Here is a 144179-nt window from a genome sequence, read left to right on the forward strand (position 1 = left end):
TGATGACGTCAGCGCTGGCCAGCGTTGTCAGGAATCACTTTTATAAATATAAGCAGTTGTTGTCAGGGATTCGGGATGGGATCAGGAACAGAAGCAATATCAGAGCGGGGATAGGGTTTTAGGCTGGAAGTGGAACAATGGGAAGGATCAGATTGAATGTGAGCTCAAAGGATACTCATTCAGTTAAAGTTACATTCAGTTAAGTTACTTACCTTATTTGTTGCAGGCAAATCCCTAGGTCTGGTTTCTCTGAATAAAGATTGAGATGACGCTGGCTGCCTCAAGGCAAGCCAGGGCAGGGCGAACGCATGTGCAGGAAGTGTCTCCAGCTGCAGCTACTTGAAATCCGTGTTTCGGATCTGGAGCAGCAGCTGGAGACACTGTGGAGCATCCACAAGGCTGAGATCATCATGGATAGCACGTACAGGGAGGTGGTCACGCTGCAGGTAAAGACTGCTCAGGCAGAAAGGGAATGGGTGACCACCAGGCAGAGTAGAAGGACTAGGCAGGTAGTGCAGGAATTCCCTGGGTCCATCTCCCTATCTAACAGATTTTCCACTTTGGATACTGTTGGGGGAGATAGCTTCTCAGGGGAATGCAGCAAGAGCCAAGTCTGTGGCACCATGGGTGGCTCAGCTGCACAGGAGGGGAGGAAAGGAGTAGGAGAGCTATAGTGATAGGGGATTCTATGGTAAGGGGTATAGATAGGTGTTTCTGTGGCTGCAAACATGATTCCAAGATGGTATGTTGCCTCCCTGGTACTAGGCTCAAGGATGTCACGGAGCGGCTGCAGGACATTCTGAAGGGGGAGGGTGAACAGTCAGACGTTGTGATATACATTGGTACCAATGACATAGGTAGAAAGAGGGATGAGGTCCTGCAACAGGAATTTAGGGAGCTGGGTAGCAGATTAAAAAGCAGCATCTCAAAGGTTGTAATCTCTGGATTACTCCTGGTGCCACATGCTAGTAAGTATAGGAATAGGAGGATAGAGCAGATGAATGCGTGGCTGAGGAGATGGTGTAGGAGGGAGGGCTTTAGTTTCCTGGATCACTGGGACTGTTTCTGGAAAAGGTAGGACCTGTACAAGTTGGACAGTTGCACCTGAACCGGAACAGGACCAACATCCTTGCTAGGAAGTTTGCTAGTGCTGTTGGGGGTGTGTTTAAACTCATTTGGCAGGGGGATGGGATACAGAGTGGAGGTGCAGTAGGGGGTGATGCATAGTCAAATATAGAAGAGAAACTGAGTCAGTCTGGAAGGCAGAGCAAATATAGACCTGTTAAGGCACAAGTGAAAAATGCAAGGCTGGATTGCATCTATTTTAATGCAAGGAGTCTTACTAGTAAGGCAGATGAATTGAGGGTGTTGATTAGCACATGGGAATATAATATTATTGCTATCATAGAGACATGGCTGAGGGAGGGGCAGGACTGGCAGCTCAATATTCCAGGGTATAGAATCTTCAGGCATGACAGGGTAGGGGGTAAAAGAGGAGGTGGCCATTGCACTGTTGATCAAGGAGTCAATTACTGCACAAAGGAGGGATGATATCTTAGAAGGTTCCTCAAATGAGGCCATATGGTTAGAACTTAAAAACAAAAAGGGGGCAATCACTTGGCTGGGAGTGTACTACAGGCCTCCAAACAGTCAGGGAGAGATAGAGGACCAGATACGTAGGCACATCTCAGACAGGTGTAAAAATAATAGGGTAATAATAGTAGGGGATTTCAACTTCCCCAATATGAACTGGGATAGTCTTACTGCAAAAGGCTTAAAGTGTATACAAGAGACCTTTTTGAGCCTTTTTGAGCCAGTACGTAGAAAGTCACACAAGAGAATGGGCAGTACTGGACCTAATCCTAGGGAATGAAGCCAGATAAGTGGTAGAAGTGTCAGTGGGGGAGCATTTCGGGGATAGTGACCATAACTCTGTAAGATTTAAGGTGGTTATGGAAAAGGACAAAGATGGACTGAAAACAAAGCACTGAATTGGGGGAAGATCGACTTCAATATGTTAAAATAGGATCTGGCCAAAGTGGACTGGGAGCAGCTACCTGCAGGAAAGTCTACATCAGTCCAATGGGAGTCATTCAAAAAGGAAATAGTGAGAGTTCAGAGCCAATATGTACTCATTAAGGTGAAGGGTAAGACCAACAAGTTCAGGCAACCCTGGATGTCAAGGGATATAGAGGATTGGATAAGGAAAAAAAAATAGAAGACTTATGGCAGATTCAGAGTGTTGAAAACAGTGGAGTTTGGAAAGTGTAGGGGGGTACTTAAAAAAAGTAATTAGGAGAGCGAAGAGGGGACATGAAAGAAAACTGGCAGGCAAGATAAAGAAAAATCCTCAGGTGTTTTATAATTATATTAAGGGCAAGAGGCCATGTGAGCCGCATGAAAGATGGCAGGATCCCCAAAGACAGATTGTACAGCGAGCTCGCCACTGGTATCAGACCCACCGACCGTCCATGTCTCCGCTTTAAAGATGTCTGCAAACGCGACATGAAGTCCTGTGACATTGATCACAAGTCGTGGGAGTCAGTTGCCAGCGTTCGCCAGAGCTGGCGGGCAGCCATAAAGGCGGGGCTAAAGTGTGGCGAGTCAAAAAGACTTAGCAGTTGGCAGGAAAAAAGACAGAAGCGCAAGGAGAGAGCCAACTGTGCAACAGCCCTGACAAATAAATTTTTCTGCAGCACCTGTGGAAGAGTCTGTCACTCTAGAATTGGCCTTTATAGCCACTCCAGGCGCTGCTCCACAAACCACTGACCACCTCCAGGCGCTTACCCATTGTCTCTCGAGATAAGGAGGCCAAAGATTAAAAACTAAGGGCAAGAGGATAACCAGGGAAAGAGTAGGGCCCATTAGGGACCAAAGTGGCAATGTGCGTGTGGAACCGGAGGACATAGGTGAGGTTTTAAATGATTACTTTTCATCTGTGTTCACTATGGAGAAGGACGATGTAGGTGTAGATATCAGGGAGGGGGATTGTGATATACTTGAACATATTAGCATTGAAAGGGAGGAAGTATTAGCTGTTTTACCGGGCTTCAAAGTGGATAAATCCCCACGCCCAGATGAGATGTACCCCAGGCTGTTATGTGAGGCAAGGGAGGAGATAGCAGGGGCTCTGACACAAATTTTCAAATCCTCTCTGGCCACAGGAGAGGTGCCAGAGGATTGGAGGATTGGACAGTGAATGTGGTACTATTATTCAAGAAGGGTAGCAGGGATAAACCAGGTAATTACAGGCCAGTGAGTCTAACATCAGTTGTTGGGAAACTATTGGAAAAAATTCTGAGGGACAGGATTAATCTCCACTTGGAGAGGGAGGGATTAATCAGGTATAGTCAGCATGGCTTTGTCAGGGGGAGATCGTGTCTAACTAACTTGATTGAATTTTTCGAGGAGGTGACTAGATGTGTAGATGAGGGTAAAGCAGTTGATGTAATCTACATGGACTTCAGTAAGGCTTTTGATAAGGTCACGCATGGGAGATTGGTTAAGAAGGTAAGAGCCCATGGGATCCAGGGCAATTTGGCAAATTGGATCCAAAATTGGCTTAGTGGCAGGAGGCAGAGGGTAATGGTTGAGGGTTGTTTTTGCGAGTGGAAGCCTGTGACCAGTGGTGTACCACAGGGATCAGTGCTGGGACCCCTGCTGTTTGTAGTGTACGTTAATGATTTAGACATGAATATGGGAGGTATGATCAGTAAGTTTGCAGATGACATGAAAATTGGTCGTGTCGTAAATAGTGAGGAGGAAAGCCTTAGATTACAGGATGATACAGATGGGCTGGTAAGATGGGTGGAGCAGTGGCAAATGGAATTTAATCCTGAGAAGTGTGAGGTGATGCATTTTTGGAAGACTAACAAGGCGAGGGAATATACAATGGATGGTAGGACCCTAGCAAGTACAGAGGGTACCCAGAGGGCGGTTGGAATCTGGAACGCACTGCCTGACGAGGTGGAAGAGGCAGCAACCCTCACAACATTTAAGAAGTATTTAGATGAGCACTTGAAATGTCATAGCATACACGGCTACAGTCCAAGTGCTGGAAAATGGGATTAGAATATTTAGGTGCTTGATAGCCAGCACAGACACGATGGGCCAAAGGGCCTGTTTCTGTGCTGATTAACTTGATGACTCAGCCAATCTTGGAGCAGGGACCAAAAGGCTGGCGGCGGATTTCTGACTGGAAATGTGTGCATGCTTCCTTCCTCCCATATTAAGTCCTTCGTAGTCCAAGTAGTGCCCCAAAATGTGTACTTGTGGACTAACTTCTAGGCCTAAATGTTTTCAACTGACACTTCTGGTTAATTTAAAATTTTTTTATAAACCTTACATATAAATAATTAAAAAGTTAGGATAAAAATGCAAATGGTATTTCAGAGAGCATTATCACATGTCATCTTTTTCTGTGGTAAGTGCACAGGAGTCACGGCTGATTCAAGATTCCGCATGTTTCGCTCTCCTTGACATGAACAGATCGGAATTTTAAAAAAAATTGAAATCATGAATGATCTTTATTTATTTATTTTTTATTTAGAGATACAGCACTGAAACAGGCCCTTCGGCCCACTGAGTCTGTGCCGACCATCAACCACCCATTTATACTTTTTTTTCTTTTGGGCCTCCTTATCTCGAGAGACAATGGATACGCGCCTGGAGGTGGTCAGTGGTTTGTGAAGCAGCGCCTGGAGTGGCTATAAAGGCCAATTCTGGAGTGACAGGCTCTTCCACAGGTGCTGCAGAGAAATTTGTTTGTCGGGGCTGTTGCACAGTTGGCTCTCCCCTTGCGCCTCTGTCTTTTTTCCTGCCAACTACTAAGTCTCTTCGACTCTCCACAATTTAGCCCTGTCTTTATGGCTGCCCGCCAGCTCTGGCGAATGCTGGCAACTGACTCCCACGACTTGTGATCAATGTCACACGATTTCATGTCGCGTTTGCAGACGTCTTTATAGCGGAGACCTGGACGGCCGGTGGGTCTGATACCAGTGGCGAGCTCGCTGTACAATGTGTCTTTGGGGATCCTGCCATCTTCCATGCGGCTCACATGGCCAAGCCATCTCAAGCGCCGCTGACTCAGTAGTGTGTATAAGCTGGGGGGTTGGCCGCTTCAAGGACTTCTGTGTTGGAGATATGGTCCTGCCACCTGATGCCAAGTATTCTCCGAAGGCAGCGAAGATGGAATGAATTGAGACGTCGCTCTTGGCTGGCATACGTTGTCCAGGCCTCGCTGCCGTAGAGCAAGGTACTGAGGACACAGGCCTGATACACTCGGACTTTTGTGTTCCGTGTCAGTGCGCCATTTTCCCACACTCTCTCGGCCAGTCTGGACATAGCAGTGGAAGCCTTACCCATGTGCTTGTTGATTTCTGCATCTAGAGACAGGTTACTGGTGATAGTTGAGCCTAGGTAGGTGAACTCTTGAACCACTTCCAGAGCGTGGTCGCCAATATTGATGAATGGAGCATTTCTGACGTCCTGCCCCATGATGTTCGTTTTCTTGAGGCTGATGGTTAGGCCAAATTCATTGCAGGCAGCCGCAAACCTGTCGATGAGACTCTGCAGGCACTCTTCAGTGTGAGATGTTAAAGCAGCATCGTCAACAAAGAGGAGTTCTCTGATGAGGACTTTCCGTACTTTGGACTTCGCTCTTAGACGGGCAAGGTTGAACAACCTGCCCCCTGATCTTGTGTGGAGGAAAATTCCTTCTTCAGAGGATTTGAACGCATGTGAAAGCAGCAGGGAGAAGAAAATCCCAAAAAGTGTGGGTGCGAGAACACAGCCCTGTTTCACACCACTCAGGATAGGAAAGGGCTCTGATGAGGAGCCACCATGTTGAATTGTGCCTTTCATATTGTCATGGAATGAGGTGATGATACTTAGTAGCTTTGGTGGACATCCGATCTTTTCTAGTAGTCTGAAGAGACCACGTCTGCTGACGAGGTCAAAGGCTTTGGTGAGATCAATGAAAGCAATGTAGAGGGGCATCTGTTGTTCGCGGCATTTCTCCTGTATCTGACGAAGGGAGAACAGCATGTCAATGGTCGATCTCTCTGCACGAAAGCCACACTGTGCCTCAGGGTAGACGCGCTCGGCCAGCTTCTGGAGCCTGTTCAGAGCGACTCGAGCAAATACTTTCCCCACTATGCTGAGCAGGGAGATTCCACGGTAATTGTTGCAGTCACCGCAGTCACCTTTGTTTTTATAGAGGGTGATGATGTTGGCATCGCGCATGTCCTGGGGTACTGCTCCCTCGTCCCAGCACAGGCATAGCAGTTCATGTAGTGCTGAGAGTATAGCAGGCTTGGCACTCTTGATTATTTCAGGGGTAATGCTGTCCTTCCCAGGGGCTTTTCCGCTGGCTAGGGAATCAATGGCATCACTGAGTTCCGATTTGGTTGGCTGTATGTCCAGCTCATCCATGACTGGTAGAGGCTGGGCTGCATTGAGGGTAGTCTCAGTGACAGCATTCTCCCTGGAGTACAGTTCTAGGTAGTGCTCAACACAGCGGTCCATCTGTTTGCGTTGGTCAGTGATTATGTCCCCCGATTTAGATTTGAGGGGGGCGATCTTCTTGATGGTTGGCCCAAGAGCTCTCTTCATGCCATCATACATTCCTCTGATGTTTCCGGTGTCTGAGGCCAGCTGAATATGACTGCATAGGTGTTGCCAGTAGTCGTTTGCGCAACGCCTAGCTGTTCTTTGTGCAGTACTTCTGGCTGCTTTAAGTGCTGCGGATGTTAAATCACTAATTCCATATTCCTACCACATCCCCACCTGTCCCTATATTTCCCTACCACCTACCTATACTAGGGGCAATTTATAATGGCCAATTTACCTATCAACCTGCAAGTCTTTGGCATGTGGGAGGAAACCGGAGCACCCGGAGGAAACCCACGCAGACACAGGGAGAACTTGCAAATTCCACACAGGCAGTTGCCAGAATTGAACCTGGGTTGCTGGAGTTGTGAAGCTGCGGTGCTAACCACTGCGCCACTGTGCCGCCCCCTGGCACTGTGTCTTATTGCCAAGTGTTTGCAGAGGTACCTGATGCTAATTGACAGTAAAACGAGACACACAGCAAATGACTAGTAGAACAAAGCAAGCAGGCTGCAGATAGCTGATGCTCTGGTTAACCACCTGAAATCATTATTAATGGTGCCATAATCAGTATCTCTTTTCCTGCAGGCATCAGAAAAGTGAGCCAATTCCATTTCAGGGTTTGCTTTTAAACACTTAATACTTCTGTGCATCTTAACCACTTGGTGAGCAATGGGAGAGAGCAAGAACAGGGCAGCTCTTCTAGGTTTCTACGGCCATTAAAAATAGACCAAAGCCCTCTCTGTCACTGACTAAAATCATGCTGAGAATTTTTAGATACAGTATATTTCATAGTAAAAGTATCATCTAAAAATATACTGGGACATGTTGTTTTACTGTACTATATATTGGAGAGTCTAATAGTCCCAAGCACTGTCCAGTCATTGAATAGAATTGTTTCATAGCTGTACTGCTTCTATTCCAACAGTTAACATTGAGACTGCCTATGTAAACCTTTAGAATGGAAACCCTATATGTAAACATTTGCCTGTGACAATGTAGTTCCAGGCTCCAGTGAGTAGGTGGCGATGTGGAGTGATTTTCTTCCAGGAGTCTGTCTCTCCCAACTCCTTGTAGCCATGTTATGTATATAATGACAACTTTCTTTCAGGAAACAGCCTTGGGTCATGCCACAACAAATGAATCATCTATAATATAAATATGAAATGGGGGCATAATGATGCACAGCGTTGGAGCAATAATGTGGTCTGCTGCAGCAACAGGGTTTCTGGTTCCATTTGCCCCCTCCCCACCCCCTCCACACACACCCTTCCCCTCCCCCCTTGAATGACTACTCTCAGCCAGACAACTGAAGGAGATATCAAATAGAGATGAACAGGCAGAGAATTGGAAGAAAAGTTACCTGCTGTTGTGTATCCCCTTGTAGCTAATTAACTACAGCAAAAGTGGAAACTTACAGTTCTATTCAGTATACAAATGCCAATTAAATTATGCTATTAAGAATAGCTGTCAGGACATTTGACTCTGTACCAACATTTTAAAAAATGACTAATAATGACAAGCTGCCTGGGAGCTTTTTCAATTTTACTTTAGCACTGCTTTGAGTCATAGAGCAGCAAGAGTAAAACTCAGGCAGTGACAGACCGGCTACTGGAGGTGGCCTCACCTCATTTGCCCTAATTCAATTTCTTAAACTTCAGACATAGATCACAATGTGCAGTTAAAGTGCTTTTACTTTGCCGTCCAGTTCCAGGGGAATGGAGTTACACAGACCTCCGCAGGCTGCCCTGCCCCTGTTTGTTTTATCCAACGCAGCATCATTCTCCATTGGGCTATGGGGCATTGATAGATCGGGGTCAGGATTTTGTATTGCCAACAGAGGTTTTGACCACCGGCAAAAGCCCCGCGCCGTCTCTTCTGCGGAAGGTGCGCCGTATTACGTGCCAGTTAGACACTGAAGTGGACAGTGGCAAGCCTTCCCTGGGATCAAGGACCCCGGCGACGGAAGTCTCGCCTGCTGACAGCTGCAGGACAATCAGAGGCCAGCAGCTCTTTAACTGAGCAGCGCCACCGAGAAGGCAGTGGCTCTTGCCGGTAGAGCACTTACCTGAGGCCCTGGAACCAGACCACAGGTAAGTTACAATGGGAGGGGTTTCGTGGGGTGGGGGTGTCATGGGGGAGGGGGCGTAGGGGAGTCGGCAGCAAGGGTGGCTCTCAGCTGGCCCACCTTCCTGATGCCAGGTCCCTCGATCAGGCACTAAGTGCCTTTTCCTCTCTCTGATTTACACACAAGATTGCCTGCCCAGCTCAGGTGGGAAGCCGACAAATATTATTTAAGTTTGGCTGGCTTGGAAATTCCACTAGGGTCAGCAGTGGCCAAGTGAGAAGGGTGCTAAGTCTTGCCTGACAACCATATGCCAGGGTTCCCTTCAAAATAGGCTCAAAAGACTCAGACCCCCATTGACTTCATTGGGTAGATAGACATCTACAGAATGTAAATAGCCTGGGCCAGTCTCCCACATCACACCCTCTGTAAACTTGAGCTCATCTAAATCAATGCTACCCCTATCCTGATTCAGAACAAGTCCCGTTCACCCATCACCCCTGCACTCGCTGACCGACATTGGCAATGCCTTAATTTTAAACCCTCATCCTTGAATTCAACTTCCTAATGGACTTGCACCCCCCCCCACATCTTTGTAACCTTCTCCAGCCCTACACCCTCCATGATCTCCACACTCCACCAATTCTCAACTCTTGAGCATCCCCGATTTGAATTGCTCCACCATTAGTGGCCATGACTCCAGGCCCTAATCTCTGAAATTCCTACCTAAGTTTCTCTGCCTCGCTACCTTGCTCTCCTCCATAAAGATGATCGATAATACCTACTGCTTTAACCAGATGACACCAGGTGTCATCTGTCCTCTTTGGCTTACGTGGCTTGGTGTTACATTTTGCTCCTATGGGTTGTTAAAGGCAGTATATAAATGCAAGTTATTGTTGTTGTATTCCTCTATGAAAGCTAGAAAAATGCATACACGACATTCCAAGACATGTTCTCACTCAGTTGGATACATTTCAGTTTGGTTACAATCATAGAGCAATCAAGAACAACCTGCTCCACATGCTCAGCTGAAACTCCACCTTCTATTCTGCTCCAAACTGGATCTTCTAGCTGCACAAACATTTGCATGCCTTTTCTGTTTATTGTTCTGTTTAAATGTTTGTTGAGGCCAACATGGTCTCACCAATAATAGTGTTATTGGTGCACGCCTATGTTTTAAAACCTGTCAAGTGTATCAGCGGCAACATACCAGACAACAATAGCCCTTTAGGCATTAAGTTGTGCTGATGTTACAACTTATTACTCGCCGACATCCAATTTTTTACTCTCTTCTGCTTAAAGAATGGGCTCATTCTGTAGTAAGGGCTCTCGGGCACCTGCCACCCTCCAACACCTTACCCTAAGTGGATATTGTTTGCATGCAAGCTTAGACTGAGGGTATTGCAGGCTATTCACCAATGGACAGGTTGGCAGCCCAACAAAGTACCATCCCTTCCTGCCCCAATGTCCTAACACACCCTTTTCAATAAGTAACCACTGAGTAGTGACTAGGAGCAGAAACTCTGGCTCTTTGCACCCCTCCCTAGCCCAAGAGGTCTGGGGCTTATAATATGATGTTAGTAACAGATGACCTAATATATTCATATAAAATTGTTTTGTCTGCCGTTTTTATGAAGGCTCATTGGCACTTCCATTAAAATAGTAGATAGAGGCATATAGTATAGGTGCAACTTCAACTCAACTTTTTTGCATTGTTTAAATCAGAAATATTCACAACACACAGCAAAACCTGTAGGTCTAACTCCTGAATCCTTACTCATCATGATGCTATCCTCCCATAATTTTCAAAGTATTTACCAAGGGCTAATGCTCGCCCCAAAGAGCTTGTATATAAAATATTCTGAATTACTAACTGAGATAGGAAGGGCACATATCCAATCAGAGAACATTATCTTAGGTCCCTCTGCATGTAATTCAGTACTAGCTCAATAACCTGCTGAAGTGCGTTGGGACAGTTACGATATTAAAGGCACTCTATGGGCTGGATTTTTGTGCTGGAGGTGGGGCTCCCAATGTCGGGTCAAAAAGGTGGAGGGACTCCTGCCTCTGACTTTTCATGCACACCCTGGAGTAATCTTCCGGCCTTTTTGAGTCAAAGTTTTAGGAGGCGGGATCCCTGTCCCTTTAAATATTTTGGCCAGAATTTAACGTTGGGCGTGAGGCCCCACCCACCAGCCGAAAAGTCAGTGGCAAGCCCACCTCCGCTGGACCTGGGGAGCCAAGCCAGGATTCTTTGCTCCCCAGGCCCTAAATTGGCTTTGGGCGGGACATCCACCTCCTTGAGGCAGGAAGTCCCACCTAATGGAGCTGCCAGCCAATCAGCGGGCCGGCAGCTCTTAGTCCCAGCAGTGCCGCTGGGTGCAGTGGCCACTGCTGGGACTACACCCAGCCAACAGTGGCAAGAGGAAGACGAGCCCTGGAACAAAGGGAAGTTTTTAGGGCCTTGCCAGGGAAAACATGGCCAGGCCACGGTGAGGCAAGGGGTTCGGGTGGGGGGGGGGGGGGCGGTGGTTAGTGCAGGGAGTGTTGTGCGGTGGGGGCGTTTGTGGATTTGGGGTTGGCCCTCCATTTGGCACAAGGTGCCCAATCAGGAGGGCCCCCACCAGCCTGCAAAAAGGCCGCCTAGTTTAACCTGGCAGTGTCCTTGGGACCTTTGCCGCCCGGTCGCTGTGGTTAAAATACCAGCGGCTGTGGGAGGAGCCCCTTAAGTGGTAGTTAATTGGCCACTTAAGGGCCTTGGTTGGCCGGAGGTGGGCGGGTTGTTTCTTGCTGCTGCTGCCCCGCGTAAAATTGCAGCGGGGGCGAGAAGGTGTCAGGAACGGCACCCCCCCTCCCCACCAGCTCCCACTCAATTTTAAGGCCCACCCCACCATCAGCCTGCTCGTTGGGGGGCTGTAAAATTCCAGACTCAAAAGGGAAAGGATCCTGCCTCCAAGAGCTGCCGACCAATTAGAGGGCTGGCAGCTCAGCAGTATCGGCAGCCCCACCGGGAGTGGTGGCCACTGCTGGTACGGCAGAGGCCTCGGACCCAGGCCCAGCATGGAACTCCAGAACAGAGGCAGGTGAGGCGAAATCGCTGGGGCCAGTCTGGAAGACCCTGTCAAAGGCGGTGGCGGGGGTAGTCATGCAGTCCAGGGGGAGGGGGGTTCCTGCAGTAACGTTGTTCCTGGTGGGGGTCCTCAACAGTTCACAAATTGTCTACAAAGGAGGGACCCCCCCCCTACCCACCCAAGCCCACAGGGAGGGTGCCTCATTTTTCACACAGCGATGACCCCCCACCACTCCCCGCTGCTGGTAAGATCCCAGCTGCAGCAGGAAGAGGCCCTAAATTGGCACTTAATAGGCCATTTAAGGGCCTCACTTGGCCGCTGGGCGGGAAGGCCGTCGTGGGCCTATCCTGCCCCCAGGAAGATCGCATTGTGACAGCACCTCCACCCAGCCACCACCCACCACCCATCGCGATACTCCGTGCCCTGCCACTTCCAACCCCGCCTCAGGGGGCCTCACAAAATCCCGGCCTAAAAATGCAGCATAGCATTGCTGTAAAATGAATTCAAAGTGGCAGTTTAATAGCAATGTGTGTGATTTAATGCCATGTTGTGTTTTCACTCATTACAACCTAGTAGTTACTAGCACGCTTGCCGAATGTTCCTTTATCTGCTCTTTAAGTGGCGGCAGTAATTCATTTAAAATAAAGTGACTAATAGCTGCAGGAAGAACATGGACCAAGGTATGTCAGATGAACCTTTTGATAATTTGTTCACGAACATCACCAACTACAGGAAAGCTGTGATTAAGCTAGAGAGGGTGCAGAAAAGATTCACAAGGATGTTGCCTGGTTTGGAGGGCTGGAGTAATAAAGAGAGATTGGATAGGCTGGGTCTGTTTTCCCTGGAGCGAAGGAGGCTGAGAGGGGACATGATAGAGGTATATAAAATGATAAGAGGCATAGATAGGGTAGATAGCCAGAGTCTGTTTCCCATGGTAGGGGTGACTAAAACTAGAGGGCATAGATTTAAGGTGAGAGGGAGGAGGTTTAAAGGGGATCAAAGGGGCAAATTATTCACACAAAGAATAGTGGGTATCTGGAATGAGCTGCCAGAGGAGGTGGTGGAGGCAGGAACAGTAGCGACATTTAAGAGGCATCTGGACATGTACTTGAATGAGCAAGGCATAGAGGGATATGGAATTAATGCAGGCAGGTGGGATTAGTATAGATAGGCATTATGGTCAGCATGGACACGGTGGGCTGAAGGGCCTGTTTCTATGCTGTACAACTCTATGACTCTATGACTCAGATTACTGGGGTTTTATCTTTGTGGCTCAGTTGGTAGCAGGTGGTTCCGGGTTCAAGTCCCACTCCACGACTTGAGCACAAAAATCAAGGCTAACACTCCAATGCAGTACTGAGGGGGTGCTGCACTGTTGGAGGTGCCTTCTTTTGGATGAGACTTTAAACCATGGCCCCATCTGCCTGCTTGGGTGGATGTAAAAGATCCCGGTGCACTACTGTAAAGAAGAGCAGGGGAGTTATCCCCGGTGTTCTGGCCAATATTTATCCCTCAATCAACATCACAAAAACAGATCATCTGGTTATTAGCTGTGCGCAAATTGGCTGCTGCGTTTCCCACATTACAACTGTGACTACACTTCAAAAGTGTTTCATTGGCTGTAAAGCACTTTCAGATGTCCAGTGGTCGTGAAAAGCACTATATATTGTAAATGCAAGTCTTTTCTTTTTATTTGATAATATCAACACAAAAAGACAGCTAAGATATTGTCCACACCTGGAGCTCACCCATGGTATTAGAATGAGGGTGATCCTGGAAATACATGAGACTTAGCTCACAACTGAGTTGGGTTGGTGCAATTGCCACTCCATCTCACTTCCGGTCAGCCCGCTCATTAGGCGTCTGCGACTGTGTCTTTGCAATGCCGCACAATATTTCAGAGCATACTTTGTGTCAAGTTCTGCTTTGTTCTCCAGCTGAAATGAAAAGTATTGGCACTGTGCATACAAAACAGGAATCAGTCTAGACAACACATACTTTATTACCCGTGTACCTCTATCATTTTAAAATTAGTTGAAGTACATGATGGAGTTTGAATTGATTAAATCACCCAGAGATTTCCAAGCAACTGAGCGATCAGCAATAATGCAACTTGAATATTTTATAAGGCCTGTTGCTGACAGCATCAGCAATTATTAAAAAGACACACTATTAAGTATCTTTCTGACATGTGTGTGATGCTTTGTCTCTGCTTGTCTCTTGCTTCCATCACCACCCCCGCCCCCAGCAGCAGACTGTTGTGATCTTTGATTCATCTTTTATCCACCATTTCCTCACTGTTCACATTTGACAGCAAACGCGTACAGTAAACAAATTTATCTTATCCTTCAGCGAAGAAACCATACACCAAATCAAGAATTGTGCAATTGTCCCCCAGAATGAGCACCATCTAATTTTAATCAAGAAAAAAAAATCTTTCTCCTGCCCAGAACATCATTCTTACATCACCCATTACTATTAATGTAATCCTGCAAAGTATGAGATGATATTATTGCTGACACATCCCACTCACAAATCCAATTCACTACAGATTGAACCATAGTGCTGCACAGATCATTAAATTTTCATTGAATTCATCAACATCACTTGAAAGCGGAATTTGTTTGTAGTTTTAAAAAGAAAATTTGGTTAAAGGATTGGGAACCGTCGTGCAAGAATGAAGACTACTTTCATCTCTGGGATCTGAGATAGTCCTACCTCACCGGTTGCTATCTTGGGAGCCAAGGGAATTTTATTTGGATATTCCGAATCACTGGATTGAAATCCATTGGGAACATAGTTGAAAATTGTTTATATTGGCCATCATTTGTGTTAATTGGATATGCCACAAACAGGCTATAAGGAAACTGAAACCTTGTGTTGGGGTAATACACTTGTGGGAAAGCTTTGCAAGTCGAGTACTAGAGCTGAGTTTTCGGGCCACCCTGAAGACTGGAATGGATGCGGGGAGGGTATGGTCCTCGAAAATACCGGCGCCAGCAGCCGTGTGAGTTATAGGGCTCCATTCGTGGCACCGGCAATGTTAACCAGAGCAGGGAGAAGGCGGGACAGGAATCCTGCTCTCCTCCCAATTGAGGCCAATTAAAGGTTTAGAAACTTGTTAAGAGCTTGTCAAAGCAGAAGGGTGGAATTTTTGGAGGGGCATGAGGGTTGCACTTGCCTTTCATTACAGATCAGCTGAAGGGAGATAGGTAAAGAGTGAGAGTCAGTCATCATCCGGGCATCACCCCGGCTCCATAAGAGGGTCAGCAGGGCCAGAGGGCTCTCGGCACTTGGTAAGGAGGTGCCTTTGGCCTTGTGCAGCTGGCAGAAAGAGTGGGCACTCAGCACTCAGGTATCGAATAGGATCATCACCACCACCTCCCCCCAGGGCTAAAGAGCGTGGGAAAGGCTGCCAATCAGAATAAGATGCCCATCTGTTCAGAAGGAAGGTTGCATCTGGCATTGGATCAACGACTGTCAGATTTTGGGCCCAGTGACGATGATGGGCAACACCCTCCACAGGAAAGACGGAACCCCAAGCATCAGGAAGGCACGGGAGAGGAAAGAAGGGCAGGAAGGCAATGGAGGCCATACCTTCAACACAAGATCTACCACTAAAAATAGCTACCTGGAGATGACCGAGACCCAGTGCTGCAGGAGACTGCAAATCTCAAGGCAGATGGTCACTGACATCTCTGCCCTCGTCACCGAAATACCTCACACCTCAGCACTGGTTGCCATGCACTGCCAGTGGCTGCCAAAGTCACTGTGGCCTTGAACTTCTTCACTTTTGGCTCCTTCCAAGGATCAGCTGGCAACATTAGTGGCATCTCGAAAACAGATGCACACAACTGCATGTCACTGGTCACTGAAGCCCTCTTTGCCAGAGCTGCACAGCACATTCATTTCAGGACAGACATGGCCTTGTAGGGACAGAAGGCAGTGGGTTTCGCCACCATTGCTATATTCCCCCAGTTCCAGGGCATCATCGATTTCACACATGTGGCCCTCAAGGTACCCAGTGACCGGCCAATCAGATCATTCAAGAGGAAGAGCTTCCACCTCTTCAACGTCCAACTGGTCTGTAACCACAACAAGAGCTTCTTCCAGGTGTGCGCTTACTCTCCAGGCAGCTGCCATGATTTCTTCATCTTCCAGGAGCCCACACTGCCTCAGATCTTCACTCCAGCCCCCCAAAATGCATGGATGGATCCTAGTGAACAAAGAGTATTCCTTGAAGCAATGGGGACTCACCCCTCTACGGGACCCCCAGATAGAGACACAGAGATGATACAACCAATGCCACCTGCTCACTAGGACAACCATTGAACAAGCCATTGGGCTTCTGAAGATGTGATTCTGATGCCAAGACTGATCAGGTGATGCACTCCAATACCCTCCTGCAAGGGTCTCAGTCATTGTGGTGGTCTGCTGTGTTTTCTATAACATTGCTGTTATATTCCAGAAAGTTTGTTGTTGAATGATTATTTTGGAGCCAATCTTTAATCAGTCTTGCATTTATTTTACAAAGTCAAAAGATTAAAAACATGCAGCTCCTCGCTCAAACATTCCTCCAGTTTCATTAAATGTCTCCTTATATATGCTCAACTAAGACCCTAATTAACACCATCCACCTGCATATGATTAAACTGAATTAACAATGGCCCTCCAAAGAGCTGTGGACCTTGAGGACATTGGGACCTTGGAAGGAGACAACTCATCAGGGGAGGAGCTGGAGCAGGAAGTGAGAGAGCAGGAGGAAGAGGAGATGAAGGGAGATGATCTGAACAGAGAGGTGCCCCTGCTGCGCGACAACGAGGCCTCCACCTACCATCATCCAGGAAGAGGACCTCCCTCTTCTCTCTCACAACGTCTAGCATTAGATCCAGGTCAGCATCTCGGTCATGAGAAGACAGTGGCATAGTGGGAATGTCACCAGACTAGTAACCCAGAGCCCCAGCTAATGCTCTGGGACATGGGTTCAAATCCCACCACAGCAGATGCTGGAATTTCAATTCAACTAATAAATCTGGAATTAAAAAGCTAGTCTAGTGGTGATCATGAACCCAGTGTCAATTGTTGAAAAAACCATCTGGTTCACTAAGAAAATCTGCCATCCTTACCTGGTCTGGCCTACATGTGACTCCAGACCCAGATCAATGTGGTTGCCTCTGAAATGGCCTAGCAAGCCACTCAGTTGTATCAAACCGCTAAAGTCTCAGAAAAGGAATGAAACCTGATGGACCACCCAGCATCAGCCCAGGCACCGGAAATGGCATCGGCAAACACAACCCTGCCGACCCTGCAAAGTCCTCCTCACTAACATCTGGGGACTTGTGCCAAAATTGGGAGAGCTGTCCCACAAACTAGTCAAGCAACAGCCTGACATAGTCATACTCACCGTATCATACTTTGCAGACAATGTCCCAGACACCACCATCACCATCCCTGGGTATTTCCTGTCCCAACGGCAAGACAGGCCCACCAGAGGAGGCTGGCCATGGTATACAGTCAGCAGGAAGTTGCTTTGGGAGTCCTCAACATTGACTCTGGAACCCATGAAGGGGTCAAACATGGGCAAGGAAACTTCCTGCTGATTACCACCAAACCCCACCACCCACACTTGGCTGATGAATCAGTGCTTCTCCATGTTGAACACCAATTGGAAAAAGCACTGAGGGTAGCAAAGGCACAAAATGTACTCTGGGTGGGGGACTTCAATATCCAGCACCAAGAGTGGCTCGCTAGCACCACTACTGACCAAGCCGGCCGAATCCTAAAGGACTTAGCTGCTAGACTGGGTCTGTGGTAGGTGGTGAAGGAACCACCAAGAGGGAAAAACCTACTTGACCTCGTCCTCACCAATCTACCTGTCGTAGATGCATCTGTCCAGGATAATATTGGTAGTAGTGACCACCGCACAGTACTTGTGGAGACAAAGTCCCATCTTCACACTAAGGGTACCCACCACTGTGTTGTGTGGCACTACCACCATGCTAAATGGGATACATTTCGAACTGATCTATCAACTCAAAACTGGTCATCCATGATGCTAAGTGATCCCACAACCAACGGATCAGATCTAAGCTCTGCAGTCCTGCCACATCCAGTTGTGAATGGTGGTGGACAATTCAACAAATGACAGGAGGAAGCTCCACAAATATCCCCATCCTCAACGATGGGATAGCTCAGCACATCAGGGCAAGAGACAAGGCTGAAGCATTTGTGCTCATATTCCCATCGGTCAAATGCTGCCTTGATGTCAAAGGCAGTCACTCTCACTTCACCTCTGGAGTTCAGCTCTTTTGTCCATATTTGGTCTTATCACACGACTCACGATCATCAGCAAAGTGATGGAAAGGGTTGTCGACAGTGCTTTCAAACAGCACTTGCTCAGCAACAACCTGCTCACTGCTGCTCAGTTTGGTTTCGGCCAGGGCCACTTAGCTCCTGACCTCATTCCAGCCTTGGTCCAAGAGGACAAAAGAGCTGAACTCCAGAGGTGAGGTGAGAGTGACTGCCCTTGACATCAAGGCAGCATTTGACAGAGTATGGCATCAAGGAGCCCGAGCAAAGCTGGAGTCAATGGGAAACGGGGGAAAATCTCCACTAATTGGAGACATACCGAGCACAAAGGAAGATGGTTGTGGTTGTTGGAAGTCAATCATCTCAGACCCAGGAGAGAGGAATAATTGATAATCTAGTGGTGCGAGACCCCTTGGCGACGAGCGACCATAATATGATAGAATTCTTCATCATGATGGAGAGTGACGTAGTTGATTCTGAGACAAGGGTCCTGAATCTTAGTAAAGGAAACTACGAAGGTATGAGGCGTGAGTTGGCCATGATGGATTGGGAAACATTACTTCAAGGGATGACGGTGGATAGGCAATGGCAAACATTTAAAGAGCACATGGATGAACTGCAACAATTGTTTATCCCTGTCGGCGCAAAAGTAAAATGGGAAAGGTAGCCAAACCATGGCTTACAAGGGAAATTAGAGGTAGCATTAGATCCAAGGAAGAGGCATATAAATTTGCCAGGAAAAACAACAGACCTGAGGATTGGGAGCAGTTTAGAATTCAGCAAAGGAGGACCAAGGGATTGATTAAGAAGGGGAAAATAGAGTACAAGAGCAAGCTTGCGGAGAACATAAAAACTGACTGTAAAAGTTTCTATAGGTATGTGAAGAGAAAAAGATTGGTGAAGACAAATGCAAGTCCCTTACAGTCAGAAACAGGGGATTTTATTATGCGGAATAAAGAAATGGCTGATCAACTAAATGCATACTTTGGTTCTGTCTTCACAAAGGAGGACACAAATATCATACCAGAAATGTTGGGGAACACAGGGTTTAATGAAAGAGAGGAACTGAAAGAAATCAGTATTAGTAGAGAAATGGTGTTGGGGAAATTGGTGGGACTGAAGGCCAATAAATCCCCAGGGCCTGATGGTATGCATCCCAGAATACTTAAGGAAGTGGCCCTAGAAATAGTGGATGCATTGGTGGTCATCTTCCAAGATTCTACAGACTCTGGAACAGTTCCTACAGATTGGAGACATACCGAGCACAAAGGAAGATGGTTGTGGTTGTTGGAAGTTAATCATCTCAGACCCAGGAGAGAGGAATAATTGATAAAAAGGGAGGTAGAGAGAAAGCAGGGAATTATAGACCAGTCAGCCTGACGTCGGTAGTGGGGAAAATTCTGGAGTCCATTATCAAAGATTTTATAGCAGAGCACTTGGAGAACAGTGGTAGAATCGGACAGAGTCAGCATGGATTTATGAAAGAGAAATCATGCTTGACAAATCTACTCGAATTCTTCGAGGATGTAACTAGTAGAATTGATGAGGGGGAGTCAGTGGATGTCGTTTATTTGGACTTTCAGAAGGCTTTCGACAAAGTCCCACATAAGAGATTAGCATGTAAAATTAAAGCACATGGGATTGGGGGTAGTGTATTGCGATGAATAGAAAATTGGTTGGTGGACAGGAAACAAAGAGTAGGGATAAATGGGCCTTTTTCCGAATGGCAGGCAGTGACTAATGGGGTACCGCAGGGATCGGTGCTAGGACCCCAGCTATTCACAATATACATTAATGATTTAGATGAGGGAACTAAAGGTAATATCTCCAAATTTGCAGAAGACACAAAACTGGGTGGGAGGATGGGTTGTGAGGAGGATGCAGAGAGGCTTCAGGGTGATTTGGACAAGTTGAGTGAGTGGGCTAATGTATAGCAGATGCAGTATAATATGGATAAATGTGAGGTTATGCACTTTGGTGGCAAAAACAGGAAGGCAGATTATTATCTGAATGTCTATAAACTGAGAGAGGGGAATATGCAACGAGACCTGGGTGTTATCGTACACCAGTCGCTGAAGGTAAGCATGCAGGTGCAACAGGCGGTAAGAAAGGCAAATGGTATGTTGGCCTTCATAGCGAGAGGATTCGAGTACAGAAGCAGGGATGTCTTGCTGCAATTGTACAGGGCCTTGGTGAGGCCACACTTGGAATATTGTGTGCTGTTTTGGTCTCCTTGTCTGAGGAAGGATGTTCTTTCTATAGAGGGAGTGCAGCGAAGGTTTACCAGACTGATTCCTGGGATAGTGGGACTGACATATGAGGAGAGATTGAGACGGTTTGGATTATATTCGCTGGAGTTCAGAAGAGTGAGGGGGGATCTCATAGAAACCTAGAAAATTCTAACAGGACTTGACAGGGTAGATGCAGGAAGGATGTTCCCAATGGTGGGGGAGTCCAGAACCAGGGGTCATAGTCTAAGGATACGGGGTAAACCTTTCAGGACTGAGATGAGGAGAAATTTCTTCACCCAGAGAGTGGTGAGCCTGTGGAATTCACTACCACAGAAAGCAGTTGAGGCCAAAACATTGAATGTTTTCAAAAAGGAGTTAGATATAGCTCTTGGGTCTAAAGGGATCAAAGGGTATGGGGCAAAAGCCAGAACAGGCTACTGAGTTGGATGATCAGCCATGATCATAATGAATGGCGGAGCAGGCTCGAAGGGCCAAATGGCCTACTCCTGCTCCTATTTTCTATGTTTGTATGTTTCTATGACATCACTGCAGGTGTTCTCAGGGCAGTGTCCGAGGCCCAACTATCTTCAGTTGCTTCATCATTGACCTTCCAACCATCATAAGGTCAGAAGTGGGGATGTTTGCTGATGATTGCACAATGACTCCTCAGATAATGAAGCAACCCATGTCCATATGCAGCAAGACCTGGACAACATCCAGGCTTGGGCTGATGAGTGGCAAGTAACATTTGTGCCACACAAGTGCCAGGCAATAACCATCTCAAACAAGAGTGAATCTAATCATTTCTCCTTGATGTTCAATGGCATTACCATCGCTGAATCTCCCAGCATCAAAATCCTGGGGTGTCACCATTGACCAGAAACTGAATTGGGCCAGCCACATAAATGCTGTGTCTACAAGAGCAGGTCATAGGCTGGGAATTCTGTGACGAGTAACTTAGCTCCTGTCTCTCCAATGCCTGTCCATCATCTACAAGGCACAAGTCAGGAGTGTGATGGAATTCTCTCAAATTGCCTGGATGGGTGCAGCTCCAACAACACTTGAGAAGCTCGACTACATCCAGGACAAAACAGCCCACTTTATTGGCACCCCATCCACCACCTTCAACATTCACTCCCTCCATCACCGACACACAGTGGCAGCAGTGTGTACCATCTACAAGATGCACTGCAGCAACTCACCAAGGCTCCTTAGACAGCACCTTCCAAACCCGTGACCTCTACCACCTAGGAGGACAAGGGCAGTAGATGCATGGGAACACCACCATCTGCAAGTTCCCCTCTGGCTGCTTTAAGTGCTACGGATGTTAACTCGCTGGGGGCTTTCTTGTAGTTCAGCAGTGCAATGCGCTTAGCGGCTATGACAGGTTCCAGCTGTTCAATGTGAGATTGAAACCAGTCTGCATTCCGCTTCACACGTTTGCCATAGGTGGTCATTGCTGAGTCATAGATGGTGTCTCTGATGTGGGCCCACTTGGTCTCTGCATCCCCTGTGGGAGTGTTTTGAAGAGCTTTTTCGAGTGAATTTAGAAACTTACCTAACAGCTGTGGATGAGAAATTCTGCTCGCGTTGATGCACGGGCGGCACTTCTGCTTGGAGTGATGCAGCTTCTTTTGTTGGAGGCTAACCTTGCTGCACACCAGGGAGTGGTCAGTGTCGCAGTCTGCACTGTGGAAGCTGCCTGTGATTTGAATGCTGTTTAGAGAGGCTCGCCTTGTGACGATGAGGTCCAGCTGGTGCCAACAGCGTGTTCTTGGGTGCCTCCAAGAAGCCTGGTGACAGGGTTTAGTGTGAAAGAATGAGTTGGTGATGCAGAGGTTATGATAGGTACGCAACTCAAGCAGTCTCTGACCATTCTCATTCATCCTACCAGTGCCATAGCGCCCCAGGCAGGAGGGCCATGAGTCATGGTCGGCCCCAACCCTGGCATTAAAGTCCCCCAGCAGGAACAGGTGTTCGGTGTTGGGGATGCTACTAATGATCTTATGGAGTTCCTCGTAGAACTGGTCTTTAGCTTCAGGTGGGGAGCAGAGTGTTGGAGCATAGATGCTGAGTAGGTGTACTAGACCAGAGGCGGTGAACAGTCGGATGGACAGTATGAGTTCCAAGCCATTTGAGGGTGGCTCTATCATGCTGAGCAAAGAGTTTCTGATGGCGAAGCCCACTCCGTGCTGTCTTGGTTCTTCAGGATCCCTACCCTGCCAGAAGAAGGTGTAGTCTTGCTCTCTTAGAGATCTGCTCACAGGGAGGCGTGTCTCCTGAAGTGCTGCAATGTCTACATTGAGTTTACTGAGCTCGTTGTTGATGATGGCGGTCTTCCGAGAATCGTTGATTTGTGTAAGGTGAATCTGTCCCTGTGGTGCCTGTCAACATCAGAGCCAGAATTCCCCATGAATGCTCCTAGTATGCAAAGCTTCTCACCCAGAAGGTATATTCATAAAATCCACCCTTACAAGTTTACATAGAAACTTACATTGATTGGTCTATAATTTCCTGGTTTATCATTTCCCTGTTTTTTGAACAGCAGTTTACCAATCTCCAGACCTAGTTGCAATGAAAATGATAATTAATGCCTCTGTCATCCTTCCAAACTGTCTTCAGTATTCTTTGGACTTTACAAGTAAAAGCAGCTCGACTAGAGCTGGCTGTCTGATCTCTAATGAACAGTTAATTAATCTTCCAATCAGACTTCATTAATTAGCTTCCAATTTTATCAGAAACATTATTCAAAGCTACTTGCCCTCATTTCAATCATGCAGATTTTGACTACAATTTAACTTGTGCTGTCTTCTACACAGATTATAATTACTATGTAAGTTTTATTGTATGAAACCTGGTTGGCTGATTTATGTGATTCAAGTACTTAAAACAGGTAGCAGAATATTCTTTACATTGCTGGTTATTAAATCTTATTGAAGACAAGATGTTATCATACATTGAACTGCATTATTTCTTCTTTGCAATTGCAGACCAGTAATTAAATGTATCAGTTGTCAGCTATGACTCAGTTGGTAGGTCTCTCACTTCTGAATCAGTAGATCATGGGTTCAGGTCCCATTACAGACTTGATCACATAATCTAGGCTGACCCTCTAGTGCACGACTGAGGGAACACTGCATGTTGGATGTACCACCTTGCAGATGAGAGCCCATCTGCTATCTCAGGTGGATGCAAAAGATCCCACGGCACCATTCAAAGAAAAGCTGGAGTTCTCCCCAGTGCCCCGGCCATTGTTTATCTCTTTATCACTGAAACAAAACAAATGATCTGGTCATCATCACATTGCTGTTTGTGGGTGTTTGTTCTGTGCAAATTAGCTGCCACATTTCCTACATTACAACAGTGACCGTATATCTGGTTAGAGTTGGGAAGAAAAAAAGTATGATTATTGGCATTTATTGCTAAAGGAATAGAGTATAAAAGTAGGGAAGTGTTGCTGCAACTGCACAAGGCATTGGTGAGACCACACCTGGAGTATTGCGCACAGTTTTGGTCCCCTTATTTGAAAAAGGATGTAGTTGCTTAGGAGGCAGTTCAGAGGAGGTTCACTAGATTGATTGCAGAGATGGGGGGCTTGTCTTATGAAGAGAGATTTAGCAGTTTAGGACTTTACTCTCTGGAGTTTAGAAGAATGAGAGGAGATCTAATTGAGGTATATATGATCAAGGCGATTGATAAAGTAGACATAGAGAGGATGTTTCCTCTGGTGGGGCAATCTAGAATGGGATGTCATAGTTTTAGGATAAGGGGTAGCAGATTTACAACAGAGATGAGGAGAAATTACTTCTCTCAAAGGGTCGTGAATCTGTGGAATTCACTACCCTAGAATGCGGTGGATGCCGGGACATTGAGTAAATTTAAGGAGGAGATAGATAGATTTTTAATTAGAAATGGGTTGAAGAGTTATGGAGAATGGGCAGGAAAGTGGAGTTGAGGCCAAGATGAGATCAGCCATGATCATATTGAATGGCGGAGCAGGCTCAAAGGGCTGAATTGCCTATTCCTTCTCCTAGTTCTTATGTTCTTATGCTCATATTACTAAGGGTATTCTATAGGACTCCAAATAGTGAGAGAGAGAGAGAGGAGAAAATTTGCATGGAAATCACAGAGATGTGCAAGAACTATAGAGAAATGATATTGGAGGATCTTAAATTCCCAAATATCGATTGGGATAATTTTAGAGTAAAGGGAAAGGAGGAGCGGGAATTTCTGGATTGTATTCAGGAGAACTTCCTTGATCAGTATGTTCTCAGCACAACTAGAAAGGAGACATTGCTGGATTTGGTGCTGGGAAATGAGGTCGGCCAAGTGGACCAAGTGTCTGTGGGGAGCACTCGGGTAAGAGTAATCAATGTATTATAAGGTTTAGAATTGTAATGTGGAAAAGCAAGGAACGAGATAAGATAGAATGGCTAGATTGAAAGAGAGTTAATTTCAATGCGATGAGAAGGGATCTAGCCAGGATAAAATGGAACCAAGGACTGACACAAAAAACTGTAGTGGAACAATGGGTTATATTTAAGGAAGAGATGCTTCAGGTACAGCCTAGGTACATTCCAACAGGGGCGAAAGGTAAGGGAACCAAAATCAGGGCTCCCTGGATGAAGAGGGTGATAGAGATTATGATGAAACAAAAAAGAGAGTCCATGATGCATGTCAGGTAAATTTTTCAAGCAAGAACCAGGCCAAATACAATAAGTTGAGAAGGGAGGTGAAGAGCAATTAACATGGATTGGAAAATCTAGGCCATGGAGACTGCAAGAACACTGAGAAGAGCTCTTCTGACATTAGGGCTATGTTACATAGTTGGGGTATAATCGTAGATTTACTCTGCATTGCCACACTACACCTGCCCTAGGAGTACTTGATGCTGTCAGCACCCAAAACAGGAACATGTTCCCCGGCACCTCAATGCGCCCAAAGACCTATTAAAAATGAAGAATCTAATGGAAAACCGAATGATAAATAGAACTTACTTTCATGAGCCTGTTTAAATTTAACAAATGCTGATTAAGCTGATGCTGCCATCTCTTGGTTGCACTTTCATTCTATTGCAGTTAAAAATGAAAGCTTGTGTGACAAGTGTTTGCAGCTTCCTGGTGAAATAAGCTTGTTACATGCAAGTAGAGTTGCCAACTCTGGTTGGAGGCATTCCTGGAGGTTTGATTACGTAACATTTTAACCGCATCTGACCACATGATGTCTGACCATGTGACATCTGATTGTGTGACGCCTGATCACATGGCATCTGCAAATGCACTTGCATCCCTCTCACCCACCAGTGGAAACAATTATTCACTATTTACCCACAATATGTTCCCAAGTTTCACACACCTTTTTACTGGCTACTCCTCTCATGGCACCTCTCCCACTCACCATGCTGCTACTGCTGCTCCAGACTCTGCAGAAAACACTAGCCCCCAGAGCCACCTCAATCCTTTGTTCCTCTGTCCAACCTGCTCAAGCCCCCATCCTCTTACTCTCAATTTCCCTCTCTCTCTCCCGCTAGACACCAATTCATCCATCTCCCCCATCCCCACTTTCTGACTGTCACCAATCCCCAACCTCCAATTCTATTTTCCTTCTGCCCTGACCCCCATTCCCCAGTTTCCCTCTCTCCCTAATCCTCATCCCCCAGTTTTCCTCTCTCTCACCCCCATTCCCCAGTTTCCCTCTCTCCCTAATCCTCATTCCCCAGTTTTCCTCTTTCACCCTCATTCCCCAGTTTCCCTCTCTCCCTGACTCTCATTCCCCAGTTTTCCTCTCTCCCTGACCTTCATTCCCCAGTTTCCCTCTCTCCTTGACCCCCATTCCCCAGTTTCCCTCTCTCCCTGATCCTCATTCCCCAGTTTCCCTCTCTCCCTGATCCCTATTGCTGTTTCCAAAGCCCCATTTCCCAGTCAGCCACTATCTCCATTCAGCCATCCCGGGCTCTCTCCCCTTTTGACTCTGTGTACCCCACCAACTCCAACAACCAAGCCCCCAGACTCGAACTAGCGAGCCCACAACCAACTGTCAGTTATTCCCAGAAAAACTTATCACTCTCAGTTGTCTGCAGTGACAACTGGTGATGCCACAGAGCGATGCTGCAGTGAGAAATTTAAAGCACAAATTTCTCCCGGGCACTAACAGCAGCAGAACCCAGGATATCCATGCCATATTCTGGAAGACTCCCAGGCAATCCAAGAGGGTTGGCAATAAAGCCTGGCTCGGGTTAAAATTAAAACCCCACCCGACCACAGCCAACTCGAACCCGACCAGGGCCCGAGTCCTTCAATTTTTTTTCATGCCTGACCCGACCCGAAAATATCAAACACCGACCCGAAAATATCAAACATGTTATCAGTACAGAAAAAAAATCGCGTCAAAACATAGATTAAAAAGGAAACAATATGAAATAAAACCTGACCACAGCCAGCCCAAACCCGATCCAACCCGAGCCCGAATGCTGGACGCAGAATATAGACCTGACCCGACCCGAACCCGGCACTTGTAGTCGGGTTTGGTCGGGTTCGGGTTGGGTAGCTAGGCTTTAGTTGGTAATCCTACACACAAGTGCCAAAATGATTTGCTTCCTTCCCTATTTATTCGCTCCCTATGTCTCCTAAAGGGAGTGATCAACATGATGAGGCAACTTGCAGGGAAAGTGCCAGCCTGAACGAATGGTGATGGAAATGGAGGATACCAGCAGGAATTGAAGGGGTAGCGGGTGGGGAGAGGGAGGGTGGGTGCAGGAATAAGATTGCCATGGTAAGAGGGAGAGAAGGGCAAGAGTTCCAGCATAGGTTGCTTGGGAAGGGGATTGAACCCTCCCTATCTTTGTAACTTCCCCCATCCCTTCAACCCTCTGAGGTCTCAGCACTCCTTCTACATCTGGCCTCTTTCGCATCCCTGATTTTAATTGGTGGCCGTGCCTCCATCTGTGTAGCCCCTAGGCTCCGGAATTCCCTCCCTAAAGCTCTCTGCCACTGCCTCTCTCTCCTTTAAGATGCTCCTTAAAACCTACCTCTTTGACGAATCTTTCCCCATCTGTCCTAATATAGCCTTACATGGCTCAGTGTCAAATTTTATTTGACAAGGCTTCAGTGAAGCACCCTGGAAAACTGAATTCCAACTTCCCATTTTACGGTTGCTAATACACTTACTCGCAAAACTAAGATTCTCGTGAATAGTCAGTACAGACTCCAAGCATTAATTGCTGATACATGTACTTTGATATACAGTCTTAACCTACACAAGAACACAAGAAATAGGAGCAGGAGTAGACCATATGGCCCGTTGAGCCTACTCTACCATTCAATATGATCATGGTTGATCTTGGGCTTCAACTCCACTTTCCTGCGCGCTCACCATATCCCTTGATTCCCTAAGAGATCAAAAATATGTCTATTCCAGCCTTAAATGTATTCAATGATGGAGCATCCACAACCCTCTGGGGTAGAGAATTCCAAAGATTCACAACCCTTTGAGTGAAGTAATTTCTCCTCATCTTAGTACTAAATGATTGGCCCCTTATCCTGAGACTGAGTCCCCGTGTTTTAGATTCCTCGACTAGCGGAAACAATCTTTCAGTGTCTACCCTATCCAACCCCTTCAGAATCTTGCATGTTTCAATGAGATCGCCTCTCATTCTTCTAAACTCCAGAAAATATAGGCCCAATTTACTCAGCCTTTCATCATAGGACAACCCCTCATCCCAGAGACCAATTTAGTGAACCTTCACTGTACCGCCTCCAATGTAAGTATGTCCTTTCTTAAAAATGGAGACCAAAACTGCACACAGTACTCCAGATGTGGTCTCACCAAAATCCTGTATAATTGTAGCAAGACTTCTCTATTTCTGTACTCAAATCCCCTTGCAATAAAGCCCAACATGTCATTTGCCTTCCTAATTGCTTGCTAGACCTGCATGCTAACTTCCTGTGTTCTTTGTACAAGTACACCCAAGTCTCTTTGAACATCAACACTTACAAGTTTCACACCTTTCAAAAAATATTCTGCTTTTCTATTCTTACGACTAAAGTGCATAACTTCACACTTCCCTACATTTTACTCCATCTGCCATCTTGTTGCCCACTCACTTAACCTCCCAATATTTCTTTGCAGCCTCTCAGTGTCTTCCCCGAAGCTTACCTTTCCACCTACCTTTGTATCATCAGCAAACTTAAATACATTACTCCCTGTCTCTTCATTTCAGTCATTAGTATAAAGTGTAAATAGCTGAGGCCCCAGCACTGATCCTTGCGGCACTGTCTGCCAACTTGAAAATGACCCGTTTATTCCCACCTTTTGCTTCCTGTCTGTTAACCAATCCTCTATCCATGCTAATATATTACCCCCAACTCCATAAGCCCTTATGTTTCCTATTAATCTTTTGTGCGGAACCTTATCAAATGCCTTTTGGGTATCCAGGTATGCTACATCTACTGGTTCCCCTTTATCTACCCTACTAAATACGTCCTCAAAAACCTCTAATAAATTTGTCAAACAGGATTTCCCTTTAGTAAATCCATGTTGACTTGTTCTAATCTTCTTCTTTGGCCTCCTTGTCTCGGGAGACAATGGGTAAGCACCTGGAGGTGGTCAGTGGTTTGTGGAGCAGCGCCTGGAGTGGCTATAAAGGCCAATACTAGAGTGACAGACTCTTCCACAGGTGCTGCAGAAAAAATTGGTTGTCGGGGCTGTTACACAGTTGGCTCTCCCCTTGCGCTTCTGTCTTTTTTCCTGCCAACTGCTAAGTCTCTTCGACTCGCCACACTTTAGCCCCGCCTTTATGGCTGCCCGCCAGCTCTGGCGATAGCTGGGAACTGACTCCCACGACTTGTGATCAATGTTACAGGACTACATGTCGCATTTGCAGACGTCTTTAAAGTGGAGACATGGATGGGCGGTAGGTCTGATACCAGTGGCGAGCTCGCTGTACAATGTGCCCTTGGGGATCCTGCTATCTTCCATGCGGCTCACATGGCCAAGCCATCTCAAGCACCGCTGACTCAGTAGTGTGTATAAGCTGGGGATGTTGGCCGCCTCGAGGACTACTGTGTTGGAGATGCGGTCCTGCCACCTGATGCCAAAGATTCTCCGGAGGCAGCGAAGATGGAATGAATTGAGACGTCGCTCTTGGCTGACATATGTTGTCCAGGCCTCGCTGCCATACAGCAAGGTACTGAGGACACAGGCTTGATACACTCGGACTTTTGTGTTCCATGTCAGTGCGCCATTTTCCCACACTCTCTTGGCCAGTCTGGACATAGCAGTGGAAGCCTTTCCCATGCGCTTGTTGATTTCTGCATCGAGAGACAGGTTACTGGTGATAGTTGAGCCTAGGTAGGTGAACTCTTGAACCACTTCCAGAGCGTGGTCACCGATATTGATGGATGGAGCATTTCTGACGTCCTGTCCCATGATGTTCGCTTTCTTGAGGCTGATGTTTAGGCCAAATTCGTTGCAGGCAGCCGCAAACCTGTCGATTAGTAAATCCATGTTGACTTGTTCTAATAATGTTCTGCTTTTTTAAGTGCATTGTTAAGGCTTCCTTAATAATAGATTCCAGTATTTTCCCAACAAGGCCACACCACTCTGCAACATCATTATAGGCTCTGGTTAGGTTAGTCAAGGGAAGAGAGGGGGACCTTACCCATAGGTTGACACTTCTGTCATGTACTGACAGAGAGAGTACTTTTGTGCAGTTTGTCCTCTTATCACTTGGCTCTTTTTAATTACTTCCACTAAATAAATACTTGATTATAATCTAGGCAAATTGTTCTCAAGTGTATGGAAATCTTCCCAACCTTACCATTTTCAAGCTTCGTGCAAAACAAATATTTGTGATTTGATTTTGTCTGTGCTTCACACAATTGTAGACCATTCTTTTTTCTGCTATTTCAGCAGAGGAATTCTCCAATTTAACAAAAACGTAGATACCTTCTTTAATATCATAAACAGTAGTTCCTGTGCTTTCTTTTGTGTGTTGTGTTGTTGCAATAAAGATTCAGCTGGAGCCCGAGTGATGCAAACAGGTTTCGGTTTTTAGATTTGGGGATGGTATCAGAAAGCACTTCTTCACGCTAAGGGTAATGAAAATCTAGAAATCAGTTCCCTAAAAAGCTGATGAGGCTGGGAGTCAATTGAAAATTTCAAATCTGAGATTGATAGATTCTTATATAAAAGCAAAATATTGCGGACGCTGGAAATCTGAAATAAAAACAAGAAATGCTGGAAATACTCAGCAGGTCTGGCAGCATCTGTGGAGACAGAAGCAGAGTTAATGTTTCAGGTCAGTGACCCTTCTTCAGAACCCTTGATAGATTCTTGTTAAGCAAGGATATTAAGGGTTATGGATGCAAGGCAGTAGCCACGATCTATGTGAACGATGGAACCTGCTCAAGGGGCTGAATGGCCTCTCCTGTTCCTATATTCCTAGATTGCAAGTTAGGCAAATTACTATATCCATAATATATTAAATACCTTGCAAATATTGTACACTTCCTCTAAGTGTCATACTTTCCTGATAATGCCCCTACTGTTATAAAACAGTTTAGAGTGGCCCTCTTGGAAAGAAATCACTAAATCACTAAAAACTAAATCACTGGGGACACAGTCTGAAGCTTTCTGGGGTAGCTCTGACCCTAGGCCTAGCTACCAATGCCAAATTGTTCAACTGCCTGGGGACAGGCGAGTTCCTAAGGTGTCCCTGTATGGGTGGGGTTGCCCACTGCCAATGTTTATGTGGGGTGATTGTCCCATGACCCACATACTCTGCTGAGGTCAATAGTGAAGGTCATCAGCAGGAATTATTCCAAAATAATGGTCAAGATTGCTGGCCCACCTACATTTATGTTTGAAATGCTTTTATTATAGATGGCTATTAAAGCCAAGTTAATCATAACTTTTAACAGGGAATTAAATACCCACTTGCAAGGGAAAAATATTATTAATGTTGAAAAAGGAGGAACATAGAATGAGATTAGATAGCTTCAGTGGGGAAGCTAAGGATATGGGGATAGCGTAGGAAAGTGCTGTTGAGGTAGATGATCAGCCATGATCTAATTGAATGGAGGGGCAGGCTCAAGGGGCTGAATAGCCTACTCCTGCTCCTATGTTCCTATGTTCCTATGTGATATAGAATCAAAGACACAGCTCTTTCTCCATAGCCCTGCAATTCTTTTCCCTTGAAATATATATCGAATTCCCTTTAGAAAGTTACTATCCATGCTACTTCCAAAAAACACTTGAGTGAGTGTTTTCCAGATCATAACAACTCACTGCGTGAAAAAAATATCCTCCCCTCCCCTCTGGTTTTTTAACCAATTTTGCTTGTGCCTCTGGTTACCCTCCTGCCAGTGGAAACAGTTTCTTCTTATTTACTCTTACAAAACTGCTCATAATTTTGAATACCTCTATTAAACCTCCACTTAATTTTCTTTGCTGTAGGAAAACAATTCCTTCTTCTGTAGTCTTTCTGCATAACTGTAGACCTTTATCCCTGGTACCATTCCAGTAAATCTTCTGTGCACCCTCTCCAAGATTTTGACATCCTTCTTAAAGTGTGGCACCAAGAATTGTATTGTATTACTATATATGTATTGCATTTTTACTGAACATTAGATGGCCACACATTTGGAGTAAGCACTTTGTAATAATTATATTTCTCTTGTATTGATTTTGCTATTCCAAGACAGGAATATGCTGGAGGATCTGGAAATAAGTGCAATTTGTTCTTACCACAGCAATGAATGTAACAGCTAGTACTGGCACAGTACTGAAGTTTCCATGATTCAAGACAATTTTACTGTCTTGGCTGAAATTAGCTAATCCATTACCTATTGGAGATTGAATCGGAGACATCTTGATTTGTATGGCTCCTTAGCCCAGAGTGCAATGTTAGTGCTCTTACCACCCCTCACCCTCCCCTCCAGCCCGACTGACCTAACCCAGCACATACCAAATAGCAAAACTGGGATTAATAGGATTAATTAATGACCTCATAGTTAAGGTGCCCCTAGGTAGAAGCGATCATAATATGGTTGAATTTTACATTCAGAGGGAGAGAAGAGTGGGTCCAAGACTAGTATTTTAAACTTAAATAAAGGCAATTATGAGGGCATGAAAGCAGAGCTAGCTAAAATGAACCGGCAAATCAGGTTAGGGGATAGGTCAATAGAGATACAGTGGCAGACATTTAAGGGAATATTTCAGAATACACTGAATAGATACATTTCAATGAGAAAGAAAAATTCCAAGGGTGGGACCTATCATCTGTGGTTAATTAAAGCTGTGAAAGATACTTAAAGAAAAAGCCTATAATTGCGCAAAGATGGGAGGCAGGTCAGAAGATTGGACAGATTATAAAAACAGCAAAGAATAACTAAAGATTGATAAGGAAGGTAAAATTAGAGTACAAAAGAAAGCTAGCTAGAAATATAAAGACAGATAGTAAGAGTTTCTACAAATATTTTAAAAAGAAAAGTTAACAAAGTGAGCATTGGTCCTAAAGAAAGTGAGTCTGGGGAATTAATAATGGATAATAAGGAGATTGTAGATGAATTGAACAGATATTTTGCATCGGTCTTCACTATTGAGAGTACAAGTAACATCCCAGTATTAGCCATAAGTCAGGAGATGGAAGGGAGGGAGGAAATCAAGAAAATTACAATCACCAGGGAAGTGGTACTGAACAAATTGCTGCAAGCTGACAAGTCCCTGGGTCCTGACGGACTTCATCCTAGGGTGTTAAAAGAAGTGGCTAGTAAGATAGTTGATGCATTAGTTTTAATTTTCCAAAATTCCCTAGATCCAGGGAAGGCTCCATTAGATTGGATAATAGCAAATGTGTCTCCTTTATTCAAAACGGGAGGGAGACAGAAAGCAGGAAACTACAGGCCAGTTAGCTTAACATCTGCCTTAGGGAAAATGTTATTAAAGGCGTTCTAGCAGGACATTTAGAAAAATTCAAGGTAATCAGGCAAAGTCAACATGGTTTTGTGAAAGGGAAATCATGTTTAAGCCATTTATTGGAGTTCTTAGAGGGAGTTATATGTGCTGTGGAGAAAGGGGAACCGGTGGATGTATTGTACTTAGATTTCCAGAAGGCGTTTCATAAGGCGCCACATCAAAGGTTATTGCAGAAAATAAAAGCTCATGGTGTAGTGGGTAACATATTGGCATGGATAGAAGATTGGCCAGCTAACAGGAAACAGAGAGTAGGCATAAATTAGTCATTTTCTGGTTGGCAAGATGTAATGTGTAGTGTGCCACAGGGATCTGTGCTGGGGCCTCAACTTTTTACAATTTATATAAATGACTTAGATGAAGGGACTAAAAGTATGGTTGCTAATGCTGATGACACAAAGCTAGGTAGGAAAGTAACTTGTGAAGAGGATATAAGGGGGCTACAAAGCAATATAGATAGGTTAAGTGAGTGGGCAAAGACCTGGCAAATGGAGTATATTGTGAGAAAGTGTGAAATTGTCAACTTTGGCAGGAAGAATAAAAAAAGAAGCATATTATCTAAATGGTGAGAGATTGCCGAGCTCTGAGATGCAGAGGGTTCTGGGTGTCCTAGTGCATGAATCGCAAAAGGTTAGTATGCAGGTACAGCACGTAATTAGGAAAGCTAATAGAATGTTATTGTTTATTGTGAGGAAATTGAATACAAAAGTAGGGAGGTTATGCTTCAGTTATACAGGGCATTGGTGAGACCACATCTGGAGTACTGTGTATAGTACTGGTCTCCTTATTTAAGGAAGGATGTAAATGCATTGGAGGCAGTACAGAGAAGGTTTACTGGACTAATACCTGGAATGGGTGGGCTGTCTTACGAGGAAAGATTGAACAGGCTGGGCTTGTATCCGCTGAAATTTAGGGGAGTAAGAGGCTACTTGATTGAAACATATAAGATTCTGAGGGGTCTTGACAGGGTGGATGTGGAAAGGATGTTTCTCCTTGTGGGATAATCTAGAACTAGGGGTCACTGTTTAAAAATAAGGGGGTCGCCCATTTAAGACAGAGATGAGGAGAATTTTTTTTCTCTCAGAGGGTCGTGAATCTTTGGAATTCTCTTTCTCAAAAGGTGGTGGAAGCAGAGTCTTTGAATATTTTTAAGGCAGAGGTAGATGGATTCTTGATAAGCAAGGGGGCGGTAGGTTATCAGGGTAGGTGGAAATGTGGAGTAATCAATTCAGCCATGAACTTATTGAATGGTGGAGCAGGCTCGAAGGGCCGAGTGGCCCACTCCTGCTCCTAACTCGTATGTTCGTATCTTTCTGGTCTCAGTGGTTTGACTCCTCACTGGAAAGTGAATTATCAACTGAGCCATTGATGGAGCTCTCAAACCACAACACTCCCTGGGCAGATAGCCAAACATTTATCAGGATTTGAGATAATATCAACAAGTGGAAAATGTTTTGCACAATCAAGTCACCTCTATATACTTGAGCAATTTCAGTCAGACTAATTCTGACATGAATGCTGTAAAAACTCTCCCCCTCAACGATCTGGCCAACTAAATTAAACCTCAAAGTTAAAGTCATGAGTATGCCATCTAGACTGGCTTGAAGGAGTGTTGCATCATTGAAGCAATGTCTTTCAGACAAGACAGTAAACAAAGGCCCTGTCTACCTGTCCAGATGGTGAAGGGCAGACAGTTCTCTCCAGTGCACTGCTCAACATTCATCCCTCAACCAACACTACAAGAGATTAACTGGCCATTCATATTATTGTTGCTGTGAAAACTTTCTGTGCGCAAATTGGGTGCTGTGTTTGCCTCAAAAACAACAATCTTGTTTTATTTTTTCATGGGATGTGAGTGTCGCTGGCAAGGCCAGCATTTATTGCCCATCTCTAATTGCCCTTGAGAAGATGGCGGTGAGCCGCCTTCTTGAGCCGCTGAAATCCAAATAATTCATTAGCTGTGAACACTTTGGGATGTCCAGAGAATGTGATAGGCTCTAAATAATTGCAAGTTCATTATTCTTTACTTGTTGAACGTGATCATATAATTGAAATTCAGTTGGATTCTGGTGGCATTGAAAATTACAAGACCTTAATCTTAACTGTTCACCAAATTACAGCTTTCAGTTCATTTCCAGGTGCTTGTTATATTACATGATGCGCGTTTTAGACAGATAATGGTGTCTCGGTCAAGGCAGAATGACATTGCGGTCCTGAAATTCTTGGGGTTGAGGGAGATGGGAGCTCAGCTGAACTGACCAAGAAGTAACGCAAACAGCTGAAAATGGCTCTAATCTGGAATAAGGAAAAACCTGAGTTTACAGCAGTATAGAACGACCTACAGCTACATTAAAACAAAATACCATTTATCAACAAGCCAAGCCTAAGTTGAGAAAAAAAACTCACCAGTTGGCCAGTGTATGACTATTTTTGAAGAGACATTTTATCTAATCAGAGATTAATCTTTAAATGACTGGCCATTTTGTTTCGGGTCGTAAATTCAATAGTCAGCAGGTCACGAAGAATACAGGCCAAAAGAATGGAACAAAAATGTGATAACTCAATTGCGGTCTGGAGGTCTACCTGACACATGAAAGCTCCTCTGTTGATCTACATATTTGCCTGTACACCCTAAAGGTTCTTCTGTTAACAACGATCCATGATTACCTGAGAAAATTTCTGGATAATTTGTCTAAATTATCAACAATAATTTGTATTTGTGGCACTTCTCATGTCCAGAAGAGATGTCTCAGAGATCTTTCCAGGACAATGGAGAAAGAGTGAACATCAAGCAATAGAGGGGAAAAGGAGGGATAGGAGTAAAAGGATGGTCAAAGAAAAGTCTTAAGGGTGCACTTAATAGCTGAGAGTGAAGTGGCAAGATGATAGTTCTAGGACAGAGATGTTCAGACTGCCACTGGGACATTGCCACTGAAGGAATACCTAATGATGGTGAGGCAGAGGTAACAAGGAATAGGCTGGCGTCAAGGGAAGAGATTTTTGTGTGTAGAGATGTACAGCTAGAGAAAATTGTTGAGCTAAGTTATGGTGAGACCATGATGGGATTTCAAGGTGAGGGAAAGAAGCATTTGTTGGGACAGCGGGTTGCCAGTGGAGCTTGGCGCGGGCAGGGCTGATGGTAGTAAACCCTTTGTGTGGGTGAGGACACAGGCTGCAATGTTTTGGTTGAGTTCTAGTTTGTAGTGAGCAAGGCCAACAAAGAGAGCACTGGAGAGGTCAATCTTTCAAGTAATAAAGGCGTAAACAAGGGATTCATCAGCAGAGGGTAGAGAGGTGGGCAGAGGTAGGCAGATATTTAGAGGTGAAAGAAAGCAACTTGGATATGGAGGGGAAGGGTGGAGCTGAACTCAGTTAAACAGTACACCAAGATTCTGCACGTATTAGCTTAAGGTGATAGCCTGGAAAGTTGAAGAAGTCGATACTGGCAGTTCATAATTATTTGCGAGAGCTGTAGAGGATGGCTTCAGTTTTGCCCAGATTTATTTGCAGGAGGTTTTGGCTCATCCAGATTTTAATGTCAACCATCTGCTTCAAACAAAATTCAACCTTGAACACAGTAGCTGCATTACACTGAATTATTGCACAGTGATGCATCGTATGGGACAGGAGTACCAGCTGATGTTACCGAGACATTCTGTCCTATATGATGAGTCTGGAGAACAAAACTTGAAGTGTGTTAAGGCTTCCGGGATTGCGATTCAGTCTTGCCAAAATATAGGTCTTGAGTATTGCTGAAAATAGAGACATTTTGTCGAAGCTTTTCGTCTTACACTCATCAGTTCTTGTTTGAACTTGTTTTAGGATTCACTATGACACAAATCCCATCTTACAGACTCTTAGCTTGTTCACCTTTGTCTAAACTAGTTGCCTAACTGATATATGTTAGATAGGGATTAAAAAGAAAGTCTCTAAAGATATATGCAAACTGCAATGAAACATTGACATAAGGAAACATCTATAAATGCATATACGGTACGATCACAGTTGATACACAATTATAGAAGGTGATTAAGTTTCTCATCCTGATCATGTCTTCATGTAACATAAGATATTGAGATGTAAAATGCCAAACAGGTATACCTAAGGATGTTATTATGGTATGGACTGTGACATATGGTTTAGAGCTGCAGGGGCTGTTGGTTCCAGTGCCATTCTCTCAACACAGAGAGCAGAGCTCTGAATGTGCACACTTGTGTAGAGGTGGCATCTGAATCCTGATTACATTCCAATGTTGGCAGTATACGCACAGTATACATAGCGTCAAAAAGATTCAAAATAAAGCTTAAAAAGTTGTCAATGGACAGCTCAGGGCCTTTCCAAATTTGGCTTCATAGAGGGTACAATTATCCTGTGGAACAGAAACAGAGAGAAAATGTCTCCTAGGAGTGGCCTCACATCACTTGTCGAAATGCACTTTGGCAATTCTGCACTAAGTACCTGTGAAGTACAAATATCCCACTTTCTGAAAACAGCAGTGCATTACAATGCTGTTAAATAACTTTTATGTTGTGTCTTAAGTCTGTAAATTAATTGGAGAATGTTTCTAAAGTTTGCTTTAAAGGTTTCAATTATTCTAGAGATTATTCCTTTTACAAGAAAATATCCCAAACATAGTTGAGATTCAGTACATAATATTAGAAGAAATATACATTTACTGACGAGGAAATTTTATTGGATTTTAAGAGGAATGATTCATTGGAACCATTACCAATCCCACTCAAGACAGAAAACTGCAGAAGGTACAAGATGAATATATCTGTCCTTTTTGGTCCCTTCCCCCAATCCCTGCCATAATATATCAAGGGTCCAACCTGTAGTCACCTGAAAGAAATTACAATTATACATTGCAGCTCATCACATCCTCAGGACATCCCAAAATTTCTCACGCGCATTTGAAGTGTAGTCCTGCATTCCCCTCTTGGTCATACTTGCTGTTTCTTCCTGTCATCATGCATGCCGTCTCAATGGAAATTTAAAAAAATGAAGAGTTGTAAAACAGGCTGCCAACTCCGTATCATCTATTTTATGCTATTGCACAAATGCAAGACCTACCTCGGTGAGAGCAGGAATAAGACCAGAGAGATTATCTTTTACTGAGAAACATGGGTGGAAGAATATGGTTCATAATTGCAGGATATTACCAAGGATAAAAAGAATAGGAAATACGTAAATCAGGAACTGGTGATCAGGTCTTTGGGTTTTAAAAGTCTGAAAATTGAAAGAGGAAGGGAGAATTGAGAGAAGTAAAAATTTCCACAGTTTTTAATGGCTTGGGAAAGAATGATTTAAAATAACTTAAAAGATATTTGTGAACTCCAAAGCTTAACTTTGTTAAAAGATGTCAATACTCTGAATATATCACAGCATTATTAATTATATTTACATTAAGTATCTCCTGGTCTTCAATTAGTGTTTCACCGTCCGGTCTAAAAATCTACAGGTGACAGGCAATAGTATTTTTCAAAAACACAATTGTTTTGTCAAGTTGCACTGAAATACATTTCAATCCATGAATACAGTGAGGAAAATATATACAAACCAAAGTTCACAAAATGCTATTTATATTTAACCATATTTATATACTGTTAACAGATTTATGACATTAGTACAGTACATTGTAGGTAATAAAATCACAATCTTTTCCCTGCACCAAACTCTTTCCATGTGTTTCATGCAAGCCAGGCTGCTTACAATTCTATTGTAGAAGGTACAGATCCGATTAAAGGAGCTGGGACAGCCACTAACAGGCTATTTCAGAATTCTGGCTTTCCCATGCTGAGTACATGTCACAGTAAACACTGGATCTGCTGGACTGAGACTTTTACAATCTGTTTATGAAAGTTTTAACAATTTAAAAAAAGTGCAGGCACCAATCAGGTATATTTTTAGCGTACCAACATGAAGGAATGACTTTGCTAAGTGATACAAAATGGAGGCAGAGACAGTATTTTTAATTCACATTTTAGTTCACAACCACTTATATGTTAAATTGCTTTATCTATTCCTCCATCAGTTGTTAGTAATAACTTCCATTTATATTGTGCGTTTCATGTAAGAAAGTTAATAGGCCAGTGTTTAAAAATCATTTTTGAAAGGCTGTACAGCACACTACAGCGAAATAGTATCACCTCAAACTGTTGGGGACTAGGTAGATTTTCAACTTGCCACACATGCCTAAAACTGACATTGCTAACTGACTATAATAAAAACAAAAAGTGCTGGAAATACTCAGCAGGTGTGGCAGCATCTGTGGAGAGAGAAGCAGAGTTAACATTTCAGGCCAGTGACCTGAAACGTTAACTCTGCTTCTCTCTCCACAGATGCTGCCACACCTGCTGAGTATTTCCAGCACTTTTTGTTTTTATTTCAGATTTCCAGCATCTGAAGTATTTTGCTTTTATTTTGTTGATTGGCTGCCTGATATATTAAACATTTAATTTTCAGTGTCCCTCTGTTAAGGAGACTAAAACAGGCACCGTTTCCTGCCCCTGATTGCTGTTCACTGATTTCGCTACTGGAAGTAAAACTGTGTGGATAATCAATAATGACAGGATCTGGCCAGTGTGTGAGGTCGCTGCAGTTGAATAGCATGCAAACACTGACTGTCAAGGCTGACAAATGAATAAGCTGGATGAGGCGCCTAAAGGGTAGCAAGCACCCGTGGAACTACACCTCAAAAAGGAGTCAACACTTTCAGGATCAGGTGGCAGAGATGGAACATTGGTGATGAAATGAAGTGAAGAAAAGGCAAAATAAAATGTAACTAAGCAATAAAAATGTTCAAGTATATGAAATATCCAAAATGTAAAGTATATGAAATACTCTTTATCTCCTGTCAGTGGGTGAGTTTGTAAAGCTGAAACTATGCTGATCCTTAGGTTTCTTTTGTCGAAAGAAAGTTCCAGAGATGACATGGCAAAGACATGAAACCTTTGTTCATAGGCCTCCTGCTGTATTAACTATCCCATTAAACCAAGATTGTGCAGATTTTGCACTGCCACATCAGTCGCTCTCTTCAATCTATTAATGTTAATTCCTGTTTAATTTTATGATATACATAGCAAGACTTTCAGGAGGGTCTCAAACGTCTCATATATCTGGAAGAAAGTGTCTTTAAAAGCACATATTTTTCCTCTTTTAAATACTGAGGTCCAGGGTTACCAGTTCTGTTTGCTTTTGTAAATTAGTTTGAAAACTGGATTTTCTTGACAACATTTCCATCTTGGTGTGCTTAGAAATGTTCAATCAATTCTTTATGTTGAAGATGTTGCTAAACAGATAAATATATCCAGCTAACGTTATATCTGTCTCGGATGCTCAAACAAGACATGCCTGCTCTTTGTGATACCTTGTGCTGTTGCACACTGCCACCTATGGAATATGTATGAACAGAATTAATTTTTAGATGTAACCCTTAGAAGTATCCATCAGAGTGTTTATTCCAAATGATCTGTTAAGCTCAGCTCGGTTTCCAGATGGTAGAAACATGGACCCATGAGAAACTCAGCAGCATTTGACAGAGTATGGCATCAAGGAGCCCTAGCAAAACTGGAGTCAATAGAAATTGGGGGGGAAAACTCTCCATTGGTTGGAGTCATACCCAGCATAAAGGAAGATGGTTGTGGTTGTTGGAAGTCAATCATCTCAGCTCCAGGACATCACTGCAGAAGTTCCTCAGTATAGTTTCCTAGGCCCAACCATCTTCAGCTGCTTCATCAATGGCCTTCCTTCAATCAATAAGGTCAGAAGTGGGGATATTCACTGATGACTGTACAATTTTCAGCACTATTTGCGACTCCTCAGATACTGAAGCAGTCAGTGTAGAACTGCAGTAAGACCTGGACAATATCCAGGCTTGGGCTAATAAGTGACAAGTAACATTCGCGCCACACAAGTGCCAGGCAATGACTATCTCAAACAAGGGAGAATCTAACCATCTCCCCTTAATATTCAATTGCATTACGATCGTTGAATCCCCCATTATCAATATCCTGGGAGTTACCATTGACCAGAAACTGAACTGGAGTAGCCATATAAATTCCATAGCTACAAGAGCAGGTCAAAGGCTTGGAATCCTGCAGCGAGTAACTCACCTCCTGGCTCCCTAAATCCTGTCCACCATCTACAAGGCACAAGTCAGGAGTGTGATGGAATATTCTCCACTTGCCTGGATGGGTGCAGCTCCAACAACACTCAAGAAGCTCGACACCATCCAAGACAAAGCAGCCCGCTTGATTGGCACCCCATCTACAAACATTCACTACTTCCAACACCGACGCTCAGTGGCAGAAGTGTGTACCATCTACAAGATGCACTGCAGCAATGTACCAAAGCTCCTTAGACAGCATCTTCCAAACCTGGGACCTCAATCACTTAGAAGGACAAGGGCAGCAGATGCATGGGAACACCACCTCCTGCAAGTTCCCCTCCAAGTCACACACCATCCTGACTTGGAATTATATCACTGTTCTTTCACTGTCGCTGGGTCAAAATCCTGGAACTCCCTTCCTAACAGCACTGTCAGTGTACCTACCCCCATGGACTGCAGCGGCTCAAGATGGCAGCTCACCACCCCCTTCCCAAGGGCAATTAAGGATGGTACCCTGAGAATGGTTAGAATGTGGAACTCGCTACCACATAGAGCAGTTGAGGCAAATAGCATAGATGCATTTAATGGGAAGCTAGATAAACAAATGAGGGTTATAGTGTTAGATGGATTAGCATGGGAGGAGCTGCATGCAGAGCATAAACACTGACACAGACCAGTTTGGCCGAATGCCCTATTTCTGTGCTATACATTTTCTGTCATACCTGTAGCACAGTCTCGCATTACTTCGCAAATATTTCCTGCAGCCTTAAACTGGAATGTGAATTGACAATGTGGGCCAGAAGTAGGAAAAGCAAAGGCAACTGAAGATTTTAAACTGCTTTGAGCACAGGCCTCACTTCCTTTCACTGGTCCAGAGCCCACCCTTGACATATTTCGAAACACTGAACATACAACACCTCACCTTTCAGTTTCTACCAACTGAAATCAGAGTTGGGTGTCACTTCAGCTCTTCACAAAGGAAAATGTTGACCTAACTCAACAGTTGGGAATCATACTGTATAAGATAGGGTTGCCAACCCTCCAGGATTGCCCTGGAGTGTCCAGGAATTAAAGATTAATCTCCAGGGCACTGTAGCAAGCAACACAGGAGTCATAGAGTTATACAGCACAGTAACAGGCCCTTCGGCCCACCGTGTCCGTGCCAACCATTAAGCCTATCTATTCTAATCCCATTTTCCAGCACTTGGCCCATATCTCGTATGCTATGGCATTTCAAGTGCTCATCTAAATAGTTCTTAAAGAAAGATAATGGGGCATTTAAAAATGTGCTTATTCTTCATTTTTTTTTAACATTTTTGTTTATTAGCTCTAAAAATGTTGGGAGACAGGGGAAAGAAATGTCTGTTTGATCATCAGTGAAAAATCACCCAACTGGGTAACGGAGGGTCTGTTCGCTTTCCAATTGGTGTGGGAAAGCAGGTGCACTGCGAGAAAGGACATGTCAGGTGATCAACGGTGACAGTGTGGGAGCAGGATGTTTAGGGGTCATGTGATGAAACCTCCAAGAATATATTCAGAGTTAGCAACTAGGACAAGCATAAAGCTCTGCGTTATAGCAGTAGGAGCACACCATATGCTCACCATGGGCGGCACAGTGGCGCAGTGGTTAGCACCGCAGCCTCACAGCTCCAGGGACCCGGGTTCAATTCTGGGTCGTGTCTGTGTGGAGTTTGCAAGTTCTCCCTGTGTCTGCGTGGGTTTCCTCCGGGTGCTCCGGTTTCCTCCTACTGCCAAAGACTTGCAGGTGATAGGTAAATTGGCTGTTATAAATTGGCCCTAGTGGTGGTAGGGCATATGGGATTATTGTGGGGTTAGTATAGATGGGTGGTTGTTGGTCGGCACAGACTCGGTGGGCCGAAGGGCCTGTTTCAGTGCTGTATCTCTAAATATGACTGGGTCTAACCACTTGCCTCCTCTGAACTGGAGGATGTAGTGTTAATGCAGTATTCGGTGGGGGTGGGGGGGGGAATTTTCTGGGGATATAACGATGGTGAGGCACCAGCATAAAATAATAATATCATCCCTGCATACGATGATCTCCATCATTCTCATGTACTGGGATAATGGCCTCCCCTGTAATTACTGCCACTTTACCTCTGAAAGACTAAGGGCTGAATTTTACCAGCCTCTCGATACCACGGGTCGTAGCACGGGGGCCGGTAAAATGCCACGGGGAGCAGCCCGCCTCGACCCCCGCGCCAATAACGACCCATCGCATATTAACAGCAGCGGCGGGACCTCGGTGCAGCCCATCCTCAACCCCCCCACCCCCCCCACCGCTGTCTGGCGGCGGACCCTTCATCAGCATATGGAAATGAACAATTAAAGTATGCAAATAAACTTATCTGCAGGCAGTGGCCGTCCCATTCCAATATTACAGCCACCATTCGGCCTTCGAGTGCCTTCGGAACTCTATACGGAGTTCCGGGCGAGAACCTGGTGGGGAGAGGGGAGTAATAAAATCTTTAGGGCGGCAGGGGTGGAGGAGTGGGGGAAATCAATTTTTATTCGATGTGGGGATGGTGGGAAGGAGTTTGGGGGGGAAAGTTCGGGTATGTGAGCAATCAACTGATGGTCATTTCATTGCCCGGATTGACCACTGGGGGGGGGGGGGGGGGGTTGGGTAAGGGCCTCCATCATTTATGTTTAAATGTATTAATAAGCTTTTATTTTATACCCTTTAAAAATTAAACTGCTTTGTAAGAGCCTAAAGCCGTTTAAAAATGGCGCCGCGCCTGCGCAGTGGCACCGGATGCTGTTGCCGGGGACGCGGAGGCCGCCCCCTCTACATCATCCGGGGCAGCCACTCCGTCCCCTCTATTTAAATGAGACCCCGCACATAATATCGCGGGGGCTCAGGGATGGCGTATCCGCCACGGGATGCAGCTGTTCTTAGAGTGCGCCACCGCAAATTGCGGCACACTCAGAAAATTCAGCCCTAATTCGGGGATCTGAGAGTTATTTATGCAAAGGTTCATTCCTGAATATGAAAAGTAATGAAGCAACCCAGCATTTAAAAGGAATTTTCGGAACATGGTAATTGTAGTACAACTCCTTAGTAAAGTCATGAAGCCACATGATAGTTTCTTCATCATTTGACCATTACTCCCTGGTTGATCTTCTGTTAAGGAGTTGCTGATTCTCAGCATATCCAGGGAGCCGTGTGCAAGTCCACATTAATAATATCAAGGAAATATTTCCACAGAAGTTTCATTTCAGTGACCAGTATATTAAAAAGAAATCTGTACTTTTCGAAACTGTGGTGCAACAACTGACAGATTGAAGAAACCTGTTTCATTGATAGAAGTAACTTAATGGGTTTTAATTTTGTTATGTTCTCAGCTGTGCTGTGTGGGGAAAGTTAAAGTCACCACTTTTGCCAGGAGTACAACACTGTCAGGGCATTGTTTGCTGGGGTTTCCAAATGTCTTTCTACAATAAGTCCAGTTCTTCCAGGCTCCGGAACAGGACTGTGTCCTTGACGTCTATAAAAACTTTGCGGATATTTTCTGTGTCTGTGGCACAGGTGAAGTGCCAGTAGATTTTTCTCTTCTCTTCATTTTCCCTCAGATACATTTTTAGAATAAAGTTCATTGCAGCCTCAGCATTTCTTTTAACGCCTGAAGACAAAGAAAAATTGTATTTGTCGAACTGGATTTCAAATTAGGGTCATAGAGTCATTACAGCACAGGAGGCCATGCAGCCCATCAAGTCCATGCCAGCTCTCTGTAGAGCAATCCAATTAGTCCCATTCCCCTGCTCCATCTCCGTAGCCCTGCAGGTTTATTTCCTCCAAGAGCCCATCAATTTCCTTTTGAAATCTTTGATTGTCTCCACTTCCACCACACTTGTAAGCAGCGAATTCCAGGTCATTACACTCACTGCATCTCTTTCCCAATACTTTAAATCTGTGTCCCCTAGTCCTTGTACCATCAGCTAATGGGAACAGCTTTTCTTCGTCTACCTTATCTAAACCTGCTATAATCGTGTACACCTCTATCAGATCTCCCCTCAATCTCCTTTGCTCCAAGGAGAACAACCACAACTTGTCTAACTTAACCTTGTAACTAAAATCCCTCATCCCTGGAACCATTTTGGTAAATCTCCTCTGCACCCTCTCAAGGACCCTCACATCCGTCCGAAACTATGGTGAACAGAATTGGACGCAATACTCCAGTTGAGGCCTAACCAGAGCTTTATAAATGTTCAGTATAAATTCACTGCTTTTGTAATCAATACCTCCATTTATGAAGCTCAAGATCCCATGCGCTTTGTAACTACTCTCTCAATACGATCTCTCACCTCCAAAAATTTATGCACATGAATCCCTAAGTCCCTCTGTTTCTGAACATTCTTTAGAACTGTGCCATTCAATGCATATTGCCTCTCCCTATCCCTTCTGCCAACATGCATCAACTCACACATCTCTGTATTAAATTCCAATTGCCACTTGTCTGCCCATTCTGCTAACTTATCTATGAGCTGTTGCAGTCGATTGGTATCATCCTCACTCTCTGCCATGCCTCCAAGTTTGGTATCATCGGCAAATTTTCAAATTTTACTTTGTATTCCAATATCCAAGTCATTTATATATATCAAAAAAAGCCGTGGTCCAAGCACTGAACCTTGGGGAACACTACTATCTACCCCCTCCTGTCTGAAAAACTCTCTGTTTTCTGTCCTTAAGTCAATTTTTTATTCACGCTGACACTGATCCTCCTATTAGATGAGCCTCAATTTTGTTAACTAGCCTTTTATATGGTGCTTTGTCAAAAACTTTCGTAAAATCCATATATACAACATCCATTGCATTACCTTCATCAACCTTCTCTGTTTCTGGATCAAAAAGTTCAATGAGATTAGTCAAGCACGATCTGCCTTATACAAATCCATGCTACCTCTCCTTAATTAACTCAAACCTCTTCAACTGCCTGTTGATTTTTTTCCCCTGATTATTGTTTCTAAAACTTTACCCACCACTGATGTTAAACTGACTGGCCTACAGTTACAAGGAATGTCCTTATACCCTTTCTTGTATAAGGATGTCATATTTACCACTTTCGAGTCCTCTGGCACCTCCGCAGTATTTAGGGAAGATGGGACATGACAAGTCCTTTTGCTATCTCCGCTCCCACCTCCTTCAGCAATCTGGGATGCAAGTCATCTGGACCAGGTGACTTATCCACTCCAAGCTTGTTAGTACATCCTGCCTAAAAATCCTCACCCACCCATTAACTCTATCATCACCACTTGTACCAATAGTTTGTCAGCATCCTTTTCCTTAGTAAACAGTGATAGAAAGTACTCATTAAGTATTCTAGCCTTGCCAAACACCTCTAAGCTTATACTACACTCTTTGTCTGTAATAGGACACACCCCACCTCTTACTACCTGCATACTATTTACATGCTGATAGAAGATTTTTGGGATCCCTTTTATGTTAACTGCCATTCTATTCCTATATTCTCTCTTCGCCAGTCTTATTTTTCCTCTTCACTTCCCTTCTCAACTTATTGTATTTGGCCTGGTTCTCACTTTAAGAATTCACCTGATGTGCATCATACACCCTCTTTTTTGTTTCATCATACTCTCTATATACAAAGTACACCTCGACATACAAAGTACACTATTTTTGGTTCCCCTGCCTTTCGTCCTTGTTGGAATGTATTTAGCCTGGACCTGAGATATTTCCTCCTTGAATATCACCCATTGTTCAGTTACAGTTTTCCTGTTAATCTTTGATTCCTTTTTACTCTGGCTATATCCCTTCTCATCCCATTGAAGTTAACCCTCTTCCAATTTAGAAGTTCCACTTTAGATTGTTCTTTGCTCTTCTCCATTAGTAATCTAAACCATATGATACGATACTACAAGAACACAAGAAATAGGAGCAGAAGTAGACCATATGGCCCATCGAACCTCTTACCTAAGTATTCTCCCACAGACACTTGGTCTACTTGGCCCACCTCATTCCCCAGCAACAAATCCAGCAATACCTGCTTCCTAGTTGGACCAAGAACATACTAGTCAAGGAAGTTCTCCTGAACACATTTCAGAAATTCCTCCCATTCCATATCTTTACTCTAACACTATTCCAATTCATATTTGGGTAATTAATGTCCCCCAATATCACCACTTATTTTTATTCAGTCATTGGATGTGGACGTCGCTGGCTAGGCCAGCATTTATTCCCCATCCTTAATTGTCCTTGAGAAAGTGGTGGTGAGTTGCCTTCATGAACCTCTGTAGTCCTTGGGGTGGTATACCCAAAGTGCTGTTAGGAAGGGAGTTCCAAGATTTTGACCCAGCAATAGTGGAGGAATGGCGATATAGTTCAAAGTCAGGATGGTGTGTGGCTTGGAGAGGAACTTGCAGGTGGCGATGTTCCCATGCATCTGATACCCTTGTCCTTCTAGGTGGCAGAGGTCACGGGTTTGGAAGGTGCTTTCGAAGGAACCTTGGTGAGTTGCTGCAGGGCATCTTGTGGATGGTACACACTGCTGCCACTATGCGTCAGTGGTGGAGGGAGTGAATGTTGAAGGTGGTGGATGGGGTACTAATCAAGCGGGCTGCTTTGTGCTGGATGGCTTCAAGCTTCTTGAGTGTTGTTGGAGCTGCACCCATCCAGGTAAGTGGACAGTATTCCATCACACTCCAGACGTGTGTCTTGTAGATGGTGGACAGGCACTGGGGAGGCAGGAGGTGAGTTACTTGCTGCAGAATTCCCTGGTACTGACCTGCTCTTGTAACAACAGCATTTATGGAGCAGGTACAGTTCAGCTTCTGGTCAATGGTGACCCACAGGATGTTGATAGTGGGGGATTCAGTGATGACGTTGAATGTCAAGGGGAGATGGATCGATTCTCTCCTTTGAGATGGTCATTGCCTAGCACTTGTGTGGCATGATTGTTACTTGCCAATTACCAGCCCAAGCCTGGATGTTGTCCAGGTCTTGTTGCATATGGACTTGGGCTGCTTCAGTATCTGAGGAGTCTCGAATGGAGCTGAACATTGTGCAATCATCAGCGAGCATCCCCACTTCTGATTGAGGGAAGATCATTGATGAAGCAGCTGAAGATGGTTGGACCTAGGACACTACATGAGGAACTCCTGCAGTGATCTCTTAGGACTGAGATGATTGATCTCCAACAACCACAACCATCTGCCTTTGCACTGGGTTTGACTCCAACCAATAGGGAGTTTTCCGCGATTCCCATTGATTCCAGTTTCGCTAGGGCTTTTTGATGCCATACTCGGTCAAATACTGCCTTGATGCCAAGGACAGTCACTCTCACCTCACCTCTGGAGTTCAGCTGTTTTGTCCATGTTTGGACCAAGGCTGTAATGAGGTCAGGGGCTGAGTGGCCTCGGCAGAACCCAAACTGAGCGTCAGTGAGCAGATTATTGCTGAGCAAGTGTCGTTTGATAGCACTGTTGATGATCGGGAGTAGATTGATAGGGTGGTAAATTGGCCGGGTTGGATTTGTCCTGCTTTTTGTGCACAGGACATACCTGGGCAATTTTCCACATTGCTGGGTAGATGCCAGTGTTGTAGCTGTACTGGAACAGTTTGACTAAGGTCATGGCTAGGTCTTCAGTACTATTGCCGGAATATTGTCAGGGCCCATAGGTTTTGCAGTATCCAGTGCCTTCAGCCATTTCTTGACATCATGTGGAGTGGATCGGATTGGCTGAAGACTGGCATCGGTGATGCTGAGGACTTCAGGAGGAGGCCGAGATGGATGATCCACTCGGCGCTTATGGCTGAAGATTGTTGCAAATGCTTCAGCCTTGCCTTTTGCACTGATGTGCTGGGCTCCCTCATCATTGAGGATGGGGATGTTTGTGGAGCCTCCTCCTCTTGTCAGTTGTTTAATTGTCTACCACCATTCACAACTGGATGTGGCAGGACTGTAGAGCTTAGATCTGATCCACTGGTTTTGGGATTACTTAGCCCTGTCTATCACATGCTGCTTCTGCTGTTTTGCATTCAAGTAGTCCTGTGTTGTCGTGTCAGCAGGCTGACACCTCATTTTTAGGTATGCTCCTGGCATGCCATCTGCACACTTCCCTGAACCAGGGTTGGTCCCTTGGCTTGATGGTAATAGGAGAGTGGGGAATATGCCAGGCCATAAAATTACAGATTGTGGTTGAATACAATTCTGCTGCTGCTGATGGCCCACAGCGCCTCATGGATACCCAGTTTTGAGTTGCTAGATCTGTACAAAATCTATCCCTTTCAGCACGGTGGTAGTGCCACACAACATGATGGTGGGCACCCTCAGTGTGAAGACCGGACTTTGTCTCCATAGGGACTGTGCGGTGGTTACTCCTACCAATACTGTCATGGACAGATGCATCAGCATAGATTGGTGAGGACGAGGTCAAGCAGGGTTTTCCCTCTTGTTGGTTCCCTCAGCACCTGCTGCAGACCCAGTCTAGCAGCTATGTCCTTTAGAATTTGGCCATCCTGGTCAGTAGTGATGCTACCGAGCCACTCAGTGATGGACATTGAAGTTCCCCATCCAGAGTACATTTTGTGCCCTTGCTATCCTCAGTGCTTCTTCCAATTGGTGTTCAATATGTATCAGCCGAGGGCAGGCAGGGGGTGGGGGATGGTAGCTGTAGGTTGTAATCAGCAGGAGGTTTCCTTGTCCATGTTTGACCTGAAGCCATAAGACTTCATGGTGTCCGGAGTCAATGTTGAGGTCTCCCAGGGCAACTCCCTCCTGACTGTATATCACTGTGCCGATGGGACAGGACATACCCAAGAAGTTCTGTGGTGGTGTCTGGGACATTGTCTGTAAGGTATGATTCCGTGAGTATGACTGTGTCAGGCTGTTGCTTGACTAGACTGTGGGACAGCTCTCCCAACTTTGGCACAAGCCTCAGGATGTTAGTAAGGAGGACTTACCAGGGTCGACAGGGCTGGGTTTGCCATTGTCATTTCCGATGCCTTGGTCGATACAGGGTGGTCCGTCCTGTTTCATTCCTTCTCTTAGACTTTATAGCGATCTGATACAACTGAGTAGCTTGCTAGGCCATTTCAGAGGGCATTTAAGAGTCAACCACATTGTTATAGGTCTGGAGCCACATGTAGGCCAGACCAGGTAAGGACGGCAGATTTTCTTCTCTAAAAGGACATTAGTGAACCAGATGGCTTTTTACAACAATCGACATTGGTTTCATGATCACCACTAAACTATCTTTTTAATTCCAGATTTATTAATTGAATGCAAATGCTACCATCAGCTGTGGTGGGATTCAAAACCATGTCCCCAGAGCAGTAGCCTGGGGCTCTGGGTTACTGGTCTAGTGACATTACCACCACACCACCACCTCCCTTCACTGTATAGTTCTTGCACATCTCTATGATTTCCCTGCAGATTTACTCCTCTATCTCTCTCTCTCTCACTTCTTGGGGGCCTATAGAATATCCCCAGTAGCGTGATCATACCCTTTTGGCTTCTCAACTTTAAGAAAATGGATTCTGTCCTTACCCCCGAAATGACATCCCCTCTTTTCAACACTACAATGTCTTCCCTAGTCAATACTGCCACACCACTTCCCTTTTTTCCTTCCCTATCTTTTCTGAACACTTTGTATCCTTAAATATTAAGCACTCAGTCCTCACCATTTTTAAGCCATGTTTCCGTTATTGCCATTACATCATAATCCCAGATGGCTATTTGTGCTTATAGCTCACCAAACCTATGCACCACGCTTTGTGCATTTACATACATGCATCGTAAACTTGTCTTTATATTCCTCGTAGTCTGCTTTCGTCTGCTCCTATCTAATGTAGTACTACTTCCTTTTCTAGTACTATCCCACACTCTCACTTGGTGTACCTTATTCCTCTTTTCTATTTCTTCATGCTGTTGCCCACTCCCCTGCTAATTTAGTTTAAACTTTCCCCAATCACACTAGTGAACTGCCCCAGGAGGACATTGGTCCCAGTCCTGTTGAGGTGCAACCTTTTGAGTAGGTCTCTCCTGCCCCAGAACTGGTCCCAATGCCCCAAGAATCTGAAGCACTCTCTCCTGCACCATGCCTCAAGCTACACATTGATCCTCCCTATCTTTCTGTTTCTATTCTCTCTCACATGTGACACTGGGAGTAATCTAGAGGTTAGTATCCTCAAGGTCCCACTTTTTAACTTCTACCTTAGTTCTTGAAAATCTGACTGTAGGACTTCAGCACCTGCCCTCTCTATGACATTGGCATTGCCCTGAGCAGTGAAGAACGTGCGAATGTTTGAATGTCAGGACCCAGTTACTCTGCTTTGAAGAGAATTAATTTACATCACAGAAGACCATTCGGCCCATTGTGCCTGTGCTGGCTCTTTGAAAGAGTTATCCAATTAGTCCCACTCCATTGTTCCTTCCCCATAGCCCTGTAGGTTTCCCTTTTGAAGTATTTATCCAAGTCCCTTTTGAAAGTTACTATTATATCTGCTTCCATCACCCTTCATAACAACTTCCTGCATAAAAATATTTCCCCATAGTTCTTTCACTAATTATCTTAAATACATGCCCTCTGATTACTGACCTTCCTGTCAGTGGAAATAGTTTCTCTTTATTTACTCTATCAAAAGTTTTCATAGTAGTGAACACCTCTGTTAAATCTCCCTTTCCTTCCCTGCTCTAAGGAGAAGAAACCCAGTAGAATTGGGATGCTTATCAACATGGTGGGACTTTCTGCGCACCACAGATGTGTGCCTGACCCCAGAGAGACTGGTCATTCCAACTTGCATTGGCGTACACACATGAAGTACTGGTATCATGACATGGCATCATGGTATTACCACAAGCACAATTGTCACATGTGCACGTAATGGCATCTGTGTCCATAAACATGTTGCTGCCACGGGAAGCTAAGAACATGTGTCGGACATTCAGCCCCTCAAGCCTGGAACAGAATGTTTACGACTCCCAGGAAAACTGTCAGGAGTCAGGGAATCCCAATGAACAAGTAGGTGTTCTGGACTGACACCAGTTGCAGGGACTGGTAGAAGAAGAACAATACAAAACCGACTCATGTTATCCAAAATATGCTTGCACATCAAGCAGATATGATAAAGCCAAGCCATTGTTTGCAATCCTGAGCCAGGGAAATTAAACTGCCCTAAATTTTCATAGGCTTTACTTAGGGAAATTAGGAGAATTTTTTAAAATGCAGTGACTTGTTATGATTCAGGATGTATCACCTTATACAAACAAATTCCATTGTGACATTCAAGCGGGATATATACTTGAAATGGAAAATGTGGAGGTGTGAGACTAATTGGATATTTCTTTCAAAGAGCTGGTGCAGGTACAATGGACCGAATGGCCTCCTCCTGTGTGTATGATTCAATCATCAAACAATAAAAGGGCTTTCAGAGAGTAGACTAACAACAGCTGTGTGATAATTCCACTGCTAGAGCACTTCTCAGCATAAACAACCTATTCTACAAAGAAATAGTAGCATTGTAGGCTCATGAATATGTGGGTCCATGAATTAACAACAACAACTTGTATTTATATAGCATCTTTAACATAGTAAAATGTCCCGAGGCACTTCACAGGAATGTTATCAAATGACATTTTACACTACGTCACATAAGGACAGGTGACCAAATGCTTTGTCAAAGAGGTAGGTTTTAAGAAGCTTCTTAAACAAGGAGAGAGAGGTAGAGAAGCAAATAGATTTAAGGAGGGAATTCCAGGCCTTAGGCCTAGGCAGTTGAAGGTACGGCTGCCTGTGGTGGAGTGATGAAGATCAGGGATGCGCAAGAGCCCGAAAATAGAGGAGTGCAGAGACCTCAGAGAGAATCAACCATTTCCATCTAACATTAAGTTGCTGCCACAATCTTTCACTTCAGTTACCATTGTCTACACTTGTCAACTAGGCTTCCACTGGTTTCTAGAATATTGCTCTGCTATTATGGTACTTTAGTTGTATTTCAGTTCTCAGTAAGGGTAGAAGCAAACAAGCATCGTGGGAAGACAATAAAATAGATATTCAACAAAAAGCCAATCACAAAACATTATAAACCTCTCTTCAGGAAGCCGAAGTCTCATGTCTCCACTAAAGAAGGAGGAACAGAGAAACTGGATTGGACACTAGTTTTTTACCTTTGGGACCTAGGTTCAAACCATTTCATTATTGATGCTGGAAGAGTCCCAGCTGTGTGAATCCAGTTCCAACAAGCATGGGCCCACAGCAGCAAACCAGCCCTAACGTGGCACTAGTTCACAATGTCACTCAGACAGGCCCAAGGATCATTGGTAAAATTGGAAAAGGGTTGCTACACTGCAGTAGGGTTCCTCTTCTGAGGTTGGCGCTGAGACGCATTGTTGAGGCAGAGAAGAGGAACTTTTAATATGTATTCAAATATGGTATACCTGACCTGGGAGTGTTTGATGCAGACATTGAGTTCCTGAAACGAAGATGTTCCATTCCCTACTTACCATCAAATTCATGAAAATAGTTCACTAAATGTGATTTAAGAATCTTCTCTTCCAAAATATCCACTTTATTCAAGAAAAGAATAATCGATGAATTTGCAAAACAGTCGGACTTCAAAATAAAATGAAAGAGAGCGAGGCTCTCCCTCATTCGATTCTGCAACAAAAAAACACAGTATATAATTAATGAGAATTCTTTCAAATTCAAATTTTGCAAATCTTGTGCTTTGATTTATGCTTTCAATATGCATATACGTTGTATTAAATTTGAAAATGATTTAATGTGGTGACATATACCAATTTTGAGATTGTCAGAAAACTGCATTTATATCATAAAAAGGCTTTCCTTTCTATACCCCCTTTCATGATGCCCCAAAGTGCTTTACAACCAATGAAGCACTTTTGAACTGCAGTCACTGTTGTATTGTAAGAAATGAGGAAGCCAATTTGCACACAGCAAGCTCCCATGAACAGCCATGTGATAATGACCAGATAATATGTTTTTTGTGATGTTGATTGAGGATAAATATTGGCCATGACACCGTGGAGAACTCCTGTGGCCTTCTTCAAACAAAGTGACTCCAGACAATGCTGTGGCCTGCCGATGTTATCGGAGCTCTCCAAGCTGTGCACATGCGCATACGGTCTCCTGCACTTAGCGAGGTGCTGCGCATGCGCATGCGCAGCCTATGTCTTGCCAGGACAAACTGGCGCATGTGCAGGAAAATATCATCAGCTACTTGCACCCCTCGTCCGCTTCCCCCCCTCAGCCGCTCTCGCTTCCCCCACCACCCTCCACCCCACCCCCAGCCCCCACAGCTGTCAACTCTAGGCCCTGCCTCTTCCCTCCTCTCGGCCACTTGCTCTTATGTCACCCGTCACCCCTCACGGCCCGCCTTGCTTCTTTGGGCGGTGTGGTGAGGAACGATTGAATGTGGGAGTGAGTGGCCGAGAGGAGGGAAGTGGTGCGGCCTAGAGCTAGCATCTGGGTGGGGGGAAAGGGAGGAGGGGAAGCGGGGAGCGAGCGGACAGAGAGCAGGATGGGGGGAGGGAAGTGTGGCGCGCGCAGCCGAAGAGCTGGGTAGCAGGGGACCGGGAAGCGAGGAGTGAGGAACAATCGGCAGAGGGGAGGGGAAGGGGGAGAGCAGTGGCGAGCGGCTGAGGGAGGGAGGGGGAAAAACGGCGAGGCTGTAGCGAGTGTGAATGTGTGGATTGGGAGAATGGGAGATTGCGGATTGGAGGCGGGGGTGGGGCAGAAATTCACAGAGTTATTTCCTCGATAAACTTCACAGTGTAAATGTTGACTTTATCGCCCAATAGTAAGTTGCTTTACATTCCAAATTTCAATGGCAGTATCATACCAGAGATCGTCTGTCTTTGTTAAAAAATATCAAAACAATTGAGCAGGAGACATCCCAAGAAATTATACAAATGAAGGAATGGCAGGAGGGAGTGGGAGACTGTTGGGGTTGGAATGGAGGCAGCGGTGGCAACCTTTGAGGGGATTTTCAGGTTGAAGTTGTTTTTCTGTGATAAATTGAGCAGCGCCATCTTTAATCCTGGCAGTTGCCTGAATGTCACAGATAGTGACGTTTCAGTGGAAGAGACTGCATGTGCTATTACTGCGCCACCTAGTGGTTGCGTTTTCAGCTAACACAGCCTTCTTCAAAACAGTGCCACAGGATCTTTTACGCCCACCTGAGAGGGCAGACAGGGCCTCAGTTTAATGCATCATCAGAAAGATGGCACCTCTAACAATGCAGCACTCATTCAGTACTGCATAGGAGTGTCAGTCTAGATTTTCGTGCTTAAGTCTTGCATGGGACTTGAACCCACAACATCCTGACTCAGAGGTCAGAGTGCTACCAACTAAGCCATGGCTGACACTCCTCTGTAATGTATTTAAAAATCTTACATCTATGAGCATTTGCAGGTTTGTTTTGCATTATTAAATTCCTATGTCCACATTCAGATGGAAACTGGCCATGTGAGCCTGCTCTGCTGTAGTTACACCCTCCAGCCACTGGAGGTGTCGCTGCATTCCATCCATTCTTTGTTTTGCTTCTTTCCAGCTAGTATTTACCTTTTTTTGCTTTTTTCCCTCTGCAGTTACAGCTTATTCCAGCTTTGTGCCTATATCTTTTACAGCCCTAGTAAATAGCTTTAGCTACTGCTTTTTTGCTGTTACATTTGCTTTCAAGTTAACTAGCTGAGTAGTTCAATGACCAATGAATGATACTCTCATCCCATTCTTTCCTGCCACTACAGTTAAGTTTAAAAATTCATTCTCGGGATATGGATATTGGCAGCAAGGCCAGCGTTTAGTTGCTCGAGACGGTTGTTGTGGGCCTGCCTCAAACTGCTGTTATCCATGTGGTGAAGGTGCTCCCACAGTTCGGTCCTGTTGGGAGTTCCAGAATTCTAACCCAGTGACAGTGAAGGAACAGGCACTGCACGTCATAGAAATATAGAAAATAGGAGCAGGAGTAGGCAATACGGCCCTTCGAGCCTACTCCGCCATTCATTATGATCATGGCTGATCATCCAACTCATTAACCTGTTCCCACTTACACCCCCATATCCTTTGATCCCTTTCGCCCCAAGAGCTATATCTAATTTCTTCTTGAAAACATACAATGTTTTGGCCTCAACTGCTTTCTGTGGTAGTGAATTCCACAGGCTCACCACTCTCTGGGTGAAGAAATTTCTCCTCTTCTCAGTCCTGAAAGGTTTACCCCATATCCTTAGACTATGATCCTTGGTTCTGGACTCCCCCACCATCAGGAACATCCTTCCTGCATCTACCCTGTCAAGTCCTGTTAGAATGTTATAGGTTTCTATGAGATTCCCCCTCACTCTTCTGAACTCCAGTGAATATAAAAATACCTAACTGACTCAATTTCTCCTCATACGTCAGTCCCGCCATCCCAGGAGCAGTCTGGTAAACCTTCACTGCACTCCCTCTATAGCAAGAACATCCTTCCTCAGATAAGGAGACCGAAACTGCAAACAATATTCCAAGTGTGGCCTCACCAAGGCCCTGTATAATTGCAGCAATACATGCCTGCTCCTGTACTCGCATCCTCTTGCTATGAAGGCCAACATACCACTTGCCCTTTTTACCGCCTGTTGCACCTGCATGCTTACTTTCAGCGACTGGTGTACGAGAACACCCAGGTCTCATTGCATATTCCCCTCTCTCAGTTTATAGCCATTCAGATAATAATCTGCCTTCCTGTTTTTGCCACCCAAGTGGATAACCTCGCATTTATCCACATTATACTGCATCTGCCATGCATTAGCCCACTCACTCAACCTGTCCAAATCACCCTGAAGCCTCTCTGCATCCTCCTCACAACTCACCCTCCCACCCAATTTTGTGTCATCTGCAAATTTGGAGATATTACATTTAGTTCCCTCATCTAAAATCATTAATATATATTGTGAATAGCCGGGGTCCTAGCACCGATCCCTGCGGTACCCCATTAATCACTGCCTACCATTTGGAAAAAGACCCGTTTATTCCTACTCTTTGTTTCCTGTCCGCCAACCAATTTTCTATCCATCGCAATACACTACCCCCAATCCCATGCGCTTTAATTTTACATGCTAATCTCTTATGTGGGACTTTGTCGAAAGCCTTCTGAAAGTCCAAATAAACCACATCCACTGACTCCCCTCATCAATTCTACTAGTTACATCCTCGAAGAATTCGAGTAGATTTGTCAAGCATGATTTCCCTTTCGTAAATCCGTGCTGACGCTGTCCGATTCTACCACTGTTCTCCAAATGCTCTGCTACAAAATCTTTGATAATGGACTCTAGAATTTTCCCCACTACTGACATTAGGCTGACTGGTCTATAATTCCCTGTTTTCTCTCTACCTCCCTTTTTAAATAGTGGGGTTACATTAGCTACCCTCCAATCTGTAGGAACTGTTCCAGAGTCTATAGAATCTTGAAAGATGACCACCAATGCATTCATTATTTCTAGGGCCACTTCCTTAAGTACTCTGGGATGCATACAATCAGGCCCTGGGGATTTATCGGCCTTCAATCCCATAAATTTCCCCAACACCATTTCTCTACTAATACTGATTTCCTTCAGTTCCTCCCTCTCACTAAACCCTGTGTTCCCCAACATTTCTGGTATGTTATTTGTGTCCTCCTTTGTGAAGACAGAACCAAAGTTGGTCAGCCATTTCTTTGTTCCCCATAATAAATTCCCGTTTCTGTCCAAGTCAGGATATGTGTGATTTGGAGGTGATGGTGTTTCCATGCACCTGCTGCCCTCGTCTTGTCGGTGGTGGAGGTTGCCGGTTTGAGAGGTGCTGTCATCTCAACTTTGGTGAGTTGCTGCAGTATATATGCAGTGGATAGTAGACATTGCAGCCATGGTGCACCAGTAATTGAGGGAGTATTGATCAACCATGCTAATTTGTCCTGGATGGTGTCGAGTTTTGAGTATTGTCGCAGCTGAGCATTCCCTATTCATAGCGCACTTCATCTGCATGTGGATTATGCAAAATGCGAAAATCACATGATAGCTTTAGTCCCACTAACTGAAGTATTGTGCAGTGTTCTTAAGTTTTCATTAAATGATAATCGCAGGCTTTATATTGGGATTCAACACAAACACTATTGTCTTACTTATCTGCATTGTGTAATTTCATGTCCAGGTCTTTTCCTCGCTGGTATGTGTGTGCTCTGTGCAAGCCATGTGCTGAGTGTGTCTCTCAAAATGGTGTCTCCTCCTTATATATGTATGATAATATCATCAGTTGCATCAGTGGCTTGGTCTCTTAAAAGTACAGTTTCTTAAAGGTGAAGTCACCATTACATTGGAACGACGGAGGTGGAGGGGCGACGTGATAGAGGTTGACAAAGTTATGAGTGGCATGGACAGAGTGGATAGTCAGAAGCTTTTTCCCAGGGTGGAAGAGTCAGTTACTAGGGGACATAAGTTTCAGGTGCGAGGGGCAAAGTTTCGAGGGGATGTGCAAGGCAAGTTCTTTACACAGAGGGTGGTGAGTGCATGGAACTTCCTGCCGGGGGAGGTGGTGGAAGCAGGTACGATAGCGACATTTAAGAGGCATCTTGACAAATACATGAATAGGATGGGAATAGAGGGATACGGTCCCCAGAAGTGCAGAAGGTTTTAGTTTAGACAGGCATCAAGATCGGCGCAGGCTTGGAGGGCCGAATGGCCTGTTCCTGTGTTGTACTGTTCTTTGTACATTACATTACACTAATCTCAGCTCAGAACTAGAAACCAGTGGCTGTGCAAAATATGAAATGCACAGGAGTCCAATGAGCTACAAATCAGTGGTAATTGAAAGATAGCTATCAATCGACACTACTCAAATTTGAAACACCCGATACTGATGCATTAGGTATTGTTTAATATGACTTAACATCTAGCTGCCATTCAACATCTCACTGTCTCTTGCTGGCTGGGTTAAAAAAAGTGAGACAGCTAAATATTAAGTGGCAGCTAGAACTGTATGAAAACTGTGTATATTAAGATGCAGAGGCTCAGCACAGTGAGTTCCTTGTCAACAGCTTTCTGAACAACCACTATCTTACTATTTATTAGTTTGCAATTATCTCTGAACCATGGACAAACTTTCGGCAGAATCTACAACAAGCTACAAAAATTGGCCTCGGGTCCCATGGAATTCCATGGGCCTGTTCAGAGTTGACTGAATGTTATCTCAGATGCATTTTTGTCAGTTTCATAGATAGACCATTAATCGGAAAATAATCAGTCCTTTAAAATGCTGTTAAAATCCCTGGAAACTTTCTAATTTGATGACTAGGTGGGTAGGTAGGTGGGTAATTAAGTGTATGGGTGAGTAGGTGGATGAGTAGGTATCTGGGGCAGGTAGGTAGGTCGTCAGTGGGTGTGTGGATGGGTGAATGAGTGGATGGGTGAATGAATAGATTGGTGAGGTGCATAAGTCGGGTTGGGAAGCTGCAAACTGACTACTCAGCTGGTGCAGCAGTTGATGCAACACGAGCTCATCTTGTTGCCAGGAGTCTTATTTGAGTAGTTGCATGTGAAATTGACAAGGGTAGGTCTCAGATAATGATTTCGCTCTGTCTAGTATAAAAACACAATGGACAATAAAAATTGCAAAGAACCTCATCATTAGAAAATGTCGCTGAAATCTCTTGTTCTTGTTCGCTAAAGAAGGGGTGAAACAAAAGGAAACTCATTCCAAACTCCCATTTGGTTGGCTTATTTTTGTGTCAATCCCCCACCTCTAAGATTTCATTTAAGTGAGGGTGCTGGTCTGCATCACGTATAAGAGCTGTTAGTAATAATTTGACTGCTGATGAAGAGTCTCCCCCGCTAGCAGAACACGGTAGGAATACAAGGGCATGTTGACCATGATTGTCCATTAAAACCAAGTGGTCAGAAAATCATATGCTGCATCTACCCAAATTTCAGATACTCAATGCAGGCTGCAAGATTCCCTCCTGAAGGGCAGAACTGTAAAGTTACACATGCATCACCCACAAGTTAATTCCCAACAGTTCAATAGGGAAGCAGAGGTCTGTGGTATGTTAACTTCACACAAGGTACGCGCAATGTCCAAGGATTCTCAACCGTCTTACCTCGTTCTCACTCTCTTCTAGGACTTGATCATATTCACTGAGGGATGCCAGGAATATAACTGATATGACATTCTCAAAGCAATGGATCCATTTCCTCCTTTCAGACTTCTGTCCTCCAACATCCACTATTCTAAGAGTTAGAGAAGGACTTAGAAACATTGCAGACCACTGATTCAATCAGCAATTGGTCACAGTGTACCAAAACATTAGGGCCAGAATTTTACAGCCCCCAAACGAGCGGGCTGGTGGTAGGGGGGGGAGGGGATCATTAAATTGATTAGGGGCACGGGAAGAACATTCCTGAACCTCTTCCACCCCCTGCTGCAATTTTACGCGGGGTGGCAGAGGCGAAGAAAAACGGCTCACCCGCCCCAAACAAATCAAGGCCCTTAAGTGGCCAATTAACTGATACGCAAGGGCCTCCTGCCGCCACTGCAAGTATTTTAACCCTCGGCGGCCAGACAGCAAAAGCCTCAAGAACACCGCCTGGTAAAAGCAGGCGGCCTTCTTGCGGATTGGTGAGGGGGAGCCGCCCCCAAAGCCCCCACTGTCCCCAACACACAATACTCCCCCTGCTCCCCCTAACCAACATCCCTTGCCTCACCGGGGCCGGCCGATTGTCCCCACCGAGGCCCTAAAAACTTACCTGTCTTTCGCGGCTGTCCCTCACCTTGCTTGCAATGGCTGGATGTAGTCCCAGCAGTGGCCACTGCTCCTGGTGGCGCTGCTGGGACTAAGAGCTGTCGGCCCGCTGATTGATCGGCAGCTCCATTAGGCAGGACTTCCAGCCTCAAGGAAGTGGAAATCCTGCCCAAGACCAATTAAGGGCCTGGGGAGCGAAAAACCCTGGCCTGGCTCCCCAGGCCTGACGTAGGTGGGCTCGCCACCGACTTTTCGACCAGTGGGCGGGTCCTCCCACCAAACGGAAAATTCCAGCCAAGGTATCATTTAAAAAACACGTGCAAATTATTGCCTTTAACCGATAGCCACAAGTAACAGGATTAAACGTGAATCTCTAGAATACTTGGTTGGCTATCAAATGTTAGCAGATTTTTTTTTCAAAAAGAACTGAAATATATTTCTACCTACATTCAATGCTCCTTAAATTCCACTTGGTGGCTCCAGTCAGATTTAGTAGAACCTTATCCAATATTCAGCTAAATAAATCCAATACAGTTAATATTATGCAAGTTTAATTGTGCATTAAAGATAGCCTGAGAACAGCCATGAAGGCTGATTGCATGATGGGGCATTCCTGGTGCACACAGAGTGCAATCAGGACTATAAAATGCCTCACACCTTTGAAAAGAGACCATCAATCCCGCTGTTAACTTGGAAACTATTTTCTCTTCACAATAGTAACAGCTATCAAGATTTATCAACACCCTGCTCTCTGCTTGCTTCTTCTACCATGTCCTGTTTGAATCCTTTCAGTCTCGTTCTGTTCTGCCTTCTAATCCCTGTGAGCAAGGAAAGTGTAAGCTACAGAGGTAATGAGAAACATAGCAAATGAGAAGAGAAGGAAGGGAAGAGAGGGGAAAAGAGAGAATGAGAGATAGGGAGAGGGTAAGTCAGAGATACATAGAGAAGAAATGTGAGGAATGGTATGACAAGTATTAACAGTGAGGACTGTAAGTGAGAGAGAGGAAAACAAGCTGGAAAGAAGATAAATGATACAAGGAGAATACAAGAATGAGGGAGAAAGGGAATGAAAGTGGGAAGGAATATAACCTTCAAAAAATAAAGCATATTAAAAGTTACATTGCTGATCTGGGTCTCAAGCTTCCTTGCAATGCACAGTTTAGTTACAGTGAGAGTAACTCTGTGCACACTGGAAAATTAGATTTAAAATATAACTGAAATAAAAACAAGAAATGCTGGAACCACTCAGCATGTCTGACAGCATCTGTGGAAAGAGAAGCAGAGTTAACGTTTCGGGTCAGTGACCCTTCTTCGGAACTAGCAAATATTAGAAATGTCAAAGGTTATAAGCAAGTGAGCCGGGGGTGGGGCAAGAGATAACAAAGGAGAAGGTGTAGATAGGACAAGGCCACATAGCTGACCAAAAGGTCATGGAGCAAAGGCAAACAATATGTTAATGGTGTGTTGAAAGACAAAGCATTAGTACAGATAGGGTGTTAACGGACTGAAGGTTGAACAGCAGCAAGTACAAACATGGAAAAAAACAGTGGGTAAGCAAACTGTTGTTGACAGGGCCCTCAACCGTGTCCGGCCCATTTCCCGCACCTCTACCCTCACCCCTTCCCCTCCCTCCCAGAACCGTGACAGGGTTCCCCTTGTCCTCACTTTCCACCCCATCAGCCTCCATATCCAAAGGATCATCCTCCGCCATTTCCGCCACCTACAGCGTGATGCTACTACCAAACACATCTTCCCCTCCCTTCCCCTGTCAGCATTCCGAAGGGATCATTCCCTCCACGACACCCTGGTCCACTCCTCCATTACCCCCACCACCTCGTCCCCTCCCCATGGCACCTTCCCCTGCAATCGCAGGAGGTGTAATACCTGCCCATTTACCTCCTCTCTCCTCACTATCCCAGGCCCCAAACACTCCCTTCAGGTGAAGCAGTGATTTACTTGTACTTCTTTCAATATAGTATACTGTATTCGCTGCTCACAATGTGGTCTCCTCTACATTGGGGACACCAAACGCAGACTGGGTGACCGCTTTGCGGAACACCTCCGCTCAGTCCGCAAGCAGGACTCTGAGCTTCCAGTTGCTTGCCATTTCAACACTCCCCCCTGCTCCCATGCTCACATCTCTGTCCTGGGATCGCTGCAATGTTCCAGTGAACATCAATCAAGCTCAAGGAACAGCATCTCATCTACCGATTCAGGCCTGCCGGACTGAACATTGAGTTCAATCATTTCAGAGCATGACGGGCCCCCCATTTTACTTTTATTTTTTGTTATTTTTTTATTTTTTTATTTTTTACATTTTTTACAACGTTTTTTTTCATGTTTATTTCATTTCATCTTAGTTTGTTCAGTTTGCTTACCCACTGTTTTTTTTCATGTTTGTACTTGCTGCTGTTCAACCTTCAGTCCGTTAACACCCTATTTGTACTAATGCTTTGTCTTTCAACACACCATTAACATATTGTTTGCCTTTGCTCCATGACCTTTTGGTCAGCGATGTGGCCTTGTCCTATCTACACCTTCTCCTTTGTTATCTCTTGCCCCACCCCCGGCTCACTTGCTTATAACCTTTGACAAATCTAATAATTGCTGGTTCCGAAGAAGGGTCACTGACCTGAAACATTAACTCTGCTTCTCTTTCCACAGATGCTGCCAGACCTGCTGAGTGGTTCCAGCATTTCTTGTTTTTATTTCAGATTTCCAGCATCTGCAGTATTTTGCTTTTATTTAAAATATAACTATTGGTGCACAATATATTTTTCCAGCTCTTGAAACTTTGGCCACCTCTAAGGGCTATATTTTCCTCTATTCACTACTGTTAGCAAACACAGCAGGGTGATTAAAGAGGTTTTTGCTAACTCCTTTTGCTAAGATTAGTGAGCAAGGTGTATATACCCCCAACAACTGTCGGCTTTTCTTCTCATTCACACAAAATGGTTTCTAAATACCTTAAGGATACTTGATGCATGTTAAATGAATACTCGTTAATGCCTGTGGTTGGTACTCGAACCCTCAGTACGTCTTGATCGGTTGGTATATAATCACTATCTGCAATACGATCAATGTCAGTCAGATAACTGCAAAAGAAATAAACAGACTAACATGAGTTAGGGCACCAGTAGGATGTAAAGGAACGTATTCGTAGCATAGTATCCTCAACCTCAGCATACTGATACACATTAAGATAGACCGATTGGTCAATGAAGGAAATCACAGCAAAGATGCATCATTGAGATCTCGGTGTTGTGTCATGTGATGACAGCCATGGACCCTTCCCAAAGTTCACAGTGTCAGGTCAGCTCCTGTTTCTTCTTGGCACGAGCAGCCTATAGAGTAGGCAAGGATAACACTTCGAAAGAAAGTGTTCATCAACAATTAAAGGGGAGATTTCTTAATGGGGATTTCCAAAGCAGAAATCCCTTAAAATGTTGAAACATTTCAAATATGAGACACAGCTCAGTTGGAGACACCCCAAATGATGCGTGGGGGCAGGAGGGGGTGTAAAATTTCAAAAAATTGAAAGCCACGCCAGCCTGACTCCAACACGCCCAACTCTGATTTTAATGGTTGTGACAAATCTATTCTTTAAAAGCGAGTCAGCTTTTTAAAATATGTTAATGAAGATTTGTGCCTCTTATTTTATCAGCCATTTAGATTTAACTGCTACTAGATGAGTTTCCCATGGCTCAGAAAAGCCAGCAGCTGAAGTGGAGGGATGTGGGGGGTGGGGGGGGGAAGCCTGATGGGACGGATCTAGTAGTGATAAAAGTGCCTTTCCTGGGCTGTTTGTGGGCCAGGAGGAGTGGAAATGCTTCACCCCACCCCCTGAGCCCCAAACATACCTGCTTCCCTCCCTGTGCTCCACCCCCCCCCCCCCCCCCCATCTCAATCACTGCAACCTGCCCACCTTCATCGTGCGATCTTCCCCTGACCTCGATCTCCCCTCCAACTCTCAATCTCCCACTGGATCCACGATCTTTCCCCCACCCCCATCACGACCCAATCTCTCCCTCCTTCCCTCCCTCCCTCCCTCCTCTCTGCTCCCCACCTTCCAGCGCAGGCCTTTCCACCCAACAGCCAGGCGGCTTCTCAACCAGGAAGCGGAGACAAAAATTCAAATGAGGTCCTGCTGTGAAATTCAGCAGGACCTGCGGGTTACCCACATTTCTGAGTTTCCCAGCTGCTATGAACCTGCCCTCACCCACGCCCCCTCCCCCCCCCCCCCACCACCAATTACACTCCCTCCCGCCTCCCTGTAAATATTTGGGCCACTGGGTCGGTTTTTGGATAGGCAACAGCAACTGCTCCACCCGCCTGATGACTAATCGCTAATGGTGCTGGATATAGGCAATTTGTCATTTGAGAGGGACGCAGATCTGCAACAGAACCTTAAAGAGAACAGCTAAGTAGGTCAGGCCAATGGAGCACTGATAGGGAAATACAAGTGCCAAGCAGCGAGGAATTATTCTTGAGGAAGCCTCAAAGGCTTTAAAAGGAATGAAGAAAACATCATTACCACACCTGCCTCCAGCTGTGCCTGAATGCAGCTTATGATCCCTTTCAGTAGCACTGACAATGGCTGCTCCCAACCAGCCGCACCCATGGTTTGTGGGTGGGTTCAGGATGCAGTGGTGACTGCGCTGATTGACAGAAAATGCGATAGGTGCTGTAACTGCATTTGTTGACCCCCATTTAAATATATCAATGAGGCCACTGCCTGTTTCCTGCGGGAGTGCTATCTGCCTAAATCGAGGCCGAGCTTAATATTGGAACAGGTATAGGATTAGGCTTTCTTTTTATAATTATAATATTGTTAGAACTTAATTGTCACATCCTTAAGCATATCTGTTAACACTGTATGATGGATACGTTCAGTTGAATATTAGCTATAGTTCTGTACAAGTCATGACACGCCGAGAAGTGATGAAAAGAGTTAATTCAGCCCATGTGAAGATCTTTGTTTAAAGGTCGTTAAACTGTGGGTAACCCCAGGGAAGTTGTTAGCCTCTTAACCAGTAAAGACTGTAATTATGCTCAAGAAGCTGTGAAATGAAATCTTCTTCTTCTTCTTCTTTGGCCTCCTTGTCTCGAGAGACAATGGGTAAGCGCCTAGAGGTGATCAGTGGTTTGTGGAGCAGCGCCTGGAGTGGCTATAAAGGCCAATTCTAGAATGACAGACTCTTCTTGTGGTCAATGTCACAGGACTTCATGTCGCGTTTGCAGATGTCTTTAAAGCGGAGACATGGACGGCCGGTGGGTCTGATACCAGTGACGAGCTCGCTGTGCAGTGCGTCCTTGGGGATCCTGCCATCTTCCATGCAGCTCATATGGCCAAGCATCTCAAGCGCCGCTGGCTCAGTAGGGTGCATATGCTGGGGATGTTGGCCGCCTCGAGGACTTCTGCGTTGGAGATACGGTCCTGCCACCTGATGCCAAGGATTCTCCGGAGGCAGCGAAGATGGAATGAGTTGAGACGTCGCTCTTGGCTGGCATACGTTGTCCAGGCCTCGCTGCCATAGAGCAAGGTACTGAGGACACAGGCTTGAAACACTCGGACTTTTGCGTTCCGTGTCAGCGCGCCATTTTCCCACACCCTCTTGGCCAGTCTGGACATAGCAGCGGACGCCTTTTCCATGCACTTGTTGATTTCTGCATTGAGAGACAGCTTACTGGTGATAGTTGAGCCTAGGTAGGTGAACTCTCGAACCACTTCCAGAGCGTGGTCACCGATATTGATGGATGGAGCATTTCTGACGTCCTGTCCCATGATGTTCGTTTTCTTGAGGCTGATGGTTAGGCCAAATTCATTGCAGGCAGCTGCAATCATGTCGATGAGTCTCTGCAGACCCTCTTCAGTTTGAGATGTTAATGCAGCATCGTCAGCAAAGAGGAGTTCCCTGATGAGGACTTTCCGTACTTTGGTCTTCGCTCTAAGACAGGCAAGGTTAAACAACCTGTCATCTGATCTTGTGTGGAGGAAAATTCCTTCTTCTGAAGACTTGAACACATGTGAGAGCAGCAGTGAGAAGAAGATCCCAAACAGTGTAGGTGCGAAAACACAGCCCTGTTTCACGCCACTCAGGATAGGAAAGTGGTCTGATGAGGCACCACGATGCTGAATTGTGCCTTTCATATTGTCATGGAATGAGGTGATGATACTTAGTAGCTTTGGTGGGCATCCGATCTTTGCTGGTAGTCTGAAGAGACCATGTCTGCTGATGAGGTCAAAGGCTTTGGTGAGATCAACGAAAGCAATATAGAGGGGCATCTGTTGTTTGTGGCATTTCTCCTGTAGCTGGCGAAGGGAGAACAGCATATCAATGGTGGATCTCTCTGCTCGAAAGCTGCACTGTGCCTCAGGGTAGACATGCTCATCCAGCTTCTGGAGTCTGTTTAAAATGACTCGAGTGAAGACTTTCCCCACTATGCTGAGCAGGGAGATTCCAGGGTAGTTGTTGCAGTCACCGTGGTCACCCTTGTTCTTATAGAGGGTGATGATATTGACATCGCGCATGTCCTGTGGTACTGCTCCCTCATCCCAGCACAGGCAAAGCAATTTAGGGAGTACTGAGAGTATAGCAGGCTTGGCACTCTTAATTATTTCAGGGGTAATGCCATCCTTTCTAGGGGCTTTTTTCCACTGCCTAGAGAATTAATGGCATCACCGATTTTGTTGGCTGTTCATCCAGCTCATCCATGACTGCAGAGACTGGGCTGCATTGAGGGCGGGATCAGTGACAACATTTTCCCTGGAGTACAGTTCTAGGTAGTGCTCCACCCAGCGGTCCATTTGTTTGCATTGGTCAGTGATTGCATCCCCTGATTTAGACTTGAGTGGGACGATCTTCTTGATGGTTGGCCGAAAAGCTCTCTTAACGCCATCATACATTCCTCTGATGTTTCCGGTGTCGGAGGTCAGCTGGATACGACTGCATAGGTGTTGCCAGATAAGAACATATCAATCCCACTAAGTGGTCACTGTTGATGAATAGCCACAGCAGGGTGACCTGGATCAAGGTATGACCTTTTGCCTTAGGCTTTGTGAAGGAGTTCACAGAGTCAAGGAAGCATGAATCTGGAGGCCCCTGAATGACAATGACATAAACCAGGTGCAAAGAGATTCTGAAAATTGTAGGCTAAGTGCGAGGCTCAAAGTACCATCATGGAAGGGCAGTTTGGTGATTATTGACCAATCAGATGATCAGAAAAGGAGTTTAACCTTATACGGCACGAAGCCAAGCTGGGAAAAGTATATAAAATAAGGATTTATAAGACACGAGGCATACACCAGAGAAGAAGAGAAGAAAGAAGTTAGACTTCAATCAAAAGACAAGTGCCACAGTCAACCGAAGGTTGACAGTGAATGCGACTGCTTGCCATTGCCTTTTGTTAAATATCACGTTTTTGTACTATTGTGATAAACTTAATTCTGTGAAAGCTGTGAAAACACACTCATACACAGCGTGGTTTGTATCTAGTCTGAACTGCAAGTCCCTTTGAGATCAGCTCTCCCAACTTAGTGAGTAAATGTAGTTGACCAAAGTCTTACAAGTAAATTTAAGCAAACCCCAGATCGTACACAGGCAGACTGGCATCTCTAAATCGGCTCCCACCCTGTTTATGCCTAAGAATGGGGTGGTAGTGAGATGAAAATCCCAACCGTTATTGAGAGCTCTGGTTATGGAGAGCTGGTGCAGACACGATGGGCCGAATGGCCTCCTTCTGCGCTGTAACAGTTCTGTGATTCAATTTCAATTAGGAGCAAGCATGGAATTCAGGGGAAACTATTTCACACACGGGCAAATAGATATATGGAAATAGCTACCATAGAAGATTATTAAACCACATAAATCAGTACAAAAGCCAACTAGATGTAATTCTGGGGAACGATAGGACTGAGAGATGTGGTGAGCAGGTGGGTAGCTGTGCGCTGAAATCAAGCAAAAATATAATGGAATTGCTGAGGCAAATTTCCTACATTCCTGTATTATCAAAATATACAGCACAGACAGACAGAATTAAAATTCTTAATTTTAACTGAACTGTACATGACGGAACATCTGAAAGGAAAAGAAAATAATAAAGACTTACTAATTTGTCGAGTCAAGCAACTGGTACTCCCGACGCCGTTCATAGCAGGTCTTTACTCCTGGATCATTCCATAAGCTTTTGATCGCGTCCGCGTGCTGTCTTTCCAGAACAGTGATTTTATAAGCTTCTAATTCCTTTATTACCTGAGAATTTTCCTGTTGAATTGAATCAGAGCGTAACTGGTAGAAATAGCACAGATTCGATTCCAAGACTTCCATTATTCAATTTGCGACAAAGCGCGACAAATTCTAAATGGTTACCACAGTAGAAGTTAAACAGAAGGAGGTGCTACAGCACCATTACTGGTGGGAGGGTGTAATTACAGCTTATCAAATTTACATAAGTATTTCCACTTTAAATGTGGACATAGGAATTTATAATGGAAATATAAAAATAAGAATGGAGTCCATGACTTTAAAATTGGAACTTAATTGTGTCCATGCACCCTGGTCTGATTATCTCCTGCCCTCTAACCATGATTCATTCAAAGATTGTTCTTGACATCCTGTGTAAAATGTCACAGGTTATCAACTAGTAATAAATACATAATCTTACATCTGGAGTACGTCTTGTCAGCTTTTCTCATTTATATTCCAATTTCCACATTCATAATGGGAACTTCCTATGTAAACTTTTAGAATTACACGCTGCTGCTGATGGGATTGACTTTACAAAAATAACCATATCAAAATCAAAATTCTAACAGGTAATGGATGATTCTCAATGCCAATATTAAAAAGTACCTGAACATACCCTTCCAACACTACTGAAATGATTCTGCTCCCCTTTTCCCCTACACCGCTGAAACTCTTATACATGCCTTTGTCAGCTAGAGACTCAATGGGCTGGACTTTATAAGCTCAAAAATTTAAACAGAATGCATGTCATGGAGCCACCATGTTATTCAGCGTGACGCTCATTTAAACGGAGAGAAGCGGGCAGTTCGTCCACGGCAACAGCATCAGGCGTCACTGTGCAGACGCCGATGCCATTTTTAAAGGGCTTCAAACACTACCTTACAATTTAAAGTTTTAAAGAATTATTGCATTAAAATTTATTTTTAAAAATTAATGTTTCTAGCCCCTCTCCCACAAACCCCCATAACCATACACTCATTCCTTGCCCTCTCCCCCCACAAATAATTACCTTTTGTACCTGACCTTCCCCCCCACAAAAGTTCACAAACTTTTAACTTCACCCTTTCTCATCATCCCCTATATCAATCAGATTAGTTTCACCCTGCTCCTCCCCCTCCCACACTAAAATACTTACCTGCTCCCCCCCTCCCCACCAGTGTCCCGCATCAGATCTACAAATGGGTATCCGAAGGCACAGGACTGATGGCCACAGACACCAATATCGCCCCGGAACGGACGGCGGGAGTGGGTAAGTCATTAATTCATTTATTCCAATAAATTTACCTACGTAAATTTTAGTCCCATCACTGATCGGTGGGGTGGTCGCCACGAGGCCTCGCCGCCGCCGGCAAAATCAGGTCGGGCTTTCCGGCATTGAAGCCCATGGCGGGCCTCTCCCAGAGGCATTTTCCAGCTCCCCCACCATGACCACTGACGTCGGAGGTGATGTAAAATTCAGCCCAATAGGAGTAACATTCAACATTCACTTCCTTGGAAAGTAAAGCAGAATGGGGTGGAAAACCAGCGGCCAATCTACTACCAGCAGACTCTGCCCCGTTAAAGTTGAAAATGACCCTGCACTACTCTAAAGTGCTGCCTGCTGACCTGCCATCCTCCGCCTGTCAACTTGTCCAAAAATAAATCCTGCTCACCCATCAATCTCATCCTCACTCTCCTACATTCCTCATCTGTATTTATCTTGCAATCTTGTGAGGTTACATGTGTTATTTATCTAGGCTGCAAGGCTAGTCAGTTTGGAAATTGGTTGTTATGCACAATACAGAGCATTTGCAGCAACATATGGAATTGTCATGTGATAGTGATCCAAGGGGTATCTCACCTGGCGATGCTTTTATTCCTTCCTTTCCAGAAGTTATGAGTCCCTTACTGGAGGGTCTCTCCCTGGAATGCATGGGCACCAGCCTCTCTCCACCCTCTCACCCAAAAGCCATGCTTCATGTGAGCCCACACAGCGAGGCATGCTTTCCGAATGCAGAGGACATCACTACTGAAACCAACCTTGTGTGCACTTCCATTAATGATTGCTATAAATTGGCCATTTCCCCTCCATAACTTGATATGGTGGACAGTTGTGGCACTCTTACCACTGCCCCAGCTGACTTCAGCAACATTGAGCGGAGATCAAATCTGGCTCAGTGATGGTGGCTTTATCACTCAGGCATCAGGGGAGTCGGTCGATTAACGTTAAGAGCAAAATACATTGTGAAACACAATTTGGCTGGGCATGTCAATTACCTGATAATAAAGATGTGAATTAATCAAGCTTAGGAAGTTCAGTACATGTGATTAATATTTATGAGTTTTCCCCGAATTAGTAAAGTAATTCCAATTCTGAATCTACCATTGTGTGTGTATTTTTGGTGTGCTAAGTTTATTCATGCACATTTTTATACACTGTTAATGTAATTAGCAGTGAATTTGCATGGATATTATTAATTGAAATCAGGCTTATCCAAATGTTTCTAAAATGCCTGGTGCTGAATATCTAACTAGCACACTCTGTACAACTGAAATATGAGGTATTGCATACTCCCCACAGCTGGGCTATGAGATAATCGTGGAAGAGGGTGTTGAAATTCTATTGGTCTCCCCTTCTTGGGAAGCTTACCTCCGGTCAGTTGTGTCAAAGAGTAGCACTTGCATCACAAGCCAAGTCCCATTCTATAATGGCTATGTTTCAGCCAAAACCAAAACTATGAATATTGGGATTTTGAGCTAAAAGAACTGCTGGAAGTGAACAGAATTTGAAAGAAAAGATGTTGGAATTAACATTAAATTATCTTTCTTTTCCAAGCACTGATTTGACCTGCCACACGAGCAATTATTTGTTGCCTTGTTGCAATTGGCTTGCAGGTAACTGATGATTTGTTAAAGAGTAGGTATGAGAAGACCAAACAAAAAAAAAAGCTCTATTTTAACTAAAAGGGTCTATTTCCTAACTCTAAATTTCCGTTAATATGTTATGTTTTCCACAGTTTTTGTTTCCTAAATCACCAGAAAATCTTCAAAGTATTTTTGTGTTAAATAGTTACATTCTTTGGCAATTAACTAAAATGTTCACAAAAATTTTAACAGAGAAATGTTTCCAGGTGCAGAGTACTGTTTGTAACATGGACAAAGGAATTATTGTTGATATTCATATGTTATATGAAATTTGAGATGAGTATTAACTGGAAATTCCTGCATTCACTGCTTTTTCCAGTCCAAATATCAATAGGAGGAATTTCACATCAATTACCCGAACCATAGTTTAGCAGATACATTTGGCCAACCTGTATAGCCAAGAGTGGGTTTAACCTTTCACTCCATTGCCAGTCTGTTACCAAAACCACATTCTTCCACCTCCAGAGAAATGGCTGCTTACATCCTGAGTTCCTTCCACTTCTGCTGAATCCTAAACCATGCCTTCAGCACCTTAAGTATTGATTTATCAAATGTTTTCCTTAATGATATCCCTATTTCCACCCTTGGGGCAAATCCAAAACTCACTGCTTCCTGTCCTCTTCCCTATGGAGGAGTGCACAGTCTTTTCTAGTTCCACTTCTCCACAGATCACAACATATATTTAAATGTTTACCCAGTTACCAATATGGTCAATCATATACTCTACTTTTTATCCCAGAATAAAATACACCAACCAGGCTTCTTTAATAAACAACAAAATTATCAGTTTATCATAAAACAAGACATAACCAGTAATGAAGTAAAGCATTAACACACAGATTGACATATGAAAATTCCCTTTTTACCTTAGCCCCCCCCCCCCCCCCCGACACACACACACACATATACTCCGGTTACCCAAAAAATAAAGAGATGTTCAGTGCAGAGCTTTTTTACAAAAGAAATTTATTTGGCCAAATACTGTTAATTCTTGAAGAAAATGGATGAGATAAGTTGTGTCCCAAAATGGCATACAGTCTGGCATCCGAGTACACGTAGATGGGTCACTGGGATCTGTTCTGGAGCAGATTTTCAGGCGGTGTCGAGAATTAATCTGGCAAGCTTTCCAGGAGCTCCTCAGGAGAAATGTGGCATTTCACAGAGACAAGAGGAGGGAGGCAAGCTGGGTCTTTCTGTCTTGGCAGGTTGATCTCCAACTCCATTCAAACACAGTCCACACCCAAACTGAACCAAAACAATACCTCAGAAGCGAAACCAAACAGCAAGTCAGAACCTCCTAACCCTCATAAATTGTGACATGTCACTTCTCTATAAACATCTCCCCCAAGTCACCAAGGTTTCTGTTGTTTATTGAGCTGAAGGCATGTGACTTCCAAAAAAGGTTGCTTTCAAGCAAGACCTCGAGTGTTCTTACGGCAACCTCTTTTAAAAAACAAAGTGATTTATGGAATTACTTCAGTTCTCCAATGAATCCATCTCCACAATTCTAACACATGAATCCTCATAAAAAATAATTTTAAAAATAGAAGCACCTTCATAACACTAGCCGTTACCAAGCTCCACTGGCTGTCTGAAACCCAACAAGTCAGTTTCAAGATCCACAGTTTCAAAGCCCACCACAACCTCATTCTGCCCGATCTGATCTTCTCCAGCTATGCAAAGCTCACTGTACTCTTCAATCCTCCGAATTCAAGTTACCACTTGATCCCCGCTCCCTCTGCTCCATCAGAGGTGGATTATATAGTCACAATACCCTTGACCTCTGGAGTTCTCTTCTAAAATTATTTTTCCTTCCTATCTCTCTCCCTGCCTTCAAAAGCCTCCGAACAAAATATCTCTTTGATCATTTGGATGTCTCCCTTCAAACACCCATCCCTTTCCTGCTGCTGTTTACCTCTCCACCTGTGAAGTGCTTTGGGATGCTTCCATGTGATCACTTCTATATAAATGCAAGTTATAGTAACACCTTGCTCAGGGATCTGGTTGTTGCAATGAGCATTTCACCTGAGATATGGGTTCAAATCCAGTCCAGATTGATGGGCTGAATATCACTGCTGACTTCCAGCTATGGGACTATGCCTTTAGGCAGTCTCAATACAGATCTTGGTGGGCTATGGGCCAACAGCACAATAAAACTCTAATTTGCATTAATTGGCAATGTCACTGAAACAGGTCTAAGATTGGTTAGTGTGGTGAAATGGAAAATGCCATGTTGCCAGCTGGATCTGAGACCTGCTCCCACTTTTTTCTGGATAGCAAGTTATGGTAATGGTCATTCCTTTTATCACTGAATCACTCCTGTCTTCCGCCCTATCACCAGACTTTCACTTTTGTTCTTTCATCCCTTCCCCCACCCCCTTTCCCTGCATCCGTACTTGATTAAAACCTGTTACATCTCTAACTTTTGCCAATTCTGCCGAAAGATCGCCGACCTGAAACGTTAACTCCATTTCTCTTTCCAGAGATGTTGCCTGACCTGCTGAGTATTTCCACCACCAACTCTTTTTATTTCTGAGTCATTTTGTTGGGATTCTGCAGAGTGAGCTTTACTCTGCATCGGGCTGTTCTATACCTGACTCAGCTTGAGAGTACTTGACGCTAACTTTAGGAAGTGTTCCGTTCCTACTACCAGCATTCCTCGCCTGGATGAGCATTAAAAATAAAAAGAGAAACAGGAAAAGGCCATTTAACTTTTCTTTAAAGTAATTTCTTGCTGTTTGACTGGAAGTACCAGATGCCTGGTATAAGCACACATGAAAGATATACTTCAGCACTGTCAAGTCTCACTATAAAGAGAACAAAAGAGCACTGATAACCTTTCAAGTAGTTAAGTACTTGATCTTTATGTGGGCTCCACCAGAAACCATCTTACATAGATTTGCACATAGTGTTGTCGTGGATGTATAGAATTTGTAAAAGAAATACGTTATTAACAAGATCCAAATGAAATATTTTCCTTTCTATCTCCCTTTCTATGTTGCCTGTTGTCACAGTTGATAAATGCTGGCTAGCTGAACTAATACATTTTACTGGCAAAAGCAGATACAGGATTAATGGTGTGAGATTACCCACTTGAGATTGCCTGGAAAGAAAATAATTTAGTCTGAGCAGATAGCTCATTCTGCCAAACAGGTAATATTTCTGTCAGTATCCTGTTCCTTGTTGCACATGTAAATTTATACTGAAACAAAATGCCTGTAGTTACAAAACTCCCTGACCTCATTTTCCTCCTTCTTCCAAGTACCTCTTGTTTATAGAAACATTTTGCGGTGAAAGGCCAATCTTCCAGTCTACATCACTCTTTTCAAAGTTCAGGAAAACATTCCAATATTTTAACATGTAAGCTGTCCTATGAATCAAAATGCAACTCTTTCAAAAAATTGTTTTTTATTGCCCATCCCTGGTTGCCCTGACTAGGTGGGCCTTCTCCATAAACAGCTGCAGTTCTCGTAGTGATGGGGCTCCCATGATGGCACCAGAACAGTGACCCAACAACAGCGAAGGAACTGTAATATATTTCTAAGCCAGGATAATAAGTGAGGGAAACCTGGAGGTGATGGTGTTCCTGAGACATTGTTGCTCTTGTCTTTCTTGGTGGTAGAGATTATCGGGGAATGAGGGACAGTCGAAGTAAAAGTAAAATACTGCAGAAGCAGGAAATTTGAAATAAAAACAGAAAGTGCTGGAAGTACACAGCAGGTCTGGCAGCATCTGTGGAGAGGGAAACAGAGTTAATGTTTCAGGTCTGTGACCCTTCATCAGCTCTCTGCAGATGCTGCCAGTTTTACTGTGTATTTCCAGCACATTCTGTTTTTATTACTGTCAAAGTAGATCATAGATACTGCAAACATAGTGCACTGGTGGTAGAGGGGGTGGGTGGAGTCCTTTGGCAGGAACACCAATAAATCAAGTTGCTTTGTACAAAGCACTATAATAGGGGAATCCTGCTCTTTGGATAAGACAATGGGCTGAGCTCCTGTCTGCCTGTTTCAGGTCAATGATTAAAATCTCATGTAAATATTTGAAAAACAGAACGGTGTCTGGCAGACATTCCTCCTTCAACCAACACCAGCAAAAAGAGATTTACTGTTCATTCATCACTTGCTGTTTGTGGAATGCTGATAGCAAGAAGTGGCTGCCATGTTTACCTATGCAACATTCACTCTTCTGTAAAACAATCAGCCTGAGATGTTTCAATAAAAGCAAAATACTGCGGATGCTGGAAATCTGAAATAAAAACAAGAAATGCTGGAACCACTCAGCAGGTCTGGCAGCATCTGTGGAATGTGAGATGTTTCAATGACAGTACAAAGTGTTACTTAAGTACAGGGGTCTGATAGTTAGGGAACTAGAATGAGCTCCAATGGCCTTTTACATCATTAACCTTCCTTTTGTTCGAAACATTCTTCCAAGCTTACATTAACAGCCCGCCAGCCACACATATAGAATAACTGCAGACATTTCAGCAATGATTTATATTAATTGTGGCATCATGCCAACATTCTTCCACTTGCAGTTGGTTGATAGGTGTGGCTGACAGGGGGAGCTCCCAGCCAGTAGACTGAACTTAGAAACTGACCCCACACCATCCTTATTTCTTAGAGTTCTCATACAGAAGATGTAATCGAAACTGCTGTGTAAGTACTGACAGAACCATCATTACATGAAAAGATGTTCCAATCCCCAGAAAGAAGAAATTAAAACCAGAAAATTTACATCATCCATTTTTACCGTGACACATTTTGATCTTACCTTATTTTCCTGCTGCTGATATTGTATATTCAAGGTGTCCATAGCTCTTATAATGGACTGTATTGCAGTGATTATGTTCTGGTAGACCAACTTTGCAAAGGCTTTCCTGTCTTCTTCTGAGTATCCAGACCCATGGATGATTCTCATCTGTTTGATGAATGTGCTTTTGCCACTTTCTCCAGTGCCTGGTTTAAAAGAGGCACCAAGATTCAAATTAGATTGCTCAGTTATTACAGAATAAGGAAAATTGCTGAAGTTGGCACCAAGAACATCTAAGTTCTATTGTATTATCTTATACCCAAATTTGCTCCATGGTGAGTCACTGATTTCACAGCCTTCCTGTCATTGGGAAGTCATGGCCAAGGAAGGGAGATGTTTCTCCATGGAAAGGGAAGGGAAGTTCAAGGGAGTACAGACAGAGACCTCTCAAACATCTTGTCTCAACTAGGAAAGGTACATGATCTGATGATGCTCCGTGAGGAGAGAGGGGAGATAGAGGGTGAATTTTTCCAGCTCGCCGCCGGAGATCGGAAGGCACGGGAGTTCCGGCAACTGAGCAGAATATCGCAGCAGGACACCGTCGGCATCAGGTAAATGATTAATTCATTAACTTGACTGTATTAATATATTTAAACTGTGATGCCGCCGCCGAGCAGCGGTAGGGGAGGGGCTGCCACGAGGCCTTGCCGCGATCGGTAATATGGGGCGGACCCTTCCCAGCATCGAGGCCTGTGGCGGGCCTCTCCCACTGGTATTTTCCGGGCCTCCCTGCCACGACTCCCGACGTCAGGGGGGCCTGATAAAACTCAGCCCAGAGAGTTCGAAAGAGTGTAAATAGGAAGAAGCTAGCTGCTGTGGCGGGGATTGCGATACATGGCTCTTTATTTCTGGGATGCCAGAATCTCTGCTACAGTGTATTTTAGTGAAGTGGTTCCAGAGCTAGACTAGCAAAGGTCAAATATTCAACTCATATCATGGCAAGTTATGAAACTGAATCATAATTTGTGCGTTGGCACCAACAAAATAACTATAAAAGCTGCTGGATTGTATAGAACACTTGTTCCAATGCAACTAACCCATGTGACTCCAGCTGAAAGTGACCGTGCTAAAAAAAAGGCCCATCGTCATATTCTCAGAGAAACTGCAAACAGGAAATAAATGTTAGCCTAGTATTCCAATGTGTCAAATCTGACTTAGTTGGTAACAGGCTTCCTTCTGAGTCAGAAGATTATGGGTTCAAGCCTCACTACAGGGACTTGAGCACAAATCCAGCGCAGTAGTGAGGTCGTGCTACACTGTCAGGTGAGACATTAAACCAAGGGCCCATCTTCCCTCTCAGCTGGATGTAAACAATCCCGTGTAAGTATTTGAAGATGAGCCGGGGAGTTATCCTTAGCGTTCTGGCCAATATTTATAACTCAGACAACATCAGAAAACAAATTTTCTGGTCATCATCGCATCACAGTTTCTGTGCAAACTGGTTATTGCATTTCCCTACAGTACAACAGTGATTACACTTCAGAAGTATTTCACTGTCTTTAAAGTGCTTTGGAACATCCTGGCATCATAAAAGGAGGCAGAGAAATGCAGGTCATTCATTCATTTTTATTATTATTTCTCAAGAAGAAATAAAAAAAAAGGAGTGACTTTTGTTTGATCCTGAACAACTGTGGCAATGAGAGAAAAAAACTCAAAGTTCGAGCCATGCAAAAAGCACACTGCTGCACACAAGGAGTAGGAGAACAAGGTAATGAGCATGCAACCCTCATCCCATTCCAGCTCACCAAACTCCCAGTGTCACGTTCATGCATGGAGAAATTATGAACTATGTAATGAACTTCTAAAACTAACCCAAAACGGACACTTTTCCTGAAAAAAAAATGGAGTCGAGAGGTCAGGTGACCGTATCCTGTATTACCGATACACATGGAAACTCCTAGAATCCTGAGTCAATCTTCATGTTTGCACCAGCCTTGGAGAAGGCATTAAAATGTAAATGGCCCACTCTGTGTTAATGGCTACCTCCCTTCAACAAATTGAGCTAACAATGGCATGGCCGACATGACGTTTACAAATGCAAACTCAAATGAATGGGTGTGAAAAACTCAATTTTATCAAAATGGAATGAAAATGGGTGATTCACAGACCCCATTGATGGCCCCACCAACAGATACCATTTATGAGGACAATGGTAAAGAGAAACCATGGTCACATGATAGAAACCAGGGGTCTGATAAGGAGCTTAATAAACGTATATGCTGAGCAGACAAAGACAGGGAGCTGCAGCAAGAGATTCCATCTGCTCCAGCAGAAGAAGGACCCTGCCTAAGAACACCATTTTTGAACTACAAGTGGACAGTGACAGGAAGTGGTCTTGAACTCCATACTTGAGAAATTGCACCAGGGTTTTCAATATTGAACTGTGACTGAGATACAACAAATTCGCCCTCCTGAAACTTTCCAAGTTTTGTCTTCAGTGAACCAGGAAAAAGGAAAAATAAGCCTGCACCATTTTTTAAATCATCGCCCCTGGGGAAGTACTCAAGGTTTACAGTGAATGCTTTTAAAAACCATCAGATCTAAATGCATCTCTAATCTTTATCTTTTCTTGTCTGTGCATGTGCATGCGTGTGTGTGAGCATGAGTGAAGTTGCAAATATTTTTGGGTATTGTATAATAAACATTTATCTTTCTTTAAACCTATGAGAAAGCCTGTCATTTGTCCATTTGTTGCCCATTAAAATGCAAAGGGTTAGAACACATTTCTAACAAAAACAGTGTCTTCAGTCATTTGAGAAATGAAAAAGGGAAACCATCCCCAACATTTCCCTCCCTGTAACACCAGGGAGATAGATGTTTTGAATGGAGTGTGGTAGTCCTCCCGACCATTTGGCAAGGGAAACAGACCCTGCTATTGCATAACTTCATCGCTCCCATAAAACAATATACTGGACAATTGACCCTACTTAAGATGACTGTAAGTATTGGCTGGATCAGGTACAATTAAAAAGGTTATTATTTAAACCATTTATCTGTTACATACTAATTTCCAAACATTGACACCAGAAGTGAGCAGGAAAAGGAAATGTCAGTAATATGATATACAATTGCAGAATAACAAAAATGTTGCACTATCTCCTGCTGTATCACATATCTACATAACAAGTCACTTTCACTCAGAGTAAATGCATGTGAAACATTTTAAGACATTTCTGAAGGTCTTTCTCCTTCTTAAAAGTATAGGTGCTTGAGATGCCAAATCATCTTGGCTGATTAAAGTTCTGATGTTACTAAGTGAGGTGAATTACAGAATCACAGAATTGTTACAGAGTAGAAGGAGGCATGAAATAGGTGTCATTCATTAACTCTTATATAGACTAAGACTGCAATAATGTACAGCACTAAAGTAAATATGATTCAATTATGTACAGTAGTACCTTATACTGTATATATCTAAAATTGTGATCAATTGTAGCTCCTTTACCACCACTCTAGCCAAAATCAGCTAACTCGGCACTGACAATGCAACAAATTTGAAGCATGGCAATAATGGGTTATTTAATGAAAACTTTGTTTCGATATATTTTAGCGAGAGAGAGAATTTCATATGTATCATCACTTCCCATTTTTTGTATTCTGCTTTCCCCTTTTACACAGTTCTATGTCACTGTCTGCCTCAGTGGCTTAGGGTTTGGTGCCACTGGCGGCTGTTCTGCATAAACGTGGTCAATCTTTGTTCACATGACATATTCTTAGCCTTCTACTTCCACATGCAGGATGTAATATTTAAACGGTACAGTATTGTGGTCAGATCACCCTTTGAATATAGTTGTGTCTTGCTTGCAAAAGTAGCACAAAGAAGATATTCAGCCTCTGATGATGATGCAGTGAAGAGCAGTAATGCTGATTTCTAGTGTCAGGAGATTCAGTTATTGGGAAAGACTGCAGAAACTTGGGTTCTCTAGCTTTGATAGGAGATGGCTTAAAGGATGCCCTGTAGAGCAACGCAGCAAAGGTAAATGAGAGTTCTTGACAGTAGAATCAGATGGCTGGTTCAAATTGGTGAAAAGCAAATTTACAGCTGATGCTGGGAAATGTTTCCTCAAGAACAATATGATGAAATGAATTTCTAGGCAGGGTTAGCAGGGACAATGCAACCTAAAAGACTTTTGGATGCGAGGATGGTGGTTCTGCAGGTTTTTCTCCTAGGGAATCCTGAATGACCTTCCTCATTTGGACTTTTCCTATAAAAGCTAAGGAATCTAGAGCTGAACAACCACATGTGTGCAGCTCAAGATAGCTAACAGGAGACAAAAAGAATTTCCAGCACATTTCTCCTTCCACTACAGATTAATGGATATTCACAATCAGTTAAATTTGTATTGGCTAATCATTTCGGAAAGGAGCTACTTTGGAACAGATTTTGAGGCTGCAGGGATGATTATAATTTAAGATGCTCAAAAGCTTTACTGGATGTAATGGTGAATTTCTGCGGACGGTGGGAAGAATGTTGACTATGAAAGGCAGCAGGGCACAGTTCAGTGAAGATTTTAACTTTTTGAATATTCTCACATCTTATTTGATTACTTTAGAAGATCAACAACAAAAATAACTTGTATTTATCTAGTACCTTTAAAGTAATAAAATGTCCCAAGCTCTTTACAGAAGCATTATAAAACAAAGTATGACACAGAGCTACAAAAGGAGATATTGGGCTGAATTTTACTCCACCCCAGCGGGTCAGTTGGTGGCGTGGGGGCGGTGTAAAATTGAGTGGGAGGCTCCGGGAAGCTGACCAACCCCGGTCCCGCCTCCGGTCAACTTTACGATGGTCGGGCGTGGGGGGGAAACGGCCCGCCCAACCGAGGCCGAACAAGGCCCTTAAGTGGCCACTGAACGGCCACTTAAGGACCCGTGCCCGCCTCCATGTGTATTTTACCCTTGGAAAGCGGGTATGCTGGGGTCGTGAAAGGCCGCCCAGCGATAGCTGCTGGCCTTTCCGCACCCCGGGAGGGGGGTGCATGGCAGTCGGGCACAGTGTGCCCGATTGAAGGCCGCCCCCGCCTCCCAACCCACCCACGGGACCCAAGACGCCCCCCCCTCCCCCCAAACTACCACTCCAGCCTCACCAGGGAAGGACCGATCCCCCTGGTGAGGCATGTCCAACTCACTCACTCTCCAGGGTCCATGGCGTCGGCTGGGCAGCAGTCCCAGCAGTGGCCACTGCTCCCGGAGGCGCTGCTGGGACTAAGAGCTGCCGGTCCGCTGATTGGCCGGCAGTTCACTGAGGCAGAACTTCCTCCCTAAAGTGGGTGAAAGTCCCGCCTCGGGACAATTAAAGCCCGGGGACCCGTTAAATACGGAACGGATTCCCAGGCTAGGCAGAAGCGGGTTCGCCATCGACTTACACATCAGTAGCGGATTCCACTCTTCCCAAGGTAAAATTCAGCCCATTAGGTCAGATGACCAAAAGCTTGGTCAGAGGTAGGTTTAAAAGAGTGATCGGAAGGTATTAATGCAAAACTTTCCATCAGGGGATATCATGATGGGATTGAGTCCGTGAAAGAGTGGATTGTACATGAACAGGTTAGAGCAGGCTTGATCGACTGAATGGATTTATCTCTGTTTCCTTGACATGTCAGGCTTTTTTTTTAAAGTGTTCTTTCCAATTTCCATTAACTGCTAAAGCCGTAGGTTTTCAAACTGGCGTTCATTTCGCTAATGTAGTAATGTGCATCATAACACTTTACACTCAGGCAAGACAAGAGTCAAATGATGCCTCAAGAAAATGGAAGCAGGAATTTACAGCATTTGATTTCAGCTGCCAGGAAGTCACACCAGAGCTTGAGGCAAATGTACGACAGCCAGCAGGTTTTTTTTGTTTTCAAACAAATGCGTGCGAGAAAGCCTGTTTAACTGCATTGTGTTCCCAACAGTCATTGAAAGGGAGCAGGTATTTCAAGTATGACACTGATGGAATTAAAGGCATTTACACAAAAACAAGTACTTTTTGCTTAAATATTCTTCTTCTTCTTCTTTGGCCTCCTTGTCTCGAGAGACAATGGGTAAGCGCCTGGAGGTGGTCAGTGGTGCGTGGAGCAGCGCCTGGAGTGGCTATAAAGGCTAATACTAGAGTGACAGACTCTTCCACAGGTGCTGCAGATAAAATTGGTTGTCAGGGCTGTTTCGCAGTTGGCTCTCCCCTTGCGCTTCTGTCTTTTTTCCTGCCAACTGCTAAGTCTCTTCGACTCGCCACTCTTTAGCCCCGCCTTTATGGCTGCCCACCAGCTCTAGCGATCGCTGGCAACTGACTCCCACGACTTGTGATCAATGTCACAGGACTTCATGCCGCATTTGCAGACGTCTTCAAAGCGGAGTCATGGACGGCCGGTGGGTCTGATACCAGTGGCGAGCTCGCTGTACAATGTGACCTTGGGGATCCTGCCATCTTCCATTTGGCTCACATGGCCAAGCCATCCCAAGCGCTGCTGACTCAGTAGGGTGTATAAGCTGGGGATGTTGGCCGCCTCGAGGACTTCTGTGTTGGAGATATGATCCTGCCACCTGATGCCAAGGATTCTCCGGAGGCAGCAAAGATGGAATGAATTGAGACATCGCTCTTGGCTGACATATGTTGTCCAGGCCTCGCTGCCATAGACAAGGTACTGAGGACACAGGCTTGATACACGCGGACTTTTGTGTTCCGTGTCAGTGCGCCACTATCCCACACTCTCTTGGCCAGTCTGGACATAGCAGTGGAAGCCTTTCTCATGTGCTTGTTGATTTCTGCATCGAGAGACAGGTTACTGGTGATAGTTGAGCCTAGGTAGATGAACTCTTGAACCACTTCCAGACCGTGGTCACCGATATTGATGGATGGAGCATTTCTGATGTCCTGTCCCATGATGTTCGTTTTCTTGAGGCTGATGGTTAGGTCAAATTCGGTGCAGGCAGCCGCAAACCTGTCGATGAGATTCCGCAGACACTCTTCAGTGTGAGATGTTAATGCAGCATCGTCAGCAAAGAGAAGTTCCCTGATGAGGACTTTCCGTACTTTAGTCTTCACTCTTAGACGGGCAAGGTTGAACAACCTGCCACCTGATCTTGTATGGAGAAAAATTCCTTCTTCTGAAGACTTGAACGCATGTGAGAGCAGCAGGGAGAAGAAAATCCCAAACAGTGTGGGTGCGAGAACACAGCCCTGTTTCACGCCACTCAGGATAGGAAAGGGGTCTGATGAGGCGCCGCTATGCTGAATTGTGCCTTTCATATTGTTTTTGCTTAAATCAATGTGATGAGATGTTGGTGTCACAGGAAGTATGCGCCCCTTCATTCTTTGAATGCAGTCTGTAGTCTACGTAACTTTGGGACAGATAGGTTATTTAGCTTTAGGGTAAAGATAGGGTTGATTTGCTGAGCTAGCTCTTTCCTTAGCAGTTTGGTACTCTTAAACCTCCGATAGGATCATATGATGTTCCCAACCTCAATCGCACACTGTATATCACTATCTTTGCCAAATCTCCTGATAGATTCAAAAAGGATACTGGAGCAATGAAGCTGATAAATTTAAAAGCAAAATACTGCGGATGCTGGAAATCTGAAACAAAAACAAGAAATGCTGGATTCACTCAGCAGGTCTGGCAGCATCTGTGGAAAGAGAAGCAGAGTTAACGTTTCGGGTCAGTGACCCTTCTTCGGAACTCAATTTGTCTGATATGGCAAGAAATCTATACTGGCTTGTATACATTTCCCAGGTGGTTGAAGAAATTAACCAAAAATATGGATGAGCTTGTACAAATCTATGGCTTATACATATGCCTGTCACATTGTTACAGCTGCTCCAGAATCCTCCCAGATGGTTCATGAAATATATAGTGGGCTGGATTTTCCTTCCAGGAGTGAAAACGGAGGTAGGGATGGTTTGCCGATCCCGAACCTGCCCCCAGGGGAAACAGTCACCAGTCCCAATTTTCAAGGGATCTCCCCCTTAATTAGCCTGAAGACAGGTTTGGCGGCAAATTAGTGGTTGCGGGGGTGGGAACCGAGGCAGGACTGTTCAAGTGCAGGCCTGATTTGAAGGGACCATGGCAGCCGTTACTGTGGCTTTGGTTTCACACCTGTACCTTCTCTTTACAAGATGTACCAGGAGAGCCAGAGGCTGGGAACCCGGGTCTGGGTCGCCCCTCGATTCACTGATGCTGACCTCGGGGTCCTCCTGGAGGTCATAAGGGAGAGGAGAGAGATCACCTTCCTAGAGGGTGGCAGGAGGCGTTCACCCACCAAGACTAAGTAGGCCTGAATGGAGACAGCTGGCATAGGTCAGCAAAAGGAGTGTAGTCTGCACAAGTTGGATTCAGTCTCGGAAGAGGTTTAATGACTTGCCAAGCTCTGCCAAGGTAAGCGCAACCACCAACCCTCAGGACAGCCTCTAGGTATTCAGCCTTCAGCAGACACACCAGCTCAGGAACCTCAGGGCGCATGCTGCTCCTGAGCATGGGAGGAGTATGTGCCCAGGGCACTCACTGACCCCTCAGAATGGCTCAGAGCCATAGTGCTGCTGAGGACCTTCCAGCACTGAAATATGCAGCTTCTAATGAATTGGAACAGCCGGTATTGGTGTTCGTGGACAGCAGTGCCTCATCTCTCTCTCTGTCTTTTGCTCTTGTAGGAGAAATGGGCTGAATGCCTGGAAGAGCATCCAGACAAGTGATGGGGTCCCCCACCTTCATCATCACACCCATGGAGGAGGGAGTGATGGAAATAGCCAGAATCACAGACCATGAGGAAGTCGGCCATGGTGTGATGGGCACTCATGGTGGAGATGGTGATTAGCGAGGGCAATGCGCTCATTAAGGGGGTGCATTGCACTCCACCCCATCTGACAGCTGACCAAAGACTAAGTTGCACTGGGAAGCCTCAGCACCGCAGAGACTTCTGTTCTCCAAGGCTACTTCTCATGATCTCTTCTTGTGTCTCCTGCAGCTACAGAAATCAAGGCAATGAAACCAACTCTCTCACTATCACCAGACCAAGTGCAGCAGCAGCAAAGCTCAGGAGAAGCACCGTCACACCTTACAAGCACACACTCCATCAGCGCAGATACAATTACCTTGGTGGGTCCTCATGCATGGTTAGATAGGCTGTCACTTGATGAACATGGCCCTGGTGTGCAAGAGGACGTGCCAGAGTTAGATGCAGCTTTGGGCACAGATGCAGGGCCTCAGGAGTCACTGGAAAGGAGGCCCAACCTGGACCAGCAGCAACAGATGTGATCCCACATGTTGGAGTTCCCTGAGGCAGTGCGGGGTATTGGGATGAGGATAGAGGAGTCCATTCAGCTAATGTGTCTCACAATGGTTCAGGGCTTTGAGAACTTGAGCTCCTACACTGAGAGAGTGGCCAACCTCATTGATGGCCATATGTGGTAACACTTGGAGTGCATGCAGGAACCGCGCCATGATGCACACATGATGCATTGACCGGTCAGTGCTGCTGGTAGCGCAGAGACATTTGGAGGGGATACCAGTTGTGCCCCAGCTGGTATTCCACTCCAGCCAACCAGAGTGCCAGCCAAGAGCTGAGGATGTCACCAAGGGGGATGAGGGTACCACCCCTCACATGGCGCCATCATCATCTTCAGCCTCCGTGGCCCCTCTGACGGATTGAGCATCTGTGCAGCAGAGCCCAATCGATACGCCGCCCCCGTAATGATGTAGGTACAGCAGTCTCTGGAGGTGCCCGCCATGACGTGGACAACAGCCACGTACATCTCAACAGCAACAGAAACAAGTGAGCAGGCCGCCTCCACATCCTCCAAGGTTACAAGGGGAGGACTGCACAGAATTGACCAAGAGCAGAGGCCACTGGGTCAGGCAGAGCACTGAGTGGGCCACTGGGTTACAGGTCTTCTACCTGTAACTGTGCACTGTTTTCCTTTACGAGCACCATGTAATTAATGACACTTGAAGCCTCCTGTGTGAGCCTCCTGTTATTAATGGCAGGACAAAAAAGAGGTACGAAGTGGTGAAGGCAAGCAAAGGACTGTCTAGGATGACAGTGAAACTTGTGGGCAGATGTGTATCCTTCATTGGTGCTAAGACTTTACACGTTCCAGGTTGCATCTTCAATGGAAATGTTAGCTAAGGCAACTCAAACTGAGTCCCAGGGCATGCCGTTCCGCCGAGGTCAGAGGGGCACCATTGAAACAAGCCCGAATCAGATGATCCCTGATGGTAATGGTGTTCTGACAAGATCCTCGAGCCCCCTTCCAGGCCCGGCCACCTCCCTCTCTCCTGCTCCTTCTCTTCCTCTGATGAGTTATGTTCATCCAGGGCCTCATTCTCTTCGAGGTCCACACCTCTCTGGAGGGCCATGTAATAGAGATTGCAGCAGACCACTACAATGTGTGAGACCCTTGCAGAAATGTATCGCAGAGTGCCAGCCGACTGGTCCAGGCACTGGAACCGTATCTTCAGAAGCCCGATAGCCTGCTCAATGCTGGTCCTAGTGAGCAGATGGGACTTAGTTGTAGCGCCTCTGTGCTTCCATCTCAAGGTTTCATAGAGGGGTGAGCAGTCATCTCTTCAAGGGATATCCTTTGTCCCCTCGAAGCCATCCCGGGAGTTTGATGATAGTGTGACGAGCTGAGCAGCCTGGACTGGTGGAGGATGAAGGAGTCATGGCAGCTGCCAGAAAAGCGAGTACACACATGGAGGAGTCTCTTGTGGTTGCAGACCAGTTGGACGTTGAGGGAGCGGAAGCCTTTCCTATTGAGGTGATCTCGTTGAAACATGCAAGATTCTGAAGGGGTAGACTCTGAGAAATTGCTTCTGCTGGTTGGAGAATCTAAAACATGGGGTCACAGTCTCAGAATAAGAGGCCGACCATTTAGTACTGAGGTAAGGAGAAATTAGTTCACTCAAAGTGTTGTGAATCTTTGGTATTCTGTACTCCAGAGGGTTGTGGATGCTCCATCGTTGAATACATTTAAGGCTGGGATATAGATTTATGGTCTCTCAGGGAATCAAGGGATATGGCGAGCGGGCAGAAAAGTGGAGTTGAAACCAAAGATCAGCCATAATCGTATTGAACAGCGGAGTAGTCTCGATGGGCCATATGGTCTACTCCTGCTCCTATTTCTGGTGTTTCTTGATGAATCGCACTGGCCGGTCACTGGGTGCCTTGATGGCCATCAATGATGCCCTGCACCTGGGGAAATCCAATGATGGAGGCAAAACCCACTGCCCTGTGCACCTGCGAGGCCATGTCTGTCTGTAATCGAATGTACTGCCGAGCTCTGGCAAATAGGGCATCAATGACCTGTGAGATGGAGTGGTCTGCAACCATTTGCAAGATGCCATCAAGGTCTACAGCTGATCCTTGGAAGGAGCCAGAAGCGAAGAAGTTCAAGGCCACAGTGCCTTTGACGGCTACTGGTAGATCATGGCGAGCAATTGGGTCTTCGGCACAATGAGGCCACAAATCTCTGTGACCATCTGCCTGAAGAGTCACAGCCTCCTGCAGCACTGGCTTTTGGTCTTTTCAAAGTAGCTCCTTCTTTGGCAGTAAATCGTATGCTGAAAGTACGGCCTCCATACCTGCCCCTCGTCCCTCTCCTCTGCCCTCCTGATGCCCAAGACTCTGCCCTTTCTGCAGATGATGTTGCTCCTCATCATTTAAGACCATTACAGCCATCAGAGTCAGACAATTTTCAGGCCATCAGACTAAGTTGGACTTGAACACAGACCGAGAAATGAAAGGACAATATCCTAAACTGCACAGTATCCCATTTGGTGGCACCAAATAAAACAGCTGCATAGAGTAAACAAAAAAATCTCCATTTTATTCATAAGGCCAAATATAATTACGCAAAACTTAGCTCAAGATTGAACTCAAAGCAGAAACCAGTTTTGTAATTCGTTGTATTCTGTGGTACTGTTTTTGTTCAGAGGCCTCACTAAAGGGCCTCTACTGCAGGATACCATCAAGATTTAGAGATTAGTAGGGAAGAGGAGATAAATGAAGTACCAGTTAGCTCACCCTATACTTGGGATTTTAGTGATCTGCAGATTGTGCGAGGAAGAGAAGACTGAGGGAGATCTTGGAATGAATGAGCTAGAATGTGTACAATGTACGTATTTGCAATACAGTAAGAATGTCGAGAGAAGGACGATCATGTAGGATGGAATGTTTGGAGCTTAGGAGGAACAAAATAGGAATATTTAGATAAACAGTGACTATTGTATTATTATAGAATTATAGCACAGAAGGAAGCCATTCGGCCCATCATGTCTGTGCCAGCTCTTTGAATTAACTATCCAATCAGCTCCGCTCACCTCCTGTTTCCTCATAGCCCTGCATTTTATTTTCCCCTTCAAGTATTTATCCAATTCCCTTTTGAAAGTTACTATTGAATCTGCTTCCACCGCCCTTTCAGACAATGCATTCCAGATTATCAACAAAACAGAGATCGTGAGAGACATTGCAGGCTTTGAGGTGAGGGAAGAATTTCCCAGAATGTGGCAATGTTTTGTTTGTATCAAGTGAATAAATCAGATGCATTAGATAAGACATATTGCATTTTTTCAATGGCTTGCACATACTTTAAATAATTTCTTTTCAACTAATCCTGAGAGGATTTTGCAGGCTGTGGCATGTTTTTGTACAGTCAGATCTTCATCAGACCAGTGGTATTTACTGAGAAGAATTTGTTCCAACTAAAATAAATTTTAGTGATTTAAAAAATATTAATGACAACATATTGACAGGCTGATTCTTCCCATGCTAAACAACTGGAATTCCTTTGTGGACTTGGTGTCACAACATAGTAAACAGTGTTTATTTAATGAAGAAATGTTGATGCAAAGACCTCTGGAAACAATCCTAAAATGACATTATTTAATGTGTTACCAATATCAGTGATAAACCTGGTACAACACATTTTACTTTATCCCACTGATAAAAGCATAAATTCTTTCCCCCAAAATCATTCCGTGGGTATATTTTTGGGCAACCATGGTCACTTCCATCAATTCCACTAGAGTGCTCTGTGGCAAAACCCAACTGCAGGTCATACTCAGGTCTGAGTACAATCGTGGCTATGGACCAACAACTCATGGCTGTGGTGTCCCTTCAGCTGTCTCGGCTCTAAGCTCTGGAAATCTCACTAAAGATAGTGTCAGCCATGACTTAGTGGTAGCACTGTCCCCTTTGAGCCAGATGGCGGGGGGTTCAAATCTCACTCCAGTGACTTGAGCACAAAAATCTAGCCTGACAGCCTGACTGAGAGAATTCTGCACTGTTAGAGGTGCTGTCTTTTGGATGAGATGTAAAATCAAGGCCCTATTTGTTCTCTCAGGTGCATGTGAATGATCCCATGGCATTATTTTGAAGAGGAGCAATGGAGTTCTCCCTGGTGTCAGGGCCAATATTTATCCCTCAATGAAAACAGATTATCCAGTCATTATCACCTATCACAAATTGACTGCCATATTACAACAGTGAATACAATTCAGAAGTACCTTATTGGCTGTAAAGCACTTTGAGACATCCTGAAGTTGTGAAAAGTGGTATTTAAATGCAAGTCTTTCTTTCTTAAACCTCCCTGTCACTTGACCTCTCTATCCTCCTTTAAGATGCACCTTAAAAATGACCTCTTTGACAAAGCTTTTTGTCATCTGTCCTAATATAATAACCTGGAGAAGTGCGAGGTGATGTATTTGGGGAGATCAAACAAGGCAAAGGAATACACAGTTAATGGGAAAATACTGAGAGGTGTAGAGGAAGTGAGGGACCTTGGACTGACTGTCCACAGATCCCTGAAGGTAGCAGGACAGGTCGATAAGGTGGTTAAGAAGGCATATAGAATCCTTTCCTTTATTAGCCAAGGTATAGAATATAAGAGCAGGGAGGTTATGCTGGAACTGTATAAATCATTAGTTAGGCCACAACTTAAGTACTGTGTGCAGTTCTGGTCACCTCATTACAGAAAGGATGTAATTGCAGTAGGGAGGGTACAGAGGAGATTTACGAGAATGTTGCCAGGACTGGAAAAATGCAGCTATGATGAAAGATTGGACAGACTGGGGTTGTTCTTGGAAAAGAGGAGGCTGAGGGGAGATTTGATTGAAATGTACAAAATTGTGAGGGGCCTGGAGAGAGTGGATGGGAAGGGCCTATTTACCTTAGTGCAGAGGCCAGTGACTAGGGGGCATAGATTTAAAGTGATTGGTAGAAAGATTAGAGAGGAGATAAGGAAAAGTTTTTTCACCCAGAGGGTGGTAATTCTCAGTACAGGGGTCTGGAACTCACTGCCTGAAAGGGTAGTAGAGGCAGAAACCCTCAACTCATTTAAAAGGTCTCTGGTTATGCTGTAAAGTGCTGTAACCTGCAGGGCTCCGGACCAAATGCTGGAAGGTAGGATTAGCTTGGGTGGCTCATTTTTCGGCTGGCACAGACACAATGGGCCAAGTGGCCTCTTTCTGTGTCGTAAACATTCTATGATTCTTTTTCCTTACGTGGCTCAGGATCAAATTTTGTTTGATAATGCTCCTGTGACGCGCCTTGGGATGTTTTACTACATTAAAGGTGCTATACAAATGCAAGGTTTTGCTGCTAGTCATGAAGCTGTCCTTTTCTTGTTAAAGCTCAACTAGTTAACTTATATCCTTCAAGGATATCCCCACCCAGTCCGACTTATATCGGACTGTAGTTCCCACAATTTAGTTGACTCTTAATGCAGGTAAAGCATATAAATTTGAATCACCACCTTCTTAGGGCAACTGAAGATGAGCAATAAATGCTGCCTTGTTCATATCCTAAGGACAACTTTTTTAAAAATCTCAGCTCCTATGTATGGCATCTTCATATTTTAATGAAATGACACTAACATCAAAAAAAATAAAGGTTTTGCATATAGAAACAATAATAATGGATGTTCTCCCTGAATTACCCAACAAACCCATCTCAGCCTCACACAGTGGGAGTTACAGATAATAGAGATGACGCTGGCATTCATGGTAGGCAGTAGGAAATCAATTCTGGTGGAGATGGTACATAGCGGGAATCACACCGGCTAAGGGAGGTTGGTGGGTAGGACTGACCTCAACTGGTCAGTAGTCTAAAGAGATAATAGGCAGAAGGAAAATGGATCTCGGGATACCAGCATCAGCATCAAGTACAGCAAGTGGTGAGGACGACAGGCAAATAGATCAAGCAGTGATTACGAAGGGTTTTTATAGGAAGGTGGACTTGCTGGCATGCCATGATTTTTGGTTGCCTGTGCAATTTCCATTTACTCATTTTGTTTACACTATTCTGGTAGAATTTCTACAATTGCAATAAATTGGTGGACTTGATTAAATGATCTGAATCCCTTGCGTTGTTGCTTTGTAATGTATATCAATTGTTTTGTTTCTATAAAAACAGCTGCAAATTATCATTCAATAAACTTGCAGTGATTACAGCATTGGCATTATTTGCTTCAGGACGGTAGAGTTTTACACACAGACTAAATGCAACATGCTGACCATCAATATGTCCCATGAAACCAGCTAGCAGAAAAAAAACAGAAACAGACTGAACACAAAACACAAGTGCCCTGCAATTTCTTGGGAAGCATTATAAAACAAAATACAGGGAAATGACAATGCTTTGGAGGCAGCAGCCTCTTGATGAAAGTTCAAGTTCATAGAACTTGGTGATACCCAACTACCAAAGAGTTGGAATGTCCTACCTGGCTAGTTAGTGATAGCAAAACCACTTTGCTGGTCCAAACAGGGTGAATAGTTCAGCTCCTTGGCCCATTAGTGGCTGGAAAAGCAAGGCAAAATGCTTTGCATTTATGCTGTTTTTGAAGATTGGAAGCTCAGATGATACCTCCTTTTGTAGCATGAGCTACTTTCAGCAGCATAAGCCAAAGCATCACGATGAGTGGATTTGAGGCGCTATTGGTTATGATCTGGTTACGGTACTGGAGTACCAACACAGAAGTCATGAGTTCATTAAAACTGGTAATTTGTGGACTGGTACCAAATAAAATGGCTATGAAAGGCAAAACAATTTGGCCATGGAAGCTGCCAAATTGTCATAGCCCCACTAATGTCCTTCAGGGAAGGCAACGTGTCACCCCTACCCGTTCTAACCTGAGTGGTTGACTCTAAAAGCCCTCTGAAGTGGCTGACCAAGCCTTTCAGTTGTAAAATAACTGTCACCAAATCCACCTCTGCCTGGCAACTAGAGCGGGGCAAATGAATTAGCCTTAATCACCTGAGAATAAACAAGAAAAATAATAGTTTCCTGTCGAATTTGGAACTGCTGTAACAGCAAGGTCAGTGTGTTATAGATGACAACGTTGCCAGTCACAAATACTGAACACCTGAATCACTTTATTCTGAGAAACACTTGGTGAATTTCCAAGTTATTTAGAACTTCTAACTGCATTCTGTTGTCTGACATACAGTGGATGACATTGGTGCCACATCAAAGGTTATTGCAGAAAATAAAAGCTCATGGTGTAGGGGGTAACATATTGGCATGGATAGAAGATTGGTTAGCTAACAGGAAACAGAGAGTAGGCATAAATGGGTCATTTTCTGGTTGACAAGATGTAACGAGTGGTGTGCCACAGAGATCTGTGCTGGGGCCTCAACTTTTTACAATTTATATAAATTACTTAAATGAAGGGACCAAAGGTATGGTTGCTAAATTTGCCGATGATACAAATATAGGTAGGAAAGTAACTTGTGAAGAGGATATAAGGAGGCTACAAAGGGATATAGATGGGTTAAGTGAGTGGGCAAAGACCTGGCAAATGGAGCATAATGTGGCAAAGTGTGAAATTGTCCATTTTGGCAGGAAGAATAAAAAAGCATATTATCTAAATGGTGAGAGATTGCAGAGCTCTGAGATGCAGAGGGATCTGGGTGTCCTAGTGCATGAATCGCAAAAGGTTAGTATGCAGATACAGCACGTAATTAGGGAAGCTAATAGGATGTTATCGTTTATCACGAGGGGAATTGAATGCAAAAGGAGGGAGGTTATGCTTCAGCTATACAGGGCATTGGTGAGACCATATCTGGAGTACTGTGTACAGTACTGGTCTCTTTATTTAAGGAAGGATGTAAATGCGTTGGAGGCAGTTCAGAGAAGGTTGACTAGACTAATAGCTCGAATGGGCGGGTTGTCTTATGAGGAAAGGTTGGACAGGCTAGGCTTGTATCCGCTGGAATTTAGAAGAGTAAGAGGCGACTTGATTGAAACATATAAGATCCTGAGGGGTCTTGACAGGGTGGATGTGGACAGGATGTTTCTCCTTGTGGAAGAATCTAGAACTAGGGGTCACTGTTTCAAAATAAGGGGTCACCCATTTAAGACAGAGATGAGGAGAAATTTTTCTCTCAGAGGGTCGTGAGTCTTTGGAATTCTCTTCCTCAAAAGGCAGTGGAAGCAGAGTCTTTGAATATTTTTAAGGCAGAGGTAGATAGATTCTTGATAGGCAAGGGGGTGGAAGGTTATCGGGGGTAGGTGGAAATGTGGAGTAATCAGTTCAGCCATGAACTTATTGAATGGCGGAGCAGGCTCGAGGGGTTGAGTGGCCCACTCCTGCTCCTAATTTGTATGTTCGTATTATATAAATGGTATTGCATTAGTAACCAACTGGATTGTTCAAGGCTGTATCAGACACAAAAAGTGACTGGCAGAACAACACAGCTAGTTGAATCACAATCAATATGCTTATTAACCACACACTACCCACTCTAAAAACAAGTAACATCTGGTTGCCATTCTGTTCTGAAATTCAACCTGACAAGCCAATTAATTACTGGTGATCAATCCACATTTGGGTCAAAAATGAAGCTCGAAACAGGGTCAGTTGGGTGATACTAAGCCAGAACTTAATGAGCTTGGATGCAAAAAGTTCAGTTTGGATCGTTTGAAAGAAGCATTTGTTCCCAAACTGAATAAATGATCCCAGTTGAATCTCAGTACTATATTTTCCCTAATCTAAAATGAAACTATTATAGTCAATTAAGGTGATTACATCTTAAGACCAATCTCTCATAAGAACAACTCACTTTTCAGCCACGGATGAATTTGTGACAATGAAGCATGGTGTATAACTGCATGAGTATCAACATTTATCAAGTTCTCCAAAGGTTCCTGAATAGAAGCCAGTTTTTATTGCTTGCACTCTAGAGTCTTAAACAAGTCAAGTCCTTAAATAATCTGCATTGAAAACTTTGTTCAAAGTCTAGGATAGCTTTGCACTAGGTGAGGTTCATACTGCAACAGATGATTAGATCCCCTATAGTGAAATCTTCTGTAATAAAATTCCTTTCATTCTGAGGTGGCTATATTGATTTTTATTAATATTCTAAACCTATAAGACCAGACAAAGTCACAGTGGCGTAGGGGCGGCACAGTGGCGCAGTGGTTAGCACCGCAGCCTCACAGCTCCAGGGACCCGGGTTCGATTCCGGGTGCTGCCTGTGTGGAGTTTGCAAGTGTGTCTGTGTGGGTTTTCTCCGGGTGCTCCGGTTTCCTCCCACAAGCCAAAAGACTTGCAGGTTGATAGGTAAATTGGCCATTAGAAATTGTCACTAGTATAGGTAGGTGGTAGGGAAATATAGGGACAGGTGGGGATGTTTGGTAGGAACATGGGATTAGTGTAGGATTAGTATAAATGGGTGGTTGATGTTCGGCACAGACTCGGTGGGCCGAAGGGCCTGTTTCAGTGCTGTATCTCTAATCTAATCTAAAATACTGAAGAAGCTGGAAATCTGAAATAAAAACAAGAATGCTGGAAATACTCAACAGGTCTGGCAGCATCTGTGGAGAGACCTGCTGAGTATTCCCAACATTTCTTGTTTAAAGTCAATGATACATTGACTTCAATTGTTTTATTCAGATTCACAGTCAAAAAAATGCAGTCTTACAATATATTGTTTAACACATGACCATACAAGGGATATTATCAGGATGACCGTACTGAGGATGCTGTTCAGGGGAAATTTTGGTCCAAATAGTTTGTTAGAATATGGAAAGAAGGAAAGAATCTTAAGAATTGGCTAGTTTTGCAAATCGGTGCAGTTGGATTCTGCTGCATGGATTATGAATCAAATACTAATCAAAGGTCTTTAACAGATTAGCATTAAGTGAAGTGGAGACAGTCAATTATGCTACAGTTGATAGCCAGATTCTTGGTTTATTCTAGGGTAGCACTGAGATTAACAACAAAGCCTTTAAACTTCTAAAACCTTTTGATATTATTTAACACTGAAAGTTGTGCTGTATACATTGATTGTTCCTGGTTCTCATTCTAACTTTAATGGACTGGAGGCAGTTTTACTTCAATTGATGCAGCTCACTAAAGCCAGACTGGTTCACTCATTCCCATTAACTACTTTGCTACCATGCTCACAATAAGTTCTATATTTGTAATTCATTGGCTCAAGACTTAATGCTGACCTGCAAACCTGTTTTATTATTCCAAATTAGTCCATACAAAGTCTTGTTAAGCAGGTTGGCATTCAGATAACACCATGTAATGGTGATCCAATATGCTGTGCCACAGGGTGTTTAGTTGCAAGTCTGTACCAGCAATTACCCATGTGATCAGCTCCTGAACTTAGCCAAGCCACATAACAAGCAGAAGCTAGAAACGTTCTTACTGAGAGAGGACTGGAAGGAAAATTAGATAGCAACTGCTACTGCTAATCTGCCAGCAGTCAGTTTAAGCACTACATAGATAGATTGGGGCTACCTACATTTCTTCCCAGTCAAGGAATGGTATGAGTACATGTGTCTGATCTGGTCACCACAGGAAGGATATTATTGCCTTCAGGGTGTTACAGAAGGAAGCAACCAAGATGTTGTCAGGAATTGAAAGTAAGAAAGTTTGATTCGGTATGCACTTGGAAAGAGACGACTTTGAGCCGATCCAATTGACATTTTTAAGATTAGAACTAGGATTGGGAAAAGCAATTCAGGAAGATTGTTCACTCTGATGAAGGGTTCAAATAATAGGGACTATGGTCAAAATTAGAAACTTAGGAGTGATAAAGGAAGTCAGGCAGTGCCTCTTTTTAATGAAACAATAATAGACTTATGGGCCGGGATTTAACCATAGGCGGATGGGAGCCGGCCACTGACTGAAAAGTCGGTGGCAAACCCACTTCTGCATCACCTGGGGATCCGACCTGTATTTTGTGGGCTTCAATTGTTCTGAGGCAGGACTTCCACCCGCTTAGGTAGAAAGTCCTGTCTAATGGAGCGGTGGCTACTGCTGGGACTACATCCCAGCTAGAAGTAAAGATGCCGGGGAGCCTGGAAGGCAGGTAAGCTTTGGTTGCCTCACTGGGGGTAATTGGTCGGGCCCCAGCAAGGCAAGAGTGGTCAGTTGGGGGGACGGGAGGGGGCGTGTTGGGTGTTGGAGGTGGTTGGAGTAGCGGGGGTGGCCCTCCATCAGGCACAGGGTGCTCGATCATGAGGACCCCCACCCCCCCGGGACGTTTGAGAGCCACCTGCTTTTGTCAGCTGGTTTCTCGGGTCTAGGATGCCCTCTTACCATGCGTAAAATCCGTGTGAAGGTGGGCGAAGGCCCTTAAGTGGCCGCTAAGAGGCCTTTAAATGGCCACTTAAGGGCTTTGATTGGCCTGGGGTGGGCGGGCCATTTTTCGTTGCTGCCACCCTGCGTAAAGTGGCGGTAGAGGCGGGAACGGGTCGCTAAGGGATCCTGGAGCCTCCTGCTCCATTTTACGCTCCCCCCACCACTCCCCTGCACCTCCCCCCCCCACCCCCAAACCCCCACCACCATCCCGCTCTTTGGGATGGCGTAAAATTCAGCCCCATGGAGTAAGTTAAAGGCTGGTCATTGAAGAGGTTTAGCTAATGGGCTCAAGAGTCAACCAGATAAATTTCTGGAGAGAATAGGTTGAGAGGTATGGTGGGTAGATGTAGTTAGTGTAATTGAAAGCAATGGAGTTTGTTGGGCTATGTGACCTTTGAGCTGTTCCTAAAAATTGTTACATTATAATTTTGTGAAGCAAGAGAAATAAAGGGGAGACCCGTTACAACATTCTGCACAATTATCAAAAGAATGAAGAAACATTTTGAAAAGATAGAAATCAATAAAATGGCAGGGATCAGAGACAACTCTGTACTGAAATGAGAAACAGGTGCTGCATGCTAAATCAAGAATGAGGAAACATACTATATACTAAAATGAGAAGAAGGAAACTGTGGATACTAAAAAGCAAAAGACTTGGAGAGCCAGGGAAGCAAACTTGAGAGGTGGAGTAGTGAATGAAAGAAGTGACATTGGGCCAAAAAAATTTTGTGGGGCAAGAGCAGCAGTTCAAAAATCATTCCTGAAATGTAGCTGTGCTGTTTCTGGAGAAATGTGCAGCAGTCCTTTAAGGACCACTAGTTAGGCTGCTCTACACCTAGTTCCAATCTGTGAAGTACGCATGAGGGAACAGTAGCATAGTGGTTATGTTACTGGACTGGTGATGCAGAAGCCAGAAGATTAATGATCTGGAGCCATGAGTTTATATCCCACCATAGTAGCTGGGGGATTTAAATTCAGTTAATTAAATATGGCTGGAATAAAAAGCTAGTATCTATAATGGTGACCACGAAACTACTGGATTTTCATTAAAAATCCATCAGGTTCACTAATGTCCTTTAGGGAATGAAATCTGCTGCCCTTACCTGGTCTGGCCTATATGTGACTCCAGACCCACAGAAATGTGGTTGACTCTTAAACTGACCCCTGAAATAGCCCAGTAAGCCTCTCAGTTGAGGGTAATTAAGGATGGGCAATAAATACTGGCCTTGCCAGGAATGCCCACATTCCCTGAATGAATTAAAAAAAAACCTCTCTTTTCACTGCTACCTAAAAATTGCATCTGGATCCTATGTACATCAGACAGCACGTTTCCAGTAGCAGTTGAATATGGCAGGGGGTGGATCGAGAGCAGGAATGATGAGGCAAGTTCAGCGCTGTGAGTTTCAGAGTGTTGCTGCCTTGTTCCTGCCTGGTAGAGGCAGTGAAAATCAGACCCTAAGGGTCCAATTTTGAATCTTTTGGGCTACTGCAAAAACATTTTCTGCACTAGTACCTGATTGTAGAAAACCATGAAACTCACATTGGACCAACATTTGTTACAAACTAATGTTATTAATGTGTAAATTAATGTGCAAATGTCGAGCAACTTATGATGAGGAAGAGATCTCCGTGAATTTCAAATCATCACACATTCGCAGAATCATTAAGTGATACAGCATAGAAGGAGGCCATTAGGCCCATCGTGCCTCTGCCAGCCCTTTGGTAGAGGTATCCAATTGGTCCCACTCCCCTGCTGTATCCTCAAAGCCCTGTAATTTTTTTTCCTTTCAAGTATTTTCCTTTTGACTGTTACTATTGAATCTGCTTCTACCATCCATTCAGGCAGTGCAACAACTCTATGTAGAAAATATGTTTCCTCATGTTGCCTCGCATCCTTTTGCCAATCACTTTAAATCTTAAGTGCTCTAATTAACAATCCTTCTGCCACTGAAAGCAGCTTCTTCTTATTTACTCTATCAAAACCATCATGATTTTGAACACCTCTAACAAATCTTCTCTTAATTTTCACTGCTCCAAGGAGAACAACACCAGTCTCTTCACATAACTGAAGCCCCTCATCCCTCATACCATTCTAGTAAATCTCTTCTGCACCCTTTCCAAAGCTTTGACATTCTCCCTAAAGTGTGGAGTCCAAAATCCAGCTGAGGCCTAACCAGTGTTTTATAAAGGTTCAGCATAACTGCTTTTCTATCATACTCTATGCCTCTATTAATAAAGCCAAGGATCCCGTACGGTTTTTTTTAAACAGTCTTCTCAACTTGTCTTGTCACCTTCGAAAAATTGTGTACATAGACCCCCAAATTTCTCTATTCCTGCACCATCTTTAAAATTGTACCATTTAGCTTATATTGCCCCTCTTTAATCTTCCTACCAAAACATTAGCAGAATCATAAAGTGATACAGCACAGAAGGAGGCCATTAGGCCCATCATGCCTCTGCCAGCCCTTTGGTAGAGGTATCCAATTGGTCCCACTCCCCTGCTGTATCCTCAAAGCCATGTAATTTTTTTTCCTTTCAAGTATTTTCCTTATCACACTTCACAGTGTTAAATTTTATCTCCCATGTCTGCCCATTTCACCAACCTGTCAATGTGCCCCTGAAATCTGTTTCTATCCTCCTCATTGTTTACTACATTTTTTAGTTTTGTATTATCTCCAGACTTTGAAATTATGCCTTGTAAATCCAAGTCCAGGTTATTATCGTATATCTAAAAGAGCAGTTATCCTAATACAGACCCATGGGGAACACCACTGTATACTTTCCTCCAATCTGAGAAACAACCATTCACTACTCCTCTCTGCTTTCTGTCCCTTTGCCAATTTCATATCCATGCTGCCATTGTCTCTTTAATCCCATCAGCTTTAATTTTGCCAATAGGTCTATTCTGTGGTACTTTGTCAAACTGCTTTTGAAAATCCATATATACAACAAACTTCATTAACCCTCCACATTACTACATCAAAGAATTCAATCAAGTTAGTCAAACAAAATTTGCCTTTAACAAATCAGTGCTGACTTTCATTTATTAGCCCATACTTTTCCAAGTGCCAATTAATTTTGCCCCAGATTATTGTCTCTAAAAGCTTCCCCATCACTGCCTGGTCTATAATTGCTGGGTTTATCCTTCTTCCCTTTTTTAAACAGGGATATAATATTTGCAATTTTCCAGTCCTCTGGAATCACCCCAGAATCTAAGCATGATTGGAAAATTGTGGCCAGTGTCTGCGTAATTGTCACCCTTACTTCCCTCAGTAATCTAGAATGCACCCCATCCAGATCAGGCACTTCTCTACTTTGAGAGCTGTCAACTGCTTGAGTACCTCTTTATCTATTTTTATCCTATCCAACATCATTACTCTCTCCTCCTTTACTGCTACATTGACAGCATGCTCTTCTCTAGTGAATTCAGATGCATACCTCAGCCATGCCCTACCCCTCTGCAAGAATATTTCCTTTTCAGTCCCTAATCATCCCCACCCTTTCGTTGGCTGCCCTTTTACTATTTATATGTTTTCAAAGAAGGTTCCGTTGATGTTAGCTGCTAACCTGTTCTCATTCTCTCTCTTTCCCCCTTCTATTTGGAATTCCTCTGTACTTTCTATTTCTAGCTTGGTCTTTACTGGATTATGATGCTTGCATTTGTCATAAGCCCCCTTTTTGTGTCTCATTTCAATCTCTGTATCTGGAACAGGCATGTTGTTGCTTGAAGGAGCACAACTATTTTGTTAATTAAAAAGTTCTCGTATCCTGAAAGTGATCCATCTAACATTTTGCTTTAATACAGTTCAGCAGTTTCATCTTTCCATTGATAAATCCATCAATGCAATCAAAACATACAAAAGCATGGAAATCCAATTTGAAGCAAAAAGGGAGAAATTCCTCCCTCGCCCATAAAGGAAGAATATCTATATTTCTCTGCAATTAACAGTCCATGATGAAATCATACCAACATGCAGCTTTGAAACATGCAGTTGCTGAAAATGCAAGTCATCAATTGTGGAGAATAGTCTTCCTTTTTTTTTAGTAAACATTATTTAATTCCCACAGTTTCAGCACCAAGCCCAGCAAATTGTATATATAACCACAACTTGCATTTATATAGGGCCTTTCATGTAGTAAAACATCCCAAAGTACTTCACAGGAGAGTTATCAATATACTTGAAAAGGGAAAAAAAATTGCAGGGCTAGAGGGAAAGAGCACGGGAGTGGAACGAATTGGATAACTCTTTCAAAGAGCTAGCACATACACAATGGGCTGAAAGGCTTCATTATATGCTGTACGACTCTATGAACTTAGAAAAAAATCCCATTATATTGCCAGAGAAGTGTGCATGTTCACCAGCATCAAGACTAAATTGACGGCCAACAAATATGGGTACCTAATTGTTATCCTGGCCATCTGCTGAATACGCAACCAGGAATGCAAACTTGCATTTTTTATAACATTTATCACATTCCAAAACTATTCCAAAGCATTTTACAGACAATGCATTATTTTGCTTTGAAGAGCTGTATATGGGAAAATGGCAGCCATTTTTAATACACTAAGATCACACAACCAACGTTGACAGGTCAATTTATTTTGTGCCTTTCTTCATGAAGTGTCATGAGATCATAAAATCCATGAGAGCAGGGAGAGTCAGCCTCAGTTTAACATCGCACCCACATGAAAGACTTCAGACAATGCACCGAAATGTTAACCTAAAAATTCTGAAGTCGGATTTGAACCTATATCCTTCTAAGACCGAAGAAAAAGTACAACAAACTCAGTCAAGTTGACATCAGTGAAGCAGTGAAGCTTTATCTAATGCACGTATCTGGCTGAATGAAAAATATCTTTTAAGTCTGAAAAACTCTACAGGTGCCAACTACTGCGCATGAACAGCCAGGCAGCATTCCAAAAGAGGCAGAACTGTTAAAACATTTTAATTTGTGCTATTAGATAGCACAGTGCTGTTAAAGTTGCTTCAACTGTAGCACATATAAGGATTGGAAGACTGGAGGCGGTCAGATTAGTGATATCAACTGTGTTTATCTTGGCTGCTGGCGCCTTCACTTTGACAACCAAAGTTTATTGTGTTGCGAAATGAAAGTCCAAACTACATTTTCTGTTGCGGAATTTAGAACCCCCACCAGTAAAGCATATTTTAATTTGGTTAGATTTTGTGCAATAATTTTGCATATTATTTCTGGTTACAAAGGTAATGGCCAATTCTCAGTGGTAAGGGCAAAGTGTTACAACATATGCTTGTCAGTCCTCCATGGTTCAGCATTTTAGAGGTGGCTGTTGCAGACTTCCATAATTTATATTTTTATGTGAAAATTTAGTGAATGTAAAAATATACTTCAGAATAACAACACTAAACATTTGTCCAGTACATGAACATGAATGTCCGAGCACAATGGATACTCTGGGGATGAAGTTGGTCTTTGCCAACAGTGTGAAACAGCCTATGCTCATCAAGCACCGGCAGTCAATTTCTTACCGCGCCAGTTTTTATTTTCCATCGACTTGGTAAAATTTTATAAATTTCTAATCAAGTAACAGTGACAGTGAGGCTAGAAACGAGTCTCCAAAAGAGTTCGATTCATCATAGGAGCAGGAGTAGGCCTTTCAGCCCGTCGAGCCTGCTCCACCGTTCAATTAAATCATGACTGTTCATGTACCTCAACCCCACCGTCTCCTGCTATCCCCATATCCCTTGATGACATTAAGTATCCAGATATCTATCGATTTCTGTCTTGAACATGCTCAATGATTGAGCTTCCACAGCTCTCTGGGGTAGAGAATTCCAAAGATTCACCACCCTCTGAGCGAAGAAATTCCTCTTCATCTCTGCCTTAAATGGCCTGCCCCTTATTTGAGACTATCACCCCTGGTTCTAGACTCACCAACTAGGGGAAACATTTTATCTACATCCACCCTGTCACGCCCTATAAGAATTTTGTAAGTTTTAATGAGATCACCTCTCATTCTTCAAAACCCTAGAGAATATAGGCCCAATAGTTTTCTGGTCACCATTATTGAGACTAGCTTTTAGGTCCAGATTTGCTATTAATTAATTGAATTTAAATTCCACCAGCTGCCATGGTGGGATTTGAACCCCTGTCCCCAGGCCTCTACAGTATCAAGTGACAACATACCACAATGCCAACATCTCCCTCTATTGTATTCATTCTGTTAGCCTCAGCCAAAAGAAGATCCGGTGCAGTGGAAAATTGGCCTGCTGATTCACTACGAGCCCATTTCATGCTGCTGCTGTAGATCAATTTTACTCTGAGTGTCCTGAATCTAAATGGAAATTTCTTCCTCTTAAAATACATCCAGCTCTATTGTCATTTCTGTTGTCTATCAGTTCTCAGAATCTGCTGGTGTTTGATTGCTGCGGACTATCTACATTGTACAAAGTACCACTGTATAGTAATGATCATGCTTTGTATCCATTCTTCTTTGGCCTCCTTATCTCGAGAGACAATGGATATGCGCCTGGAGGTGGTCAGTGGTTTGTGGAGCAGTGCCTGGAGTGGCTATAAAGGCCAATTCTAGAGTGACAGGCTCTTCCACAGGTGCTGCAGAAAAATTTGTTTGTTGGGGCTGTTACACAGTTGGCTCTCCCCTTGCGCTTCTGTCTTTTTTCCTGCCAACTGCTAAGTCTCTTCAACTCGCCACACTTTAGCCCCGCCTTTATGGCTGCCCGCCAGCTCTGGCGAACGCTGGCAACTGACTCCCACGACTTGTGATCGATGTCACAGGACTTCATGTCGCGTTTGCAGACGTCTTTAAAGCGGAGACATGGATGGCCGGTGGTTCTGATACCAGTGGCGAGCTCGCTGTACAATGTCTCTTTGGAGATCCTGCCATCTTCCATGTGGCTCACATGGCCAAGCCATCTCAAGCGCCGCTGACTCAGTAGTGTGTATAAGCTGGGGATGTTGGCCGCCTCGGGGACTTCTGTGTTTTTACACAGAATGTGTAAATTGTGTATGATTTACACAACAGACATCATTCCCATCAATGACAGCGGAAAGATTTGATAAATTTGTAAGAACCTACACATCAGGTCAACATGGCCTCAATGGACTGAAAGCCTCAAACAAAGTTTGCTGCATGTTTCATTTACATCAAGTGTCAACTTCGCACGGTTGGTAACACTCTTGACTAGGAGTCAGAGGATTGTATGATTCAAGTCTCTCACCAGAACTTGAACATATATACTTTAGGCTGACACTTCAGTGCAATACAGTGGAAGTGGTGCATTCTCAGATCTGCTGTCCTTCAGATGAGATGCTCTACCAAAGCCTCACCCATGTGTTCGAATGCATCCGGTGGATGAAAAAGATCTTGTGACACCTTTGAAGAGCAGGAGGTACTGCTAATATCTGAGCCTAGCCAACATTCCTATCTCAATCAAAACCACCCAAAACAAGTTCACTGGCCATTTGCTGCAGGGATGTACAAGAGCAACTGCTTAATTGCATTCAGAATGCTTTGAGACATTTCTGAGATACAATAGGCACTATTTAAATGCAAATATTTCTTCATCAAACTCCAATGGCTAGTATCAATTCCACAGTTCAGCACATAAAGATTAATCCATCTATCTATTTAGACTTTTTCCTCAATTGCAGCTGCCAATTTAGGACCAATTTTATGTTTAGATTAAGAAACCTAGGTTAGGAGCATAAACCCATTGACCCAAAATGCATGATAGCACCATAATTCAAAAGATTCTCAAAGAAAAAAGTAAACCAAGAAATTCTTTTGGGCCTCCTTATCTCGAGAGACAACGGATACGTGCCTGGAGGTGGTCAGTGGTTTGTGAAGCAGCGCCTGGAGTGGCTATAAAGGCCAATTCTGGAGTGACAGGCTCTTCCACAGGTGCTGCAGAGAAATTTGTTTGTCGGGGCTGTTGCACAGTTGGCTCTCCCCTTGCGCCTCTGTCTTTTTTCCTGCCAACTACTAAGTCTCTTCGACTCGCCACAATTTAGCCCTGTCTTTATGGCTGCCCGCCAGCTCTGGCGAATGCTGGCAACTGACTCCCACGACTTGTGATCAATGTCACACGATTTCATGTCGCGTTTGCAGACGTCTTTATAGCGGAGACATGGACGGCCGGTGGGTCTGATACCAGTGGCGAGCTCGCTGTACAATGTGTCTTTGGGGATCCTGCCATCTTCCATGCGGCTCACATGGCCAAGCCATCTCAAGCGCCGCTGACTCAGTGAATATAACAACTATGGGATGACAGTCTAAGTTTTTTTAAAGCCTGAAAATATATCCTTTCTCCAAAAGAAAGGATTATCTGATAATCCATGACCAATTCAAGAGTGAATTATGTTGCCCTCTAGAGCAGAGATATTCACCATCTAAAAGCTGGACTCATATGTATATCTTGGCTAGATATTTGTGTGCCTGGGTTTTTGGGTGCAGGGGTCATGATTTGCAACCTGCCTGTACCAGTTCTGATCAAGAGGTGCACCCACCTCATCTGCATAATTGTAGCATGTGGCCGAGCCGGCTCTATTCTGCTTCCTCCTTCTTTGTGCTGTCAGCTGCCTCTGCACTCAGCAGGGGGCCAAGCAGTGTTGCGCAGATATCATATAGAGCAGCCAGCCTGCTCTTCTTAAAAACTGGTAATTGAACACCAGGGCAGTAGAGGGTTCCGGGGAGATGCATGTGGCCCTGGAAGCCTTGGTGGTGGTGGACTGGAGGAAAGATGGAATGTTTCTGCAGGGGACCAGAAGGCCCTCAAGAACCACCCTCAGAAAGGGCTGGGAGCAGGTGGCCAGGGCGGTCAATTCATGGCGTCTGGACCCGAGGACCTGGCAGCAGTTCCATAAGAAGTCTAATGATCCCCTCATGAGTGGTCAAAGTCAGCGAATGCATCTTCACATTATACCTCCTACCCACCAAACTACCAACCGCTCACACTGCTCAATGTACCACACACCCATCATTCACCCATCAGCAGGCCCTGGAATTCAAGACTCACGCCTAACATCTAGATACTCCATCCCACCCTCACACACATTCCAATGATGTCAGCCTCGCACCCACCTACCAATGCTTCCACATACCGCGCCCCCCCCCCCCCCCCCAGCTATTCAGCTATGGCAGGAACATCACCCAAGCTCAGTGTTACACAATCACTGATATTCTGCCCTCTCTCTTTCAGGACAAGGTGGCACACAATAGAAGGGAGCAGAGCAGAACCAGCAGGGGACAAGGATGCCTGCGTCCCCTGAGCCCTACAGAGGAGATGGTTCAGCATCATGGGGCCGACAGCAACAGAGCCTGTGTCATTCAGCATCACTGAGAACACTGAGGTTGGCAATATTTTCCTGCCTTATGCCCCTTCTCAACTCACAGCTCACCCTTATTCTTCTATCTGGTATGTTATGCAAGCTGCAGATGGTGTGACCATGAACCTCAAGCATTCCACCCACCCCAATCCCCTCCCTCACCCCAACCTTCTCCTTTGGATTTCCTGCTTTCAGGCCCCTAAGAACTGTCACCTGCTCAGCCACAGCAGCCCAAGAAGGAAGAGAGAGAGCAACAGCCAAGCACTAAGAGAGACCCTGTCACTTGATCTGACTCTCACAGTCACAAGCTCAGAGACTGGCACTGCATGTACCTTAGAGGTTAGTATAGAGTTAGGATCTGCACATAGTAAGTCGGGTGGGCATGCATACCCTTTAGGCCAAGGGTAAAAGATGGTTTGTTTGCCAGCTCCCCAGAGAGTGAGGTTGCAGATCAGTTCTGCTGTAGAGGACTAAGTTGAGGACCTCGATGGGGTGGTGTACTAGTGAGTGCTGATGCGCATGCACACTGAGATACCAGGTGCAGCCTCCTGTCACTGTCAAGGAGTGTGGAGGAGTCCAGCTCCAAGTTAACAGAGGTCATGGCACAGAGCTTCCCCTCTCCGTAGCCTCTGCTCCATCTTACTGTTTTGTTACAGACCACGAGACACTGCCACTGATGCCCCCATATCTATTGCAGCCTTTTGGTGGATGTCACCAAATCGCTGCTCTCCCTGTCAGGACATAGTAATAGAGTCATAGAGTTATACAGCACAGAAACAGGCCCTTCGGCCCACCGTGTCCGTGCCGACCATCAAGCCTATCTATTCTAATCCCATTTTCCAGCACTTGGCCTGTAGCCTTCTATGCTATGGCATTTCAAGTGTTCATCTAAATACTTCTTAAATGTTCTGAGGGTTCCTGCTTCTGCCACCCTTTAGGGAGTGTGTTCCAGATTCCAACCACCATCTGGAGTGAAAAACGTTTTCCTCAAATCCCCTCAAACCTCGTGCCCCTTACCTTAAATATATGCCCCTGGTTATTGGCACTTCTGCTAAGAGAAAAAGTTTCTTCCTATCTACCCTATCTATGCCCCTCATAATTTTGTATACCTCAATCAGGTCCCCCCTCAGCCTTCTCTGCTCCAAGGAAAACAGCCCTAGCCTATCCAGTCTCTCATCATAGCTGAAATGCTCCAGCCCATGCTGACTATCCTTGATTAATCCCTGCCTCTCCAAGTGGAGATTAATCCTGTCCCTCAGAATTTTTCCCAATATCTGATGTTAGACTCACTGGCTTGTAATTACCTGGTTTATCCCTACTACCCTTCTTGAATAATGGTGCCACATTCGCTGTCCTCCAGTTCTCTGGCACTTCTCCTGTGGCCAGAGTGGATTTGAAAATGTGTGTCAGAGCCCCGGCAATCTCCTACCTTGCCTCACGTAGCAGCTTGGGATAGATCTCATCTGGACTTGGGGATTTATCCCCTTTTAAGCCTGCTAAAACCGCTAATACCTCCTCCCTTTCAATGCTAATTTGTTCAAGTATATTACAATTCCCCTCCCTGATCTCTGTACCTACATCGTCCTTCTCCATATTGAACACAGATGAAAAGTAATACTCTCTGGCAAATCCAGGTATGTGCCACAGCCCCTCCAAAAACACTCCAGAACAATCCAGACAATTTGCAATAGCAAAAGTTGTTAAAAATTACATTACTTGCAATTTGGGAGCCTGGCCCTTTAAGGAACACTAATACAGGACCCATCTTCCATCTCTGTGCCTGTTGTTTGCAGAGTGATGTACACATTCATTGCCAGGACTAGTGTGATCCAAATCAGGTATCCTAGCATTGCATCAGCCCATTGGGATGTGTGATGTGCTGCTTCACAGGTTTCCAGAGCACACTGGGGATAGCCATGTGGACAGCATTTTGAAAATGCCACACTGCACGCAATGCACAGAAGTGGCTGGCGGCACTGCGCACCCCAACAAAGCAGTGCTAGGCCACTTTACACCACATACATATAAAGATTAAGTCACCAGCTCTGCTCTCTCAAAAAGGGCTTGTACTCAAATACAGTATGGGTCACAGATCTGAAACGTTAACTCAGTTTCTATCTGCACAGACGCTGCCAGACCTGCTGAGTATTTCACGCATTTTCTGATTTTATTTCAGTGATCTCAAGGCGTTGGGTGTTCCCATAAATTTGTTGGCAGTCTAAGGAATTCCCACAGACCTTTAAACTGATTCTTTGATGAGTATTCTTTTTACACAATTGCATGTCTCTGTGCTTAGAGAGCTCTGTCTCACCACAGTTGCCTGGTTCACTGGAGTGAACTAAAGTCATGGAGAAAGGCATTGTATTTGTACCTGGTTCTGGCAGCTCCTCACACTTCAGATCAAAAGGATCTCTTCCTCAATAAGCAAGTTTCTTGAGCCTTTCAGGAGCCCCGGGAACCCTTCTTAACAAGCAGATAATCAATATTAAGTAATTCTATCTGCTCAGTTGATTGAATTGAAGAGTCATTTACCTGTTCAGACTTGAAACATAGCTTATTAGAACTTTATACATCCTGACAGCTCCTTTAAAGGCTGTAGCAATCACCAACACTTAGCTCACCTATTCCCCCGATTCAATATTTCACAATGAATCTAACCTCAGGTTCTCAGGACAAATGCAAAAGAAATTCTATCACAAACAGCAGCTGTCATTCTAACTTTAAAAATCCGAATGTCAAGACCCAGCTACCATTGAAATGGAAAAGATACAATGCAGAAAGAATATATATTTTAAAATTGAAGCTTTTACCCGAAAGTTGTGTCATTCATGTGAGATCAAAGCACATTGTTCGTGTTGCTGCAGTTTGTACAAATCATTCTACTAGGTTATCAATTTTGAAATAGTGACCACTTGTGAGTTATTTCCCCTGTGTCTTCTCCCATTTCTTCCCGTGATCCTTTTTTCCCCACAAGTTTCAATATTCATCTTTCTCCTTTCCCACTAACTTCTGAATGTGTTCCCATCTCTATTGCCAATCTTCCCAGTTGCATTCTTCAACAGGCCCGGTTTCTATTTCCCCAACTCTGTGACTCTCTGACGGCACTTCTACACTACCTAATAAATAGCTCCTGTAATAGGAACTATCTTTTGAACAACAGCTGCCATATCCTGAGGCAATATCAGATATCCAATATCCAATTGCTAAAATAACATATGAACATGGAAGGAGGGGGCAAATTCCCAAATTTACTTTACAGTTACAGTTGACTGGTAACTTTATAGACACTGATGACGCCATCATTTCCATATAGAAAGTAAGAATGAACTTGCATTTATATATATATATCCATCACAACATTTAAGAAGTATTTAGATGTGCACTTGAAATGCCATAGCATACAAGGCTATGGGCCAAGTACTGGAAAATGGGATTAGAATAGGTAGGTGCTTGATGGCCGGCACAGACACAATGGGCCGAAGGGCCTGTTTCTGTGCTGTATGACTCTATGACTCTACAGCACCTTTCATGTTTGAGGACATCCCAAAGCATTTCACTGTCAAATAAGTACTTTTGCAGTGTGGTCAGTGTTGTAATATAGGGAAAGGTGGCAGATATTTTGTGTGCACAGCAAGGTCCCACAAATGGCAATGAGAAAAATCACTTCTGTTTTATTGATGTTGGTTGAAGGATTAACATCAGCTTGGATACTGGGAAGAACTCCCCTGCTTGTCTTCAAGTCGTACCATGAAATCATTTGCTTCCACTTAAGATGACAGGTGGTATTTTGGTTCAACATCTCCTCCAAAAGATGACACTTGCAACAACATAACACTTGCTCAGTACTCCACTGAAGTGTCACACTAGATTATGTCCTCAGATGGTTAAAGTAGGGTGATATCAGCTATGGCTCAGTTGGTAGCACTCTCATCTCTGACTTAAAAGGTGTGGGCTCAAGTCCACTCCAAGACTTGAACACAAAAATCTAGGCTGACACTCCAGTGCAGTACTGAGGGTGTGCTGCAATGTTGGAGGCATTGTTTTTCAGATGAGATGTTAAACTGAGGCCCTGTCAGCTCTCTCAGGTGGGCATAAAAGATCCTATAGCACAATTTTGAAAAAGAGCAGGATCAAAATCACGGAAACAGATTATCTGGTTATCACATTGCCGTTTATGGGATCTTGCAGTGTGCAATTTGGCTGTCGTGTTTCCTACAATACAACAGTGACTGCACTTCAAAAGTACTACATTGGCTGTGAAGTTCTTTGAGGCATCCTGCGGTAATGAAAGCCCCTATATAAATGCATATCTTTCTTTCTTGAACACATGACCTCTGGCGCAGTGGTGAGAGTGCCAAATCTTAACCAAGGCTGACACATAGCTTACGAAGGAGTGCAGCTGAGAGAGGGCGAACTGATGTGTCTACCATCACAAAGTTAAAAAGAAAACTTGAAGAAATTTCAATTTACCCATTGATTTACCATACACATCAGCTAAACAAACAGAGGACAGCTACAGCAAAATTGTGCAATATAAGTTACGTCTTTCTTGCTTATTAGCACCAAGTTCTTTGGACATAATTGCTAGCATCTGCCAGAAGCGTTTGTAAAGAACATTATTGTATTGGAAACTCTTGGAGCAATTGCAGCTGAGGAGCAGCCTCCTCTGCTAAAACAAAGCCAAGTCGGCTGCTGGAGCCAGTTTAGACTGCTGCAAATTCTAAACATACAAAAGAGTAATCTTATTTCTTGCCTTCATCTGTTCCTTTTCACTTTGAATTCTAAATGAACAAAGTCTTTGGAGCAGCTGGATTCTGCAGCATGGAGTTACTGCTCATGCTGTGACATGCACTTCTGCTACAAGCTGAGATATTGGACTGGATTTTTCTCTGAGTGACAAACAAATGTCCTTAGTTGGTTGTTAGGTTTGTACTTACTCAATGACTTTCTACAGGGGTTTGGATGGCAGGTTACTATCAGTCAAACATTTAACAGGGCAGATGGGTCCTGTGTGAGTGAGCTCCTGTGTATCTCCTTAAGCAATCAGATTGAAGAATTGAGCAGTGCAGCTTCAGAAACAGTTAGTGCCAGTTACAATAGGGAATTCAATGTCAAATCAGATACAGAATAGAGAGGAAAAGGAAAATGGGATTGAGAGAGAGATAAAAGAGATAGAAAGAAGAAGTTAAGACAAATGTTATTTACATTTTTTAAGATCTCCAACAATAATTAGAAGCTGCAGGAAAGAGACTCCACATTTGTAAAAGTGAATTTTCAGTGCCAGGAAGATTATTTAGCAGTAATTAATGGTGATTTACCATGTTGTTCAAAGGATAATTACAGTGGATTGGACGAACCCTAACTTTTTTGGTAAGTTTAGTCGATATCTATCATGCTAGGACAGCAATATCACATCATTCAATGTAGTTGCAGGGTACGTCTGATGGTAAAATGTTGTTTACAGGAAGCTAAGAGAGGAACATTGCATCTGGGTCAGCAGCTTTCAATTTCCGCATTTAATTGCACATGTGTGCTCACCAGAAGTTGCCATTTAACTTGCATATGTGAATAGCAGTGAACACTGTTAACCTCACTGTTATTTTTCACAGCAAAATCTGACCCAATGCATAGGTGTGGTGCATAGGGTTGCTAAATCTGGTCAAACATATTCCAGGACGTATTATCACATGACTTCCTGCCTTCAGCCGCACTACCCCAGTTCCCCAAATACCCTTCAGCCATCAGTTCCCTGATGCATCTACCCTTGTGGTAATTGGTCCCTGATGTGAAACTATATCACCGTTCCTTCACTGTTGCTGGGTCAAAATCCTGGAACTCCCACCCTAACCCTCCTAACCGCACTGTTAGTGTACCTACACCACATGGACTGCAGCGGTTCAAGAAGGCAGCTCACCACCACCTTCTCAAGGGCAATTAGGGATGGGCAATGAATGGTGGCCTAGCCAGAGACACCCACATCCCATGAATGAATTAAAAAAAATACACAGGATCTTCTGCACTCCAGAAACCAGTCCATCTGTATAGCGGTTAAACCATATCTCCACCAGGGCCATAATACATCCTTGATGTGTTGTGGCCATGTACTTTGTTCAACTTTGCTGCACATGAAGGAACCATGAAGATTGTCCAAAGCATAATTTTGTAATTCTGGTGATATCAACGGCATAATCATCTACTTTATAATCAGAAAGTGGAGCAAATTATTTTCCTCTTGGGTTGCTCACAGCTGTGTCTGGGCAATTAAACTTTTATTTCCAGAGACTCCAGGACAATTCAAAAGTGTTGGCAACCCCCATTGTGAGTATTGAGTCACTAATGACAAGAAGGTCCCAGGTTTCATCCTAGTCTGGATTTGAATAGGCTTATCCTAACAAGAGCAGCTGTTGGACTGTCCCATATGGCCTCAGCTGCCTGGGCTAGGACAAACAGGAGGAGTGTTTCTTATTGCTATCTATGGGCCTCCCTGCTCCCCTGTTGGGAAGCGTATGTGAGCATTGGGCGAGAGCAAGTTTATGCTCCCAGTGTTACTCCCTACAGTCGAATAGCAGCCAGGATTCACTGCCAAGAAGGGTGAAGTAGCAGAGGGCTATCATGGAACCACACCCCAGGCTGAGTCAAAATCCTTGGGAGGAGCTGGAGAGAAGCCAAAACTATGTATTTTTGAAATTAGACTTTTACTTATTTTGCAGCAGTTCCAGGTATTTTCTGGCAGTTATATAAAGGCCAATTTTAAAAGATAAACAGAATGTTCTGGCTAAAAAGGCAGGGTTTTATTTCATGGGTGGCAAGTGAGAATTGTTCAAAATCTGAATAGATTAGAGCAAGAAAATAAATACATGAAAATGTCTGTTAAATTGAGGACCCCAGTCCTCTGCTATGTCTAAAAAATAAATGATAGCTGAAAATCTCTAACTGACTGGCTCCCTCCCGAGGTGCCCAAGCATGTGACAGCTCACTTTACCACAGGCTTTATCGGTACCCAGCTGTGTGGCACCTCACTCTACCACAGGTGGTGGCTGTGCTTCCTGCAGCTGATGGTTAAGTAGTAGCTTCCACCTTACAGAGACTGCAAATCTCCAATCTGGCTCCTTCCAAAAGGTCAAGAGAAGAGGAATTGTGGCTGTAACTATCCTGCAGCCATTGATCTGAGAATGGAATCTGACAGCCTTTCTTAGACGTTAAAGGGCCTCAGCCTGACCATCACTGAGATGCTTGTGCACTTCAATATATAATCAGAGATTCATTGTCTCGGTGGCTTAATTTTTGTCGTTGAATGAGAGTGGTGGGTTTACCCCACTTGGTTCAAACATTAAAGAACAGCCCATGCAATGTTTGAGCACTGCACAGTTATCCAATGGATCTTTATAATGTGGCTTCACACCAGGTTAGGGTTATAGGGTAGACAGTCGAAATCAGACTGCTGGGAGACAACCTTGTACCAGAGATCTCATGCTGTTTGATTCCAGTAAGTTTGAGTAAAGACCTGGCACTTGAGTTTCCAAGACTACTTTTCATATCAACATTCATGCAATTACATGTCAGCGGTGGCTTAGTGGGGAAGCACTCCCTCCTCTGAGTCATATGTTGTGGATTGAAGTTTCACTCCAGAGATTTGAGCATGTAATTTAGGCTAATGCTCCCAGTGCAGTAATGGTGGAGTGCTGCACTGTCGTGGGTGCTGTCTTTCAGACGAGACATTGAACCAAGGCCATTTCCCCTCTCAGTTGGATGTAAAGCTACCATGGCACTATTTTGATCAAGGCAGTTCTCCCAGTGCCCTGACCAATATTCACCCCTCAACCAACGTGGCTAATACAGGTTATCTGGCCAATATCACATTGCTGTTTTGGGAGCTTGCTGTGCGCAAATTGGCTGCTTCCTTTTCTACATTACAACAGCGACTACACTTTAAAATTACTTCATTGACTGAAAAGTGCTTTGGGACATCCTGTGGGGGTGCAAAATGCTACAGAAATGCAAGTTCTTTCTTTCGCTTTGTAATATCTTCCTTCGCTACTATACAAGGATAATGTTACAATTTATCTCGTGCTTCGCCTATTGGGAGTGTATATTAAGTGCGGAGATGAATGGATCATCTATTGGCAGTAATGGAAGGCCCATCACTGTGAGGTTCCTTGCACCCCAATTCCCCACATGTGCAAAGTTCTCACGACAGGAGCACAAATTCACAAACTCTTAGCTGAAATAATAAAATCTGATTATCTTATATTTGATTTTTAAGATGTAGGGAAACTCCGACAAACTCTGTTAGGAAAGGAAGTGTTTAGTAGACATTTCAAACCTGATGACATATGAAACAGCATTATGAATGAAGAAATTGGGTAGATGGAAGCACTTTAAGACTTGAGGTGAAATAGTTGAACGAGAGAGATTGCGCCTTTCCCTCCACTTACCTAGGAGCAGGAGTTTGAGTTCTCGCTTCCGCTTCTGTTTCTGTTGTTTTAATGCCTGGTTGATTCTCTTGTTTATATCAAGGGCCACTTTCTCGTCCTCCGACAGACAGCAGAAACAGTGACAGCAAGATAAACAACGCCAACACGAAGCCATACTCAGTTGAAAAGCCCTTCTGCTTGCACGCAGCTGAAACTGACCAAAAACCACGATGTGAAACTTCCCTGAAACTCACCAAACACCTCAAGGCGTAACTTCCCTGAAAACTAACTCAAGCAACCGACCTGTTCGTTAAAAAGAGATCAGATTTGGTCTGGTTTGTGTTTTTTTCCCCCTCTCTCTCTAATCTACCATCATCACTCAGAGCTTACTCCTAAATAAATCCCAAGTAAAAACAAAGAATGAGAGAGAGAATCAGAGCTTATCTCCTTTGAAACTCGCGGATTGAAGGAAAACTGAGTTTCAGATGATCTGAAGTGCTCAGGATCTGTGGCACGCCCACTCTGAAATCATATTTAATTTGTGGTTGCATGAATGAATGCTGCGAGCTTATTCAATCAGAAACTGTCTGATCATTTGTTTGGAAACTTATTATACAATAGAAATCCAGGGACAGAATTACAGTAGTGAAAGCCGGGGCGAATAGAGCTTCGTGAAAAATAAACAAGAAAAAATGAGTACATTTTACTTTTCACAGATGTTGAAGGCACGTGACTTGTTGGTAAACATTATTAAAACTGACTGAGAAACTATAAGGTTTTGTGGAGGGGCTGATCAAGAATCCAAATTAAATGGCACCAGAATTTGCTAAATGTTTCATGGTTTGGTGCTGCCGTTGCAGAATACTTGCTGTAGCTTGCTCATTATAACAACATGGCAGTCGAATACAAAGGACACAAAATGTTACTAATATATAATAGATTTTAGAGTGCGCCTGTCCTCACACTTATACAAGAGAATCCGAAGGAAAAAGTGTGCGTGTGAGGGGGGCAGAGGGAGGGGGAGGGAGAGTGGGAGGGGGAGAGGGGAGGAGACCAGAGCGGAGGAGGGGGAGAGAGAGTATGGAAGAGGGAAGGGAGGAGAGGGAAGGAAAGGGAGAGGGGAGAGGGAAGGAGAGGGAGGGGGGAGAGGGGAAGGGAGGAGAGGAGGGGGAGGGAGGAGAGAGGGAGGGGATAAAGGAGAGAGAGAGGGGAGGGGGAGAGGGAGGAGGGAAGAGGGAAGGGAGGAGGGGAGGCGGGGGGAGAGGGAGTGGAGGAGGGGGAGGAGAGAGGGGGAGAGGGAGGAGAGGAGGGGGAGAGGGAGAGGAGGGGGAGAGGCAGGAGAGGAGGGGGAGAGGGAGGGGAGAGGGAGGGGAGGAAGGGGAGAGAGAGAGGGAGGGGAGGAGGGGTGAGGAAGGGGAGGTGGGGGAGAGGGAAGGGGAGAGGGAGGGGAGGAGGGAGGGAGGGAGGGAGGGGGAGAGTGGGGGAGAGGGAGGGGGGAAAGGAGGGGTAGGAGAGGCAAAGTGGGGAGGGGAAGATGGGGGGAAGGGGGTGTGGAGAGGAGTAGGGGACCGAGGGAGGGGAGGGGAGGGAAGGGAGAGGGGGCAGAGGGGAGGGAGGAGGGAGAGGGAGAGGAGGGGACGGAGGGAGAGGAGGGAGGGATGGGGAGGGGAGAGGAGGGAGGGATGGGAGAGAGGAGGTGAGGGAGGGGGAAGGGAAGAGAAGAGGAGGAGTGGGAGGAGAGAGAGGAGGGGAGGGTAGGTCACGCAGTGTCTGCGGTGAGCAAAAAAGTTAACTTTTCATGGCAATGACCTCATGGCAGAACTGAAAAATTTTCGAGATGAACGGCTTTCAAGGCCAGCGAAAGAACAAAATGTCTGTGGTAAGTGGAGGGCAGGATTACATTGAATGGCCAAAGTGATAATGAAACAAGGAGGTGATAATGAGACAATTGCAGAAACTAAAGCATGGGTCCAGAGGAAGCGTCTACAGAGAAATAGCAGAGAAGGAAGGAAGCAAGAAAATTGTAACAAAGCAGAGAAGGTTCCTGTGGCCTGGGAATGTGGGGAAAGAAGGGCAGGTAGACCTGTCACACTTGCCCGAATGTGTTGTGAGAGGGGTTCTCCACCTCAAGCACCAGCTCACACTCCCACCACACAAACTCAGTTTATGCCTCAGATTTTCAGCATCTGCAGTGTTTAGCTTTTTAACTGAGTAGAACATCCTAATATCACCTCCTGCCAAAAACACCTTCCACCACCAGCAAGCACATGCTAACAAGAGGTCAGAGTGTATTTATATTAAAAAAATAATGATTGGATGGAAGCAATTATCATGAAAATAATCCCATGTCAGGTTTCAGATGAAAATGAATGGCTCAAGTCTCTTTCGCTACTGATGACTTCAACTTTGATGGGATTGTCGTACAAATTTTCTCTCCCAGCCATTAATCCCTAATGTACTGCTTGTTATTTCAAGAGTTAACTGTAGCTTATCACACAACAGATTTGGAGTAGTTGCAACAAAACTGCTAAATTGGAAAGAAAGTCTACAAGAACTTTTCATTCAAATTATTTCCCCATATTCTGTTCAGAGTAAATATGTTGATCTGCCTTGTTATTTTGTAAAAGATATTGATATTTTTTCACAATGGGGACATGCCATGTTAACCCCCAGACTGCTCCGATAACATTACCGATGAGCAGCAACTATGTCCACTCCTGAATGGTGTCATTGATTGCAATGGAGACTATAAATGTCCATTAGCCTGTGAGCTGATCCCCACTCTGTCTAGCTGACCCTAGAAAAAGACACTGCCTGCTGAGTACAATACATGCTCAATGTCAAGAGAAAATGCTACGGTACCTTTTAAAAAACTTTCTTCCCTCCTTTTTCCAGGAATTTATTCTACATCCTTGCCTGAAGACCTTGACTGCTGTCTCGAGACTGCACTGATAACTCCATTGTCTCACCGAGTAACTATTCTTAATATGTGGGTGTCAGAAAACTATTCGATTCTAGAGAAAACCATTGATGAGTTTGAAGTTATTTTCACCCAACATTGAGACAAATGCACTGTATAGTGGTTGTTGGCAGCAGTCACAAGCAGAAGTCTTGGCCAATAAATGCCCTTCACTAACCCAAGGATGGTTGAGGCCATTTATATTAATTCTACTGTCATTCTGTCTGACATCAGCTAACTTAGCACAGACTGGTTACTGAACCCTTTCTGATCTGTATTACTCAGCTGCCCATTGACTTAACCAGCTGAAAGGAATTTGCTAAAATATAATTACATTGTTTTTTCTTGAAATGGCAGTATATGTGCTCCCTGGAATTTTATCTACTTTAATCCTCCAATGATACACCAGACCACACCCACTGCATAGAGTTTTTTTTTATTCATTCGTGGGAGGTGGGTGTCGCTGGTTAGGCCAGCATTTATTGCCCATCCCTAATTGCCCTTGACTACTGAGTGGCTTGCTAGGCCATTTCAGAGGGCAGTTAAGAGTCAACCACATTTCTGTGGGTCTGGAGTCACATGTAGGCCAGACCAGGTAAGGACAGCAGATTTCCTTCCTTAAAGGACATTAGTGAACCAGATGGGTTTCCAGAACCACTCAATGAGAGTGTTGCTTGTTTGGTTATTCTCAAATATCCATTATTCCTTATTGCATAATCTATAGGATGCCTTTACTGAGTTTTAGCTTGGCATTTGTGCCAACCCATTCGGCTCTTGGCTTGACATTGCTGGTACACAATATTCACATTACAGAACCGAGAACATTCTATTACTGCAGTTTGTGTTACGATCTGCTGATGATTGGGAAGTTCTGTGTTCAGTGAATAGGGGCTGGATTTTCACTTCAGAGTTGGAAAACAGGAGCCAAGTCTGGATTGGGGTCAGAAACCTACCTCTGGTGGGAAACTGATCAAGATTCAGATTTTCAAATGGGTAAGCCCTTAAGTCATGTGGAGATAGGTTTCCTGTCCACTTAGAGCCAATGTGGCCGGGAATGGTGGTGAGTCAGATCAAGTGTGGGGCTCATGTAGACACTGCACTGCAGCCATCACTGAGGCTGCTGGTTGTCCTGAGGGAGAAATCTAAATTTTCTTGTCCCAAAGCTTTCCATTGCACCAGAGGGAAGTGAAATGTCACAGGGGATCTGGGGGCCTGGCACTAGGGGCAGGACAGACCATCACTTCATTGATGCTGACCCGGATCTAATGGGGGAGGCCATAAGGGAGAGGAGGGAGGTCCTCTTCCGGAGGCTGGCAGGAGTAGGTCACCTCGACATGCAGCAGGGCCACCTCTCTGTTTAGTGCTATCCCCCTCCGCCTCCTCTTCTTCCTCCTCTTTTACCTCCTACCCCACCCCCATGAGATGTCTCCTTCTAGGGCCTCACCTTTCTGGAGGGCCATGTTATGGAGAGCACAGCAGATTGCCAGAATGACCCAGACCTTTGCAGGAGGATATTGGAGGGCGCCACCCGACGGATCCAGGCACTGCACTCACTTCTTCAGAAGCCCGATGGCCTGCTCAACGGTTGCCCTAGTATGCAGGTGGCATTGTTTGTATCACCTCTATACCTCTGTCTGGAGCACCCGTAGAGGAGATCAGCTGTCATGTCTTCAAGGGATTTCCCTTGTCCCCTTGGATCCATCCATGCACTTTGGGGGGAATGGAGTGAAGATCCGAGGCAGCCTGGGCTGGCAGAGGATGAAGGAATCTTGGCATCTGCCAGGAAAGCGAGTGCACACATGGAGGAAGCTCTTGTTGTGGTCACAGACCAGTTGGATGTTGAAGGAGTGGAAGCCCTACCTGCTGATCAATCACACTGGTCGGTCACTGGGTACCTTAATGGCCACATTGGTGCAATAGATGATATCCTGCACCTGGGGAAATCCAGCAATGGAGCCGAAACCCAATGTCCTCTGTACCTGCACAGGCCCATCCTGTGTCAAAGTGGGTGTAGCCCCCGCCCTCCTGAAAATGGCATCCATGACCTGCCTGATGGCCTGATGACCTGCCGACTGAGAGATGCCATCTACGTCCACAGCTGATCCCTGGAACAACCCAGTTGCATAGAAATCCAGGGCAATGGTGACCTTAGTGACTGCAGGTAAGGGACTGCCATGGGGGCCAAAGGCTATTGTGTATCAGAGTACACAGGTCCGAGACCATCACCCGGATAGTCGTTGCCTCCTACAACACTGGCACTCTATCATTTGAAGGTAGCTGACTGTTGGTAGACTTGATGCCTTCTTTCCCCTTGCAGCCCCTGCTGTGCTCCTCTGGCCTCCTGCTGTCCAGGAGGTTGCATCTGCTGAAGCTCAACCTGGCTGCTTTGTCCAATGTCAGAGTAGCCTGTTCCCACCTGAACATCCTCACCTGGGCTTTATGCATTCACCAGATCTTTCCCTTCCAATGCCAGCTGTCCAAGTGATGCCCCACATCCCTCTCCAGATTCCTACCACTCACCACTAAGAAAAGCAAGTTTTACAGCTCCAGCAATGGCTACTCTGTGGCACTTTCGGAGTAGCTGTGCTTTATTTTGTGCCTCTGCATTATGTAAATCAGCCCTTCCCATAGGCCTCATGGCCTCCCACAGTGCTCATGACTTGTGCACCCTTCCCTGTTCCAGACATGGCATTTTCCCCGTTCCCTTCCTTGGAAAATTGTAAACTGCTGTTGACAAGCTTGTTAATGAGCTCCACAACGAGAGCCACAGGCACTTAAATTGGAGATGTGTGTGGTTGCCGTTCCCTCCCTTCTTTGCATTCCGGAGGTGGCAGGACCCAGTGCCGACCTCTGAGAATACGATCTTTAAATCGTGCACGCAGCAGCTACTGCCCCCAGCGGGCTTTAAAAATCCAGCACTGTACATCCGAAGTAACACCACAAAATAAGTCAATAAGCTTATCTGACATTAACTTCAACAGAACCTGGTGCGTTTTGTGCTTTATGATGGATCTGGTCAGCCTGACATCGAGAGATATTTATCATGATACATGGCACGACTTCAATCCTTTTTACATTCTCGTACTGACACTCTCTGGAGTTGGATAAATACCTGGTTGAGAATGGGACTCATTGTTATAAGGACAGGAAGTAGATGTCAGTAGTCCTCTGCCATGGGTTTGCCTTGTAGTATACAAGGGCAGGTGATGGTGTAGTGGTAATGTCCCTGGATGTATAATCGAGTACACAGGCTAATGTTCTGGGGGCATAGATTCAAATCCCACCACAGCAGAAGGTCAAATACAATTAATAAATCTGGAATTTAAAGGAAAAAGCTAGTCTAGTGGTAGCCATGTTAAAAACCCATCTAGTTCACTAATATCCTTCCTTTAGGGAAGGAAATCTGCTGTCCTTGCCTGGTCTGGCCTACATATGATCCCAGACCCACAGAAAGATACTTGACTTTGAAAGGCCTAACAAGCCATTCAGTTCAAGGGTGATAAATGCTGGCCTAGTCAGCAATGCCCACATCCCACAAATAAAAAAATACAGGTTAAAACTTTATAGATCCTGTTTCACACACTCTTATTACAGAAGTATATTGTGTATTTTGCAGGGTATACTGTGGAATATATTTATGTGGAGAGACTAGAGAATCTTTGATTTTTCTCCTTGGAGCAGAGAAGGTTAAGGGAAGATTTGATAGAGGTGATCAAAATCGTGAAGGGTTTGGATAGAGTAAATAAGAAGAAACTGTTTCTATTGCTAGAAGGGTCAGCAACCAGAGGACATAGATTTAAATGCTTGATAAAAGATCCAGAGGTGAAATGAGGAGAATTTCTTTTATGTAGCAAGTTATTATGATCTGAAATGCACTGCCTGAAAGAATGGTGGAAGCAGATTCAATGCCAGTTTCAAAACAGGAAAATCATAGAATCATAGAAAGTTTAAAAAGGCCACTTGGCCCATCGTGTCTGCGCCGGCCAAAAAAAGGTCCACCTATTCTAATCCAACCTTCCAGTATTTGGTCCATAGCCCTGCAGATTACGGCACTTGAGGTGCATATCCAGACTCCTTTTGAATGAGTTGAGGGTTTTTGCCTCAACTACCCTTTCAGACAGTGAGTTCCAGACCATCACCACCCTCTGGGTGAAAATGTTTTTCTCATCTCCCCTCTAATTTTTCTACCGATCACTTTAAATCCATGCCCCCTAGTCACTGACCTCTCTGCTAAGGTGAATAGACCCTTCACCTCCACTCTATCCAGGCCTCTCAAAATTTTGTACATTTCAATCAGATCTCCCCTCAGCCTTCTCTGTTCCAAGGAGAACAACCCCAGCCGATCCAATCTTTCCTCATAGCTGCATTTTTCCAGTCTTGGCAACATCCTTGTAAATCTCCTCTGTACCCTCTCTACTGCAATTACATCCTTTCTGTAATGAGGTGACAGAACTGCACACAGTACTCAAGTTGTGGCCTAACCAATGAGTTATACAGTTCCAGCATAACCTCCCTGCTCTTATATTCTATACCTTGGCTAATAAAGGAAAGGATTCCATATGCCTCCTTAACCACCTTATCAACCTGACCTGCTACCTTCAGGGATCTGTGGACATTCACTCCAAGGTCCCTCACTTCCTCTACACTTCTCAGTATTTTCCCATTAATCGTGTATTCCTTTGCCTTATTTGACTTCCCCAAATGCATCACCTCACACTTCTCCAAATTGAATTCCATTTGCCACTTTTCTGCCCATCTGACCAGACCATCAATATCTACCTGCAGCCTACAGTTATCCTCCTCGCTATCTACCACACAGCCAATCTTTGTGTCGTCTGCAAACTTCTTGATCATGCCCCCTACATTTATGTCCAAATCATTAATATATACCACAAAAAGCAGTACTGAGCCCTGCAGAACGCCACTGGAAACAGCCCTCCAGTCACTAAAACAGCCGTCAACAATTACCCTTTGTTTCCTGCCACTGAGCCAATTTTGTATCCACCTTGCTGCATTTGCCTGGATCCCATGGGATTTTATATTTTTAACCAGTCTGCCTTGTGGGACCTTATCAAAAGCCTTGTTAAAATCCATGTAGACCACATTAACTGCATTACCCTAATCTATCTTCCTTATTACTTCTTCAAAAAATTTGATCAAGTTAGTCAAACAAGATCTTCCCTTAACAAATCCATGGTGACTATCCTTGATTAACCTGTGCCTTTCTAAGTGACAGTTTATCCTGTCTCTCAGAATAGATTCCAATAATTTGCCAGATACTGAGGTTAGACTGACTGGCCTGTAATTATTCGTCCCCTATTTAAACAGAGGTACAATGTTAGCAGTTCTCCAATCCTCCAGCACCACACCTGTATCCAGTGAGAACTGCAAAATAATGGCCAGACCTTCTGCTATTTTCTCTCTTGCTTCTTTTAACAGCCTTGGATACATTTCATCTGGCCCTGGTGATTTACCAACTTTCAAGGATGCTAATCCCATTAATACTTCCTCTCTCCCTATGTTTATCACATCCAATACTTCACACTCTTCCTCCTTAACTACAATATTTGCATCATCCCCCACTTTTGTGAAGACAGACACAAAGTATTCATTAAGAACTATACCAATATCTTCCACCGCCACACATTTTTTGGTCTTTTATGGGCCCTACTCTCTCCTTAGTTATCCTCTAACTTTTAATGTATTGATAAAACATCTTTGGGTTCACCTTGATTTTGCTTGCCAATATTCTTTCATGCCCTCTCTTTGCTTTCCTAATTTCCTTTTTTTGATTTCACCCCTCCACTTTCTATACTCCTCTCAGCTTTCTGTAGTATTGAGTTCTTGGTGTCAGACATAAGCTTTCCTTTTCTGCCTTATCTTACCCTGCAGGCTCCTTGACATCCATGGGGCTCTAGATTTGGCCGTTTCACCCTTTTTTTTGTGGAAACATGTTTACTCTGAACCCCTGGAATCTCCCCTTTGAATGCCTCCCACTGTTCTGACAGATTTACCTTCAAGTAGCTGTTTCCAGTCCACTTTCGCTAAATCACTCCTCAGTTTAGTAAAATTGGCCTTGCCCCAGTTGAGAACTAACTCCTGTTCTATCCTTGTCCTTTTCCATAATTATGTTAAAACTAACTGAATTAGGATCACTACCACCAAAACGCTCTCCCACTGCCACTCCTTCCACCTGCCCATCTTCAGTTCCTAAAACTAAGTCTAAAACTGCGCCCTCTCTGGTTCTCCTGAATGCACCTCAAGAATTCTGCTCCCTCAATTCCTTTCACACTAAAACTATCCCAGTTAATATTGTGGTAGTTAAAATCCCCTACTATTACTGCCCTATTGTTCTTGCACTACTCAGAGATTTGCCCACATATCTGCTCTTCTATCTCCCTCTGACTGTTTGGGGGGTCTATAGTACACTCCTAGCAGTATGATTGCCCCCTTTTTTGATCCTTAGCTTAATCCATATGGCCTCATTTGATGAACCTTCCAATATATCATCCCTCCTCACAGCTGCAATAGTTTCTCTGATGAAAATTGCCACTCCCTTCCTTTCATATCCCCTTTCCTATCGCGTATGAAAACCCTGTAACCAGGAACATTGAGCTGCCATTCCTGTCCCTCCTTAAGCCACGTTTCTGTAATGGCTATGATATCATACTGCCACGTGTCTATCTGTGCCCTCAGCTCATCTGCTTTATTAGCTATACTCCTTGCATTGAAATAAACACTCTTGAGCACTGCCAATCTCTTTTTTTTAAATTTTCTAACCCTTGTTTCCTCTGTCTTCCAGACTCAGCCATTAATTTTCTGCCTTCCATTTTCATTTCTGATTTTTTCCCAACTGAGTTTATCCTCAGGTCCCCAACCCCCTGCCAAACTAGTTTAAACCCTCCCCATTAGCAAGGAAATCAGTCCTGGCTCTGTTCAAGTGCAACCCATCTGGCCTGTACAGGTCCTATCTCCCCCAGAGCCAGTCTCAATGTCTCAGGAATCTGAAGCTCTCCCTCCTGCACCATCTTTCCAGCCATGCATTCATCTGTCTTATCCGTCTATTTCTATACTCACTTGCGCGTGGCACTGGGAGTAATCCAGAGATTACTACTATTGAGGTCCTGCTTGCTAATTTCTTACCTAGCTCCCTAAATTCTGACTGCAGGACCACATCCCTCTTTCTACCTATGTCATTGGTTCCGATGTGGACCACGACTGCTGACTGTTCACCCTCCCCTTTCAGGATGCTCTGCAGCCTTGATCCAGGCACCAGGGAGGCAACACACCATCCTGGATAAATACTCGAAGGGGACAACATTGCAGGGCTATAAGAAAGAGCAGGGGGGAGTCGGACTAATTGGATAGCTCTTTCAAAGAGCTGATACAGGCATGATGGGCTGAATGACCTCCTTCTGTGCTGTAAGACTCTATAAACGTTTGAATGTGTATTTGTTGTAAGCCCTCAAGTGAAATCCAAGGTTCATAGTGCAAGATATCATGTTTGAAATATAGTCAGAATAAAGATGAAAATCTAATAGTGGTTCACTGTTTGTTGGAAGTTTGGATGCTGCAGAAGGAAGAGAAAACTAAGAGAAATAAACAGCTCAATAGGCTTGAAGTCCTGGGAGTTTAAAGTTGGGAAATGGTGCTAGATCTCTTGGTTTCAACACAGTGAGGATACAGGGAAGAGAAAAAAGACTGGGATGATACATTTCCATATAAGAAATAACAAGGAAGGAAAAAAAACTTGGTTTATGCCAAACTGAAGGATTTTATTTTATTTGAATTTCCTTTAATGGAAGCATTTACATGGGGAGACAGTGGTGTAATGGTAATGTCACTGGACTAGTAAGCCAGAGCCCCAGGCTAATGCCCTGAAGACACGGTTCAAATCCCACCATGGCTGCTGATGGAATTTAAATTCAGTTACTTAATAAATTCAATTAATTAAAAAAAATCTGGAACTGAAAGCTAGCCTCAGTAATGGTGCCATGAAACTGTCATCAATTGTCATAAAACCATCTGGTTCACTAATGCCCTTTAGGGAAGGAAATCTATTGTCTTTACCTGGTCTGGCCTACATGTGACTTCAGATCCACAGCAATGTGGTTGGCCCTTAACTGTTGTGTTATTTGTTCTCAACACTAATGTACCAAGCACTATGAGAATGAATGGTGAGTTAAACAAAGGGTCCTTTATAACAGAATTACAGGGGAGCTCTTCAATGCATGTGCTACCTGTTGACTAATACTGCTGCAACTACTGTGTCACGTTAGCTTGCATCACTTCCTGTGATGATGTTTACCAAACTATTTACATATTCAGTAGTATGTTAACTCGTATTCAGGCAGTTAAAATAATATCACAACATCCCCTTTTCCTTAAATGGAAATTTCATAAGTTAAAAGCTATTTACATAATGAAATAGGATAATTATGAACAATATTTACACATGTATGGACACTCACATTCATTATTCAAGTATCTCTGAAATGTACAGGTGGTCTGCTGACTCAACCAGATCTGGTAACAGTAACACTTTGCTGAGATCTGGAATTGTCAATTCTTTTCTCTTGACCTGTAGGCTTATGCTGACAATTATCCTGTTCTTGAGTGTTGTACATGTCATTTTTCTTAACTTCATTCTCAGAACTTGAATGTGAACATGTTCTTGACACTACAGGAGTGTTAGGTATGATGCTGTTGGATAACTCTCTCAGCTAATATCTATCCCTTCTCAATGTCACTCCATTTGGGGTGGTTACCTTGTAAAACCGTAGTTCATTACAGATCTTTGACACCTCCGCAGGGACTCATGTCTTCTCTTGCAGGTGGATCACTCAGACCTTTTTTCCGATCTGCAGTGGAGGTAACTCCACGCCTGCATGTTTGTCAAGTGTGATTTTCATTTTCTCTTGTCTTGCCAATAATTTATCTTGGACTGAAGACAATCTGACTAAATGATGACTCAGAGAGTTGTTCTGCCTTGCCTTCTGAATATGTTCTCTGCTGGGGATGGTAGTCCTGTGTCTAGTGGTGTTTCTTATAGGTGCAATATTGCTATTTGAATATCCTGATTAATCCTGTAATGTAAGCAGACCAGTGACTTTACCATCTGCACCATCCTTTCTGCCAGTCCATTCGACCTCGGGTAGCATGGAGATGACATAATGTGACTTGTAGCTCACTTGGCGCACATGTCATGCAATGGCTTACCGGTGTAATGTGGACCTTTATCCAACACTATCACCTCCGGGGAACCAAAAAGACTGAAAATTGCACTCATCATGTTTGCTACCAATGCACTTGATGTATCCCTCAACTGGCAAATGATAGAAATTTGGAGAAGTAGTCAGTAATCAGTAAGAAATCGTCACCTCTAACAGTAAATAAGTCAGTAGCTATTCTTGACCATGGAGGTGATGGAACACCATGAGGATGAAGTGGCTTTCTGTGTTGATTTGGTGGGTGCTCTTGACATGCATCGCACATCCTCACTGCTCGTTCTATGTCATTATTGATTCCAGGTCAGTAAACTCTCTCACATGCAATTCGGCTTGACCTTTCAACGCCCATGTGACCTTGATGTGGATGCGTAAGGATATCTTGATGAAGCATTTGTGGAATCGCCTTTGTCTACCTTAGAAAATGACACCACTAGATATCCCTAATTCATCAGGATGTGGCCAAAAAGTTCTGAGGTCTGTGGGAACCTCTTGCATTGTATCTGGCCATCCACTGATGATGAGCTGCCATAATGCCCTTAGGACAGGATCTCTGGAAGTATCTTCTTGGAGCTCCTCATGTTTCTTCTGTCCAAATCACATTAGGTCAACGCTGTACACATCTTCTAGCTCTACATCTATTTCGTCTACTTGGACATCTATCTGTACATCCTCTGTCTTCTTGGGGTTGGGTAGTCTGCTCAATGTGTCAGACGTAACCATGAGCTTTCCAGGTTTGTATCGAAGCTCGCATCGTACCCCTGTACTTTAATTAGTAGCCTTTGGAATCGAGGTGGCTTGCTGGTAAGTGTTTTTTGCCAAATCATTGCCAATGGCTCATGATCAGTCTCGACAACAAAATGTTTGCAAAATAGGTACATATGAAATCTGGTGATGCCGAACGCTAATGCCAATGTTTCTTGCTCTATGTTCGAATATTTCGCCTGAGCAGGTGCAAACTTTTGGAATCGAATGCAATTGGTCTACCTTCCTGTAACAGACATGCTCCAAGACCCTTTTGTGAAGCATCTACTTCAAGTGTAGTTACTTTACTTGGGTCATAATATTGTAAACATTCTTCAGCAGAGAGTGACTATTTTAACAAATCGAACGTGTGCTGCCATTCTTCGTGCCACAAGAATGGTGAATCTTTCTTGAGAAGTTCCGCAGTGATGATGCTTTCTCAGAAAAATTCAAGATATACAGTGCTAGAAAGTTAAACAAGCCCAAGCTTCTCTGTAAATCTTCTTTATCTTGAGGAATAGGCATTGATTGTAAATCCTCAACTTTACTGGGATCTGGTCATATTCCAGTGTCAGAATAAATTGAACTGAAAAAATTAATATGGCTCACATTGATAGCACATTTTTTGCTATTAAACACAAGGCCTTCTCTTCTAGCCATCTCCATAGAATGTGAAGATTCTTGCCATGCTCTTCCCTTGGTACTTCCCATGTCATCTGCAATGCAAACACAGCCAAGAACACTCTCAGTGATCCATATGCTGTTGGAACAGGTCTTGACTCACTGACAGACCAAATGGTAACGGTAGAAAGCAGCACCTCCCAAATGGTGAGTTCTGAAAGTCATTAATTCCTGTGAATCTTCAGAAAGATAGACTGACCAATTTCCATGTTTCGCGTCAAAGTTTGAGAAAAATTTAGCTTTAGCAAACCTTGGATATCGTTCTTGTAAAGTAAGAATCTTGTGAGGACATCTTTTGAGCACTCAATTCAATCTTCTTGGATCTAGGCACACTCTAATGGTGGCATCTTTCTTAATTACAGTAGCTTAGAGCTGCACCATTCAATATGTTGCTGAACAGGCTGAATAATCCCTTGTCGTTCCATCATGTCAAGCTCAGCCTTTAGCTTGTTCTTTATGTGGACACAACACTTACGTGGTGGATCTATGGAAGGAACTGCATTATCTTTCAAATGAAGAACAGAGTCTTCTAGTCTGCCCATGGTATCAAATCTATCTGCGTTCTTCTGTTGCAGATCTTGAATAGCCTCAATGGGGTCACATTTTCCTTGATTGTGTGACATTGGCACTTTACTGATCTCGTGAATCATCACAATCTGGAGTTCACTGCATGCTGGTAGTCTTGCTACTACCAGACCATTGTGTCAACATAAAAGACTTGTGGTCACCATGCAGAACGTCTGTATCTGCACTTCAATGCCAATGCCTGCACGCAGCAGAATGGTGAACTATTATATGCAGTAGGTCTAGCTCTTGTTGTTTGTAACATAAACTTCCATTTCACATGCACATGTCTTTGAGTATGTGCGGTAGTGAAATGTTGGTTTTTGCCCCAGTATCTATCTTCAGTCATAGCTTGTGCTTGCCACGCTTATCAGGACATATGATTTCAACCGTGTTGAAGGCTTCCAGTTGTGTGATTGCATCCATGTGCTGTACAACTGTCACAGCATGGAAAGCTTGTTCACATTCAGTGCCTTCATTGCTGTCCAGGTCTTTGCCTACCTCATGGACATGTCTGTGCTTAAACTGGTACTTGTTGAACACTTTTTAATTCTTGCCATGAGGCAGCATCTGCTTTTTATTAAGCTATGGTTTGCTATGTCTTCCGACTGCTTCTTCACTGCCAGATTTCCTGCACAGTCTTGCCCTTCAGAGCACACGCCTTGCAGGTATCTCTGAATGGAGGACAGTTCGTGGCTGATGCACGTCTTGCCCTGCTGTCTTGGCTACCTCACCAGTGGTTGTTGCTGCTCCAAGTGCTTGTATGTATTGCCTGCTTGCAGTTATGCCTTTGTATTTTCTGCCATCTCTGAGGAGACTGTTGATGTCGCACCCTTTTTTCTTATCAAGCAGATCCTTTTGAAATGATGCAATTGGAGTTGATGCGATTACCAGCTCCATTATCCTCTCGGAGAGTTCCGTGTCTGAGAAATCACAATCTTTGCCTTTTTCTCAACAAGTACTAACGAATTGGCCAATCGTTTCTTTGGGCTGTTGTCTGTAGGTCATCAGTTTGAGTCAATGGATCCTAAAGTTGACAACCCTCAGTTGGTCTTTCAGCATCGTTCAGAGTTTAGATGGGTCACTCTGGTCTGCTTCTGACAGTTGAGAAGTGTTGATGTGATGGAGACCTTCATTATCAATCACTATCATAATTTTTAACGCTTATTTAACGAGTTCTGTGACTGCAAGATCTAAAAAGCATAACTCCATTTGCTGTCTGAAGAGTTGGAATTTGTGAAGGATATCCGGAACTTTCCAGTTCATTACCAGGTATTTTGTGGCTGTGGTGTCAAAACGTCTTCTTTACAAGAATTCTTTTGCAAGAGCTTTCCTTCAAGGAAAAAAAAAACAGTGCAGGCCTACTGTGCCTGCAGCACTGGACCTCTGGCATGCCATGGGCTCTGTGGCTGGAGCACGGGCTTTCAGCCTTTGCATGGGGAAACTCTGCCCATGAAGCTTTTTTTAGCAGGAAAACCAGGACACTTTATGGTGCTGCAATCTCGCAGCCCCAACTCAAATCGACTCTTTTTCCTTCTTTATTGAACCCGATCCCAACAGAAACTCTGCCTTTCTGGCCAACTACCATTTGACAAACTCCCCCTTTTTTGGTTCCTCACACTTTCTTGGAGTACCGATTCCCGCGTGTGGTCCTATGTCATGCTACTGCTGTTTCCTCCAGCTACCTTCAGTGTTGTCCCAGGTTTTTATGGATTTACGCAGGAGAAGCCATTGTTTACGATGTTGCGTTTGTGATCGCAGTCACTGTGTCGAATGTCACTACTAACACATTGAACACCTCTGTGTTGCTGCTACCCCATTGTGTTCTGCTGTCACTATATTATGTTATTGGTTCTCAAGACAAACCTACCAAGCACTATGAGAATGAATGGTGAGTTAAACAAAGGGTTCTTTATTACAGAATAACAGAATTACAGGAGAGCTGTTCAAGACACATGCTACCTATTGACCAACACTGCTTCAACTCTGTGTCACATGTTAGCTTGCATCACTTCTGAACTATTTACATATTCAGTATGTTAGCTAGTATTCAGGCAGTTAAAGCAATATCACAATATTAACTGCCCTCTGGAATGGCCTAGCAAGCCATTCAGTTCAAGGGCAGTTAGGGATGGGCAACAAATGCTGTCTGCCAGTGAGGCCCACATTCCATGAAAGAATAAAATTTAGGCAGCACTCTGAATCAGGTCTGGCAGGAGAGAAACACAAAACACATTATATTTCCATTGGTAAAGAGGAGACAGGCTCCCAGGTTGTTTGCTGACCATGAAATAGGTACTGGTGGTTAGGATACCATATTGACTGTGCAAATGCAAACTGATGTCACATTTCCTACATTACTACAGTGACTAAACTTCAAAAGCAATTCATTGGCTGTAAGACACATTGGGACATCTTGAGGTCAAGAAAATCTTTCTTTTTAGTTGACACTTGTGGTCTACCTGAAAGCTGACCATAATATCTGATGCAAACCATCACACAAGGCATGTTAGCTATGAGATCAGAAGTCTATAACAGCACATCAACTGCATATAATTACATTTTGTGTTTACCTCTCACATCACAAAACCCTTGAATATCCGATTATTTTCAGATCTGCATCATAAAAATTGAACTTACTTAGAATCAGCAGCAATGGTGACCTCAACAACAACAACTTGAATTTATGAAGCACCTTTAAGGTAGTAAAACACCCCAAGGTGCTTCACAGATTATCAAGCAAAATTTGATACTGAGCCACTGAAGGAGGTATTAGGGCAGATGACCAAAAGCTTGGTCAAAGAGACAGGTTTTAAAGATCGTCTTAAAGGAGGAGAGAGAGGTAAAGGGTCGGAGGTTTAGGGTGGGTCTAGACAGCTGAAGACACTCCTGTTAATGGTGCAGCTGTTAAAATCAGGGATGCACAAGAGGAGAAGTGCGGATATCTTGGAGAGTTTTAGGGCTGGAGGAGGTTACAGAGATAGGGAGGAGTGAGGCCATGGAAGGAATTGAAATCAAGGATGAGAATTTTAAAATCAAGATGTTGCTTAAATGGGAGCCAATGAAGGCCAGCGAGCAGATGGGTGGATGGGACTTGATGCGAGTTTGGATAAGAGGGCTACCTTGTCAGATGCCTTGGAATCAACTAAAACTTACTGAGTATAGGCTGCTTCAGACCACCCTGACCTTCAAACAATAGAATCAGTGCAATGCCCGACTGATAAAGACATCAGCAAAGCCATTTGCTACACCATAGCCACTGGCATTTTAATACATCAATATGAATTTCAGCAACCCTCAGTCAGTGAGTGTAGTTCAGTTCTGATGGTGACTAGTTAATTAGAGTATTGCATTTCTTCTTCTTTAAGGTGTCTTCAGTCACTGTGAAAAAATAATTACAATTGTTCAATGTAAGGTAATGGCAGGATAAGAGTTTAACATCATTTCAGTTACAGCTCCTATACTGCAGACTGTATCACTGTACATGGGTAAATCAGATGAAGGGTATTTTTAATGTCGTGTAACTATAATGGACAGTGGAGAATTTTACGAATGTGGGCCTCCCTCCTGAGCATTGTGCCTGTGATTTCCTAACCTGCAAGCAAGGCAGGCACTCAATAACCCCTCCCTTTTGTGTATTATAATGCGTAAGATAATGAGCAGCGCTCCAACGATTTCTCAATGTACAGAGCCAGCGGACATTCAACAATTTTAACAAACCACTACAGAATTCTCATAGATCATGTTTCACCTTCCTAACCAATGATATCAAGGGAAGGGAAAACTAAAACACCAAATGTAATAAGTTGATTTTTAAGCTTCTTATGGTTTTGCTCCATAAACTGGTTGAGCAGGATATGTAAGGACTTGCACCTGATTTTCATACTTGAACCACCTGGGTGAAATCTTTTAATAGTTGGCAGTACTTCCCATATTTCTTCATAGTGACCTACATAAGGTTTGTTATTCACAAGTTGTGTCATTACACAATGAATGGGCACTTAATATACTGAATGTTGTCTATATAGTCGTGCTGATGTTTGCTCAGTTTGTTTTTACTCAGTAGATTTCCCACCACAGCAGCTGGTGGAATTTAAATTCAATTAATTAAGAAAAGTCTGGAATTTGAAAGATAATCTCAGTACTGGTACTGTCTGTGTGGAGTTTGCAAGTTCTCCCTGTGTCTGCGTGGGTTTTCTCCGGGTGCTCCAGTTTCCTCCCACAAGCCAAAAGACTTGCAGGTTGATAGGTAAATTGGCCATTATAAATTGTCACCAGTATAGGTAGGTGGTAGGGGAATATAGGAACAGGTGGGGATGTTTGGTAGGAATATGGAATTAGTGTAGGATTAGTATAAATGGGTGGTTGATGTTCGGCACAGACTCGGTGGGCCGAAGGGCCTGTTTCAATGCTGTATCTCTAATCTAATCTAATGATGCCATGAAATTATCATCGATTGTCATAAAAACCCATCTGGTTCACTAATGTCCTTTAGGAAAGGAAATCTGCCGTCCTTACCCAGTCTGGCCTATATGTGAGTCCAGACCCACACTCTTAACTGCCCTCTGAAATAGTCCAGCAAGCCACTCAGTTGTCAAGAGCGATTAAGGCTGGGCAACAAATGCTTGCCTTGCCAGCAATGCCCACATCCCATGAAAGAATAAAAAAAACATTTATTATATTGGCAAAACATCAAAGGTCCAAAGCACAGGAACACTAAGGTTGAAGATGAGGTAAATTACAAGGTGCTGTTGGGTAAAACCAAGCATGGGGTTTTAAAAGAAAGAGGAATGCAAGAACTTGCATTTATGTAGTACCTCATAATGTCCCAAAAGACATTACAACCAATGAAATACTTTTGAGATGTAATCACAGTTGTAATATGGAGAAACACGGCTGTAATTTCCCGCACAGCAAGATTCCACAAACAGCAATGAGATAAATGTATTTCAGTAATGTTGGTTATTTGCCAGAACACCAGGAGAACTTCTCTGCTTTTCTTTTAATAGTGCCAGGGATGTTTTATACCCAAATTGGGGAAGACTAGGGGCCTTGGTTTAATGTCTCATCTGAAGGATGTAACTTCCTACAGTGTAAAACTCTCTTAGTATTGCACCTTGACTCAGTGATTGCACCTGGAAAACTTGTAGAGTGTACAAGCAAGATAGGACTGAGGGAAGTGAGTTCCACATTTTGAGACCTTGCAAAGGGATGTGTTGTAGTAAGTGTCAGTGCAATGTTTTCAACCCAGTCAGGAGGAAGGGAGCAGGAAGACAAATTCTTGTATCATCTGTTACCGAAGATATCCCACTAATCGGATAAAGATATTCAACACAATCACAGTTTAGCTTTGTTGTCATCAGTCTGTATTCATCAAGGGGAAGGTAATGCCTCTTATCTGTGAAAGTTGTATCTTTTCATTAATTTTCTTTCATCTAAATTTGTTTCAGATTTTGAATGGCCATCCTGAGTATGGATAATATATTTGTGGTGTTTTAAAATCATTTCTTACCCTTGAACTACAGGAATGTTCATTTCCAGTGAATACCACATTAATAAATCAGCTGCACATTATTCTTGCTTCATTTTGGAAACTTTGCAAATCTTTGACATAACTGTTCCCACATCGTGGCACCAGAGACTGATGAGTTGTAAAGAGTATGGAAAAGGATTATCTCCTGAGTCCAGTCACCTCAATGCTGAGTTCAGACCACATGAACCTTCCCTGTACATAATTCAATGACAGGTGATGTCCACACCAACAGAGAGATCCTTTTGAAAGAAATTAATTGTACATAATTACTGGAAAATTTAATTGCTAGTTCATATTGTGATGGAAACCATACCTGCCAAATGGAAAAATATTAATTCCGTCACATGGAACACCATTTGAGCGCTTACTGGACATTGAAAATAACTTGTTTAAAAAGACCACAGAGCAGTGGCTGAAAACATGGCTGTACATTTGCATTCTGAGAGACAGTTGCACAGAGAGACAATGGATGTGCTCTCTGACTCAATTAGCCAGATGGGTTTTGTCAATAGTGATGATCAGAAGACATTGAGATTCATTGTCTGTGTAAGAGCCAGCATTACCCACCTCCCTGCATCCCCCCCACCATTAATTATGTCTGATAAGCTTTGAGGAATCAACAAACCTCGCAGGCAATGCTGTCTCAAACAAAGAGCTAGTCACATGACTAACCTGTTGGCCAACCTGGGAATTGATTGAATTGTGCTCATAGTAAAGTTTAGACAGACTGCTTTTGAAGACCAAAGAGAAGCAAGGTCTCTCTCTCTCTCTGTCTCCCTCTCACGCAAAATTCCAGGGACTCACAGAAGTAACTTAAGCCTCAAGACAGAAGACCCTGCAGCCTTCTGCTACCAGTGAAACAAGTTTACAAGTGTGCACCTGGCCCCAACAAAAATTGCAAGACTTAACTTCAATCAAAGCCTTTACATCCAACCCAAAACCAGTAACTGAATTCCATCTACTACTTCAAAACTTTCCCTTCTAATTCTTTCTCCTCCACTGTATCTATTTGTGTGTGTGTTTATCACGTATGCATGATATCATGGTTGTGTCGCGTATTTTTAGTAGTCTTAACTGTGTTAGAGTTTTAAGGGTAATAAATTTACACCTTTCTTGTTTAAACCTGAGAAAGCCTGCTTAATTCCTTTACAATTACAATTAGGGACCAGTGAGCAAGGACTCACGGAGGGAAAGCAAAAGAAAAAACACTGTGTTTTAAAAGTTAAACCCTGTTATGGCCAAACCAGGAAAAGGCTGAGGGGAGCCCTAGACCCCTTCCTCACCTGGTCATAACAATATTTAAATAAAATTTTTGGGAAATTTTATGAGGGGGATGAGAGCTAGGGGTACACTAGCATAGTGGTTATATTAGTGGAGTGCTAATTGAGAAGCCTAGACTTATAAACCAGAGGCATACGTTGAAATCCCACTACATCAACTGGAGAATTTAAATTCAGTTAATTGATCAAATCTGGAATAAATAGCTAGTATAAGTAATGGTGACCATGTAACTACCGGATTATCATAAAAACCTATCTGGTTCACTGATGTCCTTTAGGGAAGGAAATCTGCTGTCCTTACTTGATCTGGCCTATATGTAATTTCAGATCCCCAGCAGTGTGATTGACTCTTAACTGCCCTCTGAAATAGCCTAACAAGCTATTCAATTGTATCAAACCTCTATGAGAACGTAACAGACTGTATTGATTCAAGAAGGCAGCTCACACGACATTCTCAAAGACAGTTAAGGATGGACAATAAGTGCAGGCCTAGCCAGCGACACCCATGTCCTGTGAATGAACAACAAAAAGAAATGATGTTAATAATGCTGTGGAAAAGCAAAAAAAAATCCATTTCAAACACCCAGTATTTGACTTAAGCACTTCCAGGTATCATACAACATAGTTAAATGTTGAGATTGCTCTATTTTGCCATAACAACATGTTCCAACTTCAGAACACTGCCCCCCTACTGCAGCATTGCAACATTTTCCACTTCACTCATCACCCATCTTGATCTCTTCATTGGTACCCAATCCAGGGCACCCACGGACAATGGATTTCTTCAGAGCTACTCTTGCTCCTTTGCTGTAATTTTGGTGAATGTTCTAACTCACTGCAAGTATCTAACTCATCACACCACCAGATCCCTGGCTAACACATATTTTAATACAGTAATGTCTCAAAGTATCACATTCTATAGTAAAGCATATGGTTAATAGCTCATTGATTCAGAGAGAGATCCTCTTGAGAATATTATACTCTTTGGCTGTGATTTTAACCAAACACTGCTTGGCTGGAAACGGATGAGCTTGGATCGGCTGCCCAGTTTACACTGTGCCCAACTTCACTCTCCGTTGACTTTGTTATCACTTGAAGTGCCGTAACTTACAAGACTATGGACCTAGAGCTGGACAGTGGGATTAGGTTGGATGGCAACTTGCCAGCTGGCATGATTGCCCGAATGGTGTCCTTCCATGCTGTAAATTTCTATGATTTTATGGTTTCTATGTAACAGAGTAAGATCAGGCAGGGTGCACAGCAAGCGTCTGACCTAAACCTGTCCCATTTCCACTGGGTGTGTTAGGTTATCTTTGATAGATTTTTGAGGATAATATTTCACAAGTGCACTAGTGGGTAGGGGAAATTGCAGCACGAGAATGAATTTCTGATATACACTGTCAACGGGTTAAGTTCCCTCCCACCAGCAGGAAAATGAACCCCAATTAATCATCTTTATAAAGAATGTTCATTCTAAATTCTTTGTGACTGTTTTAGGATTATTGTGGAGTGGCACCAGTGAGGCATATATTCCAAGTGCCTATGACATAAGCAAGTGCAGGATACTACATCACGTCACTGGTAGAAGTATTTAGATTTCTGAAGTAAGATACCAAGATCAGGATATTTGCTACCTTGAATATGTTGTCTGCATTTAATTATGCAGCTAAACAATAAACAATCTCCACTGATAGTAAAGTGAACATCTGGGGATATGAACACTGTGCATTTCAGGTGTTTCTTATTCTGACAACTGCAATGTAGTGCAGTGGTGATTTCACCTTTAAGAAACCAAATCTTTAAGAGATTAGGCCACTGATGCAACTGATGACATCATCAGACATCTATAAGAAGTCGACACCATTTTGCGAGACACGCTCAGCACACGGCTTTACAGAGAGCAGATCTATACCAGCGAGGAAAGGACCTGTACCTGAAATCATGCAATGTAAATAATTAAGACAATAAATAGTGTTAGTGATGAATCTGAATATAAAGCCGGCAGTTGTCATTTAAAGAAGACTTAAGAACACAGTAAAACACTACGGCAACCAATTACAGAAAAATAATTAAAGTTGTTTTAATTAGAAAAGTAGTCTGTAAGTTAGCTGGAATGTGTCTTTGGAAGGCTGGTGGTGAACAAGCTCATGCTAACAGTTTTCCTTTTAATACATTTAGTAGTTGTGTTTATAGTTCTCCATGACTTTTTATTTAACTCTTTCTGGTGTGAACTATGTATTCAGCACAAAAAACATTTTAAGTGCGAAGTGTCAGCCTTGGCTCAGTGGTGGCACTCTTGCCTCTGTGTCAGAAGGCTGTGGCTTTATGCCCCAAACCAGAGACTTCAGCACATAGCCTAGTTTGGCACTCCAGTGCAGTACTGAGGGAGTGCTGCACTGTCAGAAAGTGTTCTGTTTCAAATGAGATATTAAACTGCGATCTTGCCTGCTCTCTTAAGTTGATGGAAAAGATCACTGGAAGAAGATTAGGGAGTTCTCCTGGTGCCCTGGCCAATAAATGTCCCTCAACCACCAGCCCAAGAAACGAATTATATGGTCCTTTATCTCATTGGGACCTTGCTGTGTACAAATTGGCTGCTGCGTTTCCCTACAATACAAAGTAACTACACTTCAAAAGTATTTGATTTATTGGAATATTCCAAGGACTTGAAGGTTCTATATAAATGCAAAATCTTTATTGATTTAAAAGCAGCAAGCAATGACTTAGTGACCTTTATCTACAAAATTATACCAGTGCTATACAATCTAACCAACCAGAACACAAAAAATCGAAAAAGGGAACCATAATGATGCCAGGTTAAAACTTTGCACCAAATTGATACAGTAAAACTTGTAGCCATGTAATCACATGGGTTTAATTTGCGCTTCTACACTGCACATTAAATGAGTGTTATCCAAGCACCCCCCCCCCCACCCCTTTTTAGCACACTTCCAGGAACATACATATACTTAGAGCAATGTTTTTTTTTGGAGCTCAGCTGTATTAGTTTGCAGCTGAACAGCTAATCAGATTTTATTTGCAATATTGCTGCTAAATTGTCTATTGACAGCCTTCATAGATATGTAATTGTTACTGATAAACCTCAATGCATCAGTTCAGGCATGAACAGGAGAATTTAGAACTCATGATGGGGCCAAGGAGATTTCATGCAGATAATGGTCTGAGGGGTACGTTGCATACCCATTATGGATCAGAAGACCAACACACTATTAGACAGAGATGCAAGAGTCAGTACATTGGGAGGCAAAAATAATTGTCAGAGTGTCCATTATCTACTCACCCACTCCCCAAACATTTGGAAGGATGTATGGAAGCAAGAGTCTGATTTGATGAAGTGTCAAGATAAATAAAGAGGATACGCTGTAAATTATTTTGCACAGTTATGTATGGATATAGCTACCAATCATCATACATTTTCATGTGTGGGTATGACTACCACTTCTCTTGCATCCAAGGTGTTGGCCATATTCATCTGAAGAGTCTCACAGAAATATATCATTATCACCAGTTTATCCAATAAACTATTGGAAGTGGAGCAGAAAATTGAGAGAATGAGGATATTTCAGATGTGTGACAACAAGCTACAAATAAACAGTTGAGAATGATTGTTCACAAAGTCTCCTTATTCACAGATAGATGTGACAAAATGAAGGTACCTACCCTGGTTGGTCAATTTCAGCTAGCATGGCAGTTGGCGGTTTATTGGATTAGACCTCGCCTTATTGAGCAGCTTTCACTTCCTTCTGCAAAATTACACATGAAGCAAAGCTTACTGTTCTGTTTGTTTAGAAGAAAGCAGCCTTCAACAGGCACAAATCCTGGAACTAGTAGTAGCAGCACAGAGAAAATAAAACCCATGTTATGCTATGAGGGGGGCATCATAGAGAACATAGTCTGAGAGATGGTCTGGGCCCGTTCCTCATTTGTGCAATAATAATCTTAAATTTATGGTGGCAATGAATTCCGTGCTCATCAGGTTCAAAGCTGTGTTTCTGGTCAACTGCAAAATAATTCAGTGCAGTAACACTAGGACCCTCATGTTCCCACTTCGCCATTGTTATCATTGTGGTTTCTGAACGGAAAGCCTACAAGCCTAGAAGGTTAAAACTGGTACTGCAGACTCGTCATACTCACCTCCGCACCTGAAAAAGACACCAGATAAGATACGGACTGGGGATATTATGGAATTTCAGGACAGGGCTGGCATGGCTGATGTTCTAGACCAACAATGTTCATCAGAGATGGGATGGTGCCAACATGGCATCTGCAATGGTGGTCTTATGAGTCAACAACCGAGTGATATAGTGCAATAGCCCAGATTACTTTGATTGCTGCTATGTCTAATACAGGGGCCATCATCCAAGGAACAAATTGCTCTGCAGTAGGACAGTCTTGAAAAGAAAATATAGTTAGTTCTGGGGCAATATCTTTAATTCGATATATGAAAACTGATCACTATGTGACGGAAATCACACCTGCCAAATGGAAACATATTCATTTTGTCATATAGTACACCACTTGAAACTTTTTTTATTGCAAAGAACTTGTTTTTAAAAAACAGAACTGAACAGCTGAAAATATGGTTGCACATTTGCATTCTGAGAGACAGTAGTTGAATAGAGAGACAATGGGAGTACTCCTTGATTAAATTAACAACATTGGTCTGGATAATAGTGGTGTAAGAGTCATAACTCCACACCCCTCCGAGTGTGTCTGGAAAGCTTTGAAATCGAACAACCCTCCCAGAAGGTGCTGTTTCAAACAAAGAGATTATCACATGACCTACCTGCTGGTAAGATTGGGGCTTTTTGAATTGTCCCTCAGAGAAAGGAAAAAGACTGCAACTGGACTAGCAGAAGAAAAGTCCCTCTCTCTCTCTCTCTGCCTCTCTCTCTGGCAAAGTCCCAGGGAACCCATGGTGGCAGCTTAGATGTCAAGACTACAGACAAAGCACCTCTTCAGCCTTCTGGTACCAGAGAAGCAAGTCTGAAATTGTGCACCAGGCCCCAGCGAGAACTCCAATACCTTCACTTCAATCAAGGACACTACTGCAAGGACACTGCTAACCATATCTGTATTCCATATATTGCCAACTCTACTTCAACCACCCCCCCAACTCTTTCTTCCCCTCTGTATCTATTTGTGTGTGTGTTTATTTCATATGCATGTGAGTGTGGTTGCATTGCATATTTTAGTATTTTAACCGGGTTAGAGTGATAAGGCGAATAAGCTTACATCTTTTTTGTTTAAACCTAAGAAAACCTGTCTGATTGGTCCATTTGCAATTGTAATGAGAGTGCAGTGAGCAAGAGGTCACTGAGGGGATAAGCTAAAATCACTGTGTTTTAAAAGATAAACCCTGTTATGGCCAAACCAGGAAAGGAGCAAGAGGGGAGCCTGAGACCCCTTCCTCACCTGGTCATAACAACTGACAGATAGATGCTCACCAACAGTGGCCTAACTCGGAGCCAACAGGTATAGGATATTAGCGTGCAATCCAGAAGCCGGTGCGTCATATCAGATCAGTGCATCCAAATATGTCAAGTTCTTCCTTCAAGGACAGTGATCCTGCACAATGACTTTCTGAAATTTGCATTCCTTTACTCATACACTATCAAGGAGTATAACTGATCCCTCCACCACGTCACGTGAACTAGCCAAATTGGGAAAAGATAGCTTTCGCCAGAATTGGAGCAGGGAAGGCACATAGAGATCTTCCACTGCTGATTTATTATTCTCAAATTAGAGCCCTGAGTAAATGCAGCCTCCCTTGCAGAGGTGCATTGTGCTTTTAACAGCAGCCAGAATTCCCTCTGGAAATTGAGTCGCAAGGTTGGGTAGACACTGCAAGACACATCACTTCGCCGGGGAACTCAGAAATCTCTTGTAAATGTGAGACCTGCTCATTAACATCGGCCAGGCCTCCACATTGTCCAAAGTTGCAGACTCATCGCATAAATTTCAAAACTGATTGCTCTATCTAAAATCACATAGAAATGATGTAACACAGCCCAACAGTTTCTATTACTCCAATTTTTAATCATTGATTTATTTTAATCCTCAGCTACTAAAAAGCCTGAAGTTAAGGCTCATCGAAGTGATTCAATTGAGCTTTCACATCATACTGTGAGGGGGAACGTTTCATGAACAGGTTTAACAAATGGTGCTCAATGTCTTCCTACTTGATAATAACTCAATTTCTACTTCAGCCTCTGCAATGTTTGGAATTTGATTTTGAAAATATTCACAGAACCAAAGAATTATTACAGCACAGAAGGCAGCCATTCGGCCCATTGTGTCTGCACTAGCTCTCCAAAAGAGCAATTCACCTAGTGCCACTCCCCTGCCACCTCCCTGTAGCCCTGCACATTCATCCTTTTCAGATAACAATCCAATTCCCTCTTGAATGTCTTGATTGAATCTGCCTCCACCACACTCTCAGGCAGTGATTCCAGATCCTAACCACTCGCTGCATGAAAAAGTTTTTCCTCATGTCATCATTGCTTCCTTTACCAATTACTTTAAATCTGTGCCCTCTTGTTATCGATCCTTCCACCAAAGGGAACAGGTTTTCCCTGTCTACTCCGTCCAGACTCCCAGGATTTTGAACACCTTTATCAAATCTCCTCTCAACTTTCTCTTCTCTAAGGAAAACAATCCCAACTTCTCGATTCTATCCACATAACTAAAGTTCCTCATCTCTGGAAGTATTTGCGTGAATCTTTTCTGCATTCTGTTGCCTTCACACCTTTGCTAAAGTGTGGTGCCCAGACTGGACACAAGACTCCAGTTGAGGCCGAACCAGTGTTCTATACAAGTTTAACATAACTTCCTTGCTTTTGTACTCTATGCCTTTATTAAGGAAGCCTAGGATGCTGTATGCTCTATTAACCGTGCTCTCAACCTGTCCTGCCACCTTCAATGATTTATCCACATATACACCAAGGTCCCTCTGCTCCTGCACCCCCTTTAGAATTTCACGATTTATATTGTCTCTCCGCATTCTTCCTACTAAAATTAATCACTTTCACACTTCTCTGCATTAAGTTCATCTGCCACCTGTCTGCCCATTCCATCAACCTGTCTATGTACTTTTGAAGTTCCACATTATCCTCCTCACAGTACACAATGTTTCCAAGTTTTGTATCATCCACAAATTTTGAAATTGTGCCCTGTACATCAAGATCTAGGTTTTGAATATATATCAGGAACAGCAAGGGTCCCAACACTGATCCCTGGGGAGCTCCACTACAAACCTTCCTCCAGTCCAAAAAGCATCCATTAACCACTACTCTTTGTTTCCTGTCACTCAGCCCATTTTGTACCCATTTTGGTACTGTCCCTTTTATTCCATGAGCTATAACTTTGCGCACAAGTCTCTTGTGTGGCACTTCATCAAATTACATCTAGATCAGCACCTACTGTGCTCAGGGAAAGGCTGCCAGTGTTTCAGGGTTTTATTATCAGCTGCACTACCAATACCATCGGATGAGTGATATCAGCACAGTTGGAGCGGGGCTGAGTGACTGCAACAGCCTAGGCTATAAACTTTAGTACATAATTATGATCACTCCGTGATGCAAGCTCCTTAAAGAGCTTTTAATATTCATATTAAATCCCCACATCCTATTATCGTATGGAAATGCATGGGCCTAGAAACTCGTTCATGCCATTCTGCCAGTGGTTGGTGGGGGTGGGGGGGTTGGGGGCGGGGTGGGTTGCTTTGAGGCAGGAATCAGAGGGGAGGGGAGGGGAGTGCTGGCTAGCAGTAACCCGCAGGTTTAATGGGGGAGCAGTAG

General features: G+C 44.0%; 1 protein-coding gene across 1 annotated transcript; it reads right to left on the bottom strand.

Moving 5' to 3' along the window:
- Positions 1-44712: 44712 nt before the first annotated feature.
- LOC137351358 (guanine nucleotide-binding protein subunit alpha-14-like) lies at positions 44713-115546 on the bottom strand. Its single transcript, XM_068015805.1, has 7 exons — positions 115393-115546; positions 77026-77210; positions 69212-69366; positions 64069-64197; positions 60461-60590; positions 53844-53997; positions 44713-45008 (listed from the first exon to the last, which is right to left on the bottom strand). Exons 1-7 carry the CDS (start codon positions 115544-115546, stop codon positions 44821-44823), a joined length of 1095 nt encoding a protein of 364 aa, XP_067871906.1. The 3' UTR covers positions 44713-44820.
- Between the last annotated feature and the right edge of the window lie 28633 nt (positions 115547-144179).

This window comes from Heterodontus francisci, chromosome 36 (assembly GCF_036365525.1).
Source record: "Heterodontus francisci isolate sHetFra1 chromosome 36, sHetFra1.hap1, whole genome shotgun sequence".
Classification (NCBI taxonomy): domain Eukaryota; kingdom Metazoa; phylum Chordata; class Chondrichthyes; order Heterodontiformes; family Heterodontidae; genus Heterodontus; species Heterodontus francisci.

What these genes read in the sequence shown, in the direction of transcription:
- LOC137351358 (XM_068015805.1), bottom strand. Translation starts at nt 115,546, where the DNA reads ATGGCTTCGTGTTGGCGTTGTTTATCTTGCTGTCACTGTTTCTGCTGT. An exon ending in ATCAGCAGCAGGAAAATAAG is followed by an intron (nt 69,367 to 77,025) that starts GTAAGATCAAAA and finishes TCAATTCAACAG; the next exon opens with GAAAATTCTCAGGTAATAAA. An exon ending in CTATTTTCATGAATTTGATG is followed by an intron (nt 45,009 to 53,843) that starts GTAAGTAGGGAA and finishes CTTTGTCTTCAG; the next exon opens with GCGTTAAAAGAAATGCTGAG.